Source organism: Uranotaenia lowii, chromosome 2, assembly GCF_029784155.1.
Source record: "Uranotaenia lowii strain MFRU-FL chromosome 2, ASM2978415v1, whole genome shotgun sequence".
Classification (NCBI taxonomy): Eukaryota; Metazoa; Arthropoda; class Insecta; order Diptera; family Culicidae; genus Uranotaenia; species Uranotaenia lowii.
The window spans coordinates 318,777,695-318,921,873 of record NC_073692.1 but is presented as its reverse complement, the minus strand read 5'-3'; positions in this window follow the sequence as shown (position 1 = coordinate 318,921,873).

Sequence of the window (144,179 nt, the reverse complement as noted above, 5' to 3'; positions counted from 1 at the left end):
TTTCAAATTTTTTTTTTTGGATTTTAATGAATTTTTTTATCAATTCTTCTATCTTGATTTTTGTTGAGATATTTCTGGGTTTTGACAAAATTTGTCCGGATATTGCCCGGGTTTTTGGTCTCGATCTAGAAATTAAATGCCCGGATTTTGCCAGGTTTTGTATAGAAAATTGCCCAGATTGTCCGACCCGGATACGTGCTGAAAAAATTCTGGTTATCTTAGATATGACCCATTCTAGCGTGATGTCTTAATGTTTGCAAAACAATTTGTTGGTATATTATATGTAAAGATAAGAAAAGTATCGATTCATTACAGCCAACAAATAACTGTTTTTGTTTTTTTTAAATTTTGATTTCAATTTATTTTAGAGCGATTCAGTTTCGTGACGTCACAACGCACCATTTTGCATAGCGTTGTAACATCTCGAAATTTTATGGTCAGCTACATGAAAAATCAAATTAATATCTTAAAATTAATTATTAGTTTACTTAAAATGCTTAGAAACTCAACAAATAATGTAATTTAGTGATGAAATCGATCTATTAATTCCCATAAAAAGGGCATTTGAAAGGCCCATATATGCAGATAAGGAGTGCAACACTGCGCTCATCAGTTTGATTCGAAATTTATTTGTGCGATCACGTGAAAATTATTATAAAAAAAAACTAATACTAGAAAGACTTATTCGTAAAAGCATTGAAATATTTCCCCATATCTTTTTAATATTAAATCGCAAAGGAATGGAAAAATAGATGATAATTTCAAAAGCCCTCAATCTATTACAAGTTTGTTAATGAACACTAGAGTGTCTAAATCAGCCGACTTATGAAAATCCTATAAGTTGCTAGCTAAAATTGATCCTAGGCCTAGCACAAAGTCCTAGACTAAATTTGGTAGATCGGACCACGGAAATAGATGGCGCAAGGACCCTAAAATTTGTATGTAATTATGAGAAATTTTGTTTGAAAGGAACATGGAAACCCAGTTTTGCACCAATTTCTGAAGTCCCTATCGGCTGGTTAGTTTTCATGATAGTTATTCACGAAGTTTTATTTATGACAAAATGATTATTCCAAGGTCCCATTTCAATAAGGGTTATGGTAAATGGTAAAAATAGTTTAATGAAGTGTCAATAACGAAAAATACATAAATGATCTTTAATCAACGCTTATATTTATACCCATTTTTGAAGCTTAATAACTGTTTTATGATAACTCTAATCGAATTGCGTTCTTTAATTTTCGTTTTTGAATCTGGTTTATTTATCCATTTCTTACGACAAGCAAAATATGTACATAAATTTCCTACTCTGAGCTATAACATATATTAAACTAACAGATGTTCAAAAAATTCTTGAAGTGCTTTTCAAACATAGATTTATTATTTCAACGTACTTAGCGTATTTGTCCTTTGAAATCATGTAACCGATTGATGTTACGTTTTTCCGATTCTTTAAATGAAATATTGTCATAATTTAATCTTTACAACACATGTAATTTAATACAAAAATCGGTTGATAAATTTCAATATTATTGGGGAAAAACTGTTTTTTTTGTTTATCCCAAACCAAATTTACGTAATTCTATACAAACTTCAGGTTTGTTGCGCGATCCCTTTCCGTAGTATAATCTGGCTTCAATTTTGCGTGGGACTCTGTGCTAGTATCTACATATTCAAATTTTAATAATTTTGCAATTCAGTTACCTTTTTTGTGGGATTTTATGTGAATGCGGGGTTTGATTTGGATTTTCTTGTAACATTCTTAGAGGTCAAAATTTCAATAAAGGACAGTTATTTAAGCGTAATTTTATTAGAAATTTATTTTCTTATGTCTTATGTACTTGTTTGAAAGGAAAAGTTAATCTATAAAATTTACCGTGTTTAAATTTTTGTTTTTTTTTTTGTTTCGATTATAGTCGTTTTACCATCTTTATGGCATTCGTGACTTTATCAACGTTACAGTTGGCGGATTTTTATTGAAAAACTTATCCGGTTCAACTATGTTCAATGTTTACTCTTGGGCTCGAACTCGTGGACATCTGCTCAGGAGACAACAGACTTGCCAACTGAGCTATATCACAAGCCCCTGTTACCGTGTTTAAAGATTTTTCGAATCTCATTGCATTTGTTCCATGGAAACTTTTTTTTTAAACATAACTACGGCAAGTATGATATGCTATCAGCGCGATTTTTTAAATTTTAATGTAGAAGAATTTGATCTTTTTGTAAGCTCAAATCAAGATACCTATCTGCTTTATGATTCACAAATATTCTTTCAAAAAATCGATGAACATTTCAAGTTTATGATAGTTTGATTATTCTGGAATCAAATGTTCAACAAGCGTGGTTTTATATATTTTTTTTTATTAGAAATGTTTTCAAATAACCGCGTTTATGCGAAAAATAATGATTCTTAATTTCGTTAAAAACTTGATTGAATTCATTTATTGAAGCGCATTGTTATGTTTAACTTGTATTGAAGAAATACTATAGAAGTGTTTAAGTAAGAAGTCATGAACGTTTCCGAAAAAAGTAAATCAATTTGATGTCACATCGCATTCTTTACCCGGGTGCAGCTCACAACCTTCTTAACCGATTTTCATTCTGAAAAATGCATTGAATTGCTCTCAAAAAGTTTGAAGAGACCCCCAATTCCCGACAATATGTGACGCTTAAAGGAATCATGAACTGAAAAACAGTAGAATTTTCGTGACGTCACAACGCCTAAAAATAGATACCTTTATCACCGATTTTGTAGCGTGAACTTGCTGTGATTTTTCTTAATCTAATATCATGCTTAAAAAATGGCTTTTTAGCATCGTTTTGTTATAATTTTTTTTATTGCAAAACAATGTAGCTAATCCTTTCTAATGCTGTGCAAATTATTTTTGAATAAATAAAAATAAAAATCGGTTCTCCAGATGAGGGGCGCTTGGAAAGGGTCATATATTCATTCTTATTCTGACAATATTCTATTTATTCTGACAAAAAAGTAACACTAGTTAACAAAACTTGTTTTGAAAGTTTAGTATTTTAATTTGAAAAAAAAAACCGTTTTGGTTTCCCAATTTTGAATTGTTTAAAAAAGGTTTCATTTTTAAAACTTTCAAATTTTGTTTCAACTTGCTTCTGGCAAGGAAAAATTGTATGGAACTTTGAGTATTTTCTTTACTATTCATAGATGTTATAGAACTATATCAGTTCATTTGATGAGTTGATACAGCTCAGGTTCGAAGCTCTGAAATGACATTTTTCCTAATTTTCTCACTACCAGAGACTGGAAAGAAATGAGAAAACTTTTCTTTATATTAATTTTAAATGTGATAAGACTTTTTTCGGAAATTCAATAAGTGTAAATTTAATTAATTTAACCTTAATATTTCAGATTTGCTGTCCAGTTAAGAAGTCCACATTCTCATGCAACACAAAAGGTACTTGAAATTAGATTTGAATACTCATAGATTACTTTTAATTAAAATTAAAATTCCCTTTTGCATTGAGAGTTTATTTTTTTTATTTAAAAAAAAATCATATTCATAGTCAATTGTTAGAAAAAAAATTCTAATCATGGAACAAAACTTAACACTTGATGTTTTAAGGACCCATTACAGTATCAATTTCTCGTACATTTTAGCGTTCCCGTGATTCTTGAAATCTGACGATTCAAAAAACATGATAAATAAGATCTTACCTCTCTACTGCATATGAAACCTTTATATGTATATGGCATTTTTGAATTTTTAAGTGGTAGTATTTAAAAAAATTTCAAGTATTTGAATCATTAAAAAAATAATTAGCAGTTATAGAACTCAAAAAAATTATCCAAAAAAATTGTTTTATTTTTTTACAATTTTTGAAAAGGTTGAAATTTGAAATAATTGAGACAGATTTTTCACCATCGATAACGATGCTTGCTTGAATCGAAGTTATTCATCAAATCTCAATTTTACATTTCTATTCTTTGATTTCAAAGAGTTTCATTTATTCGCCGATTGTTTTGCTACTGTCAACAGTTTGCGAAACGGAACTACTCAATGATGTGATTGTTGCAAAATAGAACATTGTTATCTTATTTTAATCGCCGCTGGGATATATTCTTATTTAATTTTTGGCATTTCGGCGAGTTGTGAAAATTCAAGGTAGAATATTTAGAAAGAACATGAAAGTATTATAGGTGGAAAGATCAAAGCTAGAGCGCTTTGGGTAGAAGAAATTGAATAGTTGGTGAAAATGTGAGCAGGGTTTTTGTTGTGTGAACAGCTTTTGAACTACTTGCGTGATTCTTTGCCGCGCGCCGTTTCAATGTTGATAGGAAGCGATGAAGAAACCCATCGCATTCCTACCCACATTGAAACACGGACGGGTCGAACACATGAGATTGTGTCCGACCGGGCAAAAAATCACCCAAGCAGCGCTCACATGTGCTGTTCTATTGCTAAGCCAATTCTATCGATGCGTGCTACTTTTTTAGGTACATAGGATGGTTGCTACTTTTTGTTTCGCATATTATCCATCCGATACCTTACTTTTTTGCCAAAATGCATCGTAATGAATTGTGTTGTAATTTTTGTTATTCCATTTCCCCCCTTCTTTTAGCCAAGTGATTCTGTTATCTTATTCTAATCGACGCTGGGATATATTCTTATTTAATTTAATAATTAATGTATACGGAGAGAAATATGTTCATAAAATATTTCTTCAAAAAATACGATAAAAATTGATTAAAAACAATGCCATCTTGTGAGCCGCACAAAGATACAATACAACTTTTAATGCGCTCAGTTTTCAAACAGGCGTAATCGTATGTGAACACATAAATAATTTAATCAATGCCTCAGTAAATTGGGCGACTTCAATTCTTTGCTTGATAAATACACAATTAGAGTTAATTTTAACTTGGCAAAATTCAGCTTCGTGAGCTAGCTTGTACGTCTGTTTTTTGTGGCATTACCACAAAAAGGGACAGAAAACTGGGATCGGACCTATTGAACACTTCTGTAGTTAATTTGGCATATCATAAGATCATGACTTATGATTAAAATGATCAAAAAAGAGAACTTTTTTCTTCGTTGGCTTTAAAAAACACCCTTTATAAAAGAGTAATGGATACCTCGTGAACACCCTCAATATAAGGGAACATGCTCTATTATGCCCCATCTAAGCGAATCGCTAATTTGATTTGTATTTCTCGTATATTTTGTGTAAAAACGAGTTTACTCGTTAAAGAAAAATGTTTTCTACAAACGCTTATAATTTTGTATTACTCAAATTCATTTAGTTGCTTCCAAAACTTGCTTTTGAAAAACCATATTCAACACGCGCCTAGCAGCCGAATACACCCGAAAGCAGCCGAAGACCGAAAACACAGTAATACTTACAGACACTCTGACTAAAAAAAAATCAAAATGGACTACTCTGAATATAAAAAAAAGAAAAGTAGATTTTTTTGTGCTGAATTAACGCTCAAAAAATGGTTTTTAACTTTTTGTCACTTTCAATGAAAATTGGCCGTTTTGAAAAATTAATGCCATTTTCAGCATTTTACGATTGGCGCGTTGTAGCGAGCGTATAGGCCGTGATAAAACAAAGTCATAAAATGCATATCATAGCGAGTTCAGTATGATTTTTAGCATAAAATCATAGTTTAGATTTTCCTCTATCGATGTATCAGAAAATACTTGCCATGGCCAATCACAGCATTTAAAATAAATTGGTAATAGGGTGAGTGTTCCTAATTTGGCATGTGAACTTTCATTTTAAAAAAAAAAAAGCTTTCTAACTCACAGGAATTTTCGTAAAATCCGGATTGTTTCAAAGTATTTCTAAATTGAATGGAATTGTTAAAGCATTTTTCTTAAAAAACCTTAAAAAACCTTACCTTTTAAGAAATAGAAGATGAAAGCTTAATTTGTCAACCGATTTTTTTGAAATTTTTCGTCGGGTTGTTTCTTATCATGATTTTAGTAATTAATATGCTAGAACGATGTTTTTTTCATGCAATAACTTAAAAAAGCTTATGTCCACAATTAGGAACACTATTCTCGATGTGTAAGTAATTATAACATAGTCAAAGTTTCTCAAACTATATCAATGTTATAGAATGTTTTTGAAATGAATATAATTGAAGTAAAGTTGCTAAATCAAATTGTGTCTTTACTTTATTTTCAACGAACTGTTAAATAAAATGTTTTGAGTTAAAATATTATTTTTTTACTTGAGTGTGTTTTTGAGCTTAAAATGTCGAAAACATATTTTTGCCAGGTTGTAAAGAAACTATCCTACGCGACAGAAAAGGAAGCAAACAAGTTACAAAGAGCTTCTCAACAAGAATAGAATCGAAAAAAAAAATTTAAGAAAATCCTAAATAAAATACATTGTATACCGTCACCTGGGACATAATGCAACACTTTTCAACTTCAATGGCTTCTTTAAACCTAATGTCCACAGATAATCAAACCGCTTGTACATCAACAGTTTTAATGCTAATGGGACATAAAATTGACGTTATCAGAAAAATAATTGGTTTCATCAGTTGTTTTTAAATTGACAGAACTATTTTTTTTTTCTTTTTGATAGGAGTTTAACCCGTTAAGTTCATTCTTCCTCGATTGACAGAACTATGCGACTTTCACCCTACTAAGAAAATGGGGTTAAATGCAACAACCTTTGTTTTTAATGAAAAATCAAATGAAAAAGTTTGAAAAGTTTTAGTTTTTGATATATTTGTGATTTCGTTAAGCATAAAGCACGATATGCAGTTATTTTTGATTTTGTTCGAATTTAATTTTATATTTTTTCTGTCAATGATTTTTTTAAGAGTAAGCATAAAAGAGCTTTATATATTTAGGGGTAAAAATACTACAAAAAAATTAAAATCATATCCTAGTATATGAAAACAAGATTTGAACTGTGAATTATTGATTTGCATGTTGATGCATTTTCGCCCAGACTGGTAACAGAATTTTAATAATATTTATTTTAAAAAATAAATGATTGTCCTTAAAATATTTATGCACCTACAGTGTTGATATAGGATAATAAAAACAATAAAAAGTTTGCAGGGGATATCATTAGGCCAATCCGTCATAATCTGTAAAATTTTTTACCGCATCGGAAAATGTAAAAATTTCGATATTTTAAATTTTCTATGAGGATTAAAAACTTCAAAAAACTATCTCACAATGTGAGAAACTATGGCATCATAATTAAATGATAATTTTATTACATTATTTTAAAATAAAAGTTGAATAAGTGTTGTGGTACACAAATATTGCATCCAACCATGCTGTTGCATAATGCTCTGTTTGACTGTACTTATTTGTATACATTAGAATGAATTTTCTAAGGAAAAGGTAAAGTTTGAATTTTAATAAGCACAATATCCACTACTTTCTCCAAAAACTAGCCTTAAGGAATATTGTATAGGATTTCAAAAGTTCTTTTTTTCTCTATTTATATTTCAAAAACGTTATAAGATTTGTAAAAAGGTGATTTTGAGATTTTTCTCCTTAAAGTATTTAAGAAAGCAGACCCATATGCAAAATCAGGAACAAATGATGTAATATTTCGTACGCGAATACATTTTTCCTCATATGTAAACATTAGGAAAACCCATATGTTAATATTAGGAACAATTAGTGCCAAATTAGGAACACCGACACCGACCTTTAAAAAAACATGATATTTTTCGTAAATTAAAGCTTGAAATGATTATTTAAAACCATAATAGAGTCCAGAAAAAAAATTGGAACTTAATTACCAAAAACTTGTATATCTTCTCGTTTTTGGATTGATTTTTTTCGGTGATTCAATGAACTAACTGCCGTGTAGTTTACGTTTCGGTTTACTTATTTTATTTCAACCATCTTCAGAACTAATTTTATAAAAAATAAACGGAATTTTTTTTTAAATTAATTAATATAAACTTTCTCATCTTTCCAATCTACTATCTTTCGCTTACACTAATTGCTTTTTTACACCCGCTGGGGCGGTCACATTGATTTTTTCTAGTCACTGTTGATGCTGCTGCTGCTGCGGCTCGCTGTCGACTGAATGTGTTCCGTTTTGCGATGTAGTTCCATTTCCTCTTTTTCCCGCAGCTTTTTCCACAGTCCGTTGTACACGCTCGAGACGCCTTTTGTGTCCTGTTGGATGTTAACTGCACGATTCTCTCGCATCTTTATGTGTAGTTTAAAGAAAAAAAAACTTGTATATCTAAGAATTAAAGATTTGGCCTACTAATATCAAATCTGGAAACCTCTGACAAAATGTAGCGAAATTAGGCTCACTTACCCTATTTTGCAGGCTTACAATGTTACAGATTCTTCAAAACACGAATGGGGCGTATTAGCCACATGTGGCGTTATATGAACTTTCCACCTACGCATTGCGCTTGGTTCGAGTATTCCTCGATGGCAGCCTGGCGGTTGGCCAGCGATTTTTTTCATCCTCCTTCGCCTTATGATAACATAAGGAGGACTTGAGAAAGTTTTTAGTTTGTTTCCTTCATTCATACGCAATGCGGTTGCGCTGGAAGGTTGATGCCAGCTGTCCCCTATCGCATCATAGCCGCTAGCGTTGTTATCCTATGCCGATTACGTTGGAGTATCAAAAACTCATGATTGGAGTAAAGGTTGGATTTGGTTTGAATTAAAGCTGTACCGTTATCCTGCAAATGTGAGTTAAGAACTGGCGATTTAGAAATACTGGGTATGTTTATCGTATTGGATTGTGACGCTAATATATCTACTCAACTCTAGTCGTTAAAATAAAACACCTCAGAAAGTGAACAGTATTGAGCAGTCGACAATTGAAACACCTAGGAAACTGATTGACGAAAGTTCAAAAGAATTTTTCGCTTCATTTTTGAACAAATTTCAAATTTCTACTTAGGTTTAGACCTTCAACACACTTGACTATTTTTTCATGCTTGGAAGCCAAAATATTTCATTAATCCTAGGCATCGAAAATTTGAACTAGCCATAAAATGAAGCAATTCTAAAGTAACATGCAATTTTCTCTCAATTTCCAATACATCTTCGACGTTATTCATTCACAACAATTGATAGTGCTCGATATTTGTTTCCATAAATTTCAGTTACAATCCTTTCCTCTCCCCTTACTTGCATAACAATCTTCCTTATACAGTGCACATTAGCGAGGCCAGAGATTCTGAGTTGCATTTGCTCGTGCAACACTTCCGTATCGAAAACGATGCCAGAATCCTTGCAAAAGACTTAGCACCAATATTCAACTCACCTAAACAGTGCAGTGTTATCTTCGTTGTTGACATCACTCCTTCTCCCAGCCTCTACCAAATCATCAGCTCGCGAGTGCCAGTGAGTCTGTTTATGTTGGCATTAGCCAATCGCGCTCAATAATTTCATTTGCAAGCATTATTTGGATCGATCCTGTCGTGGCTTCAAGGATGTGATGGTCGGAAATATTGAAGCCGCACGTAAATAAACTTGATATCGAAATGCGACAGACAGTGCATGAATATTACCACAAATTTAGCGAGAACATCGACTATGGTTTGAAGTTTCATTGCATTTTACCCGACTTTTTTTTTTAATATTCCTATATTCCTTTTAATGGTTTTTTTTAATTATAAAATTTTCTCAATCCAAAAAATCAAAACAATTCCGAGAAAAGGTTTCCGCACAATAACGAACTAAGCCATTTTCTCAGGAAGCAAGAAAGAACCTCCAAACTCCAACCCGAAACGCTTCCTGGGTCACCAGTGTGTCCGCGTTGTTTATTTTCCCATCGATTTCCCGTTGATGACAGCCTTTCAATTCGATGAAAAGCTTTCTCGGTTCCAAAACGAAAACATAAACCCTCTTTCTTCTTCCATCCAATTTTCCCAAACCCTGGTCCAAAGGGTTTTCACAATTTACGCGAGAAGAAAAACGCGGAACTGCCAATAATTAAATTCGATCAATTTCCACTTAATTCCGGTTTACGTTTTTGGGATCCTTGGGAGAGCGAAATAAAAAGCTTGGGAAAAATCACTTCGTCACTCCGAGAAATGGAAGAATGCTGTCGTCATGGATGTTGTTCAATGGGAAAATACAGATCGCCAGTTTCCTCGGTTCTTATATTTGATATTTTTCACCCGTGACAACCCCTTTGCTTTCTTCCTGTGTTGATAGGATAGTTCACTTAAAATTTAATCTTTTGGAAAAAACCTGTATTTTATAATTTAGAAAATAATCACAACAGAGTTCTAAGGAAAATTAAACCGCTTTTTAAAACAAATGTCATATTATAAGAATACAAAAATAAAGCAGCGTTATGAAAAGTTCAAACGATTTCCACTTCAAATTAATAAACTCTTCTCATAATAATTTTGCGGTTGCTTACCCTTTCTTCAAGAATGAGGAAATTCCTCCGGCGAAAGAAAAACTTTTTTTATCGGATTTTAATTTCATTTCCCGTCTATCGTCTTAAATCAATTAGCGCGAAAAAATTATTGGTTCCCATCGAAGCAAGGAGAGCAGAATGTCCTTTCAGAAAGAACATGAAAATAATTTGATTTTTTTCGGCACTTCACCCCGTGGCGTGGTGGGATTGTTGTTACCAAGGGGATTGTCGAAAATGTTCTCCATTGAATATGCTTTCGAGGGGAAAAGTTTTCTTTTCGGTTGCGGTTGAATGAAATTGATAGGATTGATTGAAATGTTTGGATGGTTGGGTGACTGGAAGCAATGTCCTTCCTTAATTATTTGTCATTAAGTTTTTTGAAGTGTTGTTTCATAAATGAGTACAATGAAGATTGATGATTTGCGTTTCCGAGTTTTTTTCCTAACAATTTTTTTCCTGATATTACTTTTAGGAACGAGTTGTGAAATTATGAATTTTCAATTCTTCACGTTTTATGGAATTTCGGTTCTCACAGTTAATGAATTGAACATATTGGCGTTGCATTTTAAGCCGTTGATGCAAGAAGAAAAATAGAATTTTCAAAATTGTCTATCTTTTAAGCAAGTGAACCATAAGATCCTTTAAGAAGTCTTTTTTTATTAAACCATTTAGGCAAAACTTCGTTCGATGAAAAATAAAATTTTCAACTAAAATGCTTCTGAATAAAAATCTGAATATTTAATTTGATTCTAAATCAGATATTAGAAAACAAAACTTTGTAATCTGGAATGAAAATGTGTCAAAAACTAGAATTTACAGTCTTTCCAAATCCATAACAGATTGAAATTGTGTAACCTAGTATAATTAAATCCTGAAAATGAGATTTTTAGGTCAATCGTAATTTTGATTTTTCCCTTGAATTTGGAATTTTTAACACGAAATCGACCTACGTTTGAACTTATTCCAGAACCTTATACATATTTACCTACATATATTTTAGTTTGGATTTATATGACCACCAAATAGTCATTTTTTATTTTTTATATTCTCTAGAATTCATAATGTTCACCGTTTGAAAGATAGGTTCTTCAGCTTTGTTTTGCATTAAGAAGGATCAAATTGGACTTATAAAAAACGTGTTTTTTGTATCAACAAAGATGTACTTTTTGATGAATGCTCTCATTTTCGTGTTATGCACATGGCATACTTTTGATGAGTAAAAACTTGGAATGTGAGGTAAATTTCAAACCTTTTACACTTTTTTTTAAATAATTTTAATCGTGGTGCAATTTGGGATCAAAGGTTTGTCATGATTTAAGCTTCAACAAAATCCACATTCCGTAAATACCCAATCCTTTACTATTTTCCCTTTATCTATTCTAGTTCTTAAGAATGAATTGTAAATAAAAAAAATTGACTTTAGCTCCTTAAAACTTTCAGTATAAGCCGTTTCAAATAGAGTGTCCTACCCGGGATTTCCCGATCGGGAATTCCCGGGAATTATAAAAATTCGGGAATTCCCGAATCCCGGGAAACGCTTATAAAATCCCGGGAATTCCCGAAGTCAATAAAATGTGCTAAATTACCAAAAATTTACACCTTCAAAATGGGAAAAATGATTCAGATTGAGCAAGAAAAATGATAGTTCTACCTTGATGGGGTAGTCTTTAATATTTTTTTTTCTTAAATCTGGTTAGGAATACATTGAATTTGATAGAAAATCTTTTTCCAATCGAAAACTTAGTGTTAAAGTGAAAAACGACAAAATAACTAAATAAACCAAACAGTTCCAATAGTGAAACGCTACGGAAAGAGTCTGAATGTTCTATTTTGCAACATTCATCATTTAAAACTTCCGTTTTGGATACTGTTGACAGTATCAACATCAAAGTTATCAGCGAAATAAAAGACATATTGTAGAACGAATCGGTAGTTATCTGAAAATTTACGATGTTTGATTATTACCCTGAAGTCTAGCTAATTTCTATCGATAGAGAGGAATCTTTCACAATTATTGAAAATTTTTGCAGCTAGAATCAGACCAGTTTGTCGGTGAAAGTACTTATTTTTGGGTCTTCGGTTTGCTTATTGAACTTTTGAGGCATTTAAAAATTTTTGAAATGTTTTGCAATACTAGGTTCTACCTTAGATTTAAAAATACCATTATGATAACGATTCGTACGCAGTTGAGGGTTAAGATCTTCATGTTGACCCGAGCAGACTTTTATAGCAAAATTATAGCAAATTTTGCTATCACGCCCTGAGAGCCAAATTTGCTCTCATTTTGCTTGACATAAGGTGGTACACAGCAAAAATGAGAGCACAAATTTTCATACTTGGTTAGCAAAGTGATGCCTAATTTTGCTAAAACTGAGACCCTAACTACACCTCAATTTCCGAGAGTTTGGAGGGCAAAATAATGCCAAAGTAAGGCATCATAGATTTTCTTTGATAGCATAATTTGACATCGATATGCTTTCCATGACATCGATATGTTGTCAACTACAACTTATTACCCCCAAATGTTAAGCGTATACAATCAGAAGCCATTTTTAAAAGAGAATGCCTGAACTATTGGAAACAGCACCAGAATTAGCAGCCGCGTTGGATTCATACTTTGAAAATTATTAGTTACTAGCTGATTTACCCGGCCTTGCTCGGGTTTGCATAAAATATAAATAAAAATGAGTCGTTTGACTTTACGAAATTTTGGTAGCTTTGTATTCAATATGTTTTATATATTTATTATGAGAAAATTTTACCCATGTTGTGCCATGTATGTAAGCTTTGAAAGTTTTGTAAGTGTTTTTTAAGTTTTGAATGAGAATATTTACTGTGTTTCCCTTTTTCATATTATTGAAACACTTATAGTTATGAGGTTCGTATTCATAGAAATTAAGAAAAATTTCCCATGAATGTTTTTTTTCTTTCGGCCTTCTTATTTATTTACATAGTATTCCGTCTTACGACATAACTTGACGAACATAATTCCTAAAATTCACTCGGTTCATAGCAACCGTTCTCCAATTTTTCGGGCACTCCACGTCCGCCAGATCACGCTCCACTTGGTCTAACCACCTCGCTCGTTGCGCTCCGCTCGTCTTGTTCCTACCGGATTCGTAGCGAACACCTGTTTTGCAGGACAGTCGTCCGGCATTCTCGCAACATGTCCCGCCCAGCGTATCCGGCCAGCCTTCACCACCTTCTGGATACTGGGTTCGCCGTAGAGTAGCGCGAGCTCGTGGTTCATCCTTCGCCTCCACACTCCGTTCTCCTGCACGCCGCCAAAGATGGTTCTTAACACTCGCCGCTCGAATACTCCGAGTGTACGCAGGTCCTCCTCGAGCAATATCCATGTCTCGTGCCCGTAGAGAACAACCGGTCTAATAAGCGTCATATACAGGTTACACTTCGTGCGAGGGCTAAGTCTTCTCGACCGCAGTTGCTTGTGAAGTCCATAGAAGGCACGACTTCCGTTGATAATTCGCCTCCGGATCTCATGGCTGGTGTCATTGTCTGCGGTCACCAGTGAGCCGAAATAGACAAAGTCTTCGACTATCTCCAGCTCGTCGCGCTTTCGGCCTTCTATTTTTTTTTTATCTTTAAATGATTAGGTAAACTATATTTTTATCATTCCCACTCCCCATCTAATAAAAAATCTCTTTTGGAGATGATCTCCTCGGACGCTACATGCCAAATGCTCCCCCGTATATTCAAGTTTTATATGCCCAGAAAATTCTAAGAAGGCTTCCGAAACTTGCCGCAGCTCGTGGCCTTCAAGTCTTTCAAGCCAACGGCCATGAGTTCGAATCCCAGTCACGGCATACACAGTAAACTTTTGTGGTTTAGTGGTTTAAGCATTTGTGAGATGTTAGCCATCATATACTCGAAAGATGTACGCTTAGAATTAAGTAAAAGGAATCTCTTCGAGGAAACATTAAGTTTCATTGAAATCCTGTTTGTGTTTGTGTTTGGTTTTTTAAACTTTTTGAAGACTCATTTTTCAAGTTTTCCAATGTTTGTGTACTTTTCATTGTTTTTTCCACACAGTTTTATTATTAGTTTTTCTTAAATGTTTCAAGTTCCACTAATAGTTTTTTAAATGATCTAAAAGAAATTATCTCGGAACCCAAATCGTCCATTTTATGATGTTATAACAAAAGTTTTTTTTTAATTTTTCCATTCTTGGAAAAAAAATTTCATTAATTATTGTGGAGAGGGACATAGTAAAAATTCTTGGAAATGATTTGATTGCATTCGCAGTACTTAACGATTAAAGTTTTCGCATAATTGGATAGTGAAATTGAACACATTGATGATCAACATTAATACAAAAGTCATAGAGTGACCGATGAAATTGAATTGTGTAAACTTAAAACCTCATACTTAATTTCAAATAAAGTTTCTTGCGTTGAATTTGGTTTTTCCAGATAATGCACGTTAAATTTTTGTGTCCTCCATTAAGATTTCTCGACGCATTTCAAAGCGTTGAAATCACAACCCTCAACTTATAACTCTGAATTAAATTATTTTATCTTTCTATATCAGGAATTCTGAAAAAACGAAAATGGTTGGTTCTAAAAAGCTTGATTTAAGAAAATAGCTTAATATGTTTTCAGCACTCAATCCAAATTCATAATGAAGATAAATCATTGCAACCATTCCATACTTCACACACTGTACATTCTTATAGACTCCAAAGCCCTGCAGCAGTGCAGTGGTAGGAAGTACTTTGAAAACCACTAAAATTCAAGTCAATACATACTTTACAGGTTAGTTGTATTTTTCAATCCGAAATGTTGCTCATTATTGCATCCAAAATTTCCGTATCTACCGGTACCACGTGATTTCAGCAGTAGAAGGTACAAAAAACACCCGCCAAAATTTCCCCTTTCAAATCATTAACGCTCAGCAAGCTTTGATTTGCTTTCCAGTACACGTGAACTCTGAATAGTCGTTTCTTACGCCCGGCCCATGGTGATGGTGAAAACAACCCGCCAAAGGAAACGAAAATCGGCTGCCAGATGGGTGCCATGACTTTTGATTTGTGGTAATAAAAACGAAAGCTGTATGGGAGGGTCCCTTTTCTTAGGTGGGAGGGGCTCAGAACTATCACTAAAACCTTACCCTGGTTCAAATACATCTCTGTACCAAATTTCAGGCTGATTGGTTAAGCGCTGTCGATTTGTATAAGGTGCATACAAACAAACAAACATATATAGTCCAACTCATCTTTATATATTAGATAGGAAAATAAAATAGTATAGGATTAAAATAAGTGAACGTGACAAATGTGTATGTCGGAAGTAGTAATTAAAAAGAATATTGTATTCTTACTCTACTGGATCAATAAACAAACAAACAAACAAATTAGAACAAAACGAGGTTTCGTTTGGAACTCCAAATCAGCAAAACTGCATCACTTTGCTAACCAAGTAAGACAATTTGTGATCTTATTTTTGCAGTAAACCACTTTATGTCAAGCAAAATAAGAGCAAATTTGGCACCCAAGGCGTGATAGCAAAATTTGATTTCTTTTTGGTTAAAAAGTCTGCTTGTTTGGATGTACACAGCATAATATTTTTTCGAAATTGACCTACTTTCATACTACCCATGTGAAAAAAACGCCTAAATGTCAGCAATCCAATTGCTGGCTCGAATAACTTGATTCCAACATTGAGATTGAAAAACTACACTACACTACTGCCCATTTCGATTCTTTTTTTGTGGTTGTCCTAATACGAATATGACCAGGGTGGTCCAACTTAGCTGTTTTTCTTCGATTTTATGTTTTAGGGCGCAACTTAATTGCCAACTTGAAGGCGCTTCTCATTGATTGAACCTTGCAATGCTACTCGTCGGATTGATTTCAAAATCTTCTAAAAGACTCCGTATATTGGAGATTATCAGTCTTCGTTTTGATCATTTTGGGTCTTTTTGTAGTCTCAATGAAAAAGACGGTCTTTTTCGTACGTATTATTGTGAAAACTGACTAAATCTCAGCCACTCAGTTGCTCCTGATTAGTGAAATTTACATTTAAGATAAATTTTCAATACGTATCAAATAACATAAATATTGTTTTATGCTCCAAAGGGTAATTATATTGTTTACATTACAGCGCTTTTCGCTTATATTTGGATGGTCAATCGATTTAACATACAATTTGACTATATGAATCCTCAAAAATTCTTTAATTAAAACTTATGCATTGTCTACAAATGCAAAACTGTGTCTTTGAGTGAATCTGTACATATGATTGAAATTTTCCTTAATTGTCCCCTCTATTTGTGATTATGAAAAATATTCAATAATTGTTAATTTTTTTAAAGTAAAAATTTTCATTGATACCGCTCCAATGTAACCACTTTTCAAATGAAAGTGAACTAAAAAGAGCATTTTTACAGATTTTTTTAAGATAAGCGAATAATACAAATAGTTAAGTAGATTTACAATAGTTTGCTTTTGTGGTTTCGTTACTTTTCGACTCATTTTTTTGTTTAAACCATTCAATCTTATTATATTCACTTGAAGTCGTTTAAATGTGCATATTGCGTTATGAAATGGTATTAACAGATCAACTATTTCATCGGATTACTTATATCCCTTAAATTTTGAAGTTGGTTGAATTAAATTTCTTCAAATAGTATGAAGCAAATTTAAAAGTAACAACATTTTAAATTAAACTATTCTCGGGTTCAATGTCAATTTTTTTAAATACTTTTTATTTTGAGAGGGATTAACCCTTAGCTTGCAATGTCATATGAAGATGAAATCAGAAGGTACAAATTAAGCGAAAAAAAATTCTCAAATTAGAAACCTACTTAAAGTTTTCTAGTGTCGCTCAATTGTAGCTCTAATCAAGTGGTAGATAAAAATTGCATAAATTAAGGCGATTTTTATACGTTGATCATTCCTTATAATGAGAAAAAAATATTGAGAGAAGTGATTAGATAAACATTAAATTGAGCACTGTGTCTACCAATTGAAATGTCAATTAGATCATCTCAAACCAAACTAGAAAGCCTAAAATTTATGTTTTAAGCTGTTTAGACTATACTAACAACACATTAAGTACCGCGAAGAAATCCTGTAGCGGGAATTTCGAAAGTAAACTTGTACATTTCATAATTCATTGAAAAATTTGTTAAAATTTGATGTTACTGGGTTATTGTTTTTCATTTTTGATAAATTATTTGAGAATTCTGAGGCTAACTTCTGAGTATAAATATAATTCGAAGAGTGACATGCGAGATATCTCGCATTCGGCTTTCAATATGTTAGCAAAACTGTTGTTTGAATAATAGAAAAAAACCTAATTGAAAAAATACAGCTCTTACCTCCTTTGCAGAAAAAAACAACCGACAAATCTCGCCTTCTCTCGGGAGTGTCATCCATCATTTTGAGTTCCTCCGCCAATCATAAGTCATCATTGGACCACTATTTAGTCGATGATTGCCGACGCTGAAAAAAAAACGATAATGTTAATAATAAGAAGAGATATAATGCAATCTTCCTTTTTTAATTGAAGGTAGTTATCAGTGTTCATTTTGCAAAATACTTACTGCTATCAATTCAATATTTTTAAATATTTACCCGCTGTTCACTCTTGCGCTTATGCTTCTGTTCCTGGGGAGCGGAATCTCCTTCGTGCTGCCAGAACAGAATTCTATCCATCCCTCTTCTCCTGAGCGGACAGTTTGGAGCAGCAGCACAGGAATCCCCACCTTAATCCCGTGAGCCTCTTGAAAATAGCCAAGAACAATGGTTCTTTTATCGAATCGGCTCCACCGGCTCCGAACGTAGGTGGTGGCTGCTGGGTGACGATATCTTGGTGTGTCTTTCCAGTGTATATCGAGGTGGCTAAAACTTTTTTTTTTTCAAAATTCAAACAGCTATAGTTAGACTATTCCAGCCGCTGGATGTTCTGATTGCCGTTTTTCTGGCCCTGAATATACAGACAAGAAATCGGTACTCCGGTACCGGCATTTCAGGCAGCAGTGGCGGCATAATTTTAGCGATGCCCGGATGTCATATATGACGAGGATGATGACCACTGAAAAAGATACACAAAGATACATTGGCTGGTCATTGAGCATTTCCGTAGCATCTATACGCGGTTTTTCATGAACTTACAAATGTTTCCAAATACTTCCTGAGAATGCAGTATTTGGTCCTATTTGACCTACCTTGCAGCAAGTTTATTGCTGGTAGCGGGGAGGAACAACCGGTGGCAATGGAACCGAAACATAATCGCGCAGCCAAATCAAAACAATAACAGTAACATACACGGTCACAAAATTTAACTCAACGTTAGGTTAAGCGGAGGAACAAAATGAAGTTGCATTTTAAAAATTTCTTAATAATTAATATTTACTCAATATAAAATGAGAAGTCTACTCATGATACCGTTTCGTATTTATTATAACCATAAAATATTTGTACATATTACGTTAACATTAGAATAAACGATTTTTCACTTTTTTTACACAATGCCTGTGGCAATTTTTTTACAAAATGAAACGAAAGGTTAGAGATGCCTGCTTTGGATTTTACGTAGACTAAAAATTAAATTCTTTCTTATTTATATTTTTTCATTATTTTTATCAGAACAATCTTGTCTGAAAATTATAAAAATGATTGTTGCATAACGATGTTCCGTTTGCTATCTTTTAAATTTTGAACCAAATTTATTATGTATCAAGCTTGGAACTATATTTGGCGCAGTCGAACTAAAAGTAAAGAGCCACCAACGAAATGCCAGTTTGAGCCACAGTGCCATAGCACTCAATTTTTAGTTTGGGGTCGGGAGCGTGAGGCTGATTTCATTTACAAACAGGAATGCCAGGTGGACACCATAAAAAAAATCCGAATTTTTTCAGAACGCCAGTTAATCTGCTTGAATTGCATAAATGTAGGAGAAATACAGGTATTGTAGAGGTTTTAATTTATGCAACTAAGGCAAGCGAGTCTTGGCTGGCCTGCATTTTATTTGTACAAACACCATTTTAATATTATTTAAACCAAAGATAATCATCGGTTAAATGTGTTAAAATACTTTATTAATGATGTTCTGATCATTTAAATTTGGATTTAATTATGGTTTAGATATTTCTTGAAAATCAGGACAATTCAGTACATTTTTAAGACCATTTAAAAAAAACAGAATCAATCAGGACAACTTGAAAAATCAGAACGTTCTCTCGAAAATCAGGACAAATCCTGAAAAATCGGGACACCTGGCACCTCTGTTTTCAAACAGGATGGTACAGTGACTGCAATCATATACCTAACCATTTTTGTTTACACCATGATGATGTTTTTTAAATAAACAAATTATTTTACAGTTTTGATTTCAAATTTTCTGATCTTTGTTTTTTTTTTCTCAAACGAATCTTATCTCACAATGTAACAAATAAAAAGATTTCCAATCTTACGTTGCATAAATACAGAATAAATAAATAAATAAAATAAATAAATTTGATTATCTTAAGGATACCTTAGTGATGCCTAATTTTGCTATTTGTTTAATTCAACAACAAGTGAAGCTATAATTTTGGTCTCAGGTTTGTATTTCATCATCCAAAACTGGATACCTAAATGATGTCTAATTTTGCTATCTTATTTAATTCTACACCAATTTTTGATTTCATTTTGCGTCTATAAATTAACACTAGATATTGTGCAATTATTTTCTAACAGTTGACTTACTTCTAGTGAATATAATCTTCTTTCATTTTTTTATTATAATTTTCAATTCTTTTCTCAGTTATTCTTTCAATCATTCTTTCAGTTTTATCATATTTTCTATTCTCCTAATTTTCATTGTAGTTTTCTATTGTATAAATTTTTTGAAACCTTAATAAATAACAATTATTATTCAGATTTCGTAAGTTTTCGTAATTAAGCTAAACTTTTGCTGAACAGTTTTTTTGAAGAAAAAGTTAAATGTATAACAAAAACTCGGAAACTTATAAAATTTTATTTTATTTACTGTATACCAAAAAAAGGACAATTTTGGTCTCAGGAGTCAATTTTATAAAAACAATGAACACCTGAATTATGCCAAGTTTTGCTATCATATTAAATTCTATACCAAATTTTGCTTGAAGTTTGCTGTTGATACCTAAATATGGCCTTAGTTTGCTGTCAAATCAGAATTTTTGATACCTTAATTACACCTAATTTTGCTGTCACAGAAATTTGTACAGCAAGTTATGCTCGCATTTTGCTGTTAACACCACATTTTGGTCACAGTTTGCTATCAATTCGGGCATCAAAGTCTGCTCGGGGAAATCTTCATTTCCAAATTTTCCCGGGATCCCGGGAATTCCCGGGAATAGGATCGTCAGATTTCCCGTTTCCCGGGAACGCTTAAATGGCCGGGAACTGGACACTCTAGTTTCAAATAATCAAATTATTTTAAAAATCACATTAAAAACGAATCGATCACTTTTGGAATGAGTTATTGATAAAAACCCAATGCAACTTTTTTCGTTGCGTTACATCAGGAAATAAACTCTGTTGCAGAAAAATCAAGTGATGAGACGCAACGAAAGTAGATCGCTCGTAAAATTACAAAACGTAATTTAATTAAAAACCAAAAACTACTAGTTTTTCTCAATTCATGTAAAACATTTTTATAAAGTTTTGTTAAATTCCATTGCTAAACAGAGTAGCAATCTTCGATAACATTAATAATTGTGAGAACGCTGAAAAGTAGCCTGATGTGACGCAAAGAAAAAAGAGGCTTTATCTCGTAAACTACTGCATAAAAAAATTGGTTGCAAACTACGGCGATATATAATTTGTCTGCATAAATTTAAACACCTAAAAGTTATCACAAAAAACGTTAAAAAGTCATGTTTTAAACCGATAAGTTGATTCTATGGGCATATTTGTCTATAAATAGAAATAAATGTTGCTTATAATTTTGTGAAACTATCTAAGCAAATACCTGAACTTGTTCACCAGATACTGAAGATCAACAATTACCGAACTACCCTCATTAACCGAATATTCCACGCTATCACATCACAAAAAAAGACAACGCACCATGGAAAATAAATTTCAAGTCCGAACATGGTGTTTTCTAAAATAATTGAAAAAATGTAGGGGGATGAGGGAAAAACAAAAATCACACTGTGTGATTTCTTTTCGAGGAGTTGAATAAAGGCTGTGACTCAAACACGATAGGTCTCATTTAATGAAAATGTTCAAGTCCGAATATGCTTTTTCCTCAATGAATTGAAAAATGTGGGGGAATTGAGGGTAAAACATTCATTAATCTATTTTTAGATATCTGCGGTGGCTCAAACAGCCTTCATTTGATTCGTTGGAAAAAAAAAAAATCACACTAGATAGGTTTGTTTTTGATCAAAGTTTTCTAGTCTAAATCGTTGTTTTTTAAATTGTTCACAAAATATGAAGGAATTAGGAGTTAAACACTATGTCCAATCGATTCTCCGGATATTTTTTCTGAAGGAAAGTATAGTTTCACAGATTTGGTTCATGTCCCCTTTGTGCACTTGAGGAAAGTGAAAATGGAAAACAGGGATCAAAAAGATATATAGACACCTTCCACCGTGAAGTGAATTAGCTTTTCCTGACTTTTCGGAACTGTTATCATTCTAGAAGTCAAAGAATTTACTAAAATAAAAAAAAAAATAGCAGCAAATGGTCGCAAATTGAATTTGCTTCAAAATAAATATAATTTGGTCATTAAAAATTCTAAGATGTTTGTGTTGTGATCGATTACTTTTGTGACGTGAATTCACGCTAGAATTGACCATTTTTGACTTCAGTAGGGGAGAGTGGGGATACTTGATCCCTTTTTCTTATTTTCACCATATCTTTTTGGAAACTCGTCGTCTTTGACATTTTCTGACAGCTTATAACTTCAAGTTTCTATGCTCCAAAAATTAGAACGATACTTGAACCCGTTGATGAACTAGAAGCATTTTCGTGGGAGTAAAAAAAATGCGATTTTTCTGAAGTTAGGGGAGACTTGATCTATTGAAGGAGACTTGATCTTTTATTCAGAAAGCCCTAATCCTTGTATAAAAATCAAACAAAACCTCAAGATAGAATGTTAATTGACTATTTTGGTCATGTTTGTTCTCATTTCACAATTTATAACAGACATAAGAAGAAAATTCTATAACTTTGTCTCAACGCTAATAACATTGCATACCTCAAGGCGCTATTTTTTATAATTAAGAGAAAATTAATTATTTTTAGAAAACTTTTTCTGAAAAAAGTTGAGAGTTTTCCACTGCTTTGAAAATTTGGCATTATGAAGTTCATTTTACGCTCGAGCGATTGATACATTGGAACAAATATTTTTTTCATAATTTTCCCATGTAAGGAACATTTTAAAGTGATGAAAAAACATCTTCAAGTTACGTTTTGAGAATTTTTCTAACAATAATCAATTACTCAAACAATTATTTTGTTAAAATTTTTTAAACTACAAGCATTGTTATTTTGTTCATTTTGGCACATTTTTCTAGAACATTTGATCTATGTAAGACATTCCAGTTTCGAGATATAGCTAAGAAATCAAGTATCCCCAGGGATCAAGTATCCTCATTCTCCCCTACATATCACTTCGATTTTCTGTTTTTTCTGTAGAAACAGGCTATTGGTGTCTTCAAACAAGTTGAAGAAAAATAATTACCCACAATTTGACATGCGTAGATTTTCGATTGAACATTAATGAACAAAGTTATGCCTCCTTAAAGTTGTGACGTGAATTTACTCAGTTTAAACAGAACAGGGTAGTGTACTGAATTCATGTCACGAAGTTTGAAGTAATTATGAACAATTCTTTCGAACCTTCAAATTTTATATACACTTTTTTAAATGATATTTTGTTATTCTGATTTGTACAATCATAAGTTTTCAGAATCTTTTACAAACTTTTTCCTTATTTTGATTGGCACTTGAATAGCAACATATTGAGGAATCAAACGATAAAATTACTACTGTTTATCACAGTCTTTATTTGAAGATTCCCAAAAAAAAAATTTCCTATATTTTAGTTTTTATATTAAAAAATAATGGAACACATTAAAAAATCAACTAAATTGTGTTTGATTTTTAAAATCCGACCGTCTGGAGGGTCAAAACAGTTTTCAGAACATCTTTCCCTTATAAAACTTTACAAAAAATTAAATTTTGTGACGTGAACTCTCTCATTCGCGCTGTTGTAACTCAGCCGGATTCCAATCGATTTCTATAAAATTCAGTGCTAAAGAATCGTCTTATCATTTTCAATGAAGATATAGCTTTTTAGTGTTGTACAATGTTAAAGTTTTCGCGTAAAATTTTAAAGTTTCCTTTTTTCGTGACGTGAATTCATTCATTTGCGACTGGTTTATTTTGCTTTTGTTTGTTGTTTTAACCCCATTTTCGTTTCAACATCTGATACATAGAACATTCTTATACTAATAAGGCCAGATCAACCATGAGATATAAAACGCAAAAGATACAGGAACAAGAGACAGGAAAGAAGAATGGAGTTCCTTGCTAAACGCTTCATACGATTCAAAAGAATTCAAAAGAATAAATTGAATATGTTCAATTTGCAAAGTTGAGAACACAGCGTTACGTAATTTTTAAAGGGGGAGTTCGTCTCAGTGTTATGATTTGGTTTATTTGGGGGGGGGGGGGGGGGGTAGGAAGGGGGGTCATAAAAGTCCCTTTTTGTGTGTTACGTAATTAACACTTAATTTCATGATTTTTTATTTTTTTTCTAAAAAGTAATTTTGAATACCTGGTTGGAAATGATGTACACATCAAGAAAAAAAAAATAAAAATAAACTACGGATTTCACTTTTTCCCAACATAATTGTTGCAAATTTATAAGAGCAAGTTCACTGGTGTTGAGAAAAAGTGGTAGAAATTTTGACATTTTGAAAATTTTACCTTGCGAAAATGTTTTCAAGATCTTTGGGCGTTGTATTATTTTACAGCACTGTTTCTATTTCAGCCGTAAGAGCAAGTTCACTGGTGTTGGGAAAAAGTGGTAGAAATTTTAACATTTTGAAAATTTTGCCATGCAAAAATGTTTTCAAGATCGTGGAGAGTTGTATTTTTTTACATCACTGTTTCTATTTCAGCCGTATGTGTTAGAAATATTGCTATTTTTGCATCACAGCATGCGAAAATACAACACGTGTTGTAAAAAACTAAAAGGCCACAGATCTTGAAAATGTTTTTGCATGGCAAAATTTTCATAATGTGCCGTAAGTGTCAAAATTTCTACCACTTTTTCCCAATACCAGTGAACTTGCTCTTACGGCTGAAATAGAAACAGTGCTGTGAAATAATACAACGCCCAAAGATCTTGAAAACATTTTCGCATGGTAAAATTTTCAAAATGTCAAAATTTCTACCACTTTTTCCCAACACCAGTATCTGTATACACCAATATTTTTTTTAAATAAAAACTTGAAATAACTTTTTTGAATTTGTTAGAAAAATGTGTGAAATAAAAATCTAATCCGAATGATTTCTTGAAACACATTGATTGACAAAACTTTTCAAACAGATAAAAAATCAACCTTTTGACAGCATTGAAAAAAATGATTCTCAAATCAGAACTTCTTACCACGGTTTTATACTCTTAAGCCTGATGGAAAAAAAGGAAATATTTCTACTCTTTTAATTTTCAAGCTCATAGAGTATCGGTTCATCATAAATTTTCCAACAGGGAAAGAGATAGCAACATACTTTCAATGTCATTTTCCCCGGCAGTGTAGCAGCTGCGACATGTTTTGTGAATTAATCCATGAATAATTAAATTTCATAATAGGATTATTTTCCTCGGTACAGCAGCTTCCCATTTCTCTGGTGGCCATTCCGCCGAGCCCTCCAGAATCAGCAGTTGGATCACTTCCGTTCGAATGTTGTACCTTTTTAACACATTTCGTTACATGCAACGAGACGGGAAGATTTTCAGCAGACCGTTTCGGAAGGTTTTTTTTTCCTATTTCCCCATCCCATGTTCGATTTTGCATCCCTCGGTGTTCCTTCCGGTATTTGATGCTTAGAAGTTTTCTACAACCAGAAAAAGGACATTGCAGTGTTGATGCAAGCAGCTAGAGGCAAGGGATTCATCTTGATTCTTTTCCGACCAATATCTGAACAGTCAACAAATTGAGCTCAATAGATGTGTGCATCGATAAAGTTTTTCCCCCTGAGCTACAAGGGGACAATTTCCAAAGTTCTGTGTGTGTACTTTAGGGGATTTTTTTTTATTATCTGACGGGTTTGCGCCGGGGGTCTTCAGATTTTCCCCAAAATTGAAAATTTGGTTCATTTTTGCGACTTAAAAACACATGTATTTTTTCAGATTTCTAACATTTTTATTTTTTGAGTTAGCTTCGGTTAGATTTTTTTATATATAAAAAATAACCATTTTTCAAAGCTACATAACTTTGTTGTTTCTCAACGGAAATTATAAAATAGCACATCAAAATGCATTGAAATTTTATCAGCTTTCCAAATAGAATAGTTGAAAAAAATTAAATAATGACCTTCAACATGAAAAGTTGTAAATAAACTTTAAATGGCGTCAAAAAGTACCGTCTGCACCACCGAATATTTTGCAAAAAATACCATTGTGTAGCTCGATTCATGATGCAACTTTCATCTGAAGACACCAAAGTGGGCCATTAACACCTTGAAGAGTTATGAAAGAAATAATGACAATAAATCTCTTTTTTTGCATCGAAAACAAACAATGGTCGAACAACTGCACTCACATATGGAGATAGCAAGCACTTCTAACAACATGGAAACAAAAGAACTTATCAAAGCTGGTAAAAAACACTATTTTTTCGTCCTTTTCAGACTGCCCTTACTCGCATAACAGTCCCATATGAATTTTCGTCATTTTAGGTCAACATAAGGCTTCAACATAAAAGACTAAAAAAAGAGGTTTTGTTCTAGAAATTTCAAAAAAAAAAATATCAATTCGTGGCAGTCCTATATGAAATATACCTGAATAACAGTCCCATATGTGAAATACCACGGATTTGGTTACTTTTCAATGTTTCTTTCGGCGAAATAGTCTTTGGTTTATTGCTTTGAATCATTTAAACCAGTGGTTTTCAAAGTGGTCCCTACCGCCCCCTTGGGGGCGTTGATTGCTTCTAAGGGGGCGATGAGCCAAATTTTAGAATTTGGGGGGCGTTGGAAGGGCTCAGAGGGGCGGTGAGGTCGTAGCTCACATTTTCATAAATCACGAAACAACGCAGATTTGAAATATCAAAGATTAAGTTCGATGAAAAACAATGAAATTAAGTCACAGAACTAAACAACAGGTTCAAGAATAAAGTATCTATAATTTCACAAAGCTGCAAAAATTGTTTTGATCCTTTATCACAATAAACAAATTCTTAAAAATGTATCTAAAAGATGATTTTTAAACTATCAAAGATTTTGTATACGCTCTACATGTTGATCTCGTTTCGTAAGCGTATTTTGAGTTATATCCAAAAAGATTTATTTTAGATGGCAATGCATGATAATCTTTAAAATGTATTGTGTTAAAAATCTGTTTAGCAGAAAACACCTACGAAAAAATCAGCAAAGAAGGCGTCATCTGTGATTTAGTGATAGATGGTTTTGGAAACAAAATATAAAAAGATTTTTTAAGCAAGCGAATTCAATTATAGGTGTATATTTGAATAATCAATGGTGAACATAGAATTTTGGATTACCAAAATTTAAGATTGCCCGCATATTTCACAAAATAATTGAGGAAAGTCCGGTCCGGACCGGTTGTCCGTATTTTTCCCGGAATTATTTACTTTATTTATAAAGTCTAACAAAATCTAGAATTGAATTATTGCGATTTTTCAGTTTTACGTCGAATGAGAAGTTTTTTATGGCAATCCAAATAATCGTGACTTGTTTTTCGGAAGCCTTAAATACGATTTAAAAATTTTCAAGTGTATTCTTGTTTTTTACTAAATCAATCCGTTATTTTAACCAAATTTGCCCGGACGTTGACCCGGGGTTGAACATTCTGATATCAAATGCTTGGCTTTGTCCGGTCCGGATACGTCCGAATAAAATTCTAGTAACCTTAGTATAAGTGCATCAAAGCTTATTTCGAGAAAACACGCTTCCATTCCAAAAATTTGCATTTTTTTTTTAACGAAATAGTATGTAGGTATTTAAATAAAATTTAAAAATCTGAAAAATCACGAAATATTATTTGAATTATAAGGAATCGTTTGACATTAATAAATTAAAATCGATCATTTCTACACTTATAATACCCTCTATACCTTTGGCTCAGAGGGCCCATATAAATTCGAATGAATTGTGAGTTAAGTCTTAAAGCAACCTTAAGCCAAATGCTAATGGTTTTTCGACAATCCAAATTATCATTTTTTTTAAAATATTTTCTTAAAATTTTCCCAGGGGGCGTTGAGATCGAAAATTTTGCAAAAGGGGCGGTGAGTGAAAAAAGTTTGAAAACCACTGATTTAAACATTTTTTTAACTCACTTGATGTCGAATGATGTACACTAGTTTTCGAAGGCAGGTCTGACTTTCTTAGGAATGACTTCCTGAGCGAAAAACTATCGGATGCAATCAAAAATCGTAAAAAGATTCAACTTAAAATGTGGAATTCATGATACATTTTTGCAAAAGTATGTTTCTTTTCCTTACAATTGCATTAAGAAGTTCAAAAATGATCAAATTCAAGTCTTAGAAAGTAGCTTGGTGAGAAAAATATATTTTGTATGGGACTGTTATGCTAGTAGATTCGGAAAAGGTTTCAAATATGGTCGATTAACAGTCCTATAATGAATAAAAATGGCGCTCTCGACCTTACCAATAACCCAATTTCGAAAATTTCAGGCCTAACGATTTATTATGACAACCGAGAAACGATTTTCGTTTATGCTGAAAGTGGTGGTCACAAGTTAAAAATATATTCCAAAACAGAAAAAGCTGATTGTCTCGCTTGCTTATTTTTGTATATGGGACTGTTATGAAAGAAGGGGCGGTAGATTGTTGCAGCTTAACTGACTTCATGTTATATCCAAAAATCTATCAAAGTATTTGTTTATACCCAGTTTTGCACCAGGTCACAACAAGTTATGCACATTTTACTGTCATTTTTAGAAGTTTATGCGCTAAGTTTTGCATCCGTAATTCCTCAGATTTGATTTAAAATGGACGGTGGAACACTGAAGATTCGTGTGTGAGCGATCGAGGTAGCAAAACGCTGACGACGAATTATGTTCGTTCTAGTATGGTAAACCTCAAAACTGGGCGAATGTAGAAAACGAATACGGTAAAAGTATCATATTTTCATCATTTTACAGCCTGGGCTGGCCATACCGAGCTCTTTGATTATTTCTACAAAATTTGTGCCACTTTCTCATACTTTTTTGATCAATGGGAAAGAATTGTGGTGTCCAGTGCTTAGCTCCCGATACAAAAACTATGTCACTATAGCACGTCTATATTTCATTTTTTTAATCACATTTTTGTGATCCCAAACACAGGAACTGAACCTTCCACTATTGGCATTGATTATGCTTCACAATGATCTTTGATCGAAAAATTAATAAGTTACATAGTTTGTGACCAGGTTGTAAAAGCAACATTCCCATTATTAGTTATATCACTCAAACAATACGATACTCAAAATTTTGGTTAAAATTCAAAGTCAGTTTTGCTGCAAACAATCTACAAAGCACGAAAAAGTAGTGTTTTTTACCTGCTTTGGTAAGTTCTTTTGTTTCCATGTTGTTAGAAGTGCTTGCTATCTCCATATGTGAGTGCAGTTGTTCGACCATTGTTTGTTTTCGATACAAAAAAAGGGATTTATTGTCATTATTTCTTTCATAACTCTTCAAGGTGTTAATGGCCCACTTTGGTGTCTTCAGATGAAAGTTGCATCATGAATCGAGCTACACAATGGTATTTTTTGCAAAATATTCGGTGGAGCAGACGGTACTTTTAGACGCCATTTAAAGTTTATTTACAACTTTTCATATTGAAGGTCATTATTTAATTTTTTTCAACTATTTTATTTGGAAAGCTGATAAAATTTCAATGCATTTTGATGTGCTATTTTATAATTTCCGTTGAGAAACAACGGAGTTATGTAGCTTTGAAAAATGGTTATTTTTTATTTACAAAAAAATCTAACCGAAGCTAACTCAAAAAATAAAAATGTTAGAAATCTGAAAAAATACATGTGTTTTTAAGTCGCAAAAATGAACCAAATTTTCAATTTTGGGGAAAATCTGAAGACCCCTGGCGCAAATTGTCAGATAATAAAAAAAAATCCCCTTTATTCATTCGATGTGGTGTAGTTAAATTTCATTGAATAGCATCTGAAGCGTTTATGAAACAACGATTGTCGGGAAAAAAGAAGTAGAGAATGGGGATACTTGATCCTTCATATTTTCATCATATCTTTTTTTTTAAAAAAAAAGCAAATTGCCGTTTGTAGTACTTTCTGCCAGCGTGTAATTTCAAGTTTATATGCTTCAGTATTTAAAACGATACATGAATCCGTAGATGAGAAAGAAGCATTTACGTGGAAAGAAAAAAATAGACTGGATCCTTTATTCAGGGTCCACAAAGCATTGGCAAAAATTAAACAAAATTAAAAAACAAAGGGTCCATCCATTGACTTTAATGGCCAAACAAGTTCTCAGTGTACAGTTTAAAAGTGTCAGGCAAAAAAAGCTAAAGTTTGTCTTCTACCCTATATAAATACTTACTTAAAGGAGAAATTTAAAAAATTTCAGATAAAATCACTTTGATCAATCTCGTACATTTTTGTCACCTTAAATTGAAATAATTTTGAATGTTCTTCAGAACTCCGCCGATATTGTGCCATATTTTAATTGTAATTGCAAATTTTGTCACTGCAACTGTGAAATAATATGGAGAATCTGAAAGCCAAAAATTGTAATGTTTAGCATGAAAAGAATTAAATTAATCTTTCTGCCCAAACAAGGAGTATTGAACATGATCATTGATTGCAGAATTAATAATTCAACGACATTAGTGGCTACAATTTAAAAAAAAAACAAAAAAGAATTCATGTCTCGGGGTAACTTTGATCCAGTCTTAAACAAAAATCATGTTCATCTAGCTGACAGCGTCAAACATTGAGAATATACTTCAATCACCAAAAATTTTTCCGCAGTTCATGGTAAATAAACAAGAGATGCGTTCATAAAATCCACAATTCATAACGTTAAAAAAAAAAAAATTCTCAGTTCTTTTTACTCTCATTTGTTTACTGCCCTCACTGAAAATTAACACTTGACTTGATCATTTTCATGGGGATTCCAGTGAAAGTGAAAGAGGAGAAATATCATTTATATAAATGTCATCGAACTGATATTGTTTCAATTTTTTTTCTACGCAGTATGGCAGTGATGCAAGCATAATATGGACTTAGATTTAGAAATGAATTTATTTTTTTTTACATTACAAACAATGTTCAGAGTTCCGGAATTCGCGCTTTTTTAAAAGATCATGAACTGGATCGGATCACTGCGGTTCTATTCGGAATTTCCTGCTCCATTCTACCGGGAAGGTTTGAGAGCAATAGCCTACTGCAAATGAGTATTCAACTGCCAATTTCCTCAGACTTTTATGTTGGTGAGTATCTTGCTAAAGCTACCATTTTCCAGCGGCTGCACCGAAAGTTCGTTAGGAAAATCGGGGTCCGGTGCATTCTTTTTTTCCGCTTGATGATACACCGCTGCCATGCCGGATGTGTTTCCCGAATCAGAGCCACTAGCCTTTGATCAAGAGTGCACCTTCCCATCGCGTAATGTGAATTGTATACAAAACTTGTGGAGAATGTAAATAAATCATGTTTTAGTTCTGCGCGATGAAGCAGCCGAAACTGTTGAAGTAAGTATCAACAAAAATTGATTCAATTTAGTTTTCATGTTCAATGTACCATAGAATTTACTTGTGTTTCCGTGCACGTCAATGCTTAAAGCTTCAAAGCTACACACCCTTTATTTGTTCTCTAAAGATTATCATTATTTTGCAAATGGAAAACAACACCGTTCAGCCTATCTCTTAAACTGCTGATGTGCAAAACATGCTTACATGAGCTTTAATTTTCAATTTAGACATTTTACTTGCAAACAAAAATGACATCGCCATCAGCATTAAGCCCCCGAAGGAAATCTTCTTCACATGTTTTGGCAGCTTTTTGGGGTAAGGCTGAGTTAAACACCGTTCAAGTTAAAGTAGGTTTATTTTTGGTTCAAAAACTTTTTTTTCCATTTTAAATGCTAACATACTTAAACTTATGCTCTTAAAGTTAAAAAACTTATAACATGGTTGTAAGGAAAAAGCTTGATAAACATCAACAGAAAAAAAATGTCTCAAATAATGAGCATTTAATACCATCGGCCCCAGATCTTCAAAGACTTTTACGGCTGGGAGAAAATTTTAACAATTACAATTTTCTGCTTTTGTCTACCAGGCGACAAAAGAAAAGTGCCAAACGAAAGTCGAAGTTTCGTCTGCTGCCAAAGTTTTCATCTTGTGTACATGGTGTTTTCGCGTGTGTTTTTTCTTCGTTTATTTGAATTTTTCCTGATCATTCATTCAGCCGAACCGGAAGCAGCAAGCCGACGACGACGGAAAACGGAGCATTCACACGGATGGAACCAAATCTCTATGCTTACAACCATACAAACATTTCACACATGCGAATAATGAAAATCTTGATTACGCGCTGATGTGTCGCCTCGTGGAAATGGTTCGGTTCCAGGAAAATGTTGACACGTTTTCGGGAGATTACTACAAGTGATAGAGGCCATGTTTTCAGAGTGATTTCAAACTTTGTATATTTGGCTGTTAACTTTTTAATCTTATCGTTGGAAGCCAAAAGATTCAAGAAAAGTTTTATGTAAGGAGTATTTGAAGTTTTTTGGCTAAAATAATTCCAAAACTATATATTAAGATTTCTTCTATGAAACTCAAGTTCAAACTTTTATCATATTTATTCAGGTGAGCTACTGGCTCATTAGATTGAAAACGAAGAACAATCTTTTAAATTGAGATTCGAGATTCACACTCAGGCAAATTCTAATTATATATGCTTTTTAGTGTGCAAAATTTGTTTTCATAAGAGTCTTATGAAATTCTTGGGGATTTCCTATGAAAAACACAATGCGAAAATAATCTCATTAGACTGTTTTTTCATCGTCATGCAATGCACTCACTAGTTGTGGGGTTAAATTTTGGGCTTAAATGATAAGGAGAAGGACCGGAATGTTCATAAATAACTTTGTTGGAACCGGATGATGATGTGCTGCTGATGGTTATCACGATGTAATTCGAAATAAATTTTTTAACATCAATTTTTTTGAATTATTGACTGTGACTGTGACAATTTTTATTTCCATAAGACTCTCGTATGACAAGCGAAAGCCTCTTATTAAAGTACATGGAAAATAAAAAAAGGTAAAATTTACCGAGAAGCGAGGTGATTTTTTTCCACCCCTTTTTCGAGGTAAATTTCCACCCAGCAAAAAGGTAATTTTTTTCGCATTCGCCTAGAAAAATTGTGAATAATATTGTTTTCTCACTGATTTGAAAGGTAAATGCTAGTTGGTTTAATTGGTTTCTTCAATAAAAATAAAAACAAAATTCATTCGAAAATTGATATTTATTTATTAAATTGGGATTTTTACCTTGGATTTATTCTTGAAATGTATCACCGTGTTTTGAGGCAGCTCTTTCTTCGCCAGGCTTGTGGCAATTTGGCTTTCGCGTTCTTCCGAGCCACTATGGCCGCTGAATCCTCCTGCAGGTCCGTCCGGTCCAGTCAGATCCGGCTTTTCTGGAACGATATCTAGTGGGTGACGTGGAATAGCCTCGAAGCTCTGTTGGCCGATCTGGAACAAATGCAAAGTATTATGACGAGAACCAGCACAACCAAACGATATTCAAGAAAACACTTACCATTCTGTTCCGATTTTCACATGTTGGGCACGAAGCAAAACATCCTTCCTGAATGACAAAACAGCTTAACCTCAATAAACGGGTTCGACAAATATGTAGTGACTTTTTTATACCGTTTTGTTTAGCTCAATCCAGGTCAACTTCACCTCGCTAATAAGTTTTACCTTATTTGGTTTACCTTTTTTCCTAAGTGAATTATACTTTTACATTCAGCTTAATTCAGGTGAACTTCACCGGTAAGGTTTACCTTTTTTTGGATTCACCTTTTTTCTCAGTGAATTTTACCTGTTTTCAAACGAGTTTTCACGAGTGTTCACCTTGCTATCTCGGTAAATTTTACCTTTTTATTATTTTCCGTGTAGGTGTTCATCTCAAAATTCATTCGCGTCATCAGTCATTCTCATGCACACGACGCCAAGCCGCAAAGCCAGCCGGTCGCGAAGAGTGGAAGTGAGGAGTTTTTTTTTCATTTTATATAAGGCCGGCACAATTACAATTTTTTCTTTTGTCACCCCCCCCCCCCCTCCCCCCCCCCCTCCCTTCGAAATTTCCAAAATACACGAAAGGGGAAATAAAGTTTGAAGCATTTTATGCAAATTTCGAAAAATTTATCAAATATGCGAAAGATTACTAGAGCAAGAAACAAATTGCGAAAGATTCGAGTTTTATCACCTTTTGTATTCTTGATTTCATTGATTTTGTCGATAAAAAAATATTTGATTTATAGGTTTTTGACAATGATATAACATACAATTTTGTGGCATACGAGCTTTATTGCAATTTATTCCAAATAATCCATTTTTTGCATTATTTTTTTATATTTATGTCAAGATGAGTCAATCCGTAATACCAGGAAACGACAAATTAAAGAAGCTGGAGAAAACAACAAAAGAATAAAGATGAAGAACCAGCTAAAAATTTGGAAGAGAAAAATCATAACACTCAAATAAAACCCCAAGATCAAAAATTGAAACCAAAAACTATTATTGTTAATACTGACATTGATATTAAAAAATGGCTAAAAATTATCTCTACAACATTATTTTCCTTGACTTGATCTCCAATTCTTCTGACGAAAAGTTTCTAGAAGCTGTGGTAGGTATGTAAATTCCTCTTCAATTTAAATTTCATCCAATTTTCTGAAATAAAAAGCGGGTAAATACAGATATAATTTAATACATAAGAATCCCAAAGATACAGAGAAAGTATTAAATGCAACACAATTACTTACAATCAATAACTACAGAGCCACAAAACCGCAAATGCTTAAAAATAGATTAACGGACTTATTCTGGACCAGAGGACCAATTTTGAATCACCTTGTCTAACTCTCTTATACAACAAATAATCATGAAATTTTTTAGTAAATATTTTTGCAGCCCAGGCACTTAATGTAATGCCCTATTTTTTCATTATAGGTTGCTTTATAAGAGAGCTAGACAAGGTGGTCCAAATTAGGTCCCCTGGTCCAAAATAAGTCCGTTACCCTACAATCACTGTTATTGAAAATATTATTTCCACTATTTCGGAGAAAGAAATCCTTGAATTTGTTATAACTGAAAAATAAAATTAAAATAAAAAAAAATCTTATATTAACCCTCATCCGCATTAGATTTCATTACCCTAATCAGCACTTGTGGTGTCAATTTGACACCACAAGCTCAAATCGTTATAATTTTTGGCGTGTTAGACCGATTTAAACAAAACTTACATCAAAAGAAACCTTGTAATGTCAGTAAAATATGTTTAGAACATTATATACAGCTTAAGTTACAAGTATTCTCGTTATTCAGCATGAAAGAAAAAAAATCCGAAAAAACATGCCTCACGAAAACTGCTGTAGTTCATATATTACACGTCCAAAAAAATATTTGTCTTATGCATATGAAAGCTGAAGTTAATGCCTACATCATGAAGACAAGAAATATTTTTTAAATTTTTTTTTAATGAAATGGTAACAAAAAGTTCAAAAAAGTGGTCTAAAAATCCTACTTTTCATTCGATTGCTAGTAAATACTGTTTGAGCGATGGTAGAGTTTTAGAAAAAATATGACAACAAACTTTATCAAAATTCTAACATTTTGCTGTCTTTAGATTTTTGATGCAACAAAAATTGAATTTACTGGAATTTTCCAAATTTCACTACTTTGCGCAATTTTTTCACAAATTGAAATTTCATCTGTTTTTGTGGTCCACCGTCAGGTTGTACTCGGATTTTCAGTGCTTTTACTTTGTTTGGACCAATCAAAAGTATATTCATTGGAAAGCGAATTTAATCTAAATTCTAGTGAAGTGCAACAAATCACGCTGTGAGATTTCACAAAAATATGAAAATTATAAGCGTAAAATCATTCCTGAATTTCTAGAACTACAAGCATCGCGTCCAGCAAAACGTGTTTGTTTGCTCTCCGAGTAGGTACGGTGGGTGGTTATTCGGGCAGAGAGCGAAGCCGACAGACGAAATAATGATGCGTGTCGTACGTTTCTCGGTTGGAAATTTTCTATTGACAGTAGTTCTCGTTTGCTAGTCACGACACGCATCATTATTTCGTCTTTCGGCTTCGCTCTCTGACCAAATCATCACCCACCGTACCTACTCGGAGAGCAAACAAACACGTTTTGCTGGACGCGGTGCTTGTAGTTCTAGAAATTCAGGAATGATTTTACGTTTATAATTTTCATATTTTTGTGAAATCTCACAACGTGGTTTGTTGCACCTCACTAGAATGTAGATTAAATTCGCTTTCCAATGAATATACTTTTGATTGGTCCAAACAAAGTAAAAGCACTGAAAATCCGAGTACAACCTGACGGTGGACCACAAAAACAGATGAAATTTCAATTTGTAAAAACATTGCGCAAAGTAGTGAACTTTGAAAAATTCCAGTAAATTCAATTTTTGTTGCATCAAAAATCTAAAGACAGCAAAATGTTAGAATTTCAATAAAATTTGTTGTCTTTTTTTTCCAAAGCTCTACCATCGCTCAAACAGTATTTACTAGCAATCGAATGAAAAGTAGGTTTTTTAGACCACTTTTTTGAACTTTTTGTGACCATTTCATTAAAAAAAATTTAAAAAAATATTTCTTGTCTTCATGATGTAGGCATTAACTTCAGCTTTCATATGCATAAGACAAATATTTTTTTGGAGGTGTAACATATGAACTACAGCAGTTTTCGTGAGGCATGTTTTTTCGGATTTTTTTTCTTTCATGCTGAATAACGCGAAAACTTGTAACTTTAGCTGTATATAATGTTATAAACATATTTTACTGACATTACAAGGTTTCTATTGATATACAATTTATATGAAGTTCATAATGATTCAAATGACTTAAATAGATTTTACTTTTGTGGTGTCAAAATGACACCAAAAGTCGGAAAAGGGAGTTTTTTTGTCCAGGCTTCCAGTCCATAAAAAAAGTAAAGATGCAATATTGAAGAACTTTTGAATTCATTTAGGGTCCCCGAGGAAATTTTTGTATTTTGAAGCTTCTGAAAAAAGTTACAAGCCTTCAAACTTGCAATGGTGTCAAAATGACACCCTAATGCGGATGAGGGTTAATTGAAACCAATTCCGTCGAAATACAATTCGAAGAACCAGACTCACCAAGAAATGTACAAATTCACGGAGTTAACAATAAGATTAGATTATACATCTTTCCTACAAAAATTTGTAAAAATTTTTGGGGCATAGGCCATAAAGAAAAAGCTTATTTAAGCACTAAAAACTGCGAAAACTGTAGAAATACTCAACATAAAGATCATAGCGAATTTCTCCAACAACAAACCAACTTAAAAGAATTGCAAGGGAGATTATCAAATGCAAAAGAATGCCCTGCAAAGATGAGAAGACAAAATATAAATAAAATGATGGCGGTGAACAAAATGACCTTTTCAAAAGCTAATAAATGCTACCCAAAAACTTTAAACAGATTCTTACTTTTGCAGTCTACTGACGAACTCCCTGAGTTGGAAAAACTACAAATTTCAAAAATCGACCAATAAATAGAACTTTAATATCTAGTGAAAAAACGTTCACTGTGAAAAAGTAATAGGAATGGAGGGGAGGATGCTGCTGTCTCTTTTCCTCCATTTTGAACTCATTGAACTAAATTTGAGGTACTGTGCAAAATTTCAAAATTAGGGAAGGAATTTAAACTTTTTCAATCCATTTTCAATTTAGTTTTATTTCGATATTCTTTGATACAACTTCAATCTACAAATCTATAATTTTCCATGGGAGAAAATGTTGATAGGCGATTTTCGTGAAGTGTATCCAGAAAGTTGAAAATTAAATATTTTGAGCTCATTGAGGATTTTCTCATTTTAACTCATTTTTTAAATGGTGATAATACGCTTGTTGCTAAAAAACGGACAATTTTAGGAATCTTTTCTCTCTTAAGCTTCTTATATCAAAGCAACGAAATTTTAATGAATCCCTTTAAAACGTGTAGTTGACGTTCAAAATGAAATATTTGGGATTAAGTTTTCATTAGATTGCTTTGACTTCAAATTGATTTTAAAAACACAGATTTTTTTTTCAGTGATTCAAAAACATCGATTTTTTTTCATTCTCATTGAAAATAGTGGTTCATGAATTTTATTTCTTAATTCTCATTTAATTCTGAAGTAAAATATTAAAATATCTTTATTTAATAACTCTAATGCATCTGGTACGAATTAAATGAAACTAAAATCATTAGATTAGAATTTAAAAAAATTGCAACAAAGAGGAGAGGGTATGAATAAAATGAACTTTTTTTTATTCCATAAAGGGCAGATTATTCACAATTTTTAAAAACGATGTTTATGAAATAATTCAAAAATTATAAAATTAAGGTTCTATCTGACAGCATAAGGAGGCAAAAATCACATTGGTGCATGAAAAAAATTAAAAGCTGATATTGACTGATTTGGAAGAATGAGATTTTTTTGCATTTTTGTATAAAAATAACTGTAAAGTTTTTAAAGATATTGAAATTGAAGTTTTTGATGAGATGATCAACTGTTTCGAGGCTTGCGAGTTATTTTGACTTCCGAGAAGAAATAACATATGTTTTCTCTATAATTTCTTAACAGTTCTACGAAAACTACAGAATTTGACCAAATTTCAAAAAAAATTAAAACCAAAATGAAGTAGTTCAGATTTTTTTTTAAATTAAATAAGTTTTGCAGTCATCTCCATAGTTGTGAAATGTTGTGAAAATCTTTAATATCAAAAATTGTTAAAAGCCCTTTTGGGATATCAGGAATTATTATATAGTTTTCAATTGATTTTTTTATAAATTGATGAGTAACATTTTTTTCTATCTTGAGCATTGCATCTCTGAAATATGAAAATGTAGGCAAAATCTCGATCCTTCATGAAATAATGGATAATAAATAGTTTTAAAATCAGTTTCTAGGTTTTATGTAGGTTTAAAAGTGTATTCAGCTGGAATTCAGTAAAATTGGCAGAATTTTACAATTATTCGAGCCATTGCACCAAAAACAGTTATTAAAACATAGGCATCGGAATAGCTGTTCTCATATGTAGATAGTTGATACTATTATCACCTATTATTTAATGTAGATTCTTAATCAAATGCAATTGAAATAATAAACTCTATTTTTCAAATCTGAAACTGGATTATAACTTTTATTTTAAATTATTATGATCTGATCTGGAAACAATATTAACGATACGAATGGTGCGGATCTTGAAACTTATCAATTCGAAAGCAAAATTCAAAATATTTTTTTTTTATTATGTTTTATATTAGGTTTAATGGCATAACGATAAATGAATTTAACACGAAGCTTAAACTCATAATATTCATGATACCTTTTATACAGTTTTGAGTATCATTACTTATTTTCCAATGATGGCAGATAATGAATTCAAATTTCTGAAATATTTATGATAGTAAATTTAAATTTTTTTTTTCAATTTTACCCGCATATTGCCAAGTTTTTTAAATGATAACCAATGTCAATCTTTGCCCGGACTTTGTCAGGTTTTTTTCTGTAACAATGCCAGGGAAAATCCGCTTAATTTAAAAAAAAAAACATGCAAAACCATGCAAGGATGTTGGGTTTCTAAACATCAATCTATAAACCCAGATAATATCCGATAAAATCCGACCAAAAAGATTTTATTCATTACAAATAATCCTACATTCTTGAAAAAAAGTATTTAAACAACCAACTTTTTGAAAAGATAATTTTTTATACAAAGTGCGTATCCAAAGCATAAATCAGTCAAACAATTTAAATTTTTGAGCGTTTTTGAGTGCATTCTAGAGCTTAAAATTGATATTCATTATGCATCAATCGATCAACTTCCAAGTGTGACATTAAGCAATAATTTTATAAAATAACATTTCTTTCATTGGAGTAAATAGGAGCAGAACATCTTTTCATCAGTACATAAAATATAAATATTTTGAATGTTGAAGAGCCTTTTAGTAAGTTTTATGGGATTTCAATGACTTAAAATGGCATGCTTTTAGGACATGTTAAGAAAAAAACCATCCCATTACTGGGTAAATAAGTTCAAATAACACTCCATTTAGATTGCTCTGGTCAAATCCGAGGACAGATTTGAATTTCTGTGAAAATTTTACGTATGATAATTTTTTTGCCAGGCTCTTTGGGATTTCGGGTCCAATTTTTCCCATTTTATATTGGATGGTTTGTTTGGAGGACCCTCTTCAAAAGGGGCAGCCTTCAAAGTGGAGCGCATTTGAACTAGAAAGTTCGCTTTCAAAGCTTCCATGCCAAATATCAGCTCCTTTATTCACATGGCTGAGCCTAAAGAACGATTTAAAGATGTGCAAGTATTGGAAAAAAAATCGGACAACATCGATGCAATTATTGGACACAAACAACCTGTTTATAATGATTTTTTTAAAAAAATTTTGTCACTTTTTTCGAACATTTGAATTTTTTGATGTTGTCGACCAAACCTACATGAATACAATCGACAAAAAACGAGCAAATTCGGTTGAAATGACTAAAATACAGCATAAAAACAAAATTTATGCACTCAGCTGTGCAATGGTTGGCAAATCACCCTACTCGCTTTTTATTCTGAAATCAAAGTTTTGTTGCAATATTTTGATTTTTATTTTATATTCATCATTTTCCTTCGATCTTGAAAATATTTAAAACTACGTAAAACCTAACAGGCAACAAAACGATAAAATTGACAACAACGATAATTTTTTCATTGTTCGATTTGATTGGCTCAAAATAGCAAACGAAGCTCTTATTCTCCATCAAAAATGTTCCATAATTTTTTTAAAATTTTGGTTCATTCTAGTGAATTTTTTTTAATGATAATTTATTTTTTTAAATTCTCTTATTTAATTTTTTGAATTTCCGCGAAATATGAAATTTAAAAAAAGTTAAGAGTTTAAGACCCATTTCAGCCGACCATCCACTATTTCTGTAGTTCTTATTTTTCATAACATATTCACAACAAAATATTAAACTATTTTTAAAGAAGTTTTCCGAACTTCACTTTTTTATTCAAAAAAACACAAGTCATTCAAATAGTTGACCTTATTTATAAATTTTTAAGCATTTATTGTGTTGTTTCAATTTCAAAATTCATGAGATTCAGTCGGAAAAGTAAATAAAACATCAAAAAGTAATAAAATAAGCATTTCAGGTTTTTTTAGGCACGTTCACGGCCTAGGAATACCCGGTCGATTTTTTTTTAAACTTTGACAAAATTCGGGCATTTAAATTCAAATTTTCCAATCTAAAATCCGTGCATTACACGAGCGAATCTTTACAAAATTAAAGTATTATTCATTTTTGCATCCAAACATCAAAATTATTCATAAATTAATATGCATTTTGCTAAATTGGTTGAATAATGTGAATAAATAAGGCCAAATTCAGGCTGATTTCCAAATAAACCGGATAATCTGGAATGCCAGCTTTAAAGCTACAAATGAGCACGATCATCACATCACTCTAGAGGCAAAGTGATTATTTTTTAAGCCTCTGTCATAATAATTTCATGTCACGTGTGGCAAATATTTTCAAAAGATTGCTTTTTTTGAAAGTTTTTTATTTTATGAAATTTACTGGCATATTTTATTTGCACTGAAATATTGATACAAAATCAAATCACTTTATTTTGTTCAAAAAATGTGTGCCAACATAGATGATTGAGTTATTTTAGGAATAGCAATTCACATTATCAATGTTATTAAATTTTCATATATCTCCTTTTGAAATCCTCCCTGCAGTGGTATTTTAATAAAATTAAGTAAGTCCTTGGATCCTGTGACAAATTTCAAGAATAATAAATCAAAACTGTAAACTAGATTTTTCGACGGATTTTGGGTAAAAATGTATGCAATTTAGTATTCTTGTGTACGTGAATGAGCAATATACGGTTCGAAAGATCTTGACGAGACAGAAAAATAGTCACTTTGTGGCCAAACAAATCCAACGTGAGGGAAAAAAGTAATGAAACAATGAAGTTGTTTTCGGTATAAAATAAACGGGATTTGGAAATGGGCTCGTTAGCTGTAAATTTTTTCATTCTTTTCCTTAAAAACAACTTCTTCATTTCATAACTTTTTTCTTCCACGGTAGATTTTCTTGGCCCCATAATTTTTTTTTCTGGTCTCGTCAAAACATGATGTGCACATCTGTGTAAATCCGAAAACCAAATGGCCCATTCTCTTTTCTTTAAATCAAAATTCTTGAAATCATGGAAATTTCGTCATTTTCACAACATTCCATTGCAATAATCGTTTATGAAGTTTATGCACCGTTAAAGGAAAAAATCAAAGCTTCGAGGACAAATTAAAATTGCAATAAAAACTTTCCGAATATATTCGCAGAAAAAAGAAATTTAAATCAGCAATTTATGATAACGATTCAACGTGAAGACATTTCCTAAATAAATGTTTTGTTAACTATAAGTTATCGCTAGACTTTCCAATGGTACATTCGACTGTTATTAGTAGTGAAAAGTTTTCAAATAGTTGCATTTTTAATAAATAAAAAAAGCAAAGCAAATGATGTCTCTTCTCAAAAGAACGAATGATTCCATAAAAGTTCAAATAAAAAAAACTAAATTATTCACAAATATCCATTAAAAATCTAAGAATAATTGATTTCGGCAAGTATTGTTCGACTTGAACTGAAAACGGTAATAAATTTCTCTTTAAAAATTAAAAACAAATAAAACCTACATGAATTTCAAAGAAATGCTTAAGAACGTTTAGCCAGCATTAGTTAATAAAGTTATTTAAAAATATGGATAAGTGTTATTTTGAGTGCGTCTCGCCTAAAAAAAATTGAAATTCAAATTGGCCCGCTGGTTCAAAAGATTGCTCACCCCTGATTTAAACTACTTGTGTGATTCTAAAATTTCAATCAATTTTCTCAATTGAAATTGTCTAGTTAATTGATTTGTCTTTATTATGCTTTCTGTCAAAATCTGAACTTAATGTCAAAAGTGTATCAAATAATTTAGAATTTAATATTATTCTAATGTAATCCAGAAAAAAAATGATTCCATTTAATTCAAAGTTTTGAAATTTTCTTTTCAAATCATTATTTACAAGCAACGGAAGGATAATTAAAACATTTTTTGTTGTATTTCTACGATATACAGATCCGTTTGCCATTTGTTACCTGTTGCAAAACAATTCTAGAATTGAATTTTATAACCCTCTGAAACCTGTTTCTAGACGTGACTTACTACAATCGGCATTAAACCCAAGCTTATTTTTATTTTTACTAACTTTTTGCGCAGAAAAATTCAAAACCCAGCTAACATGAAATCGTAATAGAAATGATAATCCAAATCGAATATTAAGACATTTCCAATTACTATCGTAAACACGTTGGTATTGATTGATTTTCCATCATTCATTTACGACAAGCTTTGCCTAAAAAAAGTGGAATCGGATAGCAGTTTAGTCAATTCGTAAATATGTCTCCAAAACGTTGATAATATACTAATTCAACATTTACGATTTGAGTGAACTGATTTAAGATAAATGGGCGGTCCTTCAATTAACACTCTTACCGGTCTCCTCTCATAAAAAGAGAATCTCACCCATAGAGCTCTAGCGAGGATCATATCAGTTGATGAGTTGGCATCGTGGTAAGATATCGGACAGCCAACTCGAAGGACTGGAGTTCAAATCTCGGTCGGGGAAAATTTTTTTCGTTTATTTTGTTTTTTGTGTGAAAATCGAATCGTTGGAATCTTGTCATTGTAGATATATCGCCTCCAATTTTGTAGCTACACTGTATCAAAAAATTGTCCGTACAGCACGTACCTTGAAATCCAAACAATGAAAAAGTGCACTTTTTAAGTCAATAAAAATACTACAATTACATCATTTGCTGCAGAAACTAGTCCTTTTTGTAGATCAGTATTAAAAATTATTATGAATTAAACCTTCAAAATAATAAAAATCATTTTGTATAGAAAGTCCCAAAAACGATGTCAAAAAATTGTCCGTACACTGAGGCCTTTGTCAAATATTAGTCAAGTAAACAGTTATGTGTCAGTTTGTCAAACGCAGAAACGTGAGTTGAATCTCAGCAAAGACAATTTCCAGTGGTCTGAGGCTCAGACTCTGAGCGATAAATCCGGTAAAATGAACGGTATTTAGCGTAAATCAATAGATTTCAACAATTTGTGGATTAAATTGACAGGAAAATGTCTGCTCCTCACAAAAAAATATCCGTTGACATCCGGAAACTGATTGATGACCTGAAGAATGACGGTAAAAGCTTGTCCGAAATTGCGTGTATAGTAAAAGGGCCACGATCGTCGGTTCAGTATGTCCTTCAGAACTTTAAGAAGACTAACTCCCTGGAGACATAACATACTTCAAGAAGAGGCCGCAAACTGAAGCTTACGGATCGTCACCATCGCATCATTGTCAGGGAAATTAGCCAGAATCCTATAATCAGTGCCCCTAAACTAGATGACAGCCTGAAGAATTTTGAAAACATACAAGTGAATCCTCAAACGGTACGGAACATACTTCACGAGAAAAAAAAACCAAGGTCGTGTTGCTCGTAAGAAGCCGTTTATATCTGCTAAGAATAAGAAAAAGCGGCTAGAATACGCTCAAAAGTATGTCCTGGAACCTGGCAGAACGTCATTTTCACAAACAAAAGCAAATTTAATATTTTTGAGTCTGACGGACATGTAGCAGTATGGGGCGTAATTCAAATACTGAGTTGGATCCGAAAAATTTGCGACCGAAAGTTAAGCACGGTGATGGCCATGTAATGGTGTGGGGTGCTTTCAGCGGAAATGGCAAAATGACCTCGGTATTTTTTCTCATGAAGTATGTTCCGTATCGTTTGAGGATTAACCTGTATGTTTTCAAAATTCTACAGGCTGTCAGCTAGTTTCGGGGCACTGATTTTAAGATTCTAATTTCCCTGACAATGATGCGATGGTGACGATCCGTAAGCTCCAGTTTGCGGCCTCTTCCTGGAATAGTCTCCAGGGAGTTAGTCTTCTTAAAGTTCTGAAGGACATACTGAACCGACGATCGTGGCCCTTTTACTATACTTGCAATTTCGGACAAGCTTTTACCGTCATTCTTCAGGTCAACAATCAGTTTCCGGATGTCAACGGATATTTTTTTGTGAAGAGCAGACTTACTGTCAATTTAATCCACAAATTGTTGAAATCTATTGATTTACGCTAAATACCGTTCATTTTACCGGATTTATCGCTCAGACCACTGGAAATCGTCTTTGCTGAGATTCAACTCACGTTTCTGCGTTTGACAAACTGACACATAACTGTTTACTTGACTAATATTTGACAAAGGCCTCAGTGTACGGACAATTTTTTGACGTCGTTTTTGGGACTTTCTATACAAAATGATTTTTATTATTTTGAAGGTTTAATTCATAATAATTTTTAATACTGATCTACAAAAAGGACTAGTTTCTGCAGCAAATGATGTAATTGTAATATTTTTACTGACTTAAAAAGTGCACTTTTTCATTGTTTGGATTTCAAGGTACGTGCTGTACGGACAATTTTTTGATACAGTGTATATGCTATTTTGGTAAGTTTAATACAATCTTTTCATCTGGTATATTTGTTTGAATAATTATGTTGTTTCTGTGTTATACCTTTATAAATGTTTGCTGGGAATATGTTAACCTAACAATCAATACTGAGGCAGCTGTTTGACAAGCAGTGAACGAAAGCATTAACATCAAAAACCTGAAAACGAGCCATTTTTTTAAGTTGTTAGTACTAGAAAACGCCTAAAAATACCTAAATTCAGATAGTTTATAGAAGCACTTTTAAACAGAAAATTTAAAGAAATTATTATGATTCTTGTAGAAAAACATAAGTGGTTCTTTTTACATATTTTTGGTCCGCAATGTCAATTGCTTCTTACGAAAAAAGTAAACTGTCGATCAATCTGAAGCAAATTGTAGAAATTTTTGTTGATGATTTGCAATCATTTATATACTAACGAGCAAAATACAGTGGTACTATTTTTGTTTCGCTCACTGTACAGTAGATTTAGTAGATTTGGGGTCATTTTTGAATCTCTCATCTCTGAAATCCCTGAGAAAAAAGGAAAAAAAAAGCTTCGTTTTGTTTCTCAACTCATCCATGATCTTTTGTACAATTTTTAAGTAACGTTTACATGAGTAAATTTGACCTTTGAGGTTTGTATGGGAAAATTGAATATTTTGTACTGAAAAATCAACATAATTTTTGTTTCTTCTGTGGAACCGAGCCTGCTTATGGTTTTTGTGCCAATTTAGGAACATTACTCCAAGGAAATTTTTCGCTCAACAACTTTGAAGAAGACATTAACTTTGTATCTCATTGGGCAAAAAGTTATCAGCTGTTGAATAGGGGTATGTCTTTTGGCATTGATAAACAATAAATTTAATTGACATCACTGCTGGTTGCCTAACGTGGTATTGCTTGACTTCTCTTCATGTAATGCTTTGCGAGGCAAAAGCAATGATGTCAATTTAGTTTAATGTTTATCAATGCCAAAAGATATACCCCTGTAAAAAAGCGATTAACTTTTTTGCCTAATAAGATACAAAGTTGTTTTAAATTGGCATTAAAACCATAAGCAAACTTGGTTCCACAGCAGAAACAAAAACAATGTTGATTTTTCAGTACAAAATATTCAATTTTCGCAAACAAACCTACAACAGAAGTTTAAATTTACTCATGAAAAAGTTACTTAAAAATTCGGCAAAAAATCATGAAAGAGTTTTGAACCAAACAAAGTTTTTTAACCCCAGGGTTTGAGAAATACAAAAATGACCCCAAATCCACACAGTACTTGATGTTTTATTAAATTGTTAGAATAACATCAAGATCTATGATTTGAACTCGTGAGTGCATTCCGTTCTTAGAGGTGCACAATTTGTAAATTAGCCATCCCCAAATTATATAATTTTTGTTTATTGAATAAACATTTTGCATCCGACGAACGGACGAAATATTGTACCTACGCCATAATGCGAATCAAATTAAATCATTAGCTACGGGGAGGTCTTTTTTGGCAGCAGCGAATAGTCGGAATGCAGCTTCTACATTATTTTTCCCCAACCCAAGGTGGAAAACTCAGCAGATGGACCGACCGCGATTGCGAGTGCGGAAATCTTTCAGTGCTCCAGCTGTTCCGATTCCACTTCCGGGGAAAGCAAATTTCTTCTAGTTTTAAGGTTCTGTGAGGATCATAAGAAGGGAGGGGGTTGATGCTGTTCCAATTTGAAGGTTTACTTAGTGCTCTTTGCCCCTAACTCCCAAACCCAACCTTGCGAATCCGCCTTCAGCATTCTCGTGCAGAAGTTTCGCAATAGCGATTCGGGTTTCCTGCTGCGTTATTTTCTGCTCTTCTCTTCTTCTATGTTTGATTTCATCGGTTGGGAAACGGACTTACGAAACGTTGCAATTGTAACGATGATGCTATGCCATTCGTTCGAATGCTTCGGGTTACATAAAACTGTTTAATTGGCGTTTGCTTTTGGACGCCGTCATCTTTGCTGCATCGTTTGGTTCCGGGTTTGGTTTTAGGGTGGTCAAATTATGCGTGGTTGGGTCAAGTTTTTAGTAAGACATATGTAAATATTCATACAAGAATTACTAAAATTAGACATTTTTATAGCACCGAAAGTTTTTGAAGCCATCCATCCATGGCGATTTCGATAAAGCTCATAGACGACGAAGAGTCTAAGAGAAACTAGTTCATCTAACGAAACCGTACGAAGCATTTTCTTGCAAGGTTTTGCACCGATGTCTTGTCCTATCAAGATTTAAGATTAATATACACAAACAATAAATTAAGCTCCATAGAAGTAATGAAATTAAGAGTTCAAAATTGAAATAATTATTAATAATAAGAGAGTTTTGTAATTAAACTTTAAATATACCATAAAACAGGGTATCATGCAACATCAGGGTTAGATTGAACATTTGGATACCACATCGCTTAAATATTCACACAAATTCGAAAAAATTAGAAATTTCCCTAATACGATTCAAAATAAATCAGAATCAAACTTTCAATACATTTTTATTTCCGATAAGTTTTGAATAAACCGTTCAAAATGATGATTCTTATTCTGATCTATTAATTCTTAGTCAACATTCTCGTAACACGATATTTTTAAGTAAAATACTGGTTAAAAATATTCTTTAGATTCAAAGAAATTTGCCCAAGGTATTTTTATTACAATACTTCAATGTACCTATGTGTGAGATATCGAACAAAAGATACAGAAAGATTTGCTTCTTACATTTTTTTTATTTCAATTAATCACAAACACCTTCTTGCACCTAATAGACAAGGTTTAGAAGAAGTTTGCAAAATCGTGTTAATATGAATTAATAATTTCTTAAATTATTTTTCAACTTTGATGGCCTTACACTTTTATAATACTCAAAATAACAACTTCAAATTGTTCGGTTGTGTTATTCGAATTAAAATCTAATCGTTTCAGTGAATGAATAACTGCCATTCTTATTTAAAAAAGTCATCATTGAAGGTTTAAAGCATGGGTGACCACACCATGGCCCGCGGTCCACATGTGGCCCACGAAGTTTCTTCCGGAATAACCATGTTCAATTGAATGTTTTCTTGGTCTAAAATCATTTGTATAAAAATATGGGTATAAAAATATGCCCAAATCTACTACAGCTAGATTTGAACAAAAAAGTCTGCGAAATCTTTTTAATATGATATAATGTTATTTAACAAAAAGGTTACTGCTGAATGAAGTACAATTGAAATTATAATTTTTAAATTCTTAAATTTTTAGAATATTTGTTCACAAATCATGTATACTTTCCATCTCATTCTTCATACCATTGGTATATCGTTATTACCATCTCGCTGACGCGGGATGCATAGACGATGCAGTAGCACATTTTTCGTCCACTGTTAACAGCTTTCTTAAGCAAACCGTACCTCTGAAGCGTCCTGTGCTAAAACCGCCATGGTCAAATCCTCAGTTACGACGCCTCAAACATATGAGAGCATTTGCCTTAAAATCCTGGAGCTATCACCGGAATCCGACACTTAAATCAGCTTTCACATCCGCCAGCAATGCTTACCGAAATTACAACCGTGCATTATACATTCGCTACTTAAATCAGACTCAAATGAATCTGAAGCAAAATCCTCGTAGGTTTTGGTCATTTATCAACGACAAACGGAAGGAAAAAGGACTCCCCTTGAAAAATGTTTCTCGAGAACGAAGTTTGTGACTCGATCACAGGTCAATGTGAGTTGTTTGCGAAACACTTTGCAAGTGTTTTCACGACGGAAAATATTGAGCCAGCCGAAATCACCCGAGCCTTAGCGCACGTTGTGGTAGACGTGATGAATGTAAATGTACCAATTTAAACAGAAATCAAACACGCCATCAATAAGCTCAAACCATCAGCTACCCCGGGTCCTGATGGAATTGCCCCGATTGTTTTCGTAAAATGTGCTGAGAATCTTTGTAAACCCTTAACTACGATTATTAATCGTTCGCTATCGTCTGCTACCTTCCCAACAAGTTGGAAGAATTCGGTGATGTTCCCTGCTTTTAAAAAAATAAACAAGATATTCAAAAATATCGTGGTTTGACGTCCCTGTGCGTAGGATCAAAGCTTACTGAAATACTTATTTCAATGAGCCTCCAGATTAAAGCTAAATCATACCTATCAGTATATCAAACGGCTTCTTTCCGGGAAGATCAATAAACACAAATCTGACACAATTCACCTCCTATTGCATCAAAGCCATTGAGGATGGCTTTCAGATTGATGCCATATATACTGATCTGAAAGCTGCATTCGATCGTGTAAATCATCGACTTCTCCTTGCAAAGCTGAAACACCTGGTTGTGTGCTCCACACTTGTTTCTTGGTTTGGCTCTTACCTGTCAAACAGGTGGATGTCAGTTCAACTGGGTTCCTGTGAATCAATGGAGTTCATTAGTCCATCGGGGGTCCCTCAAGGTAGTAACCTTGGCCCCTTATTGTTCTCTCTGTTCTTCAACGATGTTCTAGCGGTTTTTACCGAGGATTGTAGAATTGTCTTCGCCGATGATCTAAAGCTGTTTGCCCCAACATTATGTTGACCAGTTTGCAGACTGGTGTAGTCTGAATCATATGACCATAAGTATTCCAAAATGCGCGGTAATTTCGTTCGGCAGAAAATCCTCTCCGACTAGATGGAACTATCCAATATCTGACACTCCGCTGTTGCGAGTCTCAGTCATCAAGGACCTCGGTGTTCTACTCGACGAGAAACTGACCTTCAGAGACCACTACTGCTACATTCTAGCCAAAGCAAATCGAAACCTTGGGTTTATCATAAGGACCGCCAAAGAATTCCGGGATCCATATTGTATACGTGCTCTTTACTTTTCGCTGGTTCGGTCGATCCTTGAAATCGCTTCCGTTATCTGGTGCCCCCACGCAGTTTATTGGTCGAACAGGATTGAAGCCGTACAGGCACGCTTTGTTAAGTTTGCCCTTCGTCGCCTCCCTTGGAAGAATTACCAGGAGCTCGTCGATTACAAACATCGCTGCCAATTGCTGGATATAAACACATTTCTTGAGAGACGCTTTATCGCTTTATCGCTTAATCGACTGTCCATCTGATGCCCCAGTGGGGCATTGCCCCACGTCTTCTATCACATGTGAACTTCAACGTCAGGCCGCGTATACTTCGAGAACATGAGTTCTTTCGCATCGACTTTCGCAGAACATGCTATGGGCAGAATTAATAATTGTCATTAGGACAATAAGTTGTCAGATGATGTAATAAATCAAATCAAATAAATTTTGAAGACAAATAAACTAAGAATTAAGAAAAAATCGAGTCAAAAATGATCTAAGATTTAAAATAGTTCATCAAAGTTATATTAACTGCTAATTGTTCATCATATTTATTTACATTTTTTCTTCATTTCCAATTGAAGGTTGATTGAATATTTCCTCTGCAATATCTTAAATTTGAAATTAATTTAATTCACGATTTGAACTATGAATTTTCAATTAGGAGCACGAAGTAAATACAAATCATATTTACTAGAGATGTACCGAATAGTGGTATTCGGCGAACGGCCGAATACCGAATATTGACCTTTTCAACTATTCGGCCAAACGAATATTCGGCCGAATATTCGGACGAATATTCTGTTGAGTTTTCAATAGAAATACTTTTATTTCTACTGCTATTTCTAATATAAATTTTATATTTCTACCATCTTAATGTCCCACATGTTTTTAAGTCGATTATTTCCAACCAGATGTATCAGATCTTTTTTAAGTAGAGGTCTATTTCATTTTCGAAATTACACAATTAGTTAAAAAAACATCAAATGACTTGTAGATTCTAGGATGTTGATCACAAAATAGATTGGATTCCACTGAAATCTAGGACAAAACATGTCAAAACAGGTGTTAAGCTATTTGAAATTGTTTTTATTTATATCTAAATAGATGAATGTCTAATTTTGGCTAGATGTCATCAAAACAGTTGACAAAAAGAACGATGATCTCTGACCTCAAGCATACAATACTATCTACGACACTTTTCTACACTTCTGGGTCTGAACGATTTTTTGAAAAACTTGTGAAAAATAGGGAAAATCTGAACAGAAACTAGGTATTATTCTCAAACATACAAGAGGAAAAAGAAATAAAATTACTTCAAATATAAAGTTTTGTCGAAATACAACAGCAGTGTTAAAATCGAATCTAAAGAATAAATGTACTGTAAACAATCGTTTTGTAACAGAAAATTTAAAAATTTCAAAGGGACTTTCGATTTTTTTATTTTGTTGAGCAAAAAATCTAAATAACACCCGGGTAAAATGCGGAAAGTTTTAAAAAATATGTGGACATCCCGATCAGATTTAACTTTTCTCGAATTGTTTATGTGTTTGTGGGCAAGCCTGGATTTATCAAGTAAATTTGGAATATACGTCAATCAAAGTATAAAGCTATCTAGAGTAAAAAATACACGGATTTATCTTAAATGCTCAACTAAAACCATAAGTTTATGATGATTTTGAAGGTTTTCAACATAAATTTTGGATATTTTGTGAATTATCCAAAATCAGTTGAAAAATTTGAGAAGTCATTGTTGTATAAATTTGAAAAAAATAGATATGCGGCCTATTCGGCCTATTCGGCCGAATACCTAGCTCAACTATTCGGTGAGCCGAATATTCGGCTTAACGGTTTTTTTGCGGTTTTCGGCGCCGAATATTCGGCCGACCGAATATCCAATACATCTCTAATATTTACCTTGCGTATTGAAATTAAGCTCGCAACTTTGAGTTATTTCTCGATCTTTTCATAGATTGATAGACAATCAAGAATAAAAATAATAAAAATAAGTTAATCGATTTTCAATTTTCGAGCTCAGCTGAAGTTTAAAATTTCTAGATATGAAAATTTCGTCGCCGTGAATTGAAATATTGGGTCCTGGAATGGACAAAATTTAGAAACTAAATTTTCCTGTTCGCCGGTTTCATCACGTTCACCGTGGTGAAATTGGCTAACGCGCCGTTGTACTGAAGCGGATGTTGCAGGTTTAAGTCCTGCCGGTGAGCCGTTGAATCTTTTTCGAAAAATTCATGATATTTACGGCTTATGTTCTTTCATTCTTTGATAGCTCATGTTTCTCTAATTCTTTCCATCACCTACGAAAATATGATTATTTTCAGGTACAAAGATGTACCAAGCGATTTCATTACATCAGTATTGAAATTTTCCTTATTAAAAATACAGACTTACAGGCATCTTAGAAGTTTATGTTTTCAGAAAAAAAAACTCAAAGTTGAAAATCAATGACATACTTTTAAAAATTTATTCAAATAATTCTATTGCTTTTCCTTTAAAGTTCGGAAAATTTATTCAATATTTGAAAAACTATACAATCACATTTGGTCAATTTATTTGAAATTTATATAAAAAGTTAATTTAATTTATCGAACTTTTCGATCATAGCAATGTTCTTTTATTGAGAATATTTCATGATTTTGAAAACGAAAATTTGTTGCATGAGAAAGAGGTTGATGACATGTGATAAGAATGCTTTTTATCCCGCTCCGCTCATTTTATGCTGATATGAAATATTCATTCTTCAAGCAACCAATTTCAGCCTCAAATTTATTTTCTGTTTCTTTTCTTCAAAATGCTTCACTTTACATTTTTCAATATTCTTACTTTCCATCCACCTATAATTTTTATAATTATGAAATGCTCTTACTAAAAGAACATAGCTTTCATCGATTAATTCGGTTAATTAAATGAACTAACAATACTTGACATCCTGAACACGAAACTTTTGCCAGATTTTGTCTTTCTTATTTTATTTTGGTGATACGGAGTTAATAAGTTTAATAAAGAGTCAGTTTGCAATCAATGATTACTGATAAACTTACAAAAACTGTTCTACCTACAAAAATTTTTTTAATTAAGGAATATGATGTTGAAGATGGTAAAAAGTTAAACAAAATTAAATACTACAGTTTATAATAATTTTGAAAGACAATTTTTTTTGAAAGTACTAAAGAAATTTAAAAACAGGATTTATTTCATTTAACAAATTTGTTGAGGTCTGGAAATAATTTGATTGTGGCTTTAAAATGTTTCTTAAATTCAATTTAGTTAATACTTCTTTAAAACTTCGTTGATAATGTATAATTTTAAAGATTTGGGAAAAGAAAATAAATGGAAAGCTTCTGTAACTTTTAGAAGGTAAAGGTACTTGCGATCGTGGTGAAAGTTGATTAAAACCTTTATTTTGTAATTTTTTGCATTATAAATAGTTTTCTCAGATATGTGCAGAATTTTCATAAATACTTTTCACCTTATTTCAAAAGATTCAGGGCACTTTAATTTATCAAAATAATTACTCAAAATCTTTGCCCCTAAAAAAATGTTAACTTTGTGATCTTGTGTAATTTATCATCCCCTGAAGTTCGCCCGGCCGCCTGGCCTTGGTTCCAACAGCATATATATCGTTAAAAGCCTTAATTCAGTAAACATTCCAATTACCTTGCTTAGGATTATTTTTGGCAAAAATAGAATCGCAATAGAAAATTATATATTGCTTATCTTATTACAGTTTTCGTGCAGATAGGCTCTACACTAGCCAGGCCCATTCAATTCTACTCAACCTGCGTGGAGCATATCTCTCAGGACTAAGCTTTTTTTTGTCAGATTTAAGCTTTTTTTCTCAGAATTAAGCTATTTTCTCAGATTGAGGCGTTCATCTCCAATGCTCCCTTTTTTAAGATTTTCACCCTTAGGGATGATTCATCCCGAATAATTCAATGCTCTCAAGGCATAAAAAGCATAAATCTGTGGAAAAAAGCTTAAAAACAAGATTCACTAACACTTAGCAAATAGATGTTGGTCACACGAAACATAGACAAATCCTATATCATTTCAACCCTCTGGCCAGAGTAGAGCAGAGGCGTTTCAATTCACTTTCTCTTTTTGGCGCACTAATGCCTGTCTATCCACCTTTCTTTCATATTTCTATAAAAATAATATTCTCTCTAGTTTTTCATTACGCCGAGCATGCCAGTTAAAATTTTGAACCGTTTTATGAGTATAAGAAATAAAATCAAATAGTGGATCTTCAAAGTTTTTGTTTGTAAACTATTATGAGACCTTTTTTGATGTAAATAAACAAAGAGTCTCGAACGTGTTGATACACTAAGGCAAACATATTCTCATCATTAGATGTGGGCCAAACATAGGGATTTTCGAAATATTGAAAGTGTTCGTTTTACCCGACTTTCCCCTACATGACCATTCCATTCGCCTTTCCACATCAAAGTCATTTTGTTGTATATTTGTTAAAGATCATGTACACCATTTGAAGAGTTAATTGTATTCAGCTTTGATTTGCATAAAAAAATCAAATTAGACTTTCTAAAAACGTGATACCTACATACAATTCAACTATTTAATTTTTAATAAGAAAAATGTATTTTTCGATTTTTCCTTATAACTATTCTCACTACACGGGTACATTTTAAAAACATATCAGGGCGTTAAAATTAAGATTTATTGTAATTTCTTTATTAAAGAGGGTGAAGAAAGGGTATATTACTTTGAACTTGTTTGCTGCCAGACATGCTGAGAACTGAAGTGTCCATTACCAGGAAGCTCATTTGAGTTTTTTGGTGTGGGGGAGTGTGGCGGGCCATTCAGAGATATATCAAGGTTTAAGGCTCAAGTCCAAGGTTAACTTATTTAGAATATGGTAATATATACATAGATTGTCTGTTGAAATTCTAACTCCTTTAAGTTTTACCGAAATTAAGAAATGTTTTTCAAATGATGTGACACAACGCTGGGCTAGCTAGGTCATAATTATTTTTTGTATTTTCACTCCCTGGAGCCACTAAATATCATTCTATTGCTTTAAACTATAAATGAATAGTAATTGATTTCATCGAAGAAATTTTACCTACCCTAATCCCAAGAAGAAATGCAGCTTCCGCTGCTTCCCGTTCGGGTTGTAGCACAGCAGCTGTGCTAATAATTTTGCTACTGCGGAATTTTCGCTGATTCAAGAAGCAAGGCGAGCCGGGGTGAATCCTTAAGAAAGTGTTTTCTCGGCTCCCACCTCCCCAAGAAACATCTGCCGGGTGTGGTTATTTTATGGCCAATGAATGAATTGCTTGTTCAGTTTTCCAGAAGAGTTCTGGATATTAATGAAGGTTACAGAAAAATAACCCAGCATGAAAACGGAACACTTTCGATGTAACACTAATTGGACGTCACTGAGACGATACAATGTGACATAACTCAAATTGGTTTGGGTTCTAAATCGTTCGATTGCATGCTTTTGGAACTGCGGATGAAAAGTTGTCATTTAAGTCATTTAATTTATTTATCACAAACTTACGCAATCTTGTTTTGTAGGGTTTGTAATTCTTAACCGAAAGTATGACACATACCTTCAATTTTTCAACAGTGTTTAATGGATGTAATTTTGTTTGTTACAGAATGTCAATCGAATTTTTCCAGGTAGGTAGGGTTCCAAATTTTCACGCAAAATTAAAGCATTTGACGGCACCACGACATCGACTTGTCTGCTAATATACATATGTGATATGTGAATGGTCTACAATCCTACGAGAATGAAATCCCCTAGACTGTTTTATCCTTGCCAACAGCAACCATTCATGCTGTCGCTGGCTTCTCCCCATTCAGGGGCCTCAAGGGAACAACACTGTGTCGTTTCGCTCATCGAGCGGCTGCGTTAAAACAATAACCGATTCAACCGGTATTCGATGGCAATTTTGCCGCTCCCCTGGAATTGCTTTCGCTGGTATTTGGTTTGCTGCGTTCCCCCTTCTTATTACCTTGAAAGTGAATTTTAATTCTATGAAACCAAACGCAAGCGATCGGATGCTACGGAGTGATGCCCTCGGGGCCAAAACGGGTGTGGGTCTGTCCCAGGGGTAAGCAACCTACTGCTTGCTAGCTGTTAGCGACTCTCTAGATGTGAAGTTGCGGCTTTCAAGCGTCATAAGTATGAGTTATTAAAATTTCAAAAATTACTTGAACAGGTATACTTTCACTTATACTTATAAGATCTTAAAGAAATATTTTATGATTAACCTGTGAGGACAACATGGCTAAGGAAGTTTCAACGTTTAATGGCATGAATTGTTGAAGTCCTGAGTTTGGTAATCAAAATCAAGATATTTAACAACCTCTTATTAAAAGCACTCTATCATCGTCTGTTAAAAAAAATTGTGCAAATGGAGACTTAGGGAGAGTAGGCGATGACTTTTGCCAACCACACGTGTTTTTCTCTTCGTCCTCGAAAATTTCATAAAACCCTAAATTATTTACACATCGGAAAATGGGCATCAAATTGTCGAAAAGTGTATTAAAGTGAAGGCTCTGGGATAAAGTGTAAAAGTTTTCACCGGCAAAATTCCGGTGAAGTTTATTAAATTTCATAAAAAGAGTTGCTAAACGGGTGGGGAAACCGGTCGAAAACGTGTTTCGTCGTGCTCGTCATTTTTGATGGAAAAGTTTTAATTTGAAAATATCAGTTATATACACGGAATATGATTTGCATCAGTTGTGCACATTGGCTCATAATGAAAATAGTTGTTTTGAGATGTTGGGTTTGTGCATCTAAGATTTTTTTTTCTTGAAAACAAAGTGTTGTTCGATAGAAGGCTTTAAAATTTGTATTCATTTTTTCATAGTTATTGAAAACGAAAAAATGCCATTCTTATCTTTCTTTCCTTCACAATTCTGTGGTTCACCTGACAGTCAAATCGAATGACTTTGAAGGAGAAAGAGAAAACTTGTTGGATAGGGCAAAGAATTGAGTTGAAATGATAATATTAAAAATATTATGCCGTGAGAAGCAAATGACAACATGAAGACACTCATTCGGATTCACACTGAACGCTTAAAGCAATTTTTACTTGTATAATTGCCAATTGGATGATTTTTTATAACGCTTGCTCGATAATAGGATGTTTTTAATCTAAGGCCTTGTCATGGGATTTTTTATAATCGAACTTTTTGTTTTTTGACGAATGAAGTGATTTCAAATAGTTTCATTAGCAAGCGTCTATTAGATGAATTTGAAAATTTACTATAAAATAAAAACAAAATGTATAAATCAATAAATTTATTTTCCGAGTTATATTTTATGAAAGTTATCATACTTTGAGTCGTCCTAACACGTCAAAGAATTTGGAAATCGAATATTTAAAAAATGTTAGGAAAAACGGATCCCCATTTCTCTCCCACTAAGCCGAATCAAATAAAATCCAAAAAATTTGGATGAGTTATTTGCTGATGAATATTTTGCGTCATAATAAAAAAATCTACATGAATCATCGTTAAGATTAGTGTCTATTCTTATAACATCATTAGTTTTCATACATAATGTGGTATGCTTTTATCGTTTATTATTAGTTAGCTTGATCAAAAAGCCTTATGAAAAACGCTAAAAATTGGTTAAATTTTCTAGGACTTTTTTAAAAATACTGAAAAAAATGAACTATCCAAAAGATCCTTATCAAATTCAATGAACTATTAACATGAAGTACAGAAATCGATATTTTTTTCTCATAATTAGTAGAAGAGTAGAAGTAGAAGTAGTAGAGACTTTAGAACAACGACTTGCACCAAAATGTTTCAAAAGTAATCCGATTAAATTACAGAAGTTTTGTCACATTTCTCTTACCAAGACAGAAGTTCAATGCTACCATAATCATTACAGTACTAGTGTTCAGAAAATTTTTCATAGCTGAAATCTATTACAAGTGAAAACTTGGTTATTATATGACACGTGTTTTTGTAAATAAGTAAATTACATAATTTGAGGATTAGTGCTTCTAATGCTTTATCGTTAATAGAGCTTCAATCAAAGTCCAATGAAATTCCAACAGTTTCAAATAGCAAAAAAATTAATTATTTTGAATTATAACAGTACTTGAAGCATAAATTAGACTAAAAGCTCTCAAATATGGAAAAATATATAAATTAGATAGCTCAGAAACAATCAAGAAATAAAATACGTTAAATAATATGTTGAAAATAATCGAAAAAATAAATGTTTTAAATTTTAGTTTCCTAGTGTTCAAAATTTGAAAAATTGATTCTTGACAATAAGACATACTTTTTTTTTAATTGCCCTTATGTATGAGAAATACTAGATAGTTCTAGGAAATCTTGACAAAATTCTCGATATTTTACTTTCAAAAAGAGCCGTGTTAGAAAATGAAAAAAATAAAAAAATGACAACAAATTAGGCTTTCAGTTTGAGCAGGTAATAAATATACTACATCACACTTGTCAAAAGTGTTTCCTGATCATATCCTTCATCCCACACTCCCAGAACAATTTGTTTTTTCTAGGATGCAGAGGTAACCTCGGTCCTAAAGCACAAATTTGATTCTTTCATCCCTTTCTATATTTTTTCCTACCTATCAATTGACTACTAGGACGTGGCCGGCGCCGTTATTGATGGTTAAAGAGAGAGTATCAGTTTTGTGCATAGAGAGTGAGTCGCTAATCCCAAGCATCATTCTTTTGACCTTTGCGCAAAATTGGTAGCCTCGGTCAATCACGGAGTAGCAACCATTGGCGATGTGGAATTCTTTCTACTGAGCCACGCCTGCGATCATGGTGCTCGAAATGTATTTATTTAAAAAAAAAACAATTAACAAAGTTCATATCATCAAATAACCATCAGAATCAGGAAAAACCATTTCAATGAATTCCATTTTGTAAAAAATTAACAGAGCATTTCGGGTTCAATGATTCAGGTGGATGTGAGTAGTCAATCAAGCTAAGCTAAGCTAAGTTTAAAACTTACATTATAAAGAAAATTGTAAAAATATTAGAGACACCTGTTTGATGCTTTTTCAAGATCTGAAAATGTTGTTAGGACAAAATGTCGAAAAACTGGCCTTTTTCCAAAAATCGAACCAGTGCGACCTCTAAACATAATTTTCCTGTGTCGCCGCCATATGAAATATTGTTTCTTACACCCTAAGCTATCATTTGAAGCTTGAGCCCCCAGAATCCCAGACATAGTACCATTTTGGGCCACCCTAATACCCACTGAGGCAATATAAGCACCATTAATTGGGGCACGATAAGCATTTTCTGCCGTAGAATCTAGCAGTGAATTCAACTCGAAGAAGTCAACTGAATTATAGAGCTACAGTTTGCCTTGTTTCATTTGACAATTATTGATTAGGTGTCGGAGAGGTAATCAGAAGACTCGAGATCGATTCCTTTTTGAGTTTATTTTTTTTCATTAACCATTCATGATCGATTATTTCGATTGTTGCATTATACGAATAGTAGTAGCATCTTCCGCCAAACAAAGCACCAGAATCATAATGCAAGAAACATTTGATTACCTCTCCGACACCTAACCACTAGGCTAAAACGTCAGATGTAACTTGCCAAGCTGTGGTTCGATAATTTAGTTGAATTCATCGAGTTGAATTCGCTGCTGGATTCTACGGCCGAAAATGCTCATCGTGAGCCGATCAATGGCGCTCTATACGCCCTGAGTCAACAAGATAAAGTAAAAATGCGTTTTAAAATTGATTATAGTGCAAAATCAAAAAAATAATGATGGTGAAAATTGAGGAACAATGCTTACATCATGTTGCAGTGCGTTATTATAGATCAAGGTTGATCATAAGAGCTTATTTTTCGGTGCTCAAAAATTATGATATTTTCGTCACTTGAGAACCTAGTTGGTTTTTTTAAAAATATTTCTGGAAAGATTATAAAAAGATTTCTTTATTGCTGAAAAACTAATACTATAAGAAAGAAAAAACAGTTTCTCATGAAAATTTATTGGAGAAAATTCGTACTAGAGATATACCGAATAGTGGTACATATTCGGTGAACGGCCGAATACCGAATATTGACCTTTTCATAATTTTATTAAGTTTTAATGAAAAAACAAAAGCGATTATTTCAATTTTCTTCTTATTCTTCCATTTTTATGCCCCTCGTGTTTTGATTCGATTATTTTCAACCAGGAAGGACATCAAATGATTTGTCGCTTCTAGGGCGTTTATCAACAAGGAGATTGAGTTCCTGTGAAATCTGGGACAAAACATGTCGAAACAGGTGCCAAGCAATCTGAAATTGCATATTTTATAACGAATTAGATGAAGATCGAACTTGAGATTTTTTTTTTTTCAAAATCGTCGTTACAACAACGTATCTACAAAGTCTGGAAATTTAGGACGGAAAAAAAAAATAAAAAAAGGGAAAATCTGAACGAAATCTAGGCTTAATTTTTAAACATACAAGAGGAAAAAGAAAGAAAAAAACATGAAATTTAAAGTTTTCATTGAATCACAGCAGCAGTGTAAAAATCTTATCGAAGGATTAAACAAAAATTTATGTTCATTTTGAAATTAATCAAAAATCATTTGTGAATACAAAATCTTAAAATTTTCAAAGAGGAACATTAATTTTTTCTTTGATTTAGCAAATAATTTGAATAAAGCCGGGCGAAATCCGGAAAGTTTTAAACAATATCTGGGCATCCCGGCCATATTTAACTTATCTCGAATTCCTCACTGGATTTATGGGCATTCCGATAATTTTTGAACAATTTTCAATGATGAGTTAAAGCAGAGGAGTGAAGTAGGCCTTGGTGCAATAAGCAGCGAAAAAATTTTTCTCCTGCCAAAATTCTTAAAATTTATTTAATGTGTTGTGATAAATTGTGTAAAAGGTAGATCGTGTAGAAATCAATATACATCACTAGCAACCTGCTATCGATCAGTTCTGACCATTTTATCAACGTTCCGGATTTGTGATAATCTCTAGAAGAAGATAGAGGAGAGGTTACGGCTCCCCAACTTCTGTCCGACAGAAGCTCTGCCATTCAAAGATGTCTAAGTATTTACGGAACATATTTTTTATCAAAAGCTAAGTATTTTAAATCTTTTTAAATCCTTTTCAATCTAATAATATTTATAATAAACATAACTAGACGCATTGGAGGAATAATCACATTCGCATTACGTATCTGCTTGCGTGTTTTACCCATCATCAGCCGTAACTTTTTTTCTTGTTAGCTGCTGAAAAATTGATCTTCTTAACTTTTTTTTGCTACTGACGATTGGAAAAGAAATGGGAGAATCGTTTTAATTAAATATAAAGTATTTCACTTAGCGATTTGTGAAATATATAAAAAAAACAGCTGACAAAATTATTTTCATCAATTTAAATTTGATTGAAGTCGGAATGAAGTTCATTCCTAGCGCGCCTTTCCTTAAGCCCCGTTTTTAGTTGAAGTGAAAATAAACGTGAAATAATCTTATTTTGTCAATAAAAAAACCCAAAAACGCGATACAACAAGCAAGTCTAACATGGTGGAATCGATGGGGAATGATTGAAAGATGAAATTCCAGCCGGAATCGTTCCATAAAACCTTCTACAACTGTTTTTATTTCGATTCCCCCGGTTTTCCCCGCGGAAATTTCATAATGGGGGGAATCGGAATAAAAAAAAGTTCTTTAAGGTTTAAAGGAACGAGTCCGGCTGGAATTTCAACTTTCAACCATTCCCAATCGATTCCGCCATGTTACAAAATCTAGTTTAGTTGCGTTGTTGAGTTATTCAGGGTGGCCAGCGAACCGGGAAAACCGTGAAAACCGGGAAAAAACCGGGAATTGAAAATGGGACCGGGAAAACCGGGAAAAAACCTGGAATCTCAAATCAAAACCGGGAAAATTAGTTATCGAGTATTTTTTCCCATATAAAAATCCAACATATCCTAAAATACATTCAATTCATCATGACGAAACTTTTTCTCAGAAACTTTGTAAACCATTCGGGAAGAGCGGGAAAATGTCGGGATATTCATGAGTAAAAATCGCCGGGAAAAGTTGAGAATATCATTAAAAAAATTATTTTTAATCAAAGGGCATACATTTGTCTAGAAAAGATTCGTCGTAGAAAAATTTCTCGACCATAAACTATTTCTTAGCTTTCGCTTATTATGCACTACAATGAATGTAAAAAAATTGTTTAAATTATATAAACTTTTCACAATTGTGGAGATTTAATACGTTAAATCATGGTAGTTAATTTCTAAAGCGTAAATATTTAAAAAATCTCAATGCTTCGATTTTATAGTTCTGATGTGAATTGGTGAAATCAGACAGTTTTCGATCGAATTCACAACTCGAAAACTAACATTTAAGCTCAACATCTAACTTATAACTGGAATTATATACACTAGTCCAAAATTGAATCTGCATCAGGAGCTCTTTTTTTCAGAAAAACACGTGTGCTGAAACGAAATTCGGAAAAGTTATAAGAAATCTAACAAACACTTTTAAACTGGAAGAGTTATTTTGAAGAGTTCGACAAAACTTCGAACTTATTTGGTGAAATATAAATCGATTGTTAATAGAACTTTAAAAGAAAGATAAGAACATAGTTATTCAACCTTACTCGGACAACTAATTTTCTGCTATTTTTTACAAAGATCTTGTGATAAGTGGGTTTTTTTTTAAATAAATCGAACTATGAGATTTTTTTGAGTTGGGAAAAACTATGAGAACATATTTAAGTTTGATAGACAATATGCATTAAAATTTGCACTCAAAACAAAAAGCAATAAGAAACAAGAATTTTTAGAGTCCCTATATAGTAAATTTTGGTCGCTGTTAAACTTAACATACTCATGCCTTTTTATGAACTAATAGGATTTCGGAAAATAATTTTTGTGGTTCATCGTAACACTAGTCAAAAGTGTCTCCCAATCAATTCCTTAAACCCCTCTCCCAACCAAAATTGTTTTGCTAGGATGCAGAGGTAACCTCGGTCCTAAAGCACAAAATAGATCTTTCATCCTTTTCTCTTTCTTCCAATCTATCCATTGACTACTAGGACGTGGCCGGCGCCGTTATTGACGTTAAAAGAGAGAGCATCAGTTTTGTGCAGTGTGAATGAGCTGCTAATCCCAAGCACCATTCATTTGACCTCTGAACAAAATTGATGGCCTCGGTCAATCACGGAGTAGCAACCATTGGCGATGTGGAACTTGTTCTACTGAGCCACGCCAGCGATCGTGGAACTCGAAGTGATTGTTATCATAATATGTTTTTGGAACAAGCAATTCATAAATTTTCTACAACCATGCATTTCGAGTTTTACGGTTCAAGGTGGATGTGAGTAGTTAATCAAGCTAAGCTAAGCTAAGCTAAAACAAAGTGTTGTTCGATAGAAGGGAACGCACGTTTGCATCCAATATTTATGCAACAGGCGGATGCCCTGCCCGATCAGGAGGGAAAAACTAAATTATATCAAGATGAGATATTTTGATACTAATTTTTTCCTATGTTAATGAGTTATTATTCAGTATTCGAAGGATGTTAAAATATCTCAAATTTTATCAAAAAATCTATGCGATCATAGCTAAATTATATAAATTTTTGATATGCTCCTTTCAAGATTATATCTCATTCAGATACCATAGTTTGATATCGGACAGAAAAAAACCTATCAAAATTATAACTTATCAAGATATGAGTGCTTCGAGAAAAATTTCTAGTGGAATGTCAATAAACCACATTATATGCTAAAACCATGCTCTATTTTTGGTTTCCCAAAAATTAGATTCAATTTCATGGATCTTTTGAGCGAAACTTATTAATGCACGGTTTGGGCTGTTGACTTCGATGTCCGTGTTTCAATACCCGATCAGGAGGGGAAAACAAAATTATATCAAGATGAGATATTTTGAAACTAATTTATTTTCTATCTAAATGAGTTACAATTCAGTACTCGTAGGATGTTAAAATATCTCAAATTATATCAGAAAATCTATACGATCATAGCTAAATTATATCAGTTTTTGATATGCTCCGATCAAGATTATATCTCGTTAAGATAGCATAGTTTGATATTAGGCAGAACAAAACCTATCAAAATTATAACTTATCAAGATATGCATGCTTCGAGAAAACTTTCAAGTGGAATGTCAATAACCCACATTATTTGCTGGAACCATGTTCTATTTATGGTTTTCTCAAATTTGGATTCTATTCCAAGAATCTGTTGAGCGAAACTCATTAAAGTACGGTTTGGGCCGTTGACTTCGATGTCCGTGTTTCAGAAAAAGTTGTTCGTATATCAAAATAAGATATAATTATTTTATTTAAGAACAATCCGAAAACAAATCTTTATCATTGAAAATGAGCTCAACCCCATTCAAGTCTGTCAATCAGAATAAGATATAATTCATATCAGAGAAACTTAAAATCAAAAATTTCGAGTACTTAATTATAACTGAATCAGATGTAAATATCATGGTGAGATACGTTTGAGTCATTATTTTGATATGCTCTCCTGATCGGGTAAAAGTTGCACGTATATCAAAATATGATATAATCATTTTATTTTAGGACAATCCGAAAAAAATCATTGAAAATGAGCTCAACCCCATTCAACTCTGTCGATCAGAATAAGATATAATTCAGATTGGAGAAACTTAAAATAGAAAATTTAGAGTACTTAATTATAACTGAATCAGATGTAAATATCTTGGTGAGATACGTTTGAGTTATTAATTTGATATGCTCTCCTGATCGGGTGAAGTTAACAAATATCAGAATGCAGGTTTATGTTATAAAATCTGAATTTACTGATATGAACTGCAGTTGAAAAAAGTGAATTTATGGTGACTTTGGGAGGTGCGTTTTTGTTTTCTTCGAATGAAATGTGTTTGCCGCATGCTTGCTTTTTGGTTGCCAACGGAGGGTGATTGCATGCTAAAATGTCTTCGATGGGTATTTTCTAATGGCAAACTGATGAAGTTTTAAAAAATGTAGCTGCACTATAATCATATTTCGAGAGATAATTCAAAACAGGGCCGTAGGAAGAACTGACTCATGGGGGGGAGGGGAGGCGGGGGGTTTGTAATCTATTTTTTTCAAAGTCAGTTTTGCTCAAACAGTGCATGAATAAAAAAATCTAAATAATATTTTTAAATACTATTTGATTTTTAATTGTTAAGTTCTTTTACATTAATAGTTTATCGTGTTTAATGGAAACTTTTGAAAAAACATCCTAAAATCTTTCAAAATATGTTTAGGATTTGATGAAGAATCCTTGTGTAACAAAATAGGAAACTTACTTCCATCGATTGTTGGAATAATAAAATTTGCAATAAAATCTGGTAAATTTAGCATAATATTTTCAGATGATCTCGCGCAAGTTTCCAGGCTATTTTATTAAATTCCTTGCAAAATTCAGGCATTCTATTACAAAATTTGTATACTAAAATCCTGGAAATATCCGGGAAATTTAGACATAAATTCAAGAACTATGCAACGAAAATAAAAAAAAATAGATTTGAATCATTATTTTTCCATCGAAAAACATAACCAGGTTTTAAATGGTATTTCATATTCCTAAAAATCGTTTTTATTTATTTTAACAAATCTAATTTGAAAATGATCATTTTAGGCGTCATAATGATGCAATTTGAATGTTTTGTTTAATTTTCCAAAAAAAAATCAAGAATCCGTACAAAATCAGGTTATTTTTCAACAAAAATTTGGGCAACCGGGCTGGGACAAACCTTTCCCAATGTTTTTACCAAATATCCAGGCAAGTCTGGGTAAAACCGGGTTAATACATCTGGCCAGCTCAATACATCTTATTTGAAACTAATCAAATTTTTTTTAAGAAAGCCTTCAATTTCAAAAAAAAACTTAAAGAGATATCCAATTTTTAAAAGTAAAAGGCACGATTAAAATTTTGTGGTTCAAACCGGATCTTTGCAAATTCGATCTAAGTTAAAGATTTAAATTTGAAATTTGGTTCTTTAAAAATATGCAACATTAATAATGTTGAACAATACGCCAAAACATCTGGAATTCCCAGCAATTTCTTTAAAAGAAGAAACAAGTTTCTTTACCATCAATTAATGTTTATGCCTATAATTGCCTATAATTCGATTTTTTTTTCAAATGCTACCCAGAAAATACAAAACCTTTTAAACGTTTAAAAAAAACTGGAGATGAGTTCAGTATACTATCTTCAATAGCCATGTTGTCTGCGTAGAAAATAGTTTCTGGTATCTTCAAATAAAAATTGACAATTTATCACGAAAACTCTGATTTAAGCTGCAAAATGCAAAATTTAATCCTCATTTTATTTTAAACCCTTATCACCAACTAAAATTCTCTTATCTATTTTTATTGATTTAAATATCATCATGGATCGTTTGGTTTGTGCTTATTCGAGAAATATTTACCTGCTGACAATTGAGAAGTATCATGAAGATCTGAAACATAGAAAACAAAATTAAAAAAAAAATAAACAAAATAATTAAATTCACATTTCACAGGGATACAGGTATAAGAGGTTAAGAATTAAAAACTTTAAATCACGTTATATTTAGAACCAAAATTCATTGTCTCAAATCTTAATCATAACTTTAAATCAAGTTTTGAGAAACAACATATGAATTAGATTAAAAAAGAGATACAAAGTTCTAATTAGAGCAAATGCAGAAATTGCACCAAATGTGAATTTCAACTCTATGTCTTTGAAACACGAAATAAAATCTTTCATGAGATGTTTTTGAATATGATTCTCATCAGATAAATTTTTTTAATCAAATTGTTATTCTAAATATGACGAAAGTTTCATTTGATGCCCTCAAAGCCAAAGCGGTATTAGCGCAAAAATGATCGGTTGAAAAAAATGAGAATATAGAATAAATGTTTAAAACACAGAATCAGTTATCATTGAAAAAAATCAGATAAGGAATCCAAACAAAGATCCTGAATTTTCAAAATTCAAAAAAAATATGAAACTGAACGTCAGTAACTGAAAAAACAACACAAGACTTGAAAATCCCAATGAATTAAATCTGGAATAAGATAAGATTAAGATCATAGAAATATTCATATTAAGAAAATCACTCAATGATACTAGCAACTCAACTATCAGATCGTTTTTTTGATAATTTGAGAATGATCCTTTGGAAAATGATATCTTGAATTCAGGATATCACTTCAGTAGGTGATAACTTCAATAGTCAATGCTAAAGCCGCTTGAATACCCAAAGTTAAACATAAATTTAATCAACCTTTAATGATGATGATCTTCAGTTTTTGATTCGACTGAAAAACATTCGTCGACGCCAATATCAACGAAGTAGGGATTTTTATTTGAAATTTATTTATTGCGACCTTCAAAAAGAGATCAAACGTCATTTAAATATAATTCGTAATGAATACTTTACAAAAGCAGTAGAGGACATAAAACCCTACTCAAAGCCATTTTGGAAATTAACTAAAATTCTGAAAAAGCCCAAGAAGCCAATTCCTACGTTGAAAAATGGGGATAAACTTCTTTTATCCAATGCAGAGAAAGCTGAAAAATTGGCCCAACAATTTTAATCTGCTCATGATTTTAATTTTAACGTTGTAAGTCCAATTGATGCTCAAATTTCCCTTGATATTCTTTCTAAACAAAATGTATTTGAAACTTCTTGTGAGACAAATATTGATGAACTTAAATTGATTTTCAAAAGATTTAAAAATATGAAAGCCCCGGGCGAAGATGGGATTTTCTATATTCTTATTAAAAAGTTGCCTGAAAGCACTTTAATTTTTTTAGTTAAAATCTTCAACAAATATTTTCACTTGGCTTATTTTCCTAATAAATGAAAAAATGCCAAAGTAACTCCAATTTTGAAACGTGGAAAAAGTGCTTCAGAGCCTTCAAGTTATCGACAAATTAGTTTGCTTCCTTCTTTAAGTAAACTATTATTTTGAATAGAATGATGATTCACATTAATCAGAATACTTTTTTCCCTGATGAATAATTTGGTTTCCGTCATGGGCATTCTACTACACATCAACTTTTGAGTGTAACTAATATGATTAACGCTAGCAAATCTGAAGGTTATTCAACTGGTGTTGCTCTTCTAGATATTGAAAAAGCTTTTTACAGTGTTTGGCACAAAGGTTTAGTAGCTAAATTAGCTCGATTTGATTTTCTTGTATATCTCACCAAAATTATTCAAAATTATTTGACTAGCCGAACCTTACAAGTAAGCTATCAAAATTCATGCTCGGAAAGGACACCCATTAGAGCTGGTGTCCCTCAGGGTAGTATACTTGGGCCAATCTTATACAATATTTTTACTTCTGATCGTCCTGATGTACCAGAAGGAAAAGGTAGAAGATTATTTGCTGATGATACTTTGCTTTCAGCCAAAGGTCGAAATTTACGGGTGGTACGCAGTAGATTGCAACAAAATTTGAATTCCTTTTTGAATTACTTGAAAATGTGGAAAATTTCTCCTAACGCTTCCAAAACTAAACTTATTTTATTTCCCCATAAGCCAAGAGCAAATTTTTTTGAAACCTAATGGAAATCATCCCATAACTTTAAATGGGGTTTCATTAGAATGGTCTGATAACGTGAAGTACTTGGGACTCACACTTGATCGGAATCTTAGTTTTAAAAATCTCATAGAAGATATTCAATCTAAATGTAATAAATCAGTGTTCCGAAAATCACTCATTTTCAATGAATGTTTCTGATTGCACTTCGCAACTGATTTGTCAAAACAGTGCAGCACTATCATCAAATTAGAATCTCACCTATGAGCGATGCATTCGGCAAATCATGTAGGTCTAGGATCAGGAGTGAATGGTTCAGGCAGTGAGTGAGTGAAACATGCAACCGATCATTAGCAAATGTCGTTTGATTTTAAACATAGCCAATTTGTAAATTTATTTGAATTACAGCGTTTTTTACATCGGTAAGAATAAAAACATATTGTAGTTGTGTTTGTAAGAGAAAGATGTTCACTTCCGTCGTGTTTAAAATTTTTTCTAGTTCTCTTATTAAATTCTCGTCCGTCACGTTAAAATTACTGAGAATCTATGGTGTCCCGCACAACTGTTCAATTTTTCTCGTTCTGCGAAAAATTAATTTTGAATTTCTAATAAATTAGGCTTAGATACTGAGTGAGCGACATTCAGAATGGATCAGTTTGTTTCTCACTTATCTCTGATATGCGATGTTTGCAAAACCATCCAACAAGAAACGCATCCTGAGTGTTTGTTTTGATTGATTTTCGGAACACTGGACTGGTTCACTTCTTCATTTAAAGATTTTTTTTTTAATTTTAAGTTGCAGCTTGTTTATAACTACCCAATTTGTTAATTTGTTAATTGATTATTATTCCTGAAGGGATGTGTTGTGAGCTGAACTAAATAAGTGCTCTACGCTGATTCGACAAGTCTCTCTGTATTTCGACCTATAAAATCGTAACAACCAGTGCATTGTATTCGTGATAAACTCTTCAACATAGTGGGATATAAATTCATCTTGAGTTTTTTGCGACAACCGCGTAAAAAGTGATTTTGTTAAGCATCACATCCGACTGGTGGTTCCATTGTGGATATTTTTTATCTGCCCTTCAGAAGAATCGCTCTTCACATATTGGAGAATACAACACAAAGCAAAATGTCAAAGAACACCCGTGCCGTTTCAACAAACTATAAACGGTCTCGTGAAGATCTGCGTGTTCCTGATGCTGATTGTGAAGTGCAATCCCTGAACGACTTGTGGATTAAAATTTCGCTTTCCCACAAAAACATCGTAGCTAGCATTGATGCCTGCCGAACTGAACTTGGATCCCGTATTGATACCCTGGAATCCCAATTTTCGACCTTGAAATCTAGCTGCGACAACGAAATTGCGATTATCAATAGTAATCTGAACGGTGTTCGGCACGAGTTTGCCTGTGCTATTGAGCGTATGAAAACCGATCGAGAGCTCGTTATTTCTGGCATTCCGTACGACGAAAATGAAAACCTAGCAGACACTTTCCAAAGCATCTCGTCAACGTAAGGTGTCAAGACCAATCCTCTTGTCAACTTGAAACGCTTATCACGAGTACCTATTACTTCAGGAACAAAGCCGCCCATCTTATGCGAGTTTGCCTTAAAAAGTGCTACGAACCAATTCCTCAACCGATACTTTGCTTTTGGCCAGCTGGCACTACGTAATGTTGGTTTTGACTCGGATCAACGGATTTTCATCAATGAGAATCTTTCCCTCAATGCAAGAAACATTCGTTCTGAAGCTACTAAACTGAAGAAGCAAGGGAGAATTGAAAAAATTTCGTCTCGAGATGGGGTCATCCAAATAAAATTCGTCGGACAAGCTAACATGATCGCGATTCAAAGTCTAGAACAACTTTTTGTTCTTAGTAATCAAACCCTTTCCTAATAAAATATTCTCTTCCTTCCCAATACTTCCCCTGACTCCCATCCCTCAAATCCTTTGACTCCTCTTACCCCTCCTGAAAGTCTTTTTTTACCTATCCTTGTTAATTCTCTGTTTCCTCCCCTCTATCCCTTGATTCCGTTCCTGAGCTATCCCGTGAATCCTTGTCCTTCCTAAAAGTCAAACCGTTGCCGCTGATGTTGACGTCGCTGACCTGCCGTGCTGCTGTGCTGAGGGAGCCATACATTATTCGCTGCTGTTCAACTGGAGGATTCCATCGATGCTGTGCAGAGAGAGAGATAGAGTCGACTCAACAAAATTACTGCTGATTGTTATGCAGACCAAGACTTTCTTCTCACCATGCGCTGCTGCTAATGCCGAGTTCCCTCAACCTCCTCAAACTGACGCTCACTCTTGATTCTCTCTCTCTCTCTCTCTCTCTCTCTCTCTCTCTCTCTCTCTCTCTCTCTCTCTCTCTCTCTCTCTCTCTCTCTCTCTCCTGGTTTTCACGATTGCTGATGATCTTGCAAAGCAATACTTGCCGATACCCGATGAGAAATAAACACGATGATATGAGTTACCCTCGACGCTGTTCAAACTGCTGCCACGATCATCTAATCCATGCGCTGCTGCTGTTGCTGACGAAAGACGCTACTCCCACTCTTGAGACGATATGACTTCTGTCTTTTTTGTGGAGTGGCTCGAACTGCGTAACCCGCGAGGTTTTGGACCGCACGCTGCTACGTGAAATGTTCCCTGGTACCACGGAGCTCTAACTACTCGGATCGTTTCTGGATGGGTTGAAGTCGATGAATTGCTCTTGACGACAATGTATAACGAAGTCAGATCGTGGTCTCCCGGCTGCTGTTATCAATATTGGGTAAAAACAAACAAAAAACTATGCACATATTGTTATAATGTCATCTATTGCTTTTTCATTGCCATTGTGACCATCAGTCGAATCAGCTAGCTAGAAATGTTGTTAAAGGATAGTAACTTTTGTTAGTTGGATTCTTCATTGTAGTTAAATTTGAAACCTAGGTTAGTTTAGTCAGTTGGTTCTTTTTGATTCCAATTTCGTTGTATTAACTATGAGCACTATTCCTACTTCCAGTACTTCCTCAATTATTGCAAGAGCTGTATTACATGCTGCTATGAATTCAAATCTATTGAATGTGGGCCACATAAACGTGCAAAGTTTATGTGCTCGCCGGATGAGTAAATTTGAGGAACTTAAACATATATTTATTAACTTACTTACTTACTTAATGATCCCGCGCCGATCCTCCGGTGCATAGGGCCGTGGTAAAAGACCTCCACTGTTGACGATCCGGAGCCAGCGTCTTCACCTGGTCCCAGTCAAGATTCTCGTCGACAGTTCGGATTTCAGCGGCTAGGCTTCGCCGCCACGAGTTTCTGGGTCTGCCTCTTCTTCGATGACCTTCTGGATTCCAATCTAGCGCCTCTCTGCAAATCTCGTTTTCATCTCTTCGCAGCGTGTGCCCAATCCATCCCCACTTACGTTCCCGAATCTCGATTTCTAGCGCCCTTTGATGACACCGGCGATGCAGTTCCTCATTCGAGATCCAGTTGCCAGGCCACCAAGCGCGGATGATATTCTGCAGGCAGCGGTTTACAAATACTTGCAGTTTTCGCGTCGTTACCGCATATGTGCACCAAGTTAGTGCACGTTTGAGTTGAAGATTCGGATTTTCGTTCGTAGAGAGATCTGGCGTGACCGCCAGATGTTTCGGAGACTCGCAAACGCAAATCGGGCCTTTCTGATCCGGGTTTCGATGTCTTTTCTGGTACCACCATCAGGCATTATCTGGCTACCAAGATACTGGAAGCACTCCACTTTCTCAACTTGTTGCCCAGCTACCATGAAACTGGAGGGATTTTCTGTGCTGATCTCCATCGACTTGGTCTTTCCGACATTGACTTTGAGACCTGCTGCCTTGGAACTTTCGGTGAGGTCGTCGAGTTTGCTCTGCATATCTGCTTGTGTTTGGGCGAGCAAAACAATATCGTCAGCCAGGTCAAGGTCGTTCAGTTGCTCCATTGTTGAAGGATTCCACGGCAATCCTCGGTTCGGTGCACAGTCAATCGATCCAATCAGAATCTCATCCATTACGATTAGAAAAAGTAGCGGTGATAGAATACATCCTTGTCTCACTCCAGCAGTTACCGGGATTGGTTCGGACAAAACACCGCCGTGCAAGACCTTGCACGAAAATGCCTCATACTGTGCTTCGATGAGATGGACTAGTTTCTCTGGGACCCCTCGTCGCCTTAGAGCCGCCCAGATGTTTTCATGGTTAAGTCGGTCGAATGCTTTTTCGAAATCAACGAACACCAGCAGAAGAGAGTCCTGGAATTCGTTGATTTGTTCCAGTATGATTCGTAGCGTTGTGATGTGGTCCACACATGATCGTCGAGATCGGAATCCAGCTTGTTGCCGTCGGAGTGTAGCGTCTATTTTCTCCTGGATCCTGTTCAGAATCACTTTGCAGAGTACTTTGAGGGTTGTACAGATCAACGTTATGCCTCGCCAGTTACCGCACTCTGTCAGGTCTCCTTTCTTCGGGACCTTTACGAGGATACCCTGCATCCAGTCGGCCGGGAATGTTGCAGTATCCCAGATGTCAGCGAAAAGACGGTGCAACATTTGTGCTGATAGGGCAGGGTCGGCTTTCAGCATTTCAGCAGGGATGCAATCGATCCCAGGTGCTTTGTTGGATTTCATGTTTTTGATTGCCGCTTCTATTTCAGCCAGCGAAGGCGCTTCCGAGTTGACGCCATTTATGCGACTTACTGTTGGCGCTTCGAGCTGCAGATTCTGTTGGCCATCGCTATTCGTGACTCGGAAGAGTTGTTCGAAGTGCTCAGTCCATCGTTTGAGCTGATCTGTTCGATCGGTCAACAACTGACCTGCTCGGTCTTTCAGCGGCATTCTTGCATTAGTCCTTGCACCACTGAGGCGGCGAGAAATGTCATAAAGTAATCGGATATCTCCATTGGCGGCGGCTCTTTCTCCCTCTATTTATTAACGGTAATACAGATATCATTTGTATGACTGAAACTTGGATGGACGACACAATTAGTGATTCTTTAATAGCTATCGATGGTTTCAGCGTTATACGTAACGACCGTAATCGTCATGGTGGTGGAATCTGTGTGTATGTGCGGAATAATATTAATTTCAAAGTTCTTTCTCATTCTAACTACGATTCATCTTATACAACTTCATCTACTGAGTTTTTACTTATCGAGTTCAATGTTGGATCTGTGAAGTTAATGATTGGTGTTTATTATAACCCTCCGAAGACTAACTGTACAGAGCTTTTGATTGAACATTACGAACAATTTGGATTATACTACGAACACTCATTCTTTCTTGGAGATTTCAACATCGACCTTAAAAAACAATCAACCGCTTCTCAACGTTTTAATGATTGTATTGATTTATTGTCTGTGAGCTGTATAAATTATGAACCAACGTTTTTCCACTCAACCGGCTGCTCTCTGCTTGACTTACTAGTGACTAATTCTTCTGGTATGGTTGAAAAATTCAGCCAAATTTCACTGCCAGGTGTATCTCACCATGATTTTATATTTTGCACCCTTAATTTTCCGTTCACGATACAAGAGCCAGGATATTGGTTCCGTGACTACCTAAACTTTGATAATGCAGCTCTTATCAGTTATCTACGAAGAATCGCATGGAATGAATTTCTCAGTATTGATGATCCCGACTTGATTCTTTATAAACTTAATCAAACATTGCTTAATGTTCATGAATCTTTTTTTCCAATGAAGTTTAGAAAAAGTAAAAAAAACAACTGGTTTAATCGAGATATTGAATTGGCTATAACTAATAGGAATTTGGCCTATGAAACTTGGAAACGTAACAAGAGTGCTTCTAATAGATCTAAATTCAAGCAGTTAAGAAACAAAGTTAATCTGCTCATTCGAGTAGCAAAAAACAACATTGATAGGAGTAAGATAAACTTTGATCTCTCGCCTAAAATTCTGTGGCAAAACGTGAAGAATATGGGATTGACTAAGAGTTCCAAGCACTCCGTGCCTTGCAATCATGATCCCGACGAAATCAACTCCTACTTCTGTTCTAACTTCACCCCGATTGACTCGGAACCTGTTCACTCTACGTTCAAAAATTCAGGGTTTTCGTTTAAAACTATACAAGCTTATGAAATAATCGAATCAGTGTTTTCTCTAAAATCAAATGCTATTGGACTTGACGATATTCCTATCAAGTTTATTAAAATTATTCTTCCTGAAATCCTTCCAATCGTGCAGCATCTCTTCAACAAAATTATTCTCACTTCTACATTTCCCACTCTTTGGAAAACTGCTAAAATAATACCCATACCTAAAAAAAGAAACAGTAGTGATTTGTCAAACTTGCGGCCAATAAGTTTGTTATGTTCACTTTCGAAGGTTTTCGAAAAATTGTTGAAACAACAAATTTCAAGTTTTGTTAACGAATATGACCTACTTCATAAATTCCAGTCTGGTTTTCGCGCACACCACAGTACAGAAACAGCATTAATTAAAGTTCACGACGATATTGCTAGATGCATCGATAAGAAAGGAGTGGCAACCATGTTACTTATAGATTTTTCGAAGGCGTTCGATCGAGTGTCTCACTCAAAACTGTACCGTAAATTATTATCTTACTATGACTTCAGTTCATCTGCCGCAAATCTTATAAAATCCTATCTTAATGAACGTAAACAAGCTGTTTTTCATGCTGATACATTATCGAAATTTTCAACAATCACATCTGGTGTTCCGCAAGGATCGGTTTTGGGACCCCTTTTATTTTCAATGTTTATCAACGATCTTCCATTGGTCTTAGATTTTTGTCAAGTCCACATGTTTGCTGATGATGTACAAATATATTTTTGCAATACTGGTGAATATGATCGTTTTTTGGTAGCTGACAAAGTGAACAATGATCTATCGAAACTTTCTGAGTGGTCAACCAACAACCTTTTACCGATAAATTCAACAAAAACTAATGCCATCTTCTTCTCAAAAAGTAAGTTAGATTTGGGGCCTCCCGTTCTGTTCGTAAATAATGAAGAAATTAAATTTACTGATAAAGTCAACAATCTAGGAGTCATATTTGAAAAAACTCTCTGTTGGAATTCACAGATTAAACAGCAAACTTCAAAAATCTATTCTACTTTAAAAAGACTGAACATAAGCACTAGACACTTAGATTCCACCACGAAACTCAAATTGTTCAAAACTTTCCTTCTACCTCACTTTACTTATAACTGTTTTACATTCTCCAACTCGGATGTATATCATTTGAATCGCATCAAAATAGCGTTAAACGCTTGTGTAAGATATGTCTACGGTCTCAATCGTTTTTTCTAGTGTAACTTTTCTTCAAAAGCATCTCCTTGGTTGTAGTTATGCAAATTTTTACCACTTTCGCAATTGTATGATGATTTTTAAAATTATCAATAGTAAAAAACCTCCTTATTTGTATTCATTGCTAACTCCCTTACGTAGTTCACGCTCTTCCAATTTTCTCATCCCACATCATTCATCATTGTACTATGGTAATTCTTTCATAATTAGAAGTATAAAAAATTGGAACCAGCTCCCGACGCGTATTAAGTTAAATTTTTCAAAAAAAGGATTCAAAGAGAATTTACTGGCTTTACTAAACGAAAGTGCATAAAACCTAGAATAGTATTGTTTCATGCTACATAACTTCAGGAATAGTTAAATCAGTTTGAATACGGTTGATCTTATAAAAACAAAATTGTAACGATTAAAAAGATCTTTGATCTTATGTTACATGGAAATAATAAATAAATAAATAAATAAATATAAAGTATTTTCGGGTTTCATAGTGATATGAGTACTTCATCAAGCTAAGCTTGACAATTTTACAAATTTTAAATTTTGGCTCAAAAGTTTGCCGACCCCTGGGGTTTGGCCGATTGAGAAGAGTCCCCCCAGTGATCCTGAACTGAACAGGCTGGCAGGCAGGCCGAACGAAATTCCGGGGAAAAGTGCGAACGACGACAGGACCAACGATCCGGGAAGAGATTTACGGTGAGTCCGATGTGATGAAACTGTACCGAACACCCCGTGAATGCTGTTGGCCGATTGTTTGACAATGGGCGGGAGCGCGTTTATGTTTAGGCAGGCCAAGGTTTTCAATACCGGTACATAGTCGGTTGCCTTAGTGAGAAGGACAGAAAGTGGCAGGAAGACACGACAGCAGCCAGGGACGCGACGAAGCAGGATATGACAAATTTATGTTTCAACATTCTGCGAGTGCATGCATGCGTACGGAGAAATTTCAAGAGTAGGCAGCACAGACAACACGGCACAGAACAGCGTCATCACACACAGCCGGGACAGCAGCCTCGGGATTTCGAAAGTGTACAATTGTTGTACAATACGTATACGAGGGCTCTACGAGAGCCGGATATGAATTGCTAGTGGCAATTTTGTGTGCTTAAATATGAGAAAGTAGTCTGTTGAAGATTCCCGAAAACAATCCGCCGTCGTCGCTGAAGGCTGCCGAGGAATCATGCGAATGCTGTCGGGGATTTAAATCGGGATGGTTTTGACACTCGTTGTGCGATGACAGCACCCGGCTGAAATGTTTGAAACATGTTGAGAATCGCGGGTGCTATTGAAGGTATGTTGAACAAATTCCAATTGTTGTTTTTTTCAAGATAAATATTTTCACAAAATTCATTGAAACTTTTTTAAATTTAACCCACTGATTTGTTGACTCAAAGCTTCAGTCTGCAGCCAACCATTTTTTTAAGAAAAAAGGACAAATTTTTGTTAATTCAAAATTGATTTTCGAAACAATTAATTGATATGCAACTGACCTGGTAAGCTTCGTTTAACCATGAATACTACGAAATGCTATGAATGTGGAGAATAGTGGCCTAAATATTTTAAGTAGAAAAAAAACAATATTGTTCCTCAACAGATTACATATAATTTTTAATTTTTAAATGACATAGACTGGGAGAATGATTTCAGATTTCTTATCATCAAGCATCAATGTTTCCGACCAAAATTTAGACTTCTTGACAAAAACAATACAAACCTTGTTCAATTTTGACAACAAGCCCGTAAATGTTGCTAAAATCAAATGTTGCCAAAATCGAACGGTTTTCTTGTTAGTTTTTCATACTTTATTTTTATTTCAAATCAATCAAAACTAATATGTGAAACGTAATATAAGTATAATTTTTTTTGTTTGGCTCAAAACCCAAACCAATATATGGTTTCAAGCAGTAAAAAATGGGGAAAAAATTTACTGTTGAAAACTAATGTTATTTGAAAAATTAAAAAAAAAAATGCTTAGGTATTATGTTTGATATTGATTTTGAATAATTTGAAATAAATAAATAAAAAAAAGAAAATTTAAATAAAAATCCGACTTTTTAGATGCCACCAAAAACAAACGGTTTTGTACGGATATTGCCTAAATCGAAAGAGGTCTGAATTTGTAATTCTGAAGTCCGACACAGAGATTTTGTGACTATTATTTTTTGATGCTATTTTCAGAAACTTTGGAGAAAAATCATGCGATGTTTGGCATTTGGCATGATCAATTGGGTCTTTTTTTCTTGAAATTAGGCAATCAACATTACCATAGTCATAAGATTTTTATGATTCAGCTGTAAAAAGCCTATCCCAGTTTTTTTTTGTTTAGATTATAGTCGCTTTAACATCTTTATGTCATTCGCGACTTATATCAACGATGCAGTTGGCGGATGGTCATTGAAAAACTTATCCGATACAACTGTGATCGATGTTTACTCTTGGGCTCGAACTCACGGACATTGGCCCAGGAAGCAACTGACTTGCCAACTGACCTATATCAAGCCCAGTGGCATCTTAATTAAATTTATGAAAATCCATAAAATCTGTAAAAAAATCAAGAATCAAGCATTGAAACTAAAACTTGGACGAAGTTTTTTTTTTTAATCTGTAAAATTATGAATGTTTTCTTTGATTTTAATAACATCGTAGCTAATGTAGCTATGTTATAATCTTATACGGAACAGGTTTTTCATCGTTTGTAGAAAAAAATCTGAATAGTGTTAAAAAAAATTTCTCACTCAAAGTTTTCACTTTGATTTAGCTCCATACTTCCAATTTAAACTGAAGTGATAACGAATAAATACATAGTAGCATCAGTTCGTAAAAAAAATCTCCTAGAAAAGGGTTCAAACCTTTTTCGAACCACAGAAAATTAGAATTTTCTTTGGTATGTTTGTTGTTTAATTTATCGGCCTTATTGGCGAAAAGTTATGTCCTTTTTAGTGAGGACATCTTAAGATTGTGATTTTTTTTAAAATGGATAAAAATTTAGAAAAAATGAAAAATGGTAAAAATTAGCAGGTAGAATTTGTTAAGAAGCATTATCATCGTATATCAGTAGCTGAACGAAAATTTTATATGTGATGATAATGCTTCTTCATAAATTCTACCCTCCCATTTTCACCATCTTTTATTTCTTTTAACTTTCTATTCATCTATAAAAAAAATCACAATTCTAATAAATTCCTATTAAAAAGGACATCATTTTTCACCGATAAGGCCGATAAATTAAGTTAAAAATTTCATTCATAATAAAAATGGAAAACATACGATGTTTATGTCTGTAAGAAATAAAAGTGAAAAAGTTCAAATCGATAAAAAAAAATCTATTAAAAAAGTGATCAACATTCAGTTCTACATCAATTGTTTTTATTTTGCCTATTTATCGCCAAAAATTTGTCGTGACCTAAAGCTTTGCGAATTATCAATAAACATTATTTTGAGTGTGACCTGACGAAAATATTTAGACTGTTAGATAGAAGTTAATATTAAAAGTTAGAGCAACGGATTTATTTGTTGAATGTTGACCAATATCAACCACACATTGATGATGATAGCACCAATCCAGTTAAATTGCTTGAAATAATTAAATAAAATGGAAGGAGATGATTTTCAGCCAAATTTCAATACCTGTCTCTAAGAAGCCATAAGCCTTATTACTAGCAGCTTAAATATGAGAAATTTCAAATTCTACCAGTGCACTGAAACAAAATTTTCTTTCTTTTTTACTAGAACTGTTAACTAGTTGACTTTTAAATATTTTAGGCCATTTTCGAATCTGGATAACCATACAAGATGTTCCACTGCCCCCAGTTTGGCTCAAACTTTCAAGTTCTGGTAGTTGAAGGGCCCTCAACAAATTTTCAAGGGTTGAGTTTAAAAAAAAACACATAAAAAATATGATCATCGAAACAATTTTCGAAATGTTTCGAAAAAGGGTTGAAAATTTGTTCAAGCTTCCCATACCATTTCTGAACCTCTACATAGTTTAGAGAGGCTTGCTTAAAAATTTTAAAGGTCTTGGGGTGTAATTCATTCCTCAAAAGCTGAATCCATGGCCGTAGGAAGAACGGCTCCATGAGGAGGTGGAGAGAGGGTTTTGGTGATCTATTTCTTTCTATAATACAACTGCGCGAACTATGCACTAATTCAAAAAAAATCAAAGAAATATGCTCTAAAATTGTGTCAATTTAGCTTAGCTTAGCTTTGCTTAGCTTGGTTGACTACTCATATCCACCTTAAACCATTGAACTCGAAATGCTTCATTTACAGGTTTTTTTTTTTAAATTGATTCTAGAGGAACTTCGTATTTTTTACATTTGTTTTCACACTATACATTCCGAATTCCATGATCGCTGACGTGGCTAAGCAGAACATGTTCCACATCGCCAATGGTTGCTGCTCCGTGATTAATCGAGGCAATCAATTTTGCACAAAGTTCAAAAGAATGATGCTTGGGATTAGCAGTCATTCTCATTGTTCACAACTGATGCTCTCCCTTTTTTTATGATTATTAACGGCGCCAGCCACGTCCTCGTAGTTAATGGGAAAAAAGGAAGGATTGTTAGTTAGATACTCTTTAAGTTCAACTAGCAACCTCTCGCTACTGCACTCCAAAAAAAATTGAAATAGTCAGAACAAGATATATTTATTTATTTATTAAGTCAAACTATGTAGACTACAATACTTAAAACTACTTAAAACTAATGTAAGCTATTTTGTTGTTGTATGAAGTTGTTTTTGAATGCCTTTTTTAATTGTGTTTTGTTCATCGCTACGTCTATAATTTCGCTTTGTAAATTGTATTTGTACATCATTTGATTAATAGGTTGATGTTTCGCATAGTCTTTGTCGTAAAGTTTAATGTAGAACAAATGTTTATTTCTTAATGGACGGGAGGGTGCGTAAAAATTTTGTTTTGAAAGTAATTCAGGACTGTCTATTCTTTGTGTAACAACATCATTTACAAATGCAATTTGGGAAAATTCTCTGCGTTTACTGAGAGGTTCTATATCAATAAGCTTACAACGAGATTCATACGATGGCAGAGGAAAAGTGGTCCAATTTATTTTACGTAGCGCATGTAACAAAAATTGTTTTTGAACTGATTCGAGACATTGCTCGTGAATATTTGAATAAGGATTCCATATGATGCTACAATACTCCAATATCGAACGAACATAGGATATATAAAGTGATTTTATGGTGTATGGGTCTTGAAAGTGTTTGCTGAAACGTTTTACAAATCCTAGCATGCAATTTGCTTTATTGATGATATTGTTCTGATGTTCCACAAACGTGAGTTTTGAATCCAGTATGACGCCGAGATCCCTTACAATTTTGCATTTTTGTACTGGTTGATTGCCTAATTTTGTTTCAATGATGGGGTAACTTTGCTTTCTGCTAAATGATATAGAGTTGCATTTTTTAACATTCAATTGAAGTAAACTTTTGTTGCACCATTCAAAGAAAACATTGATTTCGTTTTGAAATGTTTCAATATCTTCGGTTGTTTTTATTTTCAGAAATAGTTTAATATCGTCGGCGTATATTAGGTATTCAATCCGTTTTAGAATAAAGGAAAACTATAAGCTAGTATCACAAACAATGGAAACCGTCTATACGTCTGCGAATCCATATTCAAGTATCCAAGGAAGGAGTTGTGTTAGTTGGTGAAAGGTAGAGATCAGGATCCATTTTGGTAAATGGTGCGATCATAGGTTTCCTACACCTCCTATGCTCCTAGACATTTCCTAAGGAAACTCCTATTTCTCTGAGGCATTTGATAAACGTCCAATAAAAATGGATCGAGTAAAATATTGAAGGCAAATCAATACCATCCAAATTTCTTCCTTGAGAAATTAGCTCTTTTTCCTAAACATGATCCCTGTTGAACCAAAGAGTTTGCAAAAGCTTCAATGGTTGAAGACGGAAAGTAACTTAAAATGACACAAATTTTTCCAAATTGTTTTTCTATGAATAATGCCTTTCTGAAAACTTTTTGATGCTATGCTTTTCTTTGCCTCACATTTTAGAAGTCTTTCTCATCAATAGTAAATCAATAGTAAGTTAAGTTTATTGAAAACATATTTAATCTGGAAGAATCAGGTCAATTTAGCTTATTTGAAAAATTAGTTTTCATAAGATAGTCTTCGTTTTGTTGAAAAAAGACTTAATCTATGCTTTAATCAAATAAGCTCAATATATCAAACTCTCGAGAACATTTTGAGATTTTAACCATTAATGAAAAAAAAAAATTAAATTTTTAGAAGAAAAATTAATTGATCATAGTAAGTTTTAAGATTTAAATCTGATATTAGCAATTTCGATCCAAATTCAAATTTGAATTTGAAATTTGGCTCTTGATTAAACTTCAATAATATTTTTTTACTACGGGATATTACATGTTTCTTCATCCACAAATACTTCTAGTAAAAATGAATTCCTTCATTAAAACACTGTGTATGTTCAGAATTTAGTACCAAACAACATTCATATTCAAAATTTAAATAAATATGCGTTTAAATTATCAATATTACTAATAATGAAAATTGAATTTAAAATCTTTTTTCGAGTTTTAATACGATTTTTGAAATGTACAAAAAGGATTTTCGAATTTAGATTCTAGATCAATATTTATATAAGAGCCAAGAATTGAAATGTTTCAGAGCCATCAATCCAGTATTTCATATATCTGGGATTTCAATCAGAATTCATTAATTTTTTAAAAATCTGAATTTAAACGTGAATTTCGAACAATGAATCTTATTTTGAGCTTTTAACTCTGGATCTCCCATTTGAAGTTTGAGTTCTGCAAAAGAATTAAGTTTAAGAACTTCGCATATGAATATGAAACAAAACCCCAGGATGATTTTTAACACTAGAAAGACCGCACCAGTCAAAATGACTGGTTTGACACTTTGTTTGTTGGATATCTTTTATAAACTTCATTTGAAAATTTCTCAAAAATTTACTATTTTTCATGAACTTTGAATCTATAGATATTACACAAACTTTCATTCAAATTTAATGAATCAGTTACTTTTTACCATTAGCATGCATAAAAGTTAGTTTTGGATTAATTGCAGTGAATCCTTGCACCCATGTTAAATTAATCTGCTTATGGTAAAAATATTTTTTAAACCTATAATATGTACATCAAATTTAATTTATAATCATTACATTGAAATACTTCAAAGCAATGGGTGCTACAAAACGTCTACTACGGCAGTAGTTCAGTGAAACAGGGCACCCATTGTCAATACTCATAGTCATTTAATATTATTTTCTGCTAAGATTGATAATGTGCTTCATGATAATTATTTGGAATATTTAATTTATGACATACATAAATCGTCAACTATGCGAAAATGAGATGATTTCGTGCATTCATGGTGAAAAAACTATTTTCATTTAATAACAAAAACATTCTCAAATGAGCTATTGAACAATATCAGAAGAAAAAAGATAAAAATGTTGTGTTATGAAAAATATTCCCCTTACCAGTCATTTTGACTGTTCACGGTCCGAATAGGTATATTCAATTTGCCTGTCTTTCTATTGTTAAAGCTATGATCATTTAGAGCCCGGGCACATAATTTTGGTAATAACTACATTCCTAGAGTTCGGATATGCAAAATTTTGGTTGTGTTGTAAATGAGAAAGACTTCCTTGCCTATTTTTTCAGATGCGTAAGTTTACGTATGTTTGATAAATGAACGATGAAAAAAGACATGGTATAAATACTTTTGCATAATTACTTTGGAAATCATTCATTGTCGACTTGAAAACTCATGAACTGTTGATTTTTTCTGAAATTAATTTGGCTCAAATAAATAAGAAGTATAAGGAGACTCAGCAGAATGCTCACGTTTTCGATCAAAAGAACTGTTTTTAAAATACACGCGTTTGTTATTTCCCGAATTCTATATGATCAGAACCTTAATATTGTGTTTAAATATTGTAACGCATATGATTTTAAAAATTATGAATAAAATTTTGAGTGGAATGCAAAACAAAATTTCAATAACAATTTCAAAATACCTTTTCGAATCTACTTTCTAATGATGATGTGAACTGAAAATCAAGAATCCTAAACAAGATACATAGTGCGGTATATTAAAACAGAAACCCTTCTCCCTTTCTGACGGCCATGGCTCTGAATCCACTACATTGTCTCCAGCCAAACTCAAGAGATTATTTTTTAGCGCTTATAAAAAGTGAGCTGAATTTAAAGTCACCTTCAATTTAGACTGTTCCGATAATCATAAAAAAACTATAATTTTACTGTTGTTTACATCCAATTGAAGTAAGCGTTGTCATTTTTCATCGTTTTCCACGAAGAAATCTGAAAATGCATAGCCATACTCCCAAGCAAAGAAAACGGATTTGCACAAAAGGGGCGCTGTGAGTGGTCTTCCAATCAGAAAACTAGCTAAGAGAGAATGAGTGAGTATCGGAGCAGTCCAAGCCCTCGCGCAAAGTGTAAGCTGTACATGACGCTCATCACACCGGTTATCTTCTACGAGCACGAGACGTAGATATTACTCGAAGAGGCCCTGCGCACACTCGGAGTATTCGAGCGACGAATGTTAAGAACCGGAGGCATGCAGGAGAACGGAATGTAGGGGAGAAGGATGAATCACGAACTCGCGCGGCTCTTCGGCGAACCCAGTATCCAGATGGTGACGAAGGCTGGACGGATACGCTTAGCAGGATATGTTGCAAGAATGCCGGACGATTGCCCTGCAAAACAAGTATTCGCTACGAGTCCGGGAGAAATGGAAGCGCAACGTGTAAGGTTGTTAGACCTAGTGAAGCGTGATCTGGTGCATGTTGGATTCTCGAAAAATTGGAGAATGGTTGCCATGGACCGAGTGAATTGCAGAAACGTTGTTTATCAAGCTATGTCTTGAGACGGAAAACTATGAAATATTTTTAGTTTTACATGTAGGTACATATGTACAAGTCCTCACGAAACAAATAACTTGTATGTTTTTATTTAAAGTGATACAATCATAAGGCTTATAACATGCAATTAAAAAAGGCAATCCAATCTCCTCATCACCATTCGCAATAACGTTGCGCAATTTTCCATCTCACAGATTGATGAACATTGTTGCTGGGCCGGAAATTTACTGCCCTGCCCCCCCAACTAACTCTAGTCGTCATTGTGCCAGGAGTCGCCGGGAGATAGAAAAAGAGGCCGAGAGTTTGGCCGCGAGCATTAAAATTAAAATTTGATTTACGTCAGCCGGAATAATTGCATACACTTGAAAAGAGTCGAGCAGATGTACTATACTCCCACCCACCCACTCGTATGAGAAACCACCATTGTCCCAAATATAGCCTCCGCCCACCCTGGGGGGTTTTCCTGGTTTTTTCATCCGGCTGTATCTTCGGGATTGACCCTATCCGGAGAAATCTACAACGTATAAAAGAGAGAACAAAACAGCACCCGGTCCCAGTTATACCTTCTGATGACAGCTGCAGCCTTTGGCCAGGAAGTGTGCGTATGCGAAATTGACTCACTTCCGGTGTTTGGTTGGCCGGTTGTTGTTGGTGCGGTTCATCCGCCAGGGTTCATCTACTAGTGCCTTCCTATATAGATAGCATGTGCCTCCCCAGGACCCGGCAAAACACAAACGGGCTCATTTTGATGCACGACACTCTGCGACACTTTTGTCCATCCGAATGACAACAAGCTATTTTCAATGGCAAAGTGCTGTACAATTACACGCTTCAACAAGATAAATAACGAACATTTTTGTTTTAAAGCCCTCTGACGCTATTAGGGCTGCCAGAGACGTAAAAAATAAGCAGATTTAAATTCCTGGATATAATTTTTGGATGGTTGATAAAAGAATTTTCAAACTCCATTGAATCTGTTGATTATTTTATAGAAATAGTTTAAAAACTAAATAGCTCTCGTTTTAAATTCTCATTTACGGTTACCCGAATCGCCAGTGTCCAGCATCGGTCAAAATTGTCATCCAGTCGAGGGTGTAAGCTGAAATAATAAGAGGAGAAAATACATCCCATCGCCACGCCAGGGATATTCCGGTCACTTTGCAACTCACAATGTTAATCGCTGCCTGTTTCATAAAGCTAGAATATGGATCCCTCTGACGGTCGCCGCCGTCCGTCAGATTGCAGAAACTGCGATGGCGTGGTCCGAGTTTTGATTATCATCACCTGTTAAATTGCAATTTATTTGCGGTGAAATTATCATATATAATGAGCATTCCCGAGAAGCGAGGGTTGCAAAATTTAAACTGTTGTCGATTTTCTTCGGGATGCTAGGAGTTTATGCAAGCGAGATTGATTCCAAAAAAATTCAAGTTTAAATGTATTGCTGTCGGATTGTACAATTTTGTTCATTAGCATATTAAAATTATTTTATTGTACGAAAAATCTCATTTATAAATACTTCATACGTAGGTCAATTCCAAATCTTTTGATTGTTCCTGGTATTGAATAGAGCCAAGAGCTTTTTTATTTTAGCACCTACGATCCACCCTTCCGTCCACTTATTAGGCCAGATTTTCTCATGCCGGTTGAGGCATCCATAACTGAATGCATATTTAAATGTTTTTTTTTTGGATGTAGGATAGAAGCAAGCTATATGTGTCTTTTAAGCAGAATACTGATTTTATCGAATATTTCAACAAATATGTGTATAAAACTATCGTCAAACGGGGCATCATGCATCAGCGGAGCTAGATGTAACATTTGTATACCACAGCACTGATATAATTTTTTAATTTTATGTATCGCAACCGAGTTATCTTTTGATGAATACAAAATGATGGTGGCATAATTTTTCACCTAGCCGATGCCCGCGAGTTCGAGCCCAAGAGCAAACATCGAACACAGTTGTACCGGATAAGTTTTTCAATAACGATCCGCCAACTGCACCGTTGAAAAAGTCGCGAATACCATAAAGATGGTAAAACGACTATAATCGAAACAAAAAAAATAATAAAAATTCACCTCTTAAGCTAATATTTTAAAGTTTTCTATTTTCATTAAAAATTTCCAAAAACCATCAATAAAAGAACAAGTTTTAATATTTTTCGATGCCGTAAAAAACTTTACCAAGTAAGAGAATTGGCTTTATGATATACCCTACCAAATTTTTACTGGTTTATTCATCCTATTTCAACACTGTTGGTGTGAAAGACTTTTACTAAAAGTATTTTTCGAACAATCACCAATGTTTTTAAAATACACTGAGGTTTTTTTTACGCGGTATTTCGTTCCGCCTAAAAAAAACCGCGTTAATTCGAAAATCCGCGTGAAAAAACCGCGTTAATTCGAAAATCCGCGTAAAAAAAACCTCGTTAATTCGAATATCCACGTAAAAAAAACCCCGAAATTCAAAAATCCACGTAAAAAATCCATTTTAATTAAAAAAGCGCTTTTAATGGAATTTTTTTTCAAGAAGGTCCATAACGTTCGTGTAACATTCTAAAACGCACCATTAAGATACTTGAGGGTGTTTTAAAGAACCTATATGGGAATTCTAAGCGACATGTCAAAAATGTCTTTCAAGAAGGTCGATAACGTTTGCGTTACATTCTAAAACGCACCATTAAGATACTTGAAGGTGTTTTAAGGAACCTGTGTGGGAATTCTAAGCGACATGTCAAAAATGTCTGTCAATTTCTTGACATGGTATTTGTTTTGTTTGTATCTGTACTGATATTTACAAATGGAATTCGATTCAAGATTTTTTCGAATTTTTCTTATAAATGTTAAGATATTCGAACAAATTTTTGATGATGCAAATTTTCGTTACTATTCATATTGTGTACTGAAAGTTCTTTAAACGAAATCAGGTACAATCTATTGACCAACCTTTTCATCTCAAATGACATTAAGTTTAAATACTAATTATAACAGTGTCAATGAACTATTGCTGGATTGGTCGAGAGGCTGGTGAGTTTCATTGCAATCTAGAGAGCAGCGGTTCAATTCTCTAGACGCAATTAAAACAATATAATTAAAACTAATGAGATAGACCATGATAGACCGGCAACCTAGCAATCTGACATCTGAATGTCAGAGCAATCTGTCAATCGGATTCTCAGGTCTCAGGTCTCAGGTCTCATGTATCAGGTCTCATGTCTCAGGTCTCAAGTCTCATGTCTCATGACTCATGTCTCATGTCTCAGGTCTCAAGTCTCAGGTCTCATGTCTCATGTCTCGTGTCTCAGATCTCGAGTCTCATATTTCAGGTCTCAAATCTCAGGTCTCATGTCTCAGGTCTCAGGTCTCAAGTCTCAGGTATCAGGTCTCAGATCTCATGTATCACGTTCTTAATCTCAGAGCTAAGATTTTCCCAACTTCAAAAAGATTCTAAGTGTTTTTCTTTGAAAAAGTCTTAGAATATTTTCTCTGAAAACCGCGTTCATTCGAAAATCCGCGTAAAAAAGCCGCGTAAAAAAACCTCAGAGTAAATATTTTTATAATTCAGTTACTTGTCTGGGGTAGAATGCAATAAAATGCAAAAAGATACGTCTTGTAAATCTCTTTTCCGTGTGCTCGGATATGATTCTTTTGCATCGCGCATTTGTCAGCATTGAAATTTCATTCATCCAAACAAACTGTTTATATGATTACAGCTAGTATTATATTTTGAAGTGTTTTTTACGTCTAAATGTATACAATATCCTTATGTTCAGAAAAAAAAAATTAGTTTCTACAGAGCCAGAAATTACTGCTATTGGTGTTTTAAGCGTAATGGCTTTTATTGCACCAAAAATTTACCAAAAACTATACATTTACATACGTTTTCACTAGATTATTCATTTATATCAAAGCATGCAAATTGCTCTTTTTCTCAATTTAGTGAAAATCGCATTTTTTTAAATTTTAAATAACTGAAGAAATCAATATTTTTCTGATCACGTCAGTTTGATGTCCCACTAGCCTTAAAACTTTTGATGCATAAAGTGTATGACTATCTGAGGACGTAAATTTTTTAGAAGTTTTGCAGTTTTCGAGAAAACGATTTTAACAAAAAAATTGTTCAAATTGTCTAAAATGCTAGATACTGATAACTTTCATATGAAAAAGTTTAATATTATAAACATCTATTTTTTAAAAATGTGAAATCAGTTCATCCATATTTAAGAGAAACTTTAGCAAATCTGTTCAAGATCTGTAATTCTCACTTGAGATATTGTTAATTTTTTCTTCACAAAATCAAAATTTATCTTAAGAAATGATATAAATTAATATCTAGAAAAGAATGAAATTGTCTGTTGGGCGATGATGAACCTCATTTTCTATCCGGCACCATTTTTGATCGCGTTAATCAATTTTTACGAAACTGGGCCAGGTACTAGGTCAAACGTTTTTACATTTTTGGGCCAAAATGCGTTTCAAGAAACTGTAACATTTCAAGCCTGTAGAATACTAGGTACTAATATGTTCGTAGATGATGAAAATATTAGAGAAACATTAGATATCAATGAAAGAAAGAACGTAAGCCGTAAATATCACGATTTTTTTTTGTAAAAGATACAACGATACACCGGCGGGACTTGAACTCAATATTCCCGTTTCAGTACAACAGCGCGTTATCCAACTACACCACAATGAACTTGACAAATAGGATTAATCCTGGAAGCGTACATGTTGAGCTTCAACGATCGATTGCTTGATCTTCTATCGATACACTCCATGTATATCTCGCATGCAGAGCTACCAAAATTTTTTTTTTACAAAATTCAGGACTTCTTGAATATAAAAATCAGGATAAATCAGGCTTCAACAAAAAAAGCCCTACTGATGACATTTTATAGTCTTTCTTACAAAAATGTTTAGTTATCGTTTAATCATGGGTTTAAGACCACTTTTTATAGGTATCTATTGATTCAGTTCGATGATTTACTAAACTCTATGTTCAATCTTCAAACAAATTTCAATATTGAGAAAAATATACAATTATATTAAATTTACTATTTCTTATGAATAACGTTTTCATCATGGCTCCAAAAATAGTGAAAAAAAAAGGTTTATTGAGAATTTAGGATACCAATTGTTAAACGATAGAATCATCGGATTGATAAACCTGGAAAAGGCCCCTATAAAAAAAGTATTCATCAATCAATTTAAAAAAAAATAGAAGCGAGATTAACGAAATATCGCTCTTTGTCTTCGAGCACACAAGCCCTAAGAACTTATCCATAGACTTGGAACCTCGTGGAAAATGTTTGCTCATAATCAAATAGGTTAAAATTCCGTAAATTTCAGATTGTTTTAATTATTATTGTTGTGCTGTATTGAAATATAACAAGTTTACAACATTCATTAAATAGAATAAGACCAGTTCGATTTCCCGTTTTATAGGGAAAATTTTTCCCGAATTTAGAGCTTTATGTATAGTTAGAATAAGAACAAAATCAGGTGGGTTTTGTATTTATAGATGATTGGAAAATGAACAACATTGGTCGTCCTTAAACTTCTCATTTATTACAAACCATTTGTTGGCAAAGGGATAGGAAATGCAAGTTTTATGATCCAGATTTTCCAAAACATTTAAATTTCCAAACAGGAAATGATTTTAAAAGCACGATAAGATTTGAAATTCGCATTTTAAAAACAAAATTTAGATCAGAAATGAAGTTTAAAGTCTCGCATAAAGTAGAGCGTAGAGTCCATCTATCAAATTTTTGAAAAACATCGCAGCGCAAATTAAATTATTTCACTAGAATTGGTATGAAATGACCTTTCTAGCAAATATAAATTTATGCAAAAATACTAAGTTTAAGTATGTGTAAATTTAATTTAGACATTAGAATAATTTGAGAAAATGCAGATTAACAGAAAGTTAAAAAAAACACCTACCGGATTTGTCAATCAACTGTGCTCATATTTTGACACTCTAATGAAAAAAAAACTTCAAATTTCTTATCCTCAGATCAAAATTTTTTTATGTAGTGACTGAAAAAAATCTGCTGGTTGATCGATTGAAAAGAACGGCATTTACATCTGCTTTTTACTTTTTTTTTTGACCACAATCTTCAAAAAAAAAAAAACATTCATTTGGCCAACAGTTCTTAGCATCAGCAATCTTAGGCAATAAGTGATTTTTTTTATCAATTTATAAGTGATCTGGAGCCTTTTTTCCGAAGCATGTTTAAAGTTTTTCTCGACCCTGAATAATATAAAAATGAGTGGCTGTAGCTGCATCTTGTTTGTGTATCCAATTTAAGTTACGTTATAAGGTTTCCAAACCTTTAAATTTTGCACGATTTGTACGGTTGAGAAACAAGTGAGATACCGTGATTTTAGGTGAAGGGTATTAAGTTGAGACTCTAGATCCCTAAAGGGTGTTTTTCAAGCAGTGCTCTAAGGCAGCGTTTCATGAATTCATGAAAGATTCCAACAGAATTTTTGTTATTTGAGTGCGGCTACAAGCCTCTAAACTTGCAACAGAGTCATATTGACATCTATTTCGGATTAGGGTTAAAATGTATATCAGATTAGGGTGAAAATGTAAATGACCCTATCAGGAAAAATCAGGGAAAATCGTAGGCTTATCAAATTATCAGGAAAATGGTTCAGTTGTGTTTCGAATCAAAATTATGTAATTTCAGTGAAACAATTATTGCCATACGCATTTTGAAAAAAGTCATACATCAGAGGGTTACGGTTAAAAAGCATCTTACAACTTAAAATAAATGGTACAAATTGCATATCTTTCTCCTCATTTGGAAAAACAGTACGCTGTATTAAATATAATCGGCATTTGTCAAAATTTCTCACATTTTTGAGGAAACTTTCCCATTATTAAACGAACTATTGAAGAAAAACATCCATAAGGGAGTCTAGAACAATGTATTTTGCGAACAAAATATACGATAATTTTTTTTAAATTTTTTGTTAATTCCTAGAATAAGGTTGCCAGATTCCCAGTTTTATCCGGCGTTGCCAGGATATCTAATGTAAAATTTGGAAAAAGTCCGGTCCGGCCTGGTTGCTCGCATTTTATTGGAAAACCTTATTTAATTTTAAGTTTTCTCAATAAACATGAAAAGTTTTTTTGAAAGCCTAAAGAACGATTTAAACTAAGCGGATTAATTTTGTTGAGAAATTTTATTTTTATGTTTTTTTTTTCTTGATTTTTTATAAAAAACTTATAAGTTTTGACCAAATTTACTCGGATTTTGGTCGACAATTTTGAAATCAAAGGCCCGGGTTTTGCAAGATTTGTAGAAAATATAGCTTGGATTCGTCCGACCAGGATAGGTGAAAAATTCCTGCAATCTTATCCTAGAAACTTCATGTCATTCTTCAAAAAAAAATTAAAGGTTGATTGATATTGTAATTGTCTGTCTTGTAAATTAATTTCTGTATTCTGTGTACCTTTTTTTCAATTAACTTATAAAGTTTCTAACAGGAATGGGTTTGAGGGTTAAACCCTTTCCAAGAGGGTTCAAAAAATGTAACGCAAAATTTGAAATTCCTATTCAAATTTTGATGAACGACTAAAGTGAATCGAGAGTAACAATCTCGACTCAGAACTAAGGTCAAAACCTCAAAATCTTATCCCAGGTTCAAAATTCTATCACAGATTTACAAAAATTTTCTCACTTGTTGGTAGATATTTAAAAACTGTACTCAAAAACCGCTTTCAAAAGTTACACACAAAAGAAATTGGTGCCTGAATTTCGGGTACAGTTCTTAGTCTCGAATATCTAATTTTCATTAACATTATGCTCACTAGGATGGCCCAGATTTTGCTCTAATTTTGTCCGAATGTTTGTACAAGTTTTTTTTTAACAAAGTTTATCCAAATAAACTGGTTGATGTGTTCCGATAAGAATTTTTTTAAAGTTTTTATTCATCTTGATTTTATTCAAGAACTCCTAAATTTGCCTGTGTGTTGCCATATTTTGAAATCGAATGCTTGGATTCTGTAAGGTTTTTAAATAAAATAGCTTAGATGTGACCTGTCCGGATATGTGCGAAAAAATATCTAGTGAGCTAAGGATTGAATTATTTCTGATGTTCTGTTTCCAAATGTTTTTTGAAATCTTAATTTGTTGACTGTGACCGAATTGTGGAATCTGTATCCAATTTATTATTCTTAAATTTTAGTTCGGTTCACCATTGGGACAGAATCCTGATTCGAATCTTTGTTTTGCTTTTAAAACTAATATTAGATCAATTTCCCATGTTCAAAACTCATCATTCCGGAATATTTATAGACAATATTTATAATAACAATCCATTTTTAAGATTCGGATTTGAAATATTTGCTCTTAATTCACATGCAAAATTGAAACTTATTGAAGTTCGATAATGATTATCCAGTATTGAAATATCAGAGTTTCATCATTCGGAATTTTTATTCAGAATCACATTCAATAAATAATTGAAGATAAAAAATCATGCAGAAATAAAAAAAAATGAATAAAAAAATCAAACAACAGATTTCTGGTTCAGTATTCTGTCTGTTCTGTTTTCATTGGAAATTTTTGTTTGGAATTTAGATTCAGAAATCGATTTCAAATTAGGAATTCAAAATTTTTATTCTGGCTCAAAATGTAGAATTTTGATTTGGAATTCAAATTTCAAATTGCCTAAAACAAAACACGAAACTAGGAAAACCACAATTATAAGTTATAAATAACAAATAATAAAAAATAATGCGAAAAAACAAATAAATTGGAATAAATTGCACGAAACCTTGTTATTTTATTTATTTATTTTATTTACCAAGTACACGAAAGCTTGTATGCAACATAATTGCATACTATATGTATTGCACAAAACCTATAAATCAAGTAATTTTTTATCGAAAAATTCAATAAAATCAAGAACTCAAAAGGTGAAATTACTTCCATCTTCCAAAATATTTTATTGGTCTTGTAATCATTCGGATATTAGATTTTTTTCGAAATTTATTTAAAATACTTTTTTTTTAAGTTTTATTAATGACCTTTTAAACGCTGAGTGTTCATTCGGGTCTTATATAAAATACTTCTAACTTAAGGTTGCCAGAATTTTTTCTACTCCCATCCGGGCCTAGCAATTCCGGGCATTTTTTCAAAAAAAACCTGGCAAAATCCGGGCATCGATTTGAATTTTTCAAATCCAAAAACCGGGCAAAAACCGGGCAAAATTTATGTGTTATTATATATAAAAGCAAAGAAAAAATGCAAAAAAAAATGAAATTAATATTTCATTAATGTAATTGCAGACTTCCAAAAACTTTTTGGAACGCTTAAATATATAAAGGTTTATAAAATTAAATCAGCGAAATTATTTGAAACAACCGTTGAAAATTTCCATAACGTTAATCGATTTTGCTGAAACTTACTCAAAAACTTTGATTTTCTTTGGTTTCTTTGTGAAAATTGTGAAAAAATCCGGGCAATATCCGGACTTTTTTCACGATATCCGGGCAACCGGGCCGGACCGGACTTTCTCGAAATTTTGCATCAAATATCCGGGCAAACCCGGGTAAAACCGGGCAATCTGGCAAGCTTATTCTAACTAACTTTCTCCCTTCGGTTTTTTCTTCAATTCCGTAGGGAGAGGGGGGGTAGTGGGGGATGGGGTGGTGTGTTGTGAAAAAATGATGAAATAGATATTTGTTCCAACCTTAATAATGATATTTTATTGTTGATTATGTTACTTGTACTTAATCTTCTGGTTCAGGAAAATTCAGTTGGAAATATAATTTATTGATTTGTTGTTTAACATTATTTTTATTGTAGATACTTTAAAACAAATATTCAAACAAAAATCTGAATGTATAGGGCTTACAAGAGTTGAAAGTAAATCTGATTTAAATTTTTTTTTTTCAAATGAAACCTTCAAGATCGTTTTTTTTTATTTTTTGAAGCTTCAAAAAAACTGAACATTTTTAGGACTTATTCTAAAAAGTATTGATTTTGAATGAATAACTAATGAAATAAAAGAACTTAAACCCGAATAATGAAATACTTTTAGTATCACTTTTTTACTATTCTTTATGTATGATGTTTTGCAAAATGTTGTAGAAAAACTTTGTCACCAACCCCCCCATTTAGCAGTTCTTCCTACGGCCCTGGTTGGCAGCTATTTTTGCAGCTCATTATAGAAATTTTTTATAGATAATTTAATTAGCAAAATTGTTTTATTAATTATCTTTGCATCAAAAAAGTTTTGAGTTATTTTTGATTTTTAAAGTTATCTTCATACATCTTAGCTTGAAAATTTAAAAACGTTTAAAAGTTTTTAAAAGAAATATTTCCAAAAGTATGTAAATTCGCGTTTTTTATTCTCAATTCTTCAAAAAGAGACCTTTTCGATGTATTTTTATTGTGAATAGTACGTGGGTTAGGGAAGAGTCTTCTATGTAATGCGTTAAATTGTCAGCTTCGCCGAATTTAAAATGACTCTTTTTTAATTTATATTCAAATAAATTGATTGCTTTAAAACATGTATTCCAACAAAGTGAGCTCCAAAAATTAACGTGTTTTCTAAATTACTCAATATTACTATCATATACTTAAACACGAATTAGAAAAAAGATTAAATCTGCTTTTACAATATTGCGTTTATGGGAACTGATATAGACTACACCTGAAAATTATTTAATGCTGATTATATCCTATAAATTTTCCTTTTTTTTGCTTTTTTTTAATAAATAAAAACTTGATGTTTTTATCTTTTAATTATTACAGATCAAGTTTAATAAAATAGTGAAATGAAGATACCTTAAACGATCATTATTATTTCGAGGTTTTCCAAATTGATTACATATGCCATTTATTTTTATTTCCATATACTTGGTGATTGTGGAAGGATAATCATCACTCAGCATACAACAATGTAGTTCACGCTGTAATCGATACCATTTCGGGAAGCGCTAAAATACTGCTATTGATTCAGTTCGCGCTACTCCCCCGCTATTTTTCCAGAGGCCAATAAATGGCATGAAATTTGATTTATTCCCGCTCAAAAGCCCGGTACCAGTTTGACGGTGAATGATTTCTGCAAAATCAAACAAAAACCAGTAACCACCAACAATGAAATTAAATGAGTTTCGTTCATACGGCGACGTCCCACGAAGAGGCGAGGCATCAGCAGAATGGCCACAGGCCTTCAATTACCGCTTCGGCCCATTCAGGAGGGGCGAAACCAAACGAAGTTACACCATCAAACAACTGGGTCCTGTGCAGGCAGGCTGCTGATAAAACAGCCAACTGGCCGAGGCCTTCCTTGAACTGACCAGTTTTGGACAACAACGAACGGCTGGGTGCAAACCATATTGTTGATGTAATTATGATTCTCATTGTAAAGTGAAAATTGGGAAACATGCGAATTGAGTTTTCACCCGGGTCGGCTTTTGGGTTGGTTTGTTGGCCAGCTGTTTGGGCAGGCCTTCTTCAGTAATTCAATGTTGGCTCAGGGTTCCTGGGCTTTTGTTCCCGGTTTTCTGGTTTGAACGTGATATTTTGGACCCATAATGACTTCAGTACGCTTTGTGACGGACTCCATCTATTGACTCGGAGCTGAGCTTTTAGTTTGCAAAACTAATAATAAACGTTAGTGTACGAGTAATTGCTCCAAATATTGTTGTTTGTTTGGGCATCACCTCTGTCAATTCCTGTATCTTTTACTTGTTCTGAACATTCAAGAACTCTTTGAACGATACTTTCTTAACGAAATTTTATGAACAATTTGTGTCTGATGTACATCGATTATTTCAAGACAAAATTATCTATTTAAAATAATGACGTGAGTACAGAAAAATATATTCTTACACAACAGATATGTGTAAATATATGTATGAATGGTTGGTCAGGCCACCATTTTGAAGTATTTTATTCATGATGCTGTTAAGCTAATTTTAAGATTACCTACCTACCTAAGGGTCCAGCGCCGATTGACCGGCGCATAGGGCTGAGATAAAAGATCTCCACTGCTGGCGATCCGGAGCCAGCGTCTTCACTTGCTGCCAGCCAAGGTTCTCGTCAACTGTGCGGATTTCAGCGGCTAGACTTCGCCGCCACGAGCTTTTGGGCCTGCCTCTTCTTCGATGCCCATCTGGATTCCAGTCAAGCGCCTCTCTGCAAATCTCGTTTTCATCTCTTCGCAGCGTGTGCCCAATCCATCTCCACTTACGTTCCCGAATCTCGATTTCTAGCGCCTTTTGATGACACCGGCGATGAAGTTCAACGTTTGAGATCCAGTTGCCAGGCCACCAAGCGCGGATGATGTTCCGCAGGCACCGATTCACAAAAACTTGCAGTTTTCGCGTCGTCACCGCATATGTGCACCAAGTCTCACACCCGTACAGCAATACGGATTTGACGTTTGAGTTGAAGATTCGGATCTTAGTTCGTAGAGAGATCTGGCGTGACCGCCAGATGTTTCGGAGACTCGCAAACGCAAATCGGGCTTTTCTGATCCGGGTTTCGATGAATTTTAAGATTGTAATCCTTTAAATCAGGGGTGAGCAAAGCGCTTCCCGCAAACGCATGTGGCCCGCGAGACCCTTTTGTGCGGCCCGCGAAGCTTTTTTCAAATTTTTATGCCGTAATTTTTTTCTACAATGGTCCGTTGGGAAAATTTTTATGACTTGATCAAATATGCACTTATCTGCATTTGCCCCACAATCATTCAGATTGTTTACTTTTTTATGGCATTTCAAGCATTTATTATTTTCTGTTCAAAGCATGAATGCAATAATATTTGCATAACGTTATATTGGAGTTTAAAACCTTGAGAAATATTTTTTTGATTCCTGAATATTGAAGAAAATTTCGAAAGTTTAATAATAAAGTTTGGGTGAACGATTTTAGATTTTTTTTTATCAATATGAATCAGCCGGCATCAAAGCTACCGACAAAAAATATTAATTCTTGATAAATGCAATAGATATCTGAAACTCTGTGATTCTACCTTTGATGATTATCTGTCATTTTGTTTTTTTTCAGAAATTTGATAGAAAATTAATAACAAACATCGATAAATTGAGTAACGTCACTTATGATTTGCATTCCACATTACCAAAGTTGTAATATAGCTTTAGAAATGCTACCCCAATGGTATCTTAATAAGGTGAACGATTATAAAAATCTGGATAAACATTTTTGAATCAAGAAGGCAGTTTTGAAGATAGTTGCTTAAAATATTTAAAAATGAACATTTTTCTGTGCACGGTGTGCCAAAATACGTTATTATAAATGAAAAATGACCACCAAAACGGCACTCGAAATTCGAAAGATATAGTATTCAGGCATCTATCCTGAAAATTTGGAAATGTTTCATCGGGCTTTTTTGAAATTAGAGCGATTTTAAATTTTAAGTCATTTTGCATTAGATTTCCAATGAGGGTTTTCGACCTTACGTTCTATGACCATGGATTTTTCTGACTGCACATATTTTATGACAATCACCCAGTTCAATGACTTTATAGAAAATTTCATGCCCGACAACTTTTTGAAGACTGGAAAAAGATTTGAGTTGATCCTGAAAAGTTATTGATAATTTTCTAAAACTTTATTAGACTGATTGAAATTTTTCCATGTATCTTAAGTTTTTTTTTCAATTCCGCTTTACTAAAAATCGAATATCTTTCCAGGCGTAGTTTGAATCGTTTTTGGGTCATCAAGCATTTTTTGTGCTTAAAATGTGCTTAGTCGAACAAGGCAAATAGCGTAATATTGGCTTTAAAGAGTCATTTTTGATTACCTTCTTGGATTCAACAATAAAAATAAACGATATTATTTATTTAAAATTAAAAATCAACACAAATGACCACTGTTATAGTCCACTACAGCATTTAAGAGATGATCATAGTACAACTTCCATGTATCGGGGGTTTGATATCGTTTCCACGTTTCTGAAAAATCATGATGAACACTCTCCGAGGCTTGCTCTCCGAATACACCCAGCGATTTTCCGGTGTATTCGCAAAAATCTTTTACATGGAATCGAAGAATGTGGAATTTGGAAGAGTTTGGCAGTTTAAGATTCTCTCACACTGTAGAAATCTCATTAATGAGTGATGTGTACTCGGAATCTAAGTTTTCCTTAAAGCATGCCTTGTAAGTCTCCTGGAACAGCTTCAGTGCCTGCGATATTGGTATTTTTACAGTTTTAAGTGTTTTTTTTATTTATCTATTTTACTTACCTTTAAATGTTCTTGCACATCAAAATGACCTTCAAGCATATCTGAGGAATCCATTAGATTATGGCAAGCTTTCCCTGTGAAACCAAACGTTTGTTGGAGATGCCTTACTCCTGCCTTTATCATCCACAATTCTGCTAGCTCTGGATTCGTTGCTGCAACTGCCTTAAACAAGGCATTTACGATTCCGAGAGTTAAGTGCAAAGACGGTGGGGGAGCGGCAGTTAATATAAGCTGATCGTCAGATTTTTTGAAGAGTGGCTCGTGAACACAGCATGAAAATCTCTTAGCAGAGTTACAGTTGGCTTCTTCCTATTGCTGTGCGTTTTTCTTGATTGTTCCCAAAGTCCTCAAGTTTTCGTTACGTGTCATCAAATATTGCTTACTGACATCGCAATATGGGCACGGATGTGCTGACGAATGAGCCATTATGCCCTTTATAATATTTATGACTTTTCAATCTCCTGCAACAAATCCATCGATGTCTTGCAACTGTAGCGCGTTCCAAATTGGAGCAATATTCTCATATTTTTCTTCCAGTTTTGGGGCAAGAGCAATGTTCATAACTATTTCTAAAATACCTTCGAACACCGCCATCCTTGAAACGTTCAGCTTTGGACCCAGTGAAATCACCGACAAAGTAATTTTAAAAGAATCACCTCCACCGTCCATTCCAAATTTAAAAATTGGTTCTTCATCAGTCATATTTCGCGAGTCTCGAATCTTTTGAATAATTTCTTTTACATCGACGCAGTATACTAAAGGTGCTTCTTTGACGCCTTCGTTTCCTCCCATATCACCCAACTTCTTGATTTCGAAACAATCCTTTAATTGCTGGTTATATGAGCCTAACTTTTCTTTAAGATTAGGTTCAAAATGTATACCCATTTGATGGAAGTTTCGTGTAATACTAAGGGTTTTCCTCACGCTTAAGTTGTTGCCAACTTTCATTTCGAACACATTCTGGGCAGATAAAGGAGCAGTTGGTTTCAAAGAGCTGTGAGCTTGTATGATAACTGTTACCTATAGATTTACTATTCCATACACAATTGTGCTGAAAATTCTATCCCAAACAACTTTATCGAAGACCCAAAAACGATTCAAACTATGCCTGGAAAGGTATTCGCTTTTTAGTGAAGCGGAATTGAAGAAAAACTTAAGAAACTTGGAAAAATTTCAATCACTAATCACTAATCACTAATCGTACTTCCACAGCCAGAACTTATGTCTGAGTCCCAAAGAATAATAAAAGTATGTTATTATTCTTCTTGTCTTTGTTTATGGTTTTCATCGTTTTAACATAAAAACATTAAAATGATGGAAAACATAAAATGGTTGGGCCTACCATGGAGCAGAGAACGCAGAGACATCTGGAACACAGGAACAGAAGAAACGTGGACCACCAGTACCATACGTTTCAAATGGGCAATATCGTTGGAAGCATGCTAAGAAATTGCTCCTTGATGAAGAAACCACGTTTTATGTAAATTTACTACTTCAAATGCACCATCCCCAGGGCCATCCTTTAGCGGCTGGAAATGATTTATTTTGTACACAGAAATCACAAAACATGAACAGAAGCATTTTGTAGAAATTTTTGAAATTAAGTAACGTATCTAAAAATTATAAGCTTAAGTTTTTTTAGTTGAATTGTTTTGGATTTCAGTGTACAATCATTTCTGGTCATCGACCAAGGATAGAGCGCCTTTACTCGCTCTTGAAAATAAAGAAGAGAAACAACAAACATTAGTAAAACATAAAACCTTTCGAAGTCCGTTTAGAACTCGAAAGGTTTTTTCAAAAATTTACCCTAATATTAAAATTTTACTTACCTAATAATAATCTTTCAATTTTTTTACGGTTTCTAAATTTTAAAACTTTTAAGATAACCACCGTTAATTAATTTTGTAAATTTATTTTTCGGCATATCGTTGAAAAGCAGTTATGAAACTGATAAAGATGGATAGAGAAGTGAGAAGAAAATTAACAGATGTTGAAGAGAGCGAAAGAGCATTTTTGCGAAGAAACTTATTAACGTACACCATACTCTACCCTGCAACATTTCATTATTTAGGAGAAGTAGTACCGGGATAGAGGTGGCACTACCTTAACCTATACAATGAAATCTGGTTGGTCCGAAGTCTACATGTGGTGAACACGTATACTCCGGACGTAAGCCCGTCCGGAGTATACGTGTTCACCACATGTAGACTTCGGGCCAACCAGATTTCATTGTATAGGCTAAGGTAGTGCCACCTCTATCCCGGTACTACTTCTCCTAAATAATGAAATGTTGCAGGGTAAAGTATGGTGTACGTTAATAAGTTTCCTCGCAAAAATGCTCCTTCGCTCTCTTCAACATCTGTTAATCCTCCTCTCACCTCTCTATCCATCCTTATCAATTTCATAACCACTTTTCACCGATATGCCGAAAAATAAATTTACTAAATTTTAAAACTAGATCATTGTAATGCATGCGTCTATGGTTTCTTTTTATAATTTTAAAGTTGAATTGTAAGATATGATTTAACAAAATTCAGTTGAAGAAGAAAGTCGAAGTATAAAATCGAGTAGAAAATTATAATGGATACTTATCTTGGCGCTGCATGTCTCCATTAAGCGTTGTGAATGAAAGCGAAAAACTTTTTCTTCGTTGTTTCAGAAAAACCCGCATGTGTGATGAAAGTTTATTGAAATTTCACATGTATTACAAATGCACCTCACTCAAGCACAAGAAAACTATTAAGAAACTGAATTGCACCAACATAATGCAAACACGCTTCAATTGTACACCATCTGATTTCCCAGATCATCCGTCTTTCTTCCGGGAAAAGACAGAATAAAACAACACATGGGAGCTGAGGAGTTCCGATTTAATTCAAGCCCCCTAGACGAGTTCCGAAAAAAACACACAGTTAAGCGGCCCCAGATACGAAAAGGGATTCTTCTTGGTACACTACATATCCTTGCTATCCGATCCAAGGTTTTTATCAAGATTCATCGATAATTTTCACTATAAAAACTAACAAATTACCAAATTTTCACGGACGGAGAAAAAAAACGCGTGCGCCGCCATCAAGTCAACGCCTACTCCCCTTAAGAAACTTGGAAAAATATCAATCAGTCAAATAAAGTTTTAGAAAATTGCCAATAACTTTTCAGGATCAACTCGAATCTTTTTCCAGTCTTCAAAAAGTTGTCGGGCATGAAATTTTCTATAAAGTCATTGAACTGTCATAAAATATGTGCAGTCAGAAAAATCCATGGTCATAGAACATAAGGTCGAAAAATCCCATTGGAAATCTAATGCAAATTGACTTAAAATTTAAAATCGCCCTAATTTCAAAAAAGCCCGATGCAACATTTCCAAATTTTCAGGATAGATGCCTGAATATTATATCCTTCGAATGTCGAGTGCCGTTTTGGTGGTCATTTTTTATTTTTATTAACGTATTTTGGCACACCGTGTGTGATTTCGACGACCTTGCTCAACATCCCAATGATATGATCCAATGCAGAACATCAATTTAAAAATCTAGTTTTCAACGGAAAAAATCTAGGTTTTAAGGACACGTTTGAATTGTGGAAAAAAAATCACAGAAAGTCAAGTAGCGATTCAACGACCAACGCTTCAAATATATATTTTTCAGACTCTTACTTATCACTGTGGTAAGTTCCTGAAGATTTCTGAATAAAAGTGATGACGAATAGTACCATCGATTTCAACAAGAATGTTGTAAGATTGAATGTTCGCCAAGAAGTATTATTAAAAAATTGAGAGAATTGAAAAATGACAAAGAGATAGTGATTTACCTTTTCAATATCGGGTATTTATAAAGTTGTGTTGAATTTCTGTGTTTAAACATGTGAATTCGTTTGATCTTTCCTTTTCAGATTTGCTTTCGCCAAATATTTGTAGTTATAAAAAATGACGTGAAGCTCTGCTAATTATATAAAAAAAAAGTTATTTTAAGTGCGGCCCGCCGACAAGATTTCAAATTTGAATTGGCCCGTGGGTTTAAAAGGTTGCTCACCCCTGCTTTAAATCAACTTTTACTATGGATCGATGGATGAAGCTATGTTAAAAAGTTTAAGAGGTTGTATATGAGACACGACCGTAATGTTAACCGACCGTCCGTAGAGGTGGTGTGTGGCGAAGATGATGGGTGGCAGGTGGTGTGGGTGGTAGGTGGCGTGGGTAGTAGGTGGCGTTTGGCGTCGGTGGTGTGGCGTGGGTGGTAGGTGTCGTGGGTGGTAGGTGGTAGGTGGTGTGGGTGATGTGTGGCGTGGGTGGTAGGTGGTGTGTGGCGAGGATTGTGGATGGCAGGTGGCGAATGGCGTGGGTGTAGTGTGTGACATGTGGCGTGGATGGTGGGTGGTAGGTTGCCACTGTTTGAACAGCAAAACGATATCTGCATAGGATTACCGCTGGTGGGGTCCGTACGCAGATCGAAATGCACTGCTCAACGGGCAAACTGAGAATGAAACCGGACGGCCGGAGACCCCTGACTTTTATACCTTTTGAAAGAAGGGAAAAATAAAACATACCAAGGGGCGGGGCGTCCGTGTTTTTTTTGTCATTTTCGACCAGCCAATCAACGATAAGCAGGCTTGAAATGTCTTTTAGGAAAGATGTCCTTGAATTGGAAAGTTTTCGTGACGCGAGATCCGATCGCAACTTTCCATTTACTCCCCTATAGTGTTGCCGTAAGACGTAATTCTACGTCAAAAGAGATGTTATGTTGCATAAAACGGCAAAAAAAAAGTCCGAGAATGTTGTGTTTGTGTGCCTGTTTGAAATTCCAGTGGTTTCCTGATATTCATTTATCCAATTCCATGGAAAAACAAACTACTAATGAAGGTAAACTGAGAAAAGAGTATGAACAAAAAATAGATGATCCGCCTCTGATTTCATTCCAATTATGCTGGGCCAAAATTGAGGGGGACGAAACCTGTCATTTGTGCATTCACGCTAGAATAACAAACTCATTTTCCAATCAAACAAATTCGACACGCAAACCAAAACCCCAAAACTGCGGTTATCGTTTTCCATATTTTTCCCGCCACAAATTTTACTCCATCGTTTTGTGTTGTTTCTCAATGAATTTGACATACCACCAAGCCAACAGAGTTGAAAAAACAGAACGGAATAAAAGAAAAAAACAGCTCCATTCCGGAATGGTTCGGATTGCAAGCACACACGATCATTGGCGGTCAGAGTGGCCAGTTTTAGAATCCCGCGTCCACCCATCATGGCCGATGTGTGGTCGATTATGATGACCAGGAAGCGTACCCCACCCACCTCCTCCCAATGAGTCCCGATGGAAGCTTATGCATACGGAGCATATTTTTCCGGGCAGCCAGCTTCGCACAATGAAACATTGTGTCCCCCCAGCCAGCCAGCTAGCCAGACTTTGGTCCGATTTGGTTGTTGAATGAATTCCATTTTCATTGTTCCCAGTTTTCGAGACTTCCCAGACTGGCTAACCGCAGTGATAAATCATTTTTGAGCTTGTCGCCATGGGACGCCACCGAATGGGGAGGACAATGTTGTAGGCCAACCTTTTCCGGGTGGGTGGGCGAAGAGGTCACACTCTACGCGGGAGCAGAGTGGGGCATTGAGAAGAATTTTTAAAGAAATATTTCAAGTTCAACATAGTTTTATTAATGTTGATTGACTACACATTTGATCTTTTCTCTCGAAGCAACTTTGACAAACACAAAAAAGATCATTTGTTATTTCTTATCGATAAATCTTTTTTTTTTATACATGTAGATATATTATTTTATTGTTTAGATATCTTTTATATATAAAAGGCTTGTTATGTCTATATTTCACGCATAGACTCGGAAACTACTAAACAGATTAAGACAAAAATCGGAATCGAAAAGTGTTTGAGGTCGGAAATTGACCCTAAAAAGTTTGGATTCATCAAAACAAAAGTTTGTTTCAAGCAACCCATGATTTGGGTAGGAAGCAAAACGCGTCACGGTGTTTTTTAAAGAACAATTTCAAGAAAAAAAAAAATTAGAATTATCTGAAAACTTGCCACATTATAGAGGATATTCTTTCCTATCTTACGTACTATTCAGGAAAATAATAGATGAGGGGGATCAAGAACAACTATTTTTTTCAAAGATCAACGAACAAAATACTCGAGCGAAATTTTCAAGTTTATGCTTATAATTTTTCTTTCATACTTCAAATTTTACATTTTTTGAGCTTACATGTGTGGAGAATCCTTAAAAAATAAATAATGATTTCAAAAATATTTATACATATGTGGAAAAAAAATGTTTAATTTTTGAGAAAATTTTAAAATTAACAGTAATTACTTTCTAGAATGAGTCTAAAAATTAGGTGCCAAAATTGCAGCAAAAAACAGGAGCACGTTAATAAAGGTGTATTCTCAATGATTTTTTTTCAAAGGCAGAATGTAGTTTTGAGTTGAGTGAAGAAAGTTGCAAATCAATCATTCAACAAAGACCTCCAATGTTGACGATCCGGAGCCAGCGTCTTCACTTGGTCCCAGTCAAGATTCTCGTCGACAGTTCGGATTTCAGCGGCTAGGCTTCGCCGCCACGAGTTTCTGGGTCTGCCTTTTCTTCGATGACCTTCTGGATTCCAATCTAGCGCCTCTCTGCAAATCTCGTTTTCATCTCTTCGCAGCGTGTGCCCAATCCATCTCCACTTACGTTCCCGAATCTCGATTTCTAGCGCCCTTTGATTACACTGGCGATGTAGTTCCTCATTCGAGATCCAGTTGCTAGGCCACCAAGCGGATGATATTCCGCAGGCAGTGGTTTACAAATACTTGCAGTTTTCGCGTCGTCACCGCATATGTGCACCAAGTTTCGCACTCGTACAGCAATACGGATTTGACGTTTGAGTTGAAGATTCTGATTATCGTTCGTAGAGAGATCTGGCGTGACCGTCAGATGTATCGGAGACTCGCAAACGCAAATCGGGTCTTTCTGATCAGGATTTCGATGTCTTTCCTAGTACCACCATCAGGCGTTATCTGGCTACCAAGATACTGGAAGCACTCCTCTTTATCAACGCGTTGCCAAGCTAACATGTTTGCTTGCGATACACTCTATTTTATTATGCAAGAAATATGTGAATTTTAAAATATTCAGTTTAAAGAATGCTCCAAGCATATTTTTCCATATAAATCACTGCAGGTTGTCACAACGTTTGATTGAAATTGAAAAAGTACTATTCTTTTTATTCTTATTTCAATATGCTTTTCAAATTTTAAAAAGCACGTTGCCTTTGTAGGCCAGAATATTTTTATGAAGAAGTTCATAGAGTAAGGTTTCCAGGATTTTTCCCACGCTTATCCGGGTCGGGAAAGTCAAGGCAATTGTATAACCTTGCATAATCCAGGCATTAGATTTCAAAATTTCATCCCAAAATCCGGGCCATATCCGAGCAAATTTTGTCACAAAAAGGAATTTTTCAACAAAAATCAAGATTAAAAAGACTTGAAAAAATATTTTATCGTCACTCAATAGCTGATTATTAATTGTATTGAAGTGAATAAATCCAGGCAAAATCCAGGCTTTTTTTCAAAGAAATCCAGTTCAAACATTTTCATTCAGCTATAGCATTAATGTTCATAAAGAGCTAAAGTGCATTCTAGGCATCACCAGAACTCTAATCTAAAAAAATCTAAATCCAAAATGTAATTGGCCGTATCCTAGGAACGTCATCATGACCAATTTTTTGAACCTCGACAAATTAATATGCTTTAAAATTTTGGACACCAAAGCTTCTATAGAGATATTACCTAAACATGTTTGCAATTTTGGTTTTTTTTTTCAATTCTATGAGTTCACGCAGTTTTTTTTAAATTTTTTTCAGCAACTATGATGGTTGATGAATGATAATTGCATTATTGAGATATGATCTGGTAAAATTAATAGCCAAAAATCCAATGTTTTGACCATATCATAAGCATCTTTTCTACTATCAGCAAATGTGTATGAAAAAGTATCGTAAAATAAATGCGCCTCGTCGAATTTGTTGGTAAATTATGATGGAATTGATAAAAAATAGACCTGAAAAAATATTTACAAATACTTGACAATGTGAATCCATCAATAAGGCCTTTCAATTGTGCCTTTCAATTCTGCAACCAACATGGCGTTAGTTAATTCAAGGCTTAATAGCTTTATTATGGTCAGATAAATGGCTAAATAGTTTAATACTGGATTTATCAGTGCCGTTTCTCTCGCAAGCTTTTACATGCTTAGGATTTGTTACTCATTTCGGAGTTGTAAATCATTAGGTAGTACAGTAAACGAGGTCAGACTGTTTGAATGAAAAAGGATTGGTTGTGAATGACCCGTGGAATAAACCATGATTTGAGGTCTAATTTCGTTGTCTAAGGCCATTTTAAAATCCAAGATGGCGGCTTCCGCTGAGCGATTTTCAGTCATTTGCAGCATTTTCAAGTTTAGCTGAAGCCGTCATCCCAATTATGTAATAACCATATTTTGGAGATTTCATGCAAAATTAAATGATTTATAGCATTTTTCAAGTTAATCGAAAACCGCCATCTTGGATTTCAAGATGGCGTCAGATAGCAAAATTCGAATTCTACTCTTTTATCCCTTTCATCTCATACCCCTTATTATGGATTTCCAGTGATTAACAGCATTTCAAAGTACAGTGGAAGCCGCCATCTTGGATTTCATTATGGAGTCGGAAAGGAAAAATACGATTTCTTCTAATTTAACCCTTTTACCCAATACCCATATAGTGGCGATTTTTTGTCATTTACAACATTTAAATTTGAGAGGATGCCGCCATCTTGGACTTCAATAAGATATGTGAAATTTGACTTCTATACGTATAGCCCTTTCACCCACTACAAAGATTGTTGGGGCTTGATGCGATTTTAAGTCATTTACAACATTTTAAAGTTCAGTGGAAGCCTCCATCTTGGATTTTGTGATGGCGTCAAATAACGAAATTCCACTTCTACACGTTGAACTCTTTCAAGTCATACTCATATTGTTAGAGTTTTATGCGATTTTCAGTCATTTCCAGTATTTTCAAGTTGAGTGGTAGCCACCATCTCTGAATTCAAAATGACAACGGATAACGAAATTCGACTTCTACTCGTGTCGCCATATTACTTAGTAATCATTAAGTGAAGGTTTCATGAGATTTTCAGTTATTAACAGCTTTGAAAATAAAAGCGGAAGCCACCAACTTGGATTAATGATGGCGTCATGCAGCAAATTTTCTTTCCTACCATTCACTCGATACTTATATTGTAAAGATATTCATACCACTTTCGATGATTTGAAGTTTTAAAAGATTTTCATATATTTTTTTATTTTTTTAACTTAAAACCAACCTACCCAACTTATCAAAAATGTATTAAAATGGTAATTGTAATTCAAATATGTGTAATCTAACCTGAGCATGTTCTGTTTTGACATCTTGATCGAGAACTGTTAGTAAGTTTTTTGGTGCTTGAGTAATCAAGCGCTGAGTGCTATTATAAAACATGCCAAAAAAAGCTTGGAGCAAACTTCTAAGTTTGTTTTGAATTAAAGTTTTGAAAATCAGCATTCAAAAATCTTTCAAAACAACTAAAACAGTATGTTTAATAAAAGCTTTTTAAGCGTTTTCAGAACTATCTGAAAACAAATGGACAAGAATATAAACATTTTGCATGACTATTATAAAACCGTCATAAAATAATGCCATTTTTGACTGCGATATCCTATCAATCTTAAAACATATGATGCATTAGTCTCATGGTTAGCTTGGATATAACTTTGGCAATACCTATTCTTCCCATTCAAAGTGTCAAATTTTGGATCATTGGTGTGTTCCAAATCTGTTAAATATGGCACATAATTACTAATTTAAATGAAGAGAAACTATCGAAAACTGTTTAGAAGTTATTAACATTCGATGAACTAAAATTGTAGATGAAAAACAAATAAAAAATGGGTAGATATATGAATCGTTGATTACATTGAAAAATTCGGTCGAATGTGTTGCATATTATTACGCAGCCTTGAAATAAACACGTTTTTTTTATTCGGGATTTTGTTGTTATTTTTCACAAATTAAGCATGAAACGGTGTTTGGAATCAGAAACGTTGCAGTGGCGCACAGGTTGTGTCTTATTGTTTGCCAATTTTTATCAAATAAAAAAAGTGAAACCATTTTTAAATCGTCGCCAAAAAAAGAAATAGTATTTTATTGCTTGTTAAAAAATAAGCTTAAAAATAAGACAATGCCCGGTAGAGTTTTATAGACTTCAATAGAACCTCTTGTTCCTAATTCTAAATATTTTCTTCATAACAAGAATAGCTGTAACCGATAAGATTAACATGAAATCTAACAATTTAAAATGAATGCACAACAAGTAGTCAAACTTTTGGTTTTTATGAAATATTGCAAAAAAGGTCATCAATATTCTTAATGAGTTGTTACCAAAATTACAGCACAATTAAGTATTTTTTCTATTTATTCTTGGAATTAAGTATTATCTTGTACATTCAAAAACAATCAGGTTTATTGAGTTTTATACATCCTGTAGCAGAATCATTTCACATACAAACACCAAGCAAGTTCGATTTAATGCGCCAAAAAATGCTATTTTAAATCTGAAACTCGTGGGTTTCGAGTAAACGTAAACATTATTATTATCTTTTTATCATAAAAGGCTTATGGCTAGAAGTTGATAAAATAATGATTCAAAAACTTAAATGGAAAATGATTTGGAACGGTTCCATTGTTATGGTCATGTTAATTCACAATGGCATTTCTTTCTTTTCGGAAATTTGCATTACGTCATAAGTCATGAAAATTTAGTAGAAATAATTTGTTCCAATTATTTGCAGGTTAAAATATGTAATAGTACAAGATTATTTGATACTGTGTAACGAATTGCTTGAGTAATATTTGATTCAAGGAAAAAAGAAGATGGTTTTGTTAGAGAGGTCTTTCTTCACAATTTGATTTTAAAATTTCTATAAATAAATTTGCTTCAACACACATAGAGTCAAACTACAGTGAGCGAAATAAGAATAGCACCACTATGTGTTTTGCTTTTTAAAATATGAATGATTGAAAATCATCAAAATTTTCTTCTATAAATTGTTTTGAATTGTTTAATGGATAAATCAAGCATAAGTTTACTTTTTTTGGACCTTGCAATTGACGTTATGGACAAAACTATGAAAAAAGGGTGCGAAATAAGAATAGCACCACTTGTGTTTATCAACAAAAACAAGATTATTTATAAAAGTTTACAGTGTAAAAGTGAATGTCGGATCCGGGACGGTTCCAACTATAAAACCCCTCAGATGACCACCCAATAACGGTTTTCGGATCCGAAAATGACCAAACACGGCGATTAGACTTCTACTTTATCTATTTCGCACATTTCGCGATACCGAATAACTTCACAGTCCGTTGAGCACTGTCATGGTTATCCATGCGCGGATCTACGGGGCGGGAGGTGATGGGGGTGATCACCCCCCCAAGCGGAAAAAATAAATCATCAGTAAAATGGTCACATATTTTTAAACTCAATTTAGATGGAATACAACCTTTTCATGTTTCAAAATATCTTAACATTGACATTACCATTTTTACGCGTGCATAAGAATTCAATAGTTGCTTAAAAATATGCTTGAATTGAGTACCTTTAAACAGTATGCGCGTGTATAACTTCGTGTAAGTTTCGGGGGTGCGAAAAAGATGAAGCTTGCACCTCACTCTTCAAAGAATTTCTTTAAGCATGACAGCAGATTGGTTTTCTTTATTAACCGATATCCAGAGTTGTTGTAAGCGCCAGTACCAGAAACTTCGATTGATAGTGACTAATTCTGAATGATTTCTTGAAAAGGCCTAAAAGAAGCCAAAATTTATTTTCAATTTGATCATAAAGTGTTACTTATTTATGCATGTTTACCAAACTTGATGGTTTTCTAAAACAAAAATTTAATTGGGACCACAGATGAAAATTATCAATATTTGTTCTATGTACGGCTAGAAATTTTCGTGACATAATTCTGACATTTTCAGTAACACTTTTAACTATGGGAAAATAATCTCAAAAGCGATAATGTCCATGAACGAACATCAACGTTTTGTTAACTAAAATTTTGGAGGATATTTTTCCTTTTCTTATCCATAGGAATACGTAGGCAAGTGTGCGTAAGAACTGTCAAAAAAACTCTATAGTTGATATTATTTCCAAATGTAGCAACCGAAGGTCTGATCGATCAAACTTTGCAGACATCCGAATCTGGGATTAGTACACCTACCTCAGCAACTGAACCATAAATGCATCGAAAAGTTTTCAAGATCTACTAGCTTATCTGACCTCCAGAATGATCAGACGTTCGCATCTGCTGCAGATCCATTAGTCTATGAAATAGATATAGGTGCTGTTTTAAAGGCTCATCCTAAACCTTACTCAACTATTGATGATATCGCAAAGCTTAAAATTTTAACTAGACACCGGATACCTCCACCACCATTTTCAATTCCATACTCCGAGCATTTGAGAAGTCAAAGTGCTGAAAAAGAAAAACGATACGCAAGTGCAAAGCATTTGGGAACATTTAAAAGCTGGCTAGTTTTTTTTTTCCAAAACTGAGCAAGGTTATTCTTGTAAAGTCTGTCCGCTTTTTGTAGTCAACCTCACTGGTGGAGTTAATAAAACTGTTCAATTGTTAAATCTTGTTACTAAGCCACTGACTTGTTTTCAAAACTCACAGCAAAAAAACGCTGTAGGAGCAAGTTCACTGGTGTTGGGGGAAAGTGGTAGAAATTTTGACAGAGAGGCGAACCAGCCAAAGGCTGATAAAGATAAAACAGTGCTACAAGTGTCAAAATTTCTACCACTTTCTCCCAACACTAGTGAACTTGCTCTAAGTATTCGACGAATCTATTCAGCAAACCTCTTTAAAAAATTAAAAATAATGATTAGCAATTCATATTTTATTTGAATAGATAAGTTCTTATTTCTGTTAAAAATATTTATTTGTTTTAGATTGTTTTTTGATTCAGGTCTTTTAATTGATATTTGAACGCAACTTCAAGTGGAAAATATGTAAAATTATTGAATAAATACATTGACGGGTTTCAATAAGTAATGAAGCAGCGTACGGTTTAAAATTGGATCTTAATAGAGAAAATATTTTAATTAAATATAATTGAAACTTATGGATTTCTAATCTGATAAAAATAAACATTCCATATACCCAAATAGATCAATAAACGTAAACTCAACTTCATACCAGTGAAAAAACATTTGTATGCGTTTAGCCAAAGACTAAGCCAGCCAGATGTACAGAATTCTTTGAACAAACTTTTTTTCAAATTGTCTTTAACATTATTTACATGGTGCTGAATTCTCTTCATCTTTATCATCAACATTTTTCCTGTCACAGTTTTTATGTTTCCCAGTCACTAAAAAAAAAATTTGGCCATATTTTTTGAAAATTTTCCAAATCACCCCCCCTAAGAGCAATCTCTAGATCCGCGCCTGTGGTTATCTCAATCAATGCGTGTAGTGATCCTGAGAGAAGTTCAAAGATCATTTTTACTTGTAAATTCCTGATCGATATAATCAGGGATGATCAATCCCACAATCGGCCACCCTGACCATCATCCGGCCGAGATGATGTTTTCCTTTGATCGCTGAGCTCATCTCCGCTTTCTTCATAGCCGTCGTTCATCGGGAACCGCGAACCTTTATGAAAACCAACCTCCTCGAAGTCGTACCTATTGTTTCGCTTTTTCTTGACCGCCCGATACGGTCCTAGGAACTTTCGTGCGATCTTGAAATGGCTCTCGAATTGAGTGCGATTAGTCGCTACCAAATCTCCTGAATCATATTCATTGGATTTCGCTTGTCCGATTACACTTTTCATGATGAAATACACTTTCGAAATTCGATCTTCCTCCCGCATCAAGCAATCCACTACGTAAACGTAGGGTTCAGTGATATCCAAAGAAGATGATAACTGATGAACAAACTGATCATCGTGAGGGAAAAATTTGGATCCACTCACAGACACACGCACATCACCATGCAAGAGAAGGTTACGCCCAAGAAGAATCTTCATGTCGAAATCTTCATTGTCGAGTACGCTGAATTTCAGGACCATCACTGTACCGTCAATATCCACTTGCAGCACACAGGTTCCCACGGTGGACGTGGGTCCACTTATTGTCTTAAGTTCTTGTTTCTCATTGTGATTGAGCAGTGCTCCTACTTCTTTTAGAAAGTCCAATCGCACTAGGGAAACAGCTGTACCACAATCAAATAACGCCTCAATTCGTGTCGAGTTAATAATAACGCTTAAATAGGTTCCGTTCACGACCGATATATCGCTACACAAATTCACTTCGTTTTTCTTCTGGCAATCTCGCATTAAATGCCCGGGAAGTTTGCAGTTGTAACACATTTTCGATTCCGCATTACGTGTAATAAACGAACTACTCATCCGTCCTTGCTTTATCGCAACGCCCCTCTCATCCCCAGTTTCAACGCTGTTTAATTTATTTGCTTTTGCATTTTGATAAACTCTGAGCTTCTCTTTAAAATCATCAACGGTCTTGGCACCGTATAAGAGAGTTTTTTCAGGCCCATAATCAATGATTCCGTTTACCGTATGTGCTATGATCGATTCAGCGTCCAAATCAGCTTTCCATCCTAACTCGCGCATCAAAAGGTAGTATTCAGAAACAGACTCTGATGGGAGCTGCTTGCGGTTGCGTAACTTTTCGTGAACAATAGCACTGTTTTCAACGCAATCAAACTCTTCGATGAGAAAACTTTTCATAGCTCCCCAATTTGTTAAGTGTCGAACCGTACATACTTTCGAAGCTCCGACAAACCGATCGAATCAGCCATCTCCTCGAAATCGAGAATCCATTTCCGAACCGAATAATATTCTGTGCCAGAAAACACGTTGAACGCAGACTAAACTTCTGCAACAGTGAGCCTTGCAGCTTCGTATGTTGCATTGTTGACAATGCCAGCAGCACCAGACTCAGCAGCACCTTCATTCCAGGAGTAGTCGTTCTCACTTCTCTTTCTTTCACCAATGTCACTGAGAGTCGCACTTGATTGTAGATGGAGATGCATGGGGTACTCAAACCAGTAGGCGTATGCGCACGCAAACGCAGGTCCTCTATTACACCGTGCAACCGTGTGTTCTCTATGCGTAAATCACTCCTTTCGTTTCTGATCTCTTGCAGTTGGTGGGTCATGTTCGCAATCGAAGTGTTAGAAAAATTGAGCTGATCTAAAAGCCGGGCGAAATCTTTTCCATTTGGGCTCCATCGTGGAAGGAATTGCGGAGAACCATCAGGGCCGTTGAATCCAAACGGGTACATGGTAGTTGTAGAAATCGAATAAGGTTGTGTGCGCAACTTTTACAAAAGATCTATCGCGCCACACTTTCTTTTTCCTTTTCTCGATCTCAGGCCAATATCACACTATAGCTAACTTATGAATAATTTTTAGAATATCCACTTTTGCCACTATAAGTCAGATATTGCTTCATAAAAACTTACTATCAAGACCTCCTGTCTTGAGAACTAAACTTTCCTGCAATTAAACTAATTTTTCTAGTTCTTTTGCTCAATTCGACTCAATACACGGAATGAACATGGGTCATGAGGTTTTCCGGACGAGCCCCCAAATTTGACGGATCCGGGACGGTTCCAACTATAAAATCCCCTCAGATGACCACCCAATAACGGTTTTCGGATCCGAAAATGACCAAACACGGCGATTAGACTTCTACTTTATCTATTTTGCACATTTCGCGATACCGAATAACTTCACAGTCCGTTGAGCACTGTCATGGTTATCCATGCGCGGATCTACGGGGCGGGGGGTGATGGGGGTGATCACCTCCCCAAGCGGAAAAAATAAATCATCAGTAAAATGGTCACATATTTTTAAACTCAATTTAGATGAAATACAACCTTTTCATGTTTCAAAATATCTTAACATTGACATTACCATTTTTACGCGTGCATAAGAATTCAATAGTTGCCTAAAAATATGCTTGAATTGAGTACCTTTAAACAGTATGCGCGTGTATAACTTCGTGTAAGTTTCGGGGGTGCGAAAAAGATGAAGCTTGCACCTCACTCTTCAAGAAATTTCTTTAAGCATGACAGCAGATTGGTTTTCTTTATTAACCGATATCCAGAGTTGTTGTAAGCGCCAGTACCAGAAACTTCGATTGATAGTGACTAATTTTGAATGATTTCTTGAAAAGGCCTAAAAGAAGCCAAAATTTATTTTCAAGTTGATCATAAAGTGTTACTTATTTATGCATGTTTACCAAACTTGATGGTTTTCTAAAACAAAAATTTAATTGGGACCACAGATGAAAATTATCAATATTTGTTCTATGTACGGCTAGAAATTTTCGTGACATAATTCTGACATTTTCAGTAACACTTTTAACTATGGGAAAATAATCTCAAAAGCGATAATGTCCATGAACGAACATCAACGTTTTGTTAACTAATATTTTGGAGGATATTTTTCCTTTTCTTATCCATAGGAATACGTAGGCAAGTGTGCGTAAGAACTGTCAAAAAAACTCTATAGTTGATATTAGTTCCAAATGTAGCAACCGAAGGTCTGATCGATCAAACTTTGCAGACATCCGAATCTGGGATTAGTACACCTACCTCAGCAACTGAACCATAAATGCATCGAAAAGTTTTCAAGATCTACTAGCTAATCTGACCTCCAGAATGATCAGACGTTCGCATCTGCTGCAGATCCATTAGTCTATGAAATAGATATAGGTGCTGTTTTAAAGGCTCATCCTAAACCTTACTCAACTATTGATGATATCGCAAAGCTTAAAATTTTAACTAGACACCGGATACCTCCACCACCATTTTCAATTCCATACTCCGAGCATTTGAGAAGTCGAAGTGCTGAAAAAGAAAAACGATACGCAAGTGCAAAGCATTTGGGAACATTTAAAAGCTGGCTAGTTTTTTTTCCAAAACTGAGCAAGGTTATTCTTGTAAAGTCTGTCCGCTCTTTGTAGTCAACCTCACTGGTGGAGTTAATAAAACTGTTCAATTGTTAAATCTTGTTACTAAGCCACTGATTTGTTTTTCAAAACTCACAGCAAAAAAACGCTGTAAGAGCAAGTTCACTGGTGTTGGGGGAAAGTGGTAGAAATTTTGACACTTAAAGCACATTTTGAAAATTTTACCATGCAAAAATGTTTTCAGCCGTACGTGACAGAAATATTGCTATTTTTGCCTCACAGCATGCGAAAATACAACACGTGTTGTAAAAAAACTTAAAGGCCACAGATCTTGAAAATGTTTTTGCATGGCAGAATTTTCAAAATGTGCTAAAAGAGGCGAACCAGCCAAAGGCTGATAAAGATAAAAAAGTGCTACAAGTGTCAAAATTTCTACCACTTTCTCCCAACACCAGTGAACTTGCTCTAAGTATTCGACAAATCTATTCAGCAAACCTCTTTAAAAAATTAAATATAATGATTAGCAATCCATATTTTATTTGTATGGATAAGTGCTGATTTGTGATTAAAATATTTATTTGTTTTAGATTGTTTTTTGATTCAGGTCTTTTAATTGATATTTGAACGCAACTTCAAGTGGAAAATATGTAAAATTATTGAATAAATACATTGACGGGTTTCGATAAGTAATGAAGCAGCGTACGGTTTAAAATTGGATCTTAAAAGAGAAAATATTTTAATTAAATATAATTGAAACTTGTATAAATTGTTTCAACCCGAATATTGTAATAGTTTCAAAATTAATAAGACATAGTTTCAATCATAAAACCAGCGATGCTCATTTGAATAAGTTGAAATCAAACTAAGAGATTTATTTTTGACTGAAAACAAATAAAGTACGATTTTCAAAATTAAATTGCTTATGGATTTTTAATCTGATAAAATAAACATTCCATATACCCAATTAGATCAATAAACGTAAACTCAACTTCATACCAGTGAAAAAACATTTGTCTGCGTTTAGCCAAAGACTAAGCACGCCAGATGTACAGAATTCTTTGAACAAACTTTTTTTTCAAATTGTCTTTAACATTATTTACATGGTGCTGAATTCTCTTCATCTTTATCATCAACATTTTTCCTGTCACAGTTTTTATGTTTCCCAGTCACTAAAAAAAAATTGGCCATATTTTTTGAAAATTTTCCAAATCACCCCCCCTTAGAGCAATCTCTAGATCCGCGCCTGTGGTTATCTCAATCAATGCGTGTAGTGATCCTGAGAGAAGTTCGAAGATTATTTTTACTTGTAAATTCCTGATCGATATAATCAGGGATGATCAATCCCACAATCGGCCACCCTGACCATCATCCGGCCCGGATGATGATTTCCTTTGATCGCTGAGTTCATCTCCGCTTTCTTCATAGCCGTCGTTCATCGGGAACCGCGAACCTTTATGAAAACCAACCTCCTCGAAGTCGTACCTATTGTTTCGCTTTTTCTTGACCGCCCGATACGGTCCTAGGAACTTTCGTGCGATCTTGAAATGGCTCTCGAATTGAGTGCGATTAGTCGCTACCAAATCTTCTGAATCATATTCATTGGATTTCGCTTGTCCGATTACACTTTTCATGATGAAATACACTTTCGAAATTCGATCTTCCTCCCGCATCAAGCAATCCACAACGTAAACGTTGGGTTCAGTGATATCCAAAGAAAATGATAACAAATGAACAAACTGATCATCGTGAGGGAAAAATTTGGATCCACTCACAGACACACGCACATCACCATGCAAGAGAAGGTTACGCCCAAGAAGAATCTTCATGTCGAAATCTTCATTGTCGAGTACGCTGAATTTCAGGACCATCACTGTACCGTCAATATCCACTTGCAGCATACAGGTTCCCACGGTAGACGTGGGCCCACTTATTGTCTTAAGTTCTTGTTTCTCATTGTGATTGAGCAGTGCTCCTTCTTCTTTTAGAATGTCCAATCGCACTAGGGAAACAGCTGTACCACAATCAAATAACGCCTCAATTTGTGTCGAGTTAATAATAACGGGTAAATAGGTTCCGTTCACGACCGATCTATCACTACACAAATTCACTTCGTTTTTCTTCTGGCAATCTAGCATTAAATGCCCGGGAAGTTTGCAGTTGTAACACATTTTCGATTCCGCATAACGTGTAACAAACGAACTGGTACTCATCCGTCCTTGCTTTATCGCAACGCTCCTCTCATCCCCAGTTTCAACGCTGTTTAATTTATTTGCTTTTGCATTTTGATAAACTCTGAGCTTCTCTTTAAAATCATCAACGGTCTTGGCACCGTATAAGAGAGTTTTTTCAGGCCCATAATCAATGATTCCGTTTACCGTATGTGCTATGATCGATTCAGCGTCCAAATCAGCTTTCCATCCTAACTCGCGCATCAAAAGGTAGTATTCAGAAACAGACTCTGATGGGAGCTGCTTGCGGTTGCGTAACTTTTCGTGAACAATAGCACTGTTTTCAACGCAATCAAACTCTCCGATGAGAAAACTTTTCATAGCTCCCCAATTTGTTAAGTGTCGAACCGTGTTGAGTGACGACCTTGCTAGGCCGGTTAGTTTTTTCTTTGCCACCACATACTTTCGAAGCTCCGACAAACCGATCGAATCAGCCATCTCCTCGAAATCGAGAATCCATTTCCGAACCGAATAATATTCTGTGCCAGAAAACTCGTTGAACGCAGACTCAACTTCTGCAACAGTGAGCCTTGCAGCTTCGTATGTTGCATTGTTGACAATGCCAGCAGCACCAGACTCAGCAGCACCTTCATTCCAGGAGTAGTCGTTCTCACTTCTCACTCTTTCACCAATGTCACTGAGAGTCGCACTTGATTGTAGATGGAGATGACGTGGGGTACTCAAACCAGTAGGCGTATGCGCACGCAAACGCAGGTCCTCTATTACACCGTGCAACCGTGTGTTCTCTATGCGTAAATCACTCATTTCGTTTCTGATCTCTTGCAGTTGGTGGGTCATGTTCGCAATCGAAGTGTTAGAAAAATTGAGCTGATCTAAAAGCCGGGCGAAATCTTCTCCATTTGGGCTCCATCGTGGAAGGAATTGCGGAGAACCAGCAGGGCCGTTGAATCCAAACGGGTACATGGTAGTTGTAGAAATCGAATAAGGTTGAGTGCGCAACTTTTACGAAAGATCTATCGCGCCACTCTTTCTTTTTCTTTTTCTCGATCTCAGGCCAATATCACACTATAGCTAACTTATGAATAATTTTTAGAATATCCACTTTTGCCACTATAAGTCAGATATTGCTTCATAAAAACTGACTATCAAGACCTCCTGTCTTGAGAACTAAACTTTCCTGCAATTAAACTAATTTTTCTAGTTCTTTTGCTCAATTCGACTCAATACACGGAATGAACATGGGTCATGAGGTTTTCCGGACGAGCCCCCAAATTTGACGGATCCGGGACGGTTCCAACTATAAAATCCCCTCAGATGACCACCCAATAACGGTTTTCGGATCCGAAAATGACCAAACACGGCGATTAGACTTCTACTTTATCTATTTTAAACATTTCGCGATACCGAATAACTTCACAGTCCGTTGAGCACTGTCATGGTTATCTCAATCAATGCGTGTAGTGATCCTGAGAGAAGTTCGAAGATCATTTTTACTTGTAAATTACTGATCGATATCATCAGGGATTATCAATCTCACATGAATAATAATGCTTCTAGGAATTATTTGAATAGATAACAGCATTTTAAGAAGTTTTCAAGAATTTCAAAGGTTTTAAAAGGGGGTATTAAGGGTATGCTCCTTTAGCGTTAAGGAATTTGATCTCGAGCTATACAACTTTATCAAACTGCTTGATTTCTTCATTAAAATTACGTGAAATGATGAATCAAACATTTTGGGTTTATTTTAAATCTGAAAAAAAAAACAGGTTGGAATTCATAAGCTTCGATTTTTTTTCAATAAACATAACTTTTTCCAGTTTCAAGTCATAGATGGCAGCACTATCTTGCAATTAAACCGAATTGTTGCCCATTTTCGAATATCTGGGATTAATTCAGGTGTGTTGGATGATTTTGGTCAAGAAATAAGTATTTGGTACAGTATTCTGAACTATTTAAAATATTTAAATTTTTTAGTATGTTATGAAAGAGTAATATATAAGTAACTTTTATGTAACTGCAATAATTAAAGTGTAGAAAAGCCAATATTTCTGGATGAAAATATTTTTTCCGTATAATATGCTTCAATTGTTGGAGCTTCTTATCCCTTTTTGAATGTGTTTCCTTATCGTATTTCTTGTACTGGTAACACTGTTTAAATAATTTAACTTAATCAAAGGGGAGTTTTTCAGCGCAAAAACGCCCCAAATATGTATAATTTTTTAATGTTAAATGTTAAATAAAAATATTTTCCAGTTTCGATGAAACAGCTCTCATTCGAACCCACCTTGTATAGAAATGATTTCCGGGATAGGGAGGCAGATTCAAATATGGTCCCATTGTTGGCCGAAATCCGGATCTGTTTAAGGGCTCCCAGAAATCCTGGCTCCCTAGAGTTGTTTGGTATAGGATCATTGGACAACTGGCCCGAATGGGACACAAGCCTATGCCAGAATCTCCCGCACTCGGCCTGTTTGCGGTTAATGTGGCGCGTTTACAAAGCCAAAAAGGTGCCCCCACCCATCCTGGTGAGAAGCAATGCAAAGCAGAAACGGAAACGACGACAACCAGGGGTGAGTCGCAAATGACGGTTGTTGTAATCGCAAACGCTGCTGCTGGCTCGATCGAATGAGGAAATCCATCGAATCCATCATAAAACGTGAGATTATGTGTATTTTATTGTCGGGGTTCTATCGCATAACAATCGGGCCCGGGAAAAGGATATCGTGCATAAAATTGTCCCTCTGTCACTCTCTGATTGGTTCCGAGATGGGCAATCACTGCGCAACAATGAACAGAAAACACGGCTCGCTACAAACACTGTTTGGGAAATATCAATCTGGATGATGATGACACCATCAATTTGAGTTCTTTTGTGTTTCGATTGATTGTGATTATTTATATTAAGGCAGATTAGTAAATAAAGTCCAAGTTTTGCTTTTTACAAAACATGGTAGCAATTTCTAAAATTGAAAAAAAATTAAAATTAATTCATTTCATCTATAGTTTATGATAATATTCTGGTTTTTTTTCTCTGTAAGCGATTATTATAACATAGAGAAGATAATGGCATAACGAGCAAGAACGGCATAATAAGTCGGCCACTCGACAAAAATACGTATTTTCTAAAATAAATTTGCATGAGTATTAGTTTTGTACTTCCTATAGTGTTAATTTTTCAGCAAAAAAGAAATCTCTTTATAATTTTACAGAATTACTAAAAACAACCCAACTAGGTTCTCAAGTATCGAAAATATTATAATTTTTGAGCACCGAAAAATAAGCTTTTAAAATCGTAAAATCATCTTGATCAATAATGAACGCACTGCAAAATGATGTACACACATTGTTTTTCAATTTGCATCAACATTAAATTTATGATTTTTCACTATATCAATTTTAAAGCGCGTTTTTATTCTAACTTGTTGAATCGGGGCGAACAGAGCACCATTGATAGGGGCACGATAATCAATTTCTACCATAGAATCTAGCAGCAAATGCAAATCCATGAAGTCAACTGAACTATAGAGCTACAGTTTGACTTTTTAACATCTGACAATTCAGTCTTTTGATAATGTGTCGAAGAGGTTATCAGTAGACTCGAGTTCGATTCCTGGTCGAAGTGATTTTTTTCATCTAGCATTCATGGTAGACTATGTTGATCTTTGCATTTTACATAATGTATGAGTGTGTGTGAATTGTTTGTTTTCCTCAAGCAGACATTGCTTTGTTTGATGGATCTACGACTCACCGTTTTGTGCAAAATGCATCGATCATGAATGGTAAATGAAAAAAATCGCCTCGACCAGGAATCGACTACGAGATTTCTGATTATCTCTCCGATACCTTACCAATAGGCCAAATCGTCAGATGAAACTAGTCAAGCTGTATCTTATAATTCAGTTGACTTCATCAAGTTAAATTCGCTGTTAGATTCTACGACAGAAAACGCTCATCGTGCCCCGGTTCTTTTTATGCCCCTACATTGACTGATTCTCATTCAAATGCATCTTTTAACGATTTTATCTACTTTTTCAAGTTTCAGCCCGTTAGTAAATCGACTTTTTTAGTGTCTGAACAGGGAACAATGAACACATATTAAATCTGTTTTCTATGGTTTAAAAATCGCCCTTCTTAAGGTGGCCATTATGCCCTTATTTCTCCTACATATTTAATTTCAAAAGTCTTAAGTTCGCGACAGAGAAAACTTTTGCGGTCAGATAAATGTATGAATCGAATGATGAATTGTAACTGCTTGACAATGACACACACAGAAAAAAAATTTAACCTTACACTACAAGTGTTTTTACATCTTTACGCCGCCGCCGGAAAATTTTGAAAAAGAGTATAGCATGTTTGCCTCTTCAATGAAAATTACATGTCAATGACTGCTTATTCCAGCACCAGCGTCAGTTTGTCAGATTTGTTTTGTTTTCATTCCTGTTCATTTCTGGTTCCTTTCTGCGCCGGAAAAAGTTTTCAGTTTTTATTTTAATCAGACCGTGATTGCTGATTAAAGGTAAATCAATATTGAAAATAACTGTGATTGACTAAACATTTTCACCCTAATTTCTGTTATTTACAGGAAACTGATACTAAATCCCCTAAACATCAGAGCCCCAACTGTGCGACAGTCAATTTTATGTTGTTTTATCGCACCAGCCATCGTTTCCATCGTCGGGGGAATCGTCGAAAATTAACCAGTATTTGGAAGTTGATGATCGGTGTAAATGGTGTTATTCAATCAAAAAGTGTGATCAAAGTAAAATAAAAGTTTTTTTCTGCCTCGAACCAGTAATTTTTTTATTTTGCGAAACCACTCCTTGTCCAAAAAGATTCTTGAGATGTGCTGAATAATGTAAATGTACAGTAAACAACAAGCTTGAGCGCTACCGGGAATTTACATGAGTTGTAAATTTTTATCACATGTAAATGCCCGATTCCTTTCTACCCATGTTGCTGCATGTAAATCTACGTGGATTTTTCTAAGTGTGCATGGATAAAAAAAAATGATTTTTTTAATCTTAGATACTTTTTTTTAACATAAGCTGAACCAATGTGTTTTGTTACACCTTTCAGAATTAAATGAAGCTTTTTAAAAAAATATTCAAATTTTTATTGCTTGTGATCATGATTGAAAATCAAATTACAACATAAATCAATAGTGACCGTTATGGAACGAGATGCAGCTGAAGTTTCAAGTGGCAATCCAAAGATGTCATGAACAAATTTTAAAAAAAACTATCTGAATTTGTTCACGAGCTTTGAAATTTTTAATTTATTTTTATAAGGTTCATAATTTCTTTATATATTTAATTGATATAAATTCTCCACCCACTCCTCCTTCCAATATGGGAAGGGCTCACGAACCCATGAAAATATATGGAATATCTGAAAAATGTTACATGCCATATTCTGCTCCACTTGTTTGATAAGAGTTCACGAGTTATGTCGAATAAAATATAAATAAAACCAGCCTCTTTCTTTCCGACTTCGCCTTGAAAAAGGAGTGTCTCAAAGTATTCATGCGCAAACAACCTATGTTATAAAATATGGCTTGATATGTTATCAATTTATGTCTGGTAAGGGAGCGAGGGAGCCCTCCTGTTTTTCTGGAATGAAGTCGGGATTTTTGATTATCATATCCATTTTTTTCCGTGCCCAAAAATCCTCTCATATCAAATTTAATCCCATTGATTTGGGCTTTATAGCTCAAAGGTCGGCAACCTGCGGCTCTTTGGATGTAAAGCTGCGGCTCTTAAGCTCACTGCGTGAATATTATTTATTTTCTGAATAAAATATTGAGAAATCCTGCTTTACCGATAATTGAGTCCTGCTATACCGATAATAGTGACCTAGAGCTAAGCTTGCAAATTTGGATTTTTTGTCAAAGACAATTTTTTCAGGTAAGAATACGAGTTTTCATAAATTCTTAAAAAAAAAGCTTTCAAGATTGCATCCGTTGATTTATGCCTAATTTAACAATTTTTCTCTTCAATTGTTTTTTTATGTATTTATTAAAGTTTATTCGTTGAAATTTTCAAGGTTTTTTTTTTATAAATCAACCATTTCGAGACATATTTTCAACTTTGACGAGTAGGAAATACTTTAAAAAATATTGAAAAAATCACCTCAATCCTATACTTTTTATTTGAATTTAAAACGATAATTTGAATGTGTACGCCTCTTGACATAAATGATTATAAAATGAGTGCGTGATGTTCAACTTCAGAAATTCAAAACCAAATAATAAAGAACTACAATTAAAAATGTGTCAACTTTTCAAACCCGAATCGGTAGTTAGATTGAATGAAATGTATGAATCATTATGAATTTTTTTTTGTAAACTGTATCACGGGCTAAATACTTGTTACCAATTACCAAATTGACGTCAACTCCACGAAGCAGTGATAAGTGATTTTTATGTTTTTCGAAAAAAAATATAAAACCTTGAGTCATCGATTACATGAAAAATTCAAAGTGTGTTTCTGTAGCCAAGGTTTACAAAAGCACACAAACTTCGAACAAACTTTCAATGATGGTTATTAAAAAATATCCAATTTTTGACTCAACTTTGCTTATTTCATTATTTTTTTAACCCATCATTTTGAACCTTTTTTAACTTATTCAACTCTTTTTTACAAGGAAATTTATTGTTAATTACTTCTTCTTCTATTTTTTTTATTTGTAGGAACTGCAACAGCTCCTAAAGGTTGGGCCAGTGACTGTGACTATATGCCCAACGGTTAATCTCCATTGTTTTGATTTTAATAATCATTTTTAAATTTAAGACTCGAAACTTAAAAAATATCCTTGATTTGATTCTAACAGTGCACAGTAGTCCAGAACAAACATTTATCGTGACAAAATTAATTACGCAAAATATGTACGTTTTAGACATATGATGTCTTCTGCAAAGTTGTTCATAATTATAAGGGCCGTATTTTGAAAGAATATTTTATTAGGGCGTGTCATCCTCCTGGGAATTCGTAATGCTCATTTCTTTCAAAAGCTAGATAGAGCAAAAATATGTTGTACAATGTTGTAGATTTTAACTTTTCAACGAACTTTGCTGAACACATGAAAGTCGTACGATGAAACGTTTTCATTTTATAATTTTTTTAGGATTTACATATTAGAGTGTGTCGAAAAAAACAGTTTTTTGACCATAACTTTTTCTAGTGAAGTTGTACAGTGTTGATATGTTCTAAACAATCGTTCAGCATAATAATGCGCACGTTTTTCTTTAAGATTATAGTAAGCTATTGTTTCATCTGCAAAAGTTAGGAGCACAAATGTGTTCAAATTTGACCATTTTTGAGCTGCAATATCTCTGATTTGTGCAATCCAAAAAATTTAAAATCTATTGAAAAATGTAGCTTAAAATATGAATATTTAATGCTGAAAAAATTGGAGATAAGTTTTTCTTTTAATTTGAGATTTTTAATTTTGAAAATCGTGATTTTTCATGATTTTTTTCATAGAATTTTATTTGATTTTAATCCTTTTTTATCAGAAACACAACCAATACCAATACACACGCCACCCATTACTCGTGATATTATTTTGAATTCTTCAGCTTCTTATTTAACAATGATCTGAAACATTTTATTGTTTCAATAATTTTTTTTTTAAATTAACGAAGTTTAATTGTTCTAAGATAATTCAACTTTCTTCAACAAATTTTCCGCAGCTTCGGGCATTGGCGGAATTTCTTTGACTCTCGGGACGCGATTGGTCAATGAAATGAGCGGATCAGAAGTAATCAGCAGCCTTTTGAATACATCTTCGATGTTTGCAACCCTGCTGAATTTGCGTGCATGATGTTCTCTGAAACGTCTTATCGATTTGTTCCTTGTTTCCTGAGTTTCCTCACTACACATTCCTATGGGCAGTATAGCATATTTTATCATTGCTGCTCCATGAGTCAAAAGCTTGTGAACTGTAGGCGATAGAGGATACCAACCATACAGCTCAACGTATTGCTTCCGCGTTTCTTCGGCGTATGCTTGATACGCTTCAAAATCGATTTCAGCCTTACTGTTTAAAACTAATAAAAGAGTGCGAATTCTTTGTAACAGATTTTGGTTGATTCCAGTTATCCGGAAAACTATTTCGATTTTTTCGAAAAATTTACGAGCCGTGTTCCCGTCGTTACTATTTCCTCCTTCCGGACGCGGCTCACTAATTCTTAGGCCCAATTCATTCCGAAGATTTGTTTTTATAATAGATTCCCGAGCAGACTTTGATGCCTAAATCGAGAGCAAAATGAAACCAAGGTAAGGTGTCAACAGCAGATTGATAGCATCATCTGCTGTTGGTTCTTTTCATACAGCAAAATAAGGCATCATTGAGGTTTCAAAAATTAAAAGTTGATAGCTAGCTTAGAGCAAAATGAGGTGATAACAGCAAACTGATAGCATTATTTGTTGTTGGTTATTCACAAGAGCAAATTAAGCATCATTAGAGCATCATTTTTTTCTTCTAAATATTAATGTAAGATAGAAATAACGTTGGATTTTTGAAATTATAAACTAGATCGATAGCATTTTTAAAAACCAATTTTTGAATGATCTCACCAACTGGTTTTGTCAATATTTTAACCCATTTGCGTGGACATCAAATGGATGAGGAAAACTTGAAAACCAATTGGTTGCCTAGGCAAAGGGCGCTTAGGTTTTGCCCACAAACTGCGAAATTGAAGGTCAAAGGAGTTGATAAATTGTTTTCGTATTAACCAGATAAATACTAAAATATGTTCACGGGATGCAAAAAAGGGGTTTATCATGTACTTACTTGAAACAAGGACATATGATTTAAGAACAGCTAAGATCAACAATTTTCGAAAACTATTCACAAATGTTCCTGATGCATACATAGATTTTTTGTCAGACAATTCTATTGATGAAAATTTCCCTACAAGTTAGTTTGAAATATAGACACAAACAACTAAATGGATATTATTAAATGAATTTTTTTCTCATTTTAAATTTAAATATAAAAAATATTCTTCTTTAATTTATTTTTCTTGCCGTACTATGACACTTGAATTTGGTGGTACTAGAACAGAGATGCCAGGTGCCCTGATTTACCGAATTTGTCCTGATTTTTCAAAAACTTCCGAATTGTCCTGATTTTTAAAAATTTGACTCTGAAATGTTCTCAATTGTGCTGATTTTCAAAAAATATCTCTGTTTTAATAGAATTTGTAATTGAACTGTGAAAACTTCGAATAAATCTGTAATAAAAATGTCAAACTCGTTTAACTGATGGTGGGTTATTATTGGTGGATGGATTATTTCCACAAATTCATAGGTGTCGTACATGAAAAATTCTGATTTTTATCTTCGCGTTGCCCTGATTTCGGACAAAACCACCTGGCACCCCTGTACTAGAAGTGGTGCCTCACGAACCGCTGTTCAAATCGAAATTGCGTAATTATATGGCTTAAAACGATGAGTTGTAGAAGCCCTAACCGAGGTTTGATTCATACTCAAAATTATGTTCGACAGCCGATCTCCAACTGACACTCAAATCCGAAGCCGAGCTCAAAACTATTATTATTCTTCTAGGTAAGAAAATATTTTATTTTCATAAGAAAAATCATCCCTTTCTTAGTACCTGATTTTTTTATCTCGAATTTGAGTTTGATTTTGGAAGATATTCTGAATATAAAATTTAAATGTTTTTAATGTTTTTTGAAGTTCCGTTCTGTTGTTGAAAAAAGCTTTTATAAACTCGTAAAATGAAACCCTTTTTTGCTTTCTCTCAAACTTATTTTTGAGCTTTATATTTTAACCGTGTTTAACCGCATTTGCAAATGAGTAAAAAAAAATCATAGTGTTGTTTTGAAAATGTCATCAGTTCTTCACGCTCTTTTTTTTAAACTCAAAATTAAGTAGTTTTGGTTCAAAACAGCACTTCGGTGGCTTCCCTCAACTTTGAGTTTGACTGGGCAATAGCAAAATTAAGTTCTGATAGGCATACTCAATACTAAGTTCGGCAGCCGAACTCGAATTTATCCTTTTTTTCGAGGGTAGCTTATTTTCAGGGAATTGAATGATGATTAAAATTGGTTATACCCGGATGTTGCTGTGCATTGCAATTACAGAGCGGTGGAAAGTCCCGGTCAAAGAAAACTTCCGGATGTTACTTCCCACGGGAAGTAAACAACATCCGGTAGTTTCCGGACATTCCAAGCCGCTCACCATATGATGACAATGACGGACAGAATTTTACGCTGACACGGTGAACATGCATTTCATTATGAAGTTCCTTCATAGTCTTCCGGTAATTGTTCCGGAACGACATAATTTTGCGACGTGTTCGTTGGTTGGTGTTCCGGTTCGGACTGAACTCGCTAAGTGTTTTCAGTCCAACAAAGAGAGTTCAATTTTTAGTTTATAAGGTCGAACTCAGCTTTGATCCCTCGCCGAAGGAAAAAAAAGGGATCAATTTTGAGTTCGCAGTTCGAACTCCGTTTTGATCCATAGCAAGGGGGAAAAAAGGGTACTTAACTTTAAGTTCATAGAATCGAACTATGTTTTGAACCTCGGTCATACTTAATTTTGAGTTAAAAAAAAGAGCGTGTTGTCAGTTATGCGAAGTTTTTTTTTGGCTTAGAAAAAAAGTTTCCACCAAGTTTCCACTGGCCCAAAATTTGGAGCAGAAAACAGCTTCGGAACTAAAAAAGGAAGAAAAAACTTAAACGATGTCTACGGTATGCAAATAACACTATTGTTACAATTTTTTTTTCTGAAATTGCATCTTTATTTTGTATTAGTGATTGATATGCTTTAATATTGCGCTTTGTAAACTTTCCAGGATAGGCACAAAATATTTAATGTAATTTCTCAACATCCAAACACATCCACCACAACAAACCGAAAAACCTCCACCGGAACCGGTTCTACATGGCGCAAGTTTCTCCAATCTGGCGTCGGAATCGCCAGAAAAACTTTCTGGTTTTGGAGGAGAGTTTCAGAGACGAGGATGTACCAGGTGTTCAATTCTTGGCTCCGATTCAGATTCGTTTTAGAGGAAATGGGTACTACATCAGTGGAAACAGGCTTTGCTGTTATTTGACAGCACCACCGATTCGAATCTTCAGCACCGGTGACCAATTAACCAGGAAAACATATGAGAGTCCAGTACAGTCCAGTCATATTCCAGTCTTCAACATGGGATTAAAGCGTAGGAAAACTTACAGTACCAGATTCCAAGCATCCAGAATCAGAACTACATTTTCGATCTTCTGCTGGTCCCTGTGGAAGCCTAACAAGATTGTAGGTTGATTGGAGTTCCAAGGGCTGTTTAAAGAACCGGTGAAGGAAGACGTTAAACTAGCTCACGATAAAAAGATCGTTAGATGAAGAAGTTGATAGAAGATTTGTGATCCTCCGTGAAAACAAAATAATCCAGATCTTCCTAAAGTGAATCGCCGGATCATTTTAGTTGGAACCTCCTGTACTTCCTATCGATGCGAATGTTCTCGCAATCCACTTTGGAACTACGTTTTACCTCCAATCGAGAGAGTTCCATTGATTCTTCGGCAGTGTTCCGATATTTCGAAACTCAGCGAGAAGCAGTAAAAAGCGATAGTAAGTACCTATGGTTTTGAAATTTCAAATAAGGAACCATAAAAGAAAATGTCATTCGTACTATTGGATCAATTCAATTAGGTAGCATACATATGTTCTATCTGTTTCAATTATTTCAGAATCGATGAATATATGGTAAATGTGTGGTACCCTCAATTCAAAAACGTGTTACTAACGTGGACTACTTTAGCTTAAAAGGAAAAGCTTTTTTTATGAATCCAAGTAAGTAAACCTTTGAATTTTAACAAGCTCTTTTTTATTATAAAAAAATCAAATTTATTCTATTAATGCATTTCTTGCAAACTCGAGAACACAGCGTGTTGATTTAAACGCTTTTGTGAAGATAACTTACTTAAACTTAATAAACTTTGTTGTTTTTGCTAGCATAATCTGTTTCTCACGCTTTGTCTGCTCAAAGACGTATTATTGTCAGCAAGTTTTTTTTATGCGAAATTAAAGATTTTCATGCATACATTTAGGCGTTTTGTCGACTAGAGAGATTTTTCTTGCGAATTGACGATACTAACAAACCTTGAAATTCTTTACTGCAAAACTATAACGTATTTTGCTACCACGCCATGAAATTCAAATTTGCTCTTATTTTGCTTGACATAGAGAAATACACAGCAAAAATGAGAGCAAAGGTTATCATACATGGTTAGCAAAGTAATGCTTATTTTTGCTTTTTTCGGGATCCGAATGCTACCTCGTTTTGAAATTTTTGAGAGTATATTGAGGTTAAATTTTGCTTTCAATGAAAATTATGTGATGTCTTATATTGGCATAATTGTGCTCTCCAAGCTCTCGGAAAATGAGGTGTAATTAGGGTCTCAGTTTTAGCAAAATTAGGCATCACTTTGCTAACCAAGTATGAAAATCTTTGCTATCATTTTTGCTGTGTACCACCTTATGTCAAGCAAAATGAGAGCAAATTAAACTTTCAAGGCGTGATAGCAAAATTTGCTTTAGTTTTGCCATAAAAGTCTGATCGGGTTCTCTTTCTTTTAAATTTCGGTTATGCCGTACTGCAAAAAAGATCATTATTAAAACAGTCATAATTTTTTGTTACTTTTATCTTACCAACACGCCAAGAAGGATTATCCAATCCTAATCTGTAGGAAACTTTTAGAAATAATTCCATGCATCGTATATATGCATGAAACGGAGAAAATCCGTAGCGATATTTGCTTGGATTTTCTTCATCGATCGGTTGCGGTTCATTAAGTTTTCTTCCAGATGATTTGCATATGTAGCATTTTTGGGAACACGTTCCTGTCAAATCGTTGATAATTTTGGTGTCAGCCATGGTGAAAAGAAGTTCGCTGTGTATTTTGACGGACCGGTTTTTAAAAATGCAGCGAGTTGGTCGCAGCGATCTTATCTCAGCTTCAATTTTTCCCACTTCGCTTTGCGGGAGCGCACGAGTTTCTTTTTTAAATATCAGCTTAATAGGTCGACACAATGTTGTTGATGATGGATAATCATTGTTCCAAATTGTATATTTTTCGTTCCTCACACGTAGTGGCACCAAAGAACAAGCAAACATATGGGAATCATTATACTCCACAAGATCTCCATCCGCGTTGCTATCCAAAATTACTTGTTTGTACCTCGAGTGGTTCGAACTTCCATCGCAGCCCCACTCAAAGATTACCGTTGATTCGGATAAATTGTCAAAATCCGTTGACCTTTCTAAAAAGAGCATGAGTCTCTTTATAGTATGGTCGACTAAATTTTGTAAAGGAACCGAGACTGATGATGGGCTTATTTCGATGCCTGTTGGGAAAAGTCAGGGTTTATCAAATTGTTTAACATGAAAAAAAAAATTAATCTTTTAGCTTTGAAGGTGTAAGAGATAAGCTATCATTCAAATATTACGTAACGCTTAAAGGGGGGGATGTAGATATAGCAGCTTCTTACGCGTTGTGAATTTCGGATAGAATAACTGAGAGGAACGTGTCAACATAGAGGGAAGGTTACGTTTTAGCGGATAGCAAAGCTTCTTAGCTTCCAAAATAAACCTGTATGGTGGAAAAATGTTGATTCCTTTTCCCAAATTCATGAATCGGTTTTCTAAATACTGTGCTTTTGTCAAACCACTCCGACAAAGAAAAGCCAAACCTTCCTCTGGTGTATAAGGATCTACCGTTGGGTCTGCTGATGCTTGTGAAGATGTGCCTTGTGATGTTAGCGATTTTACCTTTTGCCCCACACTTCTACATCCCTGAGCTGCAATGCTCAACCCCGCTGCAAAACCTAGCTCTTCGGCAGTGTATTTATCACTGAGGTGTTTGGTTATCCTCATTTTAGTTCGATCTCTAGCATTCTGAAAATCAGTTTTTGGGCGTCCTATGGAATTCGAATTTCTATAATCTATCTTCACTAGTAATGATTTACTGAACCACACCGCATTTTCTTTTGGGAATCTATCCCTTATTCTATAAACTTTGTTCCAGCTGAATTTGAATCTACAAAAAAACAATTACAATTGCAATTGTATTGAGACAACAGTTATGCTTTACAAACAAACCTTAAAATCAAAATTCGAAGCTTTTTTTCAGGTCCTGAACATTAATTTTACCATCACTCACTTTACTTTCTACAAAATGCACTAATTCAGGGAGTTTTTTACCAGTGGATAGCAAATCAAACAATTCACTATGTGAAATTTCCATTTTAACTAATTCTGTGGCACTACTAAAAACCGAACGAGCTAAAACACGAGTTGCTGAACACCTTTCAATAGTCCGTAACGATAAGCCGCACCAAGTTTAAAAACATCAGAAGATGTTATAAACGTCACTTCAGATTATAGCATTGCAATGCATTGTGTTTATAGCAACCAATTGTGCAAACAGTTACCAAGTATCAGTTAAATAAACGGTAGACATGCGCTTGCTGACCGTTATACCCACAACGTGGAATCATGCAAATCGGATGACGAACTAACTGTAACAAATTATATTTGCCCAGCAAACAAATCAAATTTCCAATTACGACAAGAAGCGCCAATTTTAAAATTGTTAAGAAAATTCGGTAAATCTAACTTTTGAATATTATAAATTGCTCTCATTCAATAAATTCATTTTGAACTTAATTCAAGATTACTTCTGATCCGCTTTCATTGTCCAATCGCGTCCCGAGAGTCAAAGAAATTCCGCCAATGCCCGAAGCTGCGGAAAATTTGTTGAAGAAAGTTGAATTATCTTAGAACAATTAAACTTCGTTAATTTAAAAAAAAAATATTTATTGAAACAATAAAATGTTTCAGATCATTGTTAAATAAGAAGCTGAAGAATTCAAAATAATATCACGAGTAACGGGTGGCGTGTGTATTGGTATTGGTTGTGTTTCTGCTAAAAAAGGATTAAAATTAAATAAAATTCTATGAAAAAAATCATGAAAAAACGCGATTTTCAAAATTATAAATCTCGAATTAAAAGAAAAACCTATCTCCAATTTTTTCAGCATTAAATATTCATATTTCAAGTTACATTTTGCAATAGATTTCAGATTTTTTGGAGTGCACAAATCATAGATATTGCAGCTCAAAAATGGTCAAATTTGAACACATTTGTGCTCCTAACTTTTGCAGATGAAACAATAGCTTACTATAATCTTAAAGAAAAACGTGCGCATTATTATGCTGAACGATTGTTTAGAACATATCAACACTGTACAACTTCACTAGAAAAAGTTATGGTCAAAAAACTGTTTTTTTCGACACGCTCTAATATGTAAATTTTAAAAAAAGTTATAAAATGAAAAGGTTTCATCGTACGACTTTCATGTGTTCAGCAAAGTTCGTTGAAAAGTTAAAATCTACAACATTGTACAACATATTTTTGCTCTATCTAGCTTTTGAAAGAAATGAGCATTACGAATTCCCAGGAGGATGACATGCCCTAATAAAATATTCTTTCAAAATACGGCCCTTATAATTATGAACAACTTTGCAGAAGACATCATATGTCTGAAACGTACATATTTTGCGTAATTAATTTTGTCACGATAAATGTTTGTTCTGGACCACTGTGCAGTGAAATGCATTTTCATAAAGGCTATGGAATCAGATTATTACAGATTTTTACTGATGAAATCTTTTTTTTATTTAATTCTAAGCTTAAGCAAGCATAGATGTACAGTCTACATTGTATTGAATTTTATTCTTCATTCAATCGGATGCAAAATACTGGTGAACCACTTGTGACATAAAATGATTTTTTGAATTTTCCAGGTGCATAAAATTCTGAGACGCGTTCACTTGACGTCTTGGAATTCGGCTATTCTAAATTTGAACTGACATATGGAACCATCATAATTTTTGAAGATGAAAATTTTCTTCTACATGAAGTTGTTTTCTTTGCCGAAGTTATTATAAATATATTCTGCTTATATTAATATTTTTAAATCTCTCACATTAGCATCATGAAAGATATTCATTGAAGCTTGATATTCAATTTAAATTTGCGTGACCCGATATTTTATCAAGCATTGAAATTGATATCAAATCATGTTGATGATCCAGAATATAATCTATGTATTTAGTGGAAATCAAAAACATATTCAGATTCAGAATATAATCTATGTATTTAATGGAAATCAAAAACGTATTTCACAAAATAGTATCCAAAAGTTAGAAAACTAAACTCTTATGGTTTAACTTATAGTTCATATGTTTTTATTTTTTAAAAACAACAACAACAAATAAATATTCAACGTGGTTATTTCAAACTCTGAAATTTGAAAATTTTGTAGTTTTTAGCTCTTCCGACTTAAAAGGTTGCCGACCACTGCTATAGCTGAATCCGTTAACATAAATTGAGAACTTATGTTAACCTCCCCTCTTCCTATGTTCCTACTCACTGGAAGAAGGTTGGTGTCTCAAATAATCATAGAACCATATGAAAATAATCTCTCATGTCAAATTTTGTCCATTTGTTAGATAAATTCTCGGGATATGTAAACAAAATTTTATGGAAATTCTCCTCCGCCCTTCCTCTTTCGACAAACCTATGCTCCTACAGCAAGAAAAAAACGGTTTCAAATAATCATAGAAATATTTCTATCTCATGCCAAATTTGGTTCCCATTTCCCCTTTCTATCTTTCCCTTGGATGGAGGAGTGAGTACCTCTCCTCCATTCAAGGAGAAAGAGTATTTTAGTACAAGCAATATTTCGTGTACTAAAATACAGTAGTACCTCGACATATGAGTGCCCCAACAGACGAGTTTTTCGTGATACGAGCCGACAAGCAAGTGATTATTTGCTTTTAGTTACGAGCGAAATTCGAGATACGATTTCGGTTCCGTTCGGTAGTAGCACCAGTGATGTTTTCCTTCCCGATTTAGTCTGGATCTTCAAGATACGAGTAATTTGTACGAGCAAGGTTGGGGAATGAATTAAACTCGTATGTCGAGGTACCACTGTACTCTTTGATGCCAAATTTAGTTTCATTTGCTCGATAAGTTATCAAGTAAAATATAATTAAGAGAGCCCCCCCTTCTCTTACTATACCTTGGAAATAAAGAAGGGTCATCGTAGATACATTCCTCGTTTCAAAATACACTCCCATGCCAAATTTAGTTCCATTTACATGAGCAGCTCTCGAGTTATGAATACTTGTTACTTTTATTTGAGAGACCCGCTACCCCTTCCAAATAGAGGAAGGGATTCCAAACTATAATAGGAACCTCTCTCGGCCTCAGAAGCTTCCATCTGCCCAGTTTCACGTGAATCGGTTTAGTGGTTCTTGAATCTAAAGGGAACAGACAGACAGGTAAAATTTCATTTTTATGTAGTTGATTTTCGGCAAATCAGTCTTTATTTTCTTAAAACGTTGTTTTGATTGATCCTACGTGTCGATGCTTATTGGCATCTTCCTCAGGGAATTAATCTATCGTTTCGCGTTCCCTATTAATTCCCTGAGGAAGATGCCAATAAGCATCGAAACGTAGGATCAATCAAAACATTGTTTTAAGAAAATTAAGACTAATATGCCGAAAAACAATTACCTTAAATCATCCAGTCGACCCCTCTAAAATTATCATTCATTTTTATATCTATAGATTTAAATATATTTGGCAGCACGTGAAAAATCAGCGGAGAGAATCAGGGCTTCCGTCTCAAATGTTCCTGAACAGCGACACAGGGAACTCTGATCCCGAAATTTGTGATCTATTTGCCGAGAAGTTCTCCAGCATTTTTACAACTGGATCCATTTCTCCTGAGCAACTGGCAAGAGCTGTGAGAAATATATTGCCTACACCTTCTTCGTTTAACGGTATCACAATCGACGATGCATCCATATCGAAAGCGACAGTTAAGCTGAAAAACTCTACATCTTTGGGCCCGGATGGTATACCTGCTACTTTTTTGAAGCGTTTTATGCCACTTTTGCTGTTTCCTATTCGGCATATTTTCCAATCATCGCTGGATGCTGGAATCTTTCCCTCACTATGGAAGGAAGCCTACATGTTTCCTGTTCACAAGAAGGGTGACAAGAGAGACGTTAACAACTACCGCGGAATTTCAGCTCTATGCGCGATGGCCAAATTGTTTGAATTGGTTATCCTGGATCCTATTAATTCGTTCTTCAAGCACCAACTTTCCAATGATCAACACGGGTTCATGCCTAAACGATCCACGACTACCAACTTACTCACCTTCACATCTTTTGTGCAAGACAGCTTTGCTATGAAAACCCAAACTGATGCCATATATACTGACCTTTCTGCTGCATTCGACAAGGTGAACCATGATATCGCTATCGCAAAGCTGGAACGTCTGGGTTTCTGTGGATCCCTTTTGCACTGGTTCCATAGTTACTTAACAGGTCGAAAGTTATCCGTTCGTATTGGTGACTCCTTTTCAAATCATTTTCTTGCCTGCTCCGGCGTGCCTCAAGGAAGTCATTTAGGACCACTAATTTTCGTGATATATTTTAATGACGTACTCTCGCTCCTTGACTGCAAAAAACTTGCATATGCCGACGACCTGAAACTCTTTCACACCATAAACGGCCAAGAGGACATCAATTTCCTGCAGCAGCAGTTCAATGTGTTTGCTCAATGGTGTGACCTGAACTGCCTGCCCCTGAATCGCAGTAAATGCTCGGTCGTATCATTTTCTCGTAAGCGACACCCTCTTTATGCGGAGTACGCTCTCGGAGACGGAATCATTTCTCGGGTGGACCACATCAACGATCTGGGCGTTATTCTCGATCAACGGCTGGAGTTTAAGACTCACACAAACTACATCGTCGACAAAGCATCCAGAAACCTCGGATTCGTATTTCGCATGGCCAAAGACTTCTAAGACGTGTACTGCCTGAAGAGTCTTTACTGCTGTATAGTTCGTTCCATCCTCGAGTATGCTTCAGCTGTTTGGTGCCCTTTCTACCAGAATGGGGCTGAACGAATCGAGGCCATCCAGCGTCGCTTCATGCGGTATGCCCTACGTCATCTGAACTGGCAAGACCCGTTCCGTTTACCAAGTTACGAGAATCGCTGCCGCCTCATAAACCTAGATACGCTTCAAGCTCGCAGAAACGCTACGCGCGCTCTAGTTGTTGCTGATCTCTTAACGTCCAGAGTCGACTGTCCCGTTTTGCTGGAGGCCATTCCTCTCAGCGTGCGTCCCCGAGGATTGAGAAACCAGCTTTTGCAGCTCTATGTACCTATTCGTCTCAACAACTACGGAGCGAACAGCGCATTTATCGGCATATTGAAAACGTTCAATCGCTTTTCTGAGCATTTCGACTTCGATGTTTCGAGGAACGTGTTCCGGACAAAAATTTTAACTGTTTCAAGAACTGTATAGACCTGTGTTAATTTTTTATCTTGTATTGTTATTATCTACTATAAAGTTATCATTAGGATCTACATATGATCCGTTGATTTTATTCTAATAAACAATAACAATTATAATGAATTAGTTATTGGTAAACATTTCTAACAATTTTAATGTCTCAAAAATCAATTCACGATATTTTTTACTTCAAATTGATGTTACTTAACAATTTACATTGTACTTACCTGAAAAAAATAAGAAGTCGAAAAAATTTCAGTGGTATATCATCATATTTAAGCTTGCCAGATTGCCCGGATTTATCCGGGTTTGCCCGAATATTAGATGCAAAATTTCGAGAAAGTCCGGTCCAGCCCGGTTGCCCGGATAGCGTTAAAAAAGTCCGGATATTGCCCGGATTTTCTCACAATTTTCACGAAGAAACCAAAAAAAAAATCAAAGTTTTTGAGTAAGTTTCAGAAAAATTGATTATCGGTATGGAACTTTTCAACGGTTGTTTCAAATAATTTCGCTGATTTATCTTTAAATATTTAAGTGTTCCAAAAAGTTGTTGGAAGTCTGCAATTACATTAATAAAATATTAATTAAGATTTTTTTTTTGCATTTTTTCTTTGCTTTTATATATAATAACACCTAAATTTTGCCCGGTTTTTGGACTTGGAAAACTGAAATCCATGCCCGGATTTTGACAGGTTTTTTTGAAAAAATGTCCGGAATTGCTAGGCCCGGATGGTAGTGAACAAAATTCTGGAAACCTTAATCATATTAACAGTAAGTGTTGTAAAAATTAAAAAAAAATCTAGTAAATTGTGCCTTTCTTTCCAATCTGACATACAAACAACATTCCGAATCTCAGTTGCACAACTTTCGGGAAACACCTTCGTGTTTCCCATCCGGAAAACATAGAGCAATAAAACCCCTGCAATCTGCCAAAGGACTGTCCAACAATTACCGAACCTCCCCTAAAGCTCCCGAGGCTGTCATCATTTTAAATTGCATCCCCTAAAAAACAGCACAGCTCAAATAAAATAATAAAATAAGATGGAAAAAGTGCTGCCCGATAATCAAAACTGCACCGACATAACGTCAACCCACCAAGTAATGGAAGGTGAACCAAAAAAAAACTCATTCGTTCAAATTTTATTAACGGTTTTTATTTCGCGCATTTTGTTTTATTATCAAAATATTCATTTAGCTAACTTTCCCTTCAGCCGGAACTCGGAGAGTGTGTTTCGGTCGAGTGTCAACTTCTCCATCTGCTCACACTTTTTATTTTTCACAGTTCCGTTTTTATATTCTGTCTTTTTTTGCCATCTCATCCTCTCATTTTCTCACCATCATGGTCATTGGATGAACGAACACAATTTTTCCTCTATCTCTCTCTCTCTTTGCTTCGCTATATTTACTTATCAAATAAGTGCTTCACTTGGTTTTTTGGTTTCTGTTTACTTTTTTTATTTTTTCGATTACATTTTTCTTGTTACCCCGGGCTCCAATTTTGTTTTGGGTTCTGATGCATTTTTTTGTTCTATCTTATTTTTACATTTCATTTATACTGGTTTATAATTATACCTAGTTTTTGGGCTTCCGGATTCTCTTGTCTAAATGTTATTGCTTGTTTTTCCTTTTTTGTTTTCAATACCGTGTAAGGTTTGTTGGTTATTTTTAATGGTACAAAATTTCGCCGTTTTTTTTTTAAATTTTTGTTTGAATGGGTGTACATTTTTCTTTTGCTTACACTGGAGTATTCACAAATTAGTTTTAATATATTACAGCTCTTTCCAATTATAGCGTGTGTATTTTTTCTTTTCAATATATATTTTGGTATAATCTCGCAATAAGATGAAAAATTACTGTATTTTGATTATTGTTTTTCTTGTCTCGAGGTTTGCACCTGTCTTAGCTTAAAGATTACAACATTTCCACCAGGTTTTTTTTTCCAACCGATTCTTTTTGTATTACGCTAAATTTAATATAAACATGACACAATAATCTTACCCTTGCTAAAGAAGTTCATTATACATGATACAGATTTTTATTTCCTTTATCTTCTTCCGTCCTAAATATACAGCCTCACAATAATAATAGATGTCTATCAAAAGGAGCTTCTCTGTGGCAGCATTTTTTTCGATCCTGCTCATCTTTGCTACAACTCGGTACCTATTCACTTTTTTTTTCGTTATTAAACTTCCCTCTATTGGTGCATTTTATTTGAGTTTGTGCTGCACGGTGGGGGAGTTTTTTTTTGGGAATGAAAAAAAAATAAAAAATAAAACATCATTAATTTAACTACGCAGCATTTTCTGCTTCCGGCGGCTGGTTTCTGTTGGCTGTTGTCAGTTGCATGTATTTTTTACTGCTTTTAGAGCTTAAGAACAAGTTTGTGAATAATTCTTTGGAAATCTGTGAATATTTGTTTCCCCTTGCGTAACAGATGCGTGATTTATTCTATTTAAAGATAAAGAAAACTTGAGAAATTTTTAAAACTTCATATTTATGACTGAAACGTATTTGTTTTTAAATTGATTAAAACGCACGGTAAAAACTTATGCTCAATTCATTATGCAAATTAAAATTTCGTACACTCTCAGATCAAATCCAGCACCAAAAATGGCTCCCAGTTTAGTGTCAATTAGTAAACGCCAATTTCGCAAATTTGAAAAAATGATTGTGATAATTAGAAAATGTGTAGGATCATCAGAATATTAGAATATTTAAACTGTAGAGCTAAGTTCGAAGCTTTCTGTCGTCGTATTTTTTTTCGGTTTTTGCTAAAATTTTAAAAGGTAGTGGTAACGAATAGTTTTTCATCAAAAGATATACTTTACATTTAAGGCATAAAAATTGTCATTCCAAGATATTATTATTTGCTGTCTTCAAACAAGTTTTTACATGACATTAAATTATTATGATAAGGTTGAATTATTCTACAGTGCTGCCATAAAAAAAAAATTTCTAAAGAAATTTAAAACATTGAAAAAAAAACTTCAAATTCGAGATAACGTTCAAGGAGTATAAGTTCCAGGGCAGAAATTCGGTCGCCATAACATTCTGGAGTCAATTTGAAATGACATTTTCTCCCGTTTAACCTTAGCTGCCTCGGTTGTAGGAGCTGCTTAGCACGTTAGAATGTATCTGAATTCTTGTCTAATCAATGTCAAGAAACAATGTGTCACGAAATGTTAAAGTTTTTAGTTGCTTGAAATAATTGACGACTTATTTATTGAAAGTTTCAAGTCTATGCTCAAAGAAAGGGAAATATTCCTCATAATTTTTAGAAATCGGTTCAATAGATTATGTGATTTCTTTCCAATTCACTCTATTTAAAGGTGCATTTTTCTGCTAAATTTAACTTTATGAAAATTCTTTATACAAATTTGACTCAGGTTCATAAACCAAAAATGGTGTATTCTGTTTATTTTTTTCCAATTAATAATTGTACCTATTTATTGATTTATTTATCTTTTTCCAATACGAGTTCCATGAATATGATTTTAAATTTGAGTAACAATATTTGTAAATTTTTCAAACCTTTTTTTAAATCTATCTGAATTAAAATACATATTCGTTTGTACTTTCAGCAAAAATTAAGTTTGATGAGTAGGAACAACAACTTAAAAATTAATGTTAATAAACTTCTAAAATAATGTTAAAAAGAACTTCCTCCGACCTTTTGGAGCTTTCTTAGGGAACAAAAACTCAGGGTTAACTTTTTTCCTTTTAAGACCCTCATAGCAATGAAGAATAGAAGTGCAGAAAAATTTTAATAGAAAAAAGTGCTTTGAATTTTTCGTGTTGCCTGATTTTTGTTATGTGAATCGTCAGTATCAGTTTTTATTCCCAGGACACGAATGCCACAAGGATGGTAAAATGTCATGAATAAAACCTTAAAAAAAAGTTTTTATTCCATCGAACAAGTATAAAAAATGTGAAAATTCAACCAACCATTGTTTCAAATATAAAAATTATCTTTACATAGCCAACTCAAACTTTTCTTTTTTGTACTGTCTTAGTATCTTTTTCTTGGACCTCGGAGGCCTTATTTTTTTTTCGATCAATATCTCATTCATTGAGTTATAATTAAAAACTGTTGCTTTTCACCCGAAGGAATTTTCTGCTTTCTTCATGAAAACTTTAAGAAATTGAAAAATATTTTTTGACGCTTCATTGTTCTTGTTTTAGGTCTTAAAACGATATTTTCTCAATAATCCATAGAATTCCGTTATAGAAATTCGAAATAAAAATACTTCACATCATAGATTCATGATGTTGAATTCTGGTTGAATTGAAATCTACTTTTTTGAAATTAAATTCCATACAAAGAGTCAAAACTGTTTTTATCTCTAATACATCAAGTGTGCCAGGTGATTTTGTCAAAAATCAGGGCAACGCGAACAAAAACATCAGGATTTTTCAGGACGCCTTTATTTATGCAATGGATGTGAGCAGCTCCTTGGCTGGCCTGCAGTTCACATTGAAAAACACCATATAGATAAATATCATCTGAGCTGAAGATTATCATCGGTTTTAACGAGTTGATCTTTTTAACTACAGAATTGATTAAAATTCTCACAGTTCATTTAAAAATTCGATAAAATTAAGATAAGTTTTGAAAATAAGGAAAAATCAGAACATGCTATAGACAAATTTTCCAAAACAGGACAGTTCGAGAGTCTCTCGAAAATCAGGACATATTCTAATAAATCAGGACACCTGGCACCTCTGATATACACTGATGTGTATAAATCAAGCACTACGCCGCACTTAGCTTGTATTCTTTATCCACTGACCATACTGACTGGACACTCGATTTCGTTTTCTGGATAATTTTTCCAGAAAAAAAAAAACAAAAAAAATCATTTTTCCAACAGTACGCAATGTCGATTCCAGAGTCGATTTGAAGAAATGCTATCCCAGTTAGGAAACGCCACCCAACTTTGAAAATAAAACACACAATTTCTACGATAAAATCGGGCTAAACAGGACCATTTTTCCTACAGGGCATTTTTTGTCAAATTTTTCAGGTTCGCCACCTGCCGTCGGTATTGTGAACCTGCAAAAGCTGACAACAAAAAAATAGACAGAAAATGGTTGAATTTTTGTTCTAAGAGTCAAGTCAGTGTTGTCAGTGCTTTATCTCTCATCGAGAGGTGAGAACAGGGGTGTCAGGTGTCCTGATTTTTCAGCATTTGTCCTGATTTTCGAGAGGCCGTCCTGATTTTTCAAAAACGTTTGAATTGTCCTGATTTTTGAAAAATGGCCCTTAAAATGTCCTGACTTGTCCTGATTTTTGAATAATATTCAAATTATAATTAAATTTATTGATGAATGATGAAGAAATCAAACAAATCTATATATATATATATATATATATATATATATATATATATATATATATATATATATATATATATATATATATATATATATATATATATATATATATATATATATATATATATATATATATATATATATATATATATATATATATATATATATATATATATATATATATATATATAGATATATATATATATATATATATATATATATATATATATATATAAGTTAAGGAAGTAACAGCACTGGAACAGGAATCAATCGCAACACACGCACCGGGTACACACGCTGGCACCCAGACAGCATGGTCAGCGATATTGAACTCCAAGTTCAAGTAAAGAGGTTCCCGTTCCCACGAGACAGCAGCGAAGACGACACCAGCCACGCGAATTGTCGCTCGGTGCGAATTAGGGAAAACGCGAGGGAACCAAAGGTTTACTATAGAGACAATAAATCATTACTGTTCAGACCGCGAAGCCGTGTAGTTCATAGTTTAGTTTTTTAAAAACGAAAATTCCCGTCTCAATAATTTAACTGGCGCAGTCGGCGCGGATTTTGTTAAGTGTATACTTCCGCCGTTAGAGCTTCCGCGAACGCATATCGCGCGAATTGTGTCGGATACCTTTGCAAAACCGTGAAACCTTACGTGAACGAAACCGCGAGTGTTAGTGTACCAACTTGTTGCATCAAAGAGGAGGAGAAAAAAAAAATATATACGCGAACGGATATCGCGAAGGGTAAGTCAAAAACTTTTCATTTTACTATCTTACTTTCTCTTATAACAAATTTCACTATAATACTAACAAGTGAAAAAGTGAACAGCAAAGATTAAAAGGAAAATAATTAAACGCGGTGATTAATCTCTTCATAAAAATTATAAACAAATTTTAAACAAAATCAAACTTTATTTGAATTTAATTGATAAAAATGGATCTAAATAGACAAGTGGCAGAATTGCAAGCCCTTCTCCAAACTAAAGAAGAGCAAATCCAGCAGCTCCACATGGAAGCTGTAGG